The 120,138-nt window shown below is 35.1% G+C and overlaps 8 protein-coding genes, 1 long non-coding RNA gene and 1 pseudogene across 10 annotated transcripts; 6 read left to right on the top strand and 4 right to left on the bottom strand.

The window, feature by feature from the left end:
- The first annotated feature begins 8,522 nt into the window (after positions 1–8,522).
- Positions 8,523–18,372, top strand: LOC132293596 (BEL1-like homeodomain protein 9). Its single transcript, XM_059791135.1, has 4 exons — positions 8,523–9,829; positions 16,776–17,146; positions 17,258–17,318; positions 17,561–18,372. Exons 1-4 carry the CDS (start codon positions 8,840–8,842, stop codon positions 18,083–18,085), a joined length of 1,947 nt encoding a protein of 648 aa, XP_059647118.1. The 5' UTR covers positions 8,523–8,839; the 3' UTR covers positions 18,086–18,372.
- Positions 18,373–21,122: 2,750 nt separating this feature from the next.
- Positions 21,123–26,483, top strand: LOC132293594 (uncharacterized). The gene is made up of 7 exons (XM_059791133.1): positions 21,123–21,626; positions 22,833–23,009; positions 23,123–23,272; positions 23,813–23,914; positions 23,999–24,069; positions 24,186–24,253; positions 25,826–26,483. Exons 1-7 carry the CDS (start codon positions 21,420–21,422, stop codon positions 26,065–26,067), a joined length of 1,017 nt encoding a protein of 338 aa, XP_059647116.1. The 5' UTR covers positions 21,123–21,419; the 3' UTR covers positions 26,068–26,483.
- Positions 26,484–29,873: 3,390 nt separating this feature from the next.
- Positions 29,874–31,762, bottom strand: LOC132293595 (uncharacterized). The gene is made up of 2 exons (XM_059791134.1): positions 31,519–31,762; positions 29,874–30,161 (listed from the first exon to the last, which is right to left on the bottom strand). The coding sequence occupies exons 1-2, from the start codon at positions 31,687–31,689 to the stop codon at positions 29,964–29,966; spliced, it is 369 nt and encodes a 122-aa protein (XP_059647117.1). The 5' UTR covers positions 31,690–31,762; the 3' UTR covers positions 29,874–29,963.
- A 1,998-nt stretch (positions 31,763–33,760) lies between these two features.
- Positions 33,761–34,989, bottom strand: LOC132285377 (protein MIZU-KUSSEI 1). Its single transcript, XM_059787558.1, has one exon. It carries the CDS (start codon positions 34,811–34,813, stop codon positions 34,091–34,093), a length of 723 nt encoding a protein of 240 aa, XP_059643541.1. The 5' UTR covers positions 34,814–34,989; the 3' UTR covers positions 33,761–34,090.
- A 716-nt stretch (positions 34,990–35,705) lies between these two features.
- Positions 35,706–46,416, bottom strand: LOC132293593 (serine/threonine-protein kinase ATG1c-like). 2 transcript variants are annotated; one of them, XM_059791132.1, is made up of 14 exons: positions 45,669–46,416; positions 44,329–44,449; positions 44,186–44,244; positions 42,728–42,792; positions 41,042–41,135; positions 40,839–40,919; positions 40,595–40,703; positions 39,670–39,742; positions 39,136–39,575; positions 38,649–39,013; positions 37,432–37,726; positions 36,945–37,008; positions 36,767–36,837; positions 35,998–36,140 (listed from the first exon to the last, which is right to left on the bottom strand). In XM_059791132.1, the coding sequence occupies exons 1-14, from the start codon at positions 45,909–45,911 to the stop codon at positions 36,136–36,138; spliced, it is 2,085 nt and encodes a 694-aa protein (XP_059647115.1). In that variant the 5' UTR covers positions 45,912–46,416; the 3' UTR covers positions 35,998–36,135. The 2 variants fall into 2 exon arrangements, with proteins under 2 accessions (XP_059647114.1, XP_059647115.1); XM_059791131.1 differs by lacking the exon at positions 36,945–37,008 and having other exon boundaries at positions 35,706–36,140; positions 45,669–46,410.
- Positions 46,417–50,726: 4,310 nt separating this feature from the next.
- Positions 50,727–59,559, top strand: LOC132293591 (PRA1 family protein A1-like). The gene is made up of 8 exons (XM_059791128.1): positions 50,727–51,205; positions 51,828–51,868; positions 52,109–52,187; positions 55,307–55,393; positions 55,468–55,556; positions 55,655–55,726; positions 55,825–55,947; positions 59,359–59,559. The coding sequence occupies exons 1-7, from the start codon at positions 51,048–51,050 to the stop codon at positions 55,926–55,928; spliced, it is 630 nt and encodes a 209-aa protein (XP_059647111.1). The 5' UTR covers positions 50,727–51,047; the 3' UTR covers positions 55,929–55,947; positions 59,359–59,559.
- A 298-nt stretch (positions 59,560–59,857) lies between these two features.
- Positions 59,858–61,321, top strand: LOC132293592 (uncharacterized). Its single transcript, XM_059791129.1, has 2 exons — positions 59,858–59,974; positions 60,956–61,321. The coding sequence occupies exons 1-2, from the start codon at positions 59,863–59,865 to the stop codon at positions 61,207–61,209; spliced, it is 366 nt and encodes a 121-aa protein (XP_059647112.1). The 5' UTR covers positions 59,858–59,862; the 3' UTR covers positions 61,210–61,321.
- A 31,312-nt stretch (positions 61,322–92,633) lies between these two features.
- Positions 92,634–93,476, top strand: LOC132295643 (protein VACUOLELESS GAMETOPHYTES-like). Its single transcript, XM_059793948.1, has one exon. It carries the CDS (start codon positions 92,634–92,636, stop codon positions 93,474–93,476), a length of 843 nt encoding a protein of 280 aa, XP_059649931.1.
- A 978-nt stretch (positions 93,477–94,454) lies between these two features.
- On the bottom strand, positions 94,455–98,272 carry LOC132293590 (wall-associated receptor kinase-like 20; annotated as a pseudogene).
- Positions 98,273–110,535: 12,263 nt separating this feature from the next.
- Positions 110,536–114,428, top strand: LOC132293589 (uncharacterized). The gene is made up of 3 exons (XR_009477866.1): positions 110,536–110,631; positions 113,866–113,995; positions 114,111–114,428. It is a non-coding gene; the product is annotated as an uncharacterized LOC132293589 (long non-coding RNA).
- The last annotated feature ends 5,710 nt before the right edge of the window (positions 114,429–120,138 follow it).

The raw sequence follows: 120,138 nt of genomic DNA, 5'->3' as shown, positions 1-120,138 counted from the left end.
AACGTTATCGGATCTAGATGAGAAGGATTTTAGATTTTGTGTAAGCAATTGCAAAACGATATCAAAACTAAATGAGAAGGATCTTGGGTTTTGCATAGGCAGCAAAACATTATTGGATCTAGATGGCAAGGATTTTGGGCTTTGCGTAAGGAGGAGTTAAAATTTTTTGGATCAGATGGTAAGCGCCCAGTCATAAGAGCAAGTATTCGATGTGCTCGGTGCATTGTGCAACAGGCACATCCCGTGTTGTACATGCATAGGTACATATGGCTATAACGTGTAGAGACTCTATAAACCCCACCATAATTCCTTTATAATAATGTTGGTTCTCTAGGAGATTAGTAAGGACAGGAGTGGAGAGAAAGAAAAGCAAAAAATTATCCATACTATTTTTTTGTTCATGTCAAAAGAATAACCATACATTTCATTCGCTCCCACAAAGTACTTAAACTACTATACTTGATTCATATGTATATTATGTAAATCCTTCCACTTTTCTTCTCACATGGTCAAATGTGTGACCAACCAAATCATATAAGTTAAAAGTTTAAAGGTATCTACTAAGTACAAACTACTAGTAAATTTCAGTCAAATTCACCAAGACTTAAAATTCGAAATTTCTGAGGATTAATCAATTCTTCCACTTTTTTGTAAATGCCACCAAATGCAAGTTGTCTTTGGACATAAAATCTGGGCCTAGTACGGTAAACATTAGATGACAAACCATTGTGCCATCGAATGCGTTTCTTAGTCAAGCTCAATACCTATTGTGGTCCACTAACCCACTATTCGTTTGGAGCTTTGTGTAACACAGCCCTAGAGAATGTACACACAAAAATTTGAACTTCACCCATCTTAGATAGCCCATGAAAATAAATTACTTTCCAAACATCATCAAAATAAATAGCATTACCACCGATTTATCCGTGGTAATGCTAAAGAACATATATATATATATATATATTGGGTTCATCTTATAATTTTAATAATAGAAATGATTAAATTGCGATGGAAACCCTACTATAATTATTTTGATTTCCCTGTATATGGGTCTAATCAGTTTAATGGTTTGTAGAAATAAGATACAGCCTTATAACGTGAAAAAATTGGAAGTAATTGCGTCCTCTTATTTAGGTAGGTGGAAATGAGTCACTTTTTTTCTTGTACGTGTTTTATTATCAAAAAAGTCTTCATTGTTGTAGTTTTATTGCTGTCCGCATCCTTCTTGATTTGATGTTTTTACACACCCCAAAAGATCTCGCTGCATATACTCACAAGATTCCTTTCTGCCGTACTACTTATTCTAATTCTAATATATACACTAACAATTATTATAATTATTGAACTAGTAATTATTATGAATACTAATTTCCCCTAGTACTAATACTTATAATGCAAAGAAGATAAATTTGAATAGGAAATGTTTGTCACACTTTGTTTTATATACTTGTAATTGAGTACTTGTTTTTTTCTTAAAAAAGAAAAGGAAAAAAAAAAAACAAAATTATACTTCAAAAGCAATCCGTCACTCTCCAAAATTTTCACTATCAAGGGTTATTTCTTATATTTTAAAAAATTAAATAGAGTTCTATTGTACAAATATGTATTGCCGATATATGCTATATATCAACTAAAAAATAAAATAAAATAATCTTTGAATAAATAGACTGATTTTTAAAAAAAAATTTAGGGAAACAAGCAACCAGAAATGGAATGGTGGATGGAATTGGTTGGGCAAACACCCCAGAAGTAGTGGAATTCTGGATCTCTTCCACTATGGGAAGATTGTAGGGTAACAATTCAATTAACTCACCAGGGGTCCCTCGCTGCAACTCCCTTAATTCCATTACTTCCGTGCTACACGTGCTCAGATGGGATTCAAGTGGTGATTTATGAACACCACAAGGACAGGCGCATGGCATGTGTAAGTACAATTCAGGAGCCTCACTTTAAAATTTTACCTCTCAAATTTCTTACAATCCCAGCTTGGACATCATGCATGACTATTAGATAAAAAAAAAATAAAAATAAAAAATTAAGGGTAAAGTATAGCCACGTTTCCTGAAATTTGGTAAAAGAACACTTAGAAAAAACTTATCTGTTTTTTGGACAAAGACACCCCTTAAAAGTTCAAAATTAGACAAAGACACCCCTTTACATGAGAAATTGACCAAATTACTCTTTAACCATTTAGGAGATTTTTTTTTAACTTTACAATATAATAAATTGGACTAATCTATCCTCATGAACAATTTATGCATTAAAAAAAAAAAAAAAGTTAAAACTTGTTTTCCGCTGCTTGGTACCACCTTGAAGATGGACAAATGCACTAACTTCGTACTAATTCAAAACCTCGTAACCACCCCCAAACTCATTGGATTTTGTATATTCCTTTATCTCTTCATTAAACAATATATTGACATGTACGTGGCAAAGGGATTGACAAATATGTTAAAAACTATAACTTGTGTTTTTTTTTTCCTCCCTTTTTCATTGGGATAGAAAAAAATTGATATGTGAAAATTAATTCTTCGTAACTTTTTTTATGTGGATCAAAGCATCAAAATCATAAGCATGAGGAAAAATTTATAATTTTAATCATGAGAATGCATTTGAGATAAGAAGAGATGTAGTATTTTATTTTATATTGGGAAATGCATAATATTTTATATATAATTTAAGATGCATAAAATTATACTGCTACCATATTTTTTATTTTTAAGGAAAATAAATTGGTTTAATTTTTTTAGATAAAATAATTAAGCATCTTAATTTAAAAATAAAAAAAGAAAAAGAAAATAAGTAATAACAAAATATAATTTATTTAAAATATATGTATTGGATAAAAAAATCATTTTAGACATCTATATTTGTAAGAAGTTGGGACATTTATAAAGTAAATAACAAAAAAAAAAAAAAAAAAAAAGTGAACAATATAAAGTTTTTTTTTATGCATAAATTTAGTCTAATTTATTAAATTATAAAGTTAAAAAAGTCTCTTAAATGATCAAATGGCAAATTGGTTAATTTTTTATATAAAGGGGTGTCTTTGTCTAAAAAATAGGTAAGTTTTCTTTTAGTGTTCTTTTGCCAAATATCAAGGGATGTGATTATACTTTAACCAAAAATTAATTATTTAAAAATATAATAATTATATACAACAGACACCCATATATGACGTCAATGAACTTGAATTGAACAAAAAATTTAATTCATACCACCATACCATAATGACCGGTGTGATATGAATGCAGGTCCGTACTAAATTGAAACATATATATATATATATATATATATATAATGACCGGTGTGATATGAATGCGGGTCCGTATTAAATTGAAACATATATATATATATATATATATATGTTGAATAATCATCCGCAATAACAATAATGACCGTTGGATATGGGTGTAAAATAGGTAGTTACAAAAAAACAAAGATATAGCAACTATATTGAACGGTCACTGTTCACACTCTCTTCCGTGAGCAAAAATCATTTATGTACTTGTCTTTTGGTGTATAAATTTAAAATAATAAAAACTAACCTATTAGCGGAGAGATGAGACTTATATTTCACATATAAATGTTGGATTAATTTAGTCTGAACATATTAACAAAGAGAAACATCAAAGATCGGAAGGTGAAGAGTTGAGTGCACCAGGAGGCAGAGCTCTTTAATTGTTAAATACGGAGTACTTTGAAAGGTACAGTGTGAGATAGATCCCCTTCCTCCTCAGGGGTATTTATTTTATAAAATGATTGTAATTTAGTTAATTTATAATTTAAATTTATTAGAGGGACTTATTTGCATTAGATTAAAATTTTAAGATTATTTTTTTTTGCAAGAACATCCTCCAATAATGTCATTTTTAATCATTTTATAAAATTATTTATTTTTATATTTTTTATAAAATAATAATTTAGTTAATTTAGAACTTTAAATTTGTGAGAATAATTTATTTACACCAAATTAAAACTTTAACAATATTTTTTTGCACATGAATAAATGTGGTATGCACGGTAAGCTTGTTTTAAGGTTAAGGATACTTTCTGCGCTCTGATCAATTTGTAAAAAAAAAAAATATATATATATAATAATAAGCGGCTTAGGTTGATGATGATGCAAAGGCTGATTAAGCAAGAAGACTAACTTCAAAATCTTGCACTGGAGTGTGATTGTGTCGGTTTATACTGCAAAACATTGGTGTGTGTGTCTTGCACTCACTTGGTGAAACCAACGGTCCAAATTTATCCATATATATACGGATTTCATACGTATGTTATGCTGATCAAACTGAAACTGAAACTGAGACTGAACCTCCGTTGCGTCGAGCGACGGCAAACTCGGGGGACTCTCTCTCTCTATCTCATTCTCATCTTTCAAGCAAAAGATCTCTCTCTGACGCTAAAAAGACGACTGTGGAGTTATCTGCTTGTGAAAGTGTGTGTACGTACACACACTAAAATATACTCGTGAATATATATATATATATATAGTGTGTGTGTGTGTGTGTATATATAGATATAGAGAGAGAGAGAGAGAGAGAGAGTAGTGTGTGTTATATTTAGAACTTGGACTGAAGATGTGACGCGAGCATCGGGCCAGCTACTTTAACAGTGAGGTATCATAGATAGTAATTTAGATTGTCAGGGCAAAAAGAAGAGCCTATTTAACTCTTTGTGAGTTGTGATTCATCATTGCACCATACATACACATGTATGACTAGCTTGTAGAGAATGTACTTTCTATGTTGTGGGAGGTAGTTTTTGTTTTTCTTTGGATTTCGTGTCCACTCTTTTTTCAAACTACTCTCACCAGCTGTAAATCTATTCACAAAAACAGTGTGAATGGTTTGGAATTATTTTTCAAAATTAAATGTGTTTGATAATTAATTACCACAATTAAAAGTGTTTTCAGTATAATTATTTTTTAATGAGGTTATAATTTAAAGCATTTAAAATTACATTCTAAGTAGAAATTAGCTATATTGCACAAAATATAACAAAATTAATATACTCCCACCAAAATATATTGTGCTATTTTGATTGAAATCAAAACAATTTGAATTATCAAGTGTCATTTAACCTAATAATAAAACCTCTTTATTTTTGAAGATGAGGAAGGGTTCTGTCAAGGGTGAATTGAAAAGCCATTTATTTATTTTGGTGCTAAATTTATGGATACTTACAGAAACATTACCCCTTAATTAACGTGTTGTTCGGAGAAAAAAATGTGAGGCAAGCTTGATTCTTGACTAATATTATATTTCGACCTCACAGACCGAAGAAACTTCCACAATCTGAAAGATGATTTGGGCAAAGTAGAAGACAGATCGAGGACATGTCTTATTTTGTGGCTGGACCATAGTGTATACAATCAATCACTTTATTATCTCATTTTTAAAATTAGATCAACATATACGACAAGGGGGGTGTAGTGTCTCTATACAAAATATATATTGCAATCCTGCAAAGTTATATCATATGCTTCCAAAGAAAAAGGTGGACCATGGTGCCTTCCATGGTGCGATTAAATGTCATAGCATTGAGGTCACGCGTCTGATCTCAGTTTACTTGTCACGTAATTATGAAAATGATATATGATAATTCCATGATTATGAAGGATTACAAGAAACTATATTTGAGGACGAAAATACTACCTTTGATTTTTATAATAATGGGAGTGATTAGGACTCACCAAATTTTGCAAAGACCTTTTTTTTTTTTTTTTTTTTTTTCATGACTTTCCGCTAAATATTATTGTATTTATTTATATTTTACTTCTCGATTTATAACAAATTCGGGATATATTGTTTTATCCGAAATAAGAAACTGTTAATTTACGATTTCGATTCTAGTTTTAAGTCTATTAAAATTGAACAAAATTGTAAACTATATATATATATATAATAAAAGATTAATAAACAATAATATAACATATGTCATAGAGATAAATTATACACAAGTACCAACAATATGTTTTTTTAGAGTCAACACAAAGAAAATAATGCTATTGTGAAATGTTTTTTTACCTCCTAATTTCATAAGTATTTGCTCACAAAGCTAGTATAATAGTTCATTTGTAGATCATAAATACATTTTACTTTTTGCTTGAGAGATTTATTATTGTTCTTTTATTATATGAACTTATATTTGTCTTAATAAGTCAAATTCACGTGACTAATGGTGAGTTATTAAGTTTGTTGAATTCCAAATTAACATGAAATCGTACCGAATCAAACATATATATCTTAATTTAATTTAATAACATATATGAAGCAAGTTTTATGACATTATATGTCATTGACGTCAACAAACAAGACACATCTTATCCAAGAAAAAAAAAAAGTCGCGTTATATGTCAAAGCAAGATGCATCTCGACTTTGCGAATAAATTTTTGGAACACAAAATAGAACTATTCTCCACTTTGTTGTAAAAATGCAGCAATAGGTTTATTGTCTTTACTTAAGGCCCAAGTACAAGTGGTAAAACTGAAGCTTAAAGTGGTCACACAATTGGTTTGGAGATCGATGAAAAAAGTGCTTCATAATCATAATACTAATCCAAATGCACTGTTAATCTCATACAGTTACTTAAGTAACAGAAAGTGAAATGAAATAAAGTTTTATTTATGAAAATTACAAAAAAGTTTCTTTATTTGTTAAAAATGCGCTTATCTAAATTAGACAAATTCCAAGTTCAAATAGATTCAAATTAAAGCAATCATCACCCACCCAACCGATAGTTTTTTCTCTAAAAGCAGAGGAAGCCCCAACTTTTTTATTTCTTGAAAATTAATATAAATAAAAAAATATGAAAGGAAAAAAAAAATTACTTTATAACTACTGACACATTAGCACAAAGAAGCAATGTGATGGTGGTAATAAAGTTACAAATCACATTTACGTAATAATAACTTTTCTCCGTTCGTGTGCTTTAGGGATCACTGGACTGTCACAAATTTACCTCCACTTTTTAAAGTAAGACATAACCTATGCTTATTTAATGTGTTTATGACTAAAGTAGCACTATTACCTTGACTAAAGTAGCACTATTACCTGTTTTTTTTATTAGAAATGTGATTTGTCTAAACTAGTTAGTGAAAAGCATGTTCATAACTCATAAAAGCTCTGTCCAAAAGCGTACACTTCGGTGAAATACCTGAATAATTAGTCATTTTTCACCCAACTCAATTCACTAAAGTTGTCCTACCCCCTATTAAATGTCATAGGGTGGTTGTCTCTTTGACTTGCGGGAAGGAAGTGAGTTAAAAGGAAACTTACCAGTAATTTCATTAATATTGCATTTCTTTCGTTTAGAAATAGCAGGGATATGTTTCATTTGTCACTTTTTAAATAATTTTTTATTTTAGAAATTTAAAATTTAAAAAATTGTACAAAAATTCTTTTTGATTCAATTTTTTAAAAAATATTTTTAAAAAATTCAATTATAATAAATCTGTTTTCAGATAATTGTCATTATAATTTTCTGAACACTACATACCACATCCCCTCATATTTCCAATTCGAAATTTTATATAAATTTAGATTATTTTTATTATGAAGTCGATCTTATGACAATTATCATGAGTGTATTTTTGATTTATTTTTGTTGTTGTTACTGCTCCTATCATGTACAAATATTGAAGTGCACATCAAACTACTTAAAAATGATTGTGTCATAATTTATTTACAGTAAATAATACTAATCAATCAATTTCTTACACACATTTCTTTTTAACTATATTTGACCAAATCAAATTATAATCTTTGGCTGTGTAACACTCCGTATAATTTTATTTTAAAGTATTTTGTATGATTTATATATATATATATTAAGTGATCACTTTAATATTAATTACATGATAATTTAAAAGTATTTAATTTGTGTAAGCAAATTTATTAAAAGTGTTTATGACAACTCACAACTGCAATGGAATGGACCTCATAATAGCATTTACACCATACCAACAACGAAGTACAGAAAACCACTGTGATGAATGATGATTGAGGATTAAAATTTCCTGTGTTATGGTCAAAGTACGGCCAGCTGAATTATTACCAGCAGTAATTTTGAGGGATAATCTGGTCATTTCGCTGCAAACCGCGTCATTGAAGCCCTCTTTTTTTCTTTTGGTTTTCAAATAATCTAAACCTCGTAAGACGAGAAGCTAACACTAGCTTTTTGGCGGATGAGTGTAGGGAACGCCAAACTCAGCCTTATATTCCATCACTCAGTTCTCACGTGCGTCATCACAAGCCATAAACAATTAAATCAAGTTAAAAGCAAAATCAATTAAATAATAATAATAAAGTAGAATCAGCAAATGATAAAAATCAATAAAATAATTCAAAACGACAAAATAAAATAAATGACCTGTCAGAAAAATCTCCAACAGTACAATTCGTTCAATTATTACCGGAAATAGCCGGTCGTCGTCCGGTTTCTCGCAACCCTATGCTCGTCCCCCCTCACCCAATGAACGGACATAGAGGGAGAAAGCGACTGTAAGAAAGATTTTGTGTGAAATTATGCGTGTATGTGAGTGAGTGACAGTGTGTGAAGATGCGTGAAGTGAACCTCCCATTAAGTACTCCGTTTCTCACTCTCTTTCCCCTCCCTGTTCACGTCGAGTATGTGTCTGTTTTTTGTCTGCTAACCTGCGCGGGTCTGCCATATTTGCAGCTCAGAAGATCATGATAGCCTTTCATTTCATCATCACCACATCTCTTTCACTATTCCCCTTTCTCTCTCTTAAAACCCCAGCCATCTCTTTCACCTCACTTTCCCCCTAGCTCTCCATTTTCTCTCTCTAAAAATAGACTGTCCTCGTTCATGGCGGAGGGATTTGAACCATACCATGTCCCACAACAAAGCAGGAGAGATAAACTCAGAGTTGGGTGCGTAGAAAGCCTCCAAGGGTGCGCAGGTTTACTCCCTTTCTACGATCCATCACTCCTCCCTTCCGATTTGCTAACCTGCGCCAACCTCCACCACCAGAACAACCACCACCACCACCACCACCCACTTAGCGAGTCGACCTGCAAGTCAAACCCCAGCTCGTCAAACCGTTGTGAGGTTGTTAAAGAAGAAGGTGTGAATTTGATGGGTTACGTTGGAGGGATTTTGAGTACGTCATCATCATCTTCCACTCCACACCCGCACCATTTATACATGGATCCACAATCCTCTCTCCAAATAAACCCTAGCTCGATTCAAGAAATGAACAGCAACAACCCTTTTCTCTACTCCCCTCAAAACTTTCGAATTTTCGACCAGTCCTTTAATGGCGGTGATGTTGTGGTGTTTAAACCAGAACCCTTGTCGATGGCCCATCATGATCAGGCTAATAACACCAATGGGCAAGCGTTGTCTTTGTCTCTGTCTTCGCATCACAATCACAATAATCTTCCTCTGGAACTGAATCTGCAAAGATACGATCAGTCCTCGAGTTTCAGTCATGACAAGGTGGTGGTTTCCGGTGGCGGTGGCTATGTTGTTCCGGGCATTGTTGGTGGTAGTGGTGGTGGTTCGACTTCAAATGATGTGTCGAGAAGCTCGGTTCCTCTCGGGCCGTTCACCGGTTATGCTTCGATTCTCAAGGGTTCGAGGTTCTTAAAGCCTGCACAGCAATTGCTTGAAGAGCTCTGTGATGTGGGTCGGGGAATTTACGCTACTGAAAAGATTACGCCCGACTCATCTTTGATGGATCCTTCAACAAGAAGTTTTGGTGAAACTGCAACTATTGATGATTCGATTAGTAGCTCCGGAGATGGGGGTGAGCATCGGAGGAAGAAATCAAGGCTAATTTCGATGCTCGATGAGGTTTGCTTCTCTAATTTATCACTACAATCCTCATTTGCATTTTACAAGCTCGTACTAAGTGTTCTCTTTTTTTTTTTTTTTTTTTTCGTGTTTCGTTTATAGTCTAATTTTTGAATTTAGCTTCAAGTATTTTGGTGCAGTTTGGTTGATCAATATTGGTTTAGATTGAATTATTTTTGTATCTGATACTAGTTTTGATTCTCGTGCATTGATGTGATTGTTCATTTCCTGTCGTGATCCTATCTCAACCTAGCTAGGTCTTTTATGAATCACTGGCATTTTTCACTGTACAAGCCCGTGCCCAATTAAATACGCAACTATATTTCAAAGTGTTGGTTTGTCATTGATGCTATGGGCACGCAATTAAGGGGTTGCATGTGATATTACATAAAAGTATTTCAACTTTGGTGATCTGTGAGTGATAGTTTGTTTGTAATGTATAGGTTATATAACTGTATCCATGTGAACTATAGGTGATTGTATATATTTTAGGGGTAGATGTTGCTAGAGATCACAAAATCATCTTTTTGGAAAAGTTGATAGGAGAGAATATATGCACAAAGAATGGTGCCTTAAAAGTGTCTGACAGCATTAGAAAGAGTTGTAATGGGTAACAAAAATCACTAAGTTTAAGTGTAATGTGCATAAAGTGATTGAAGGAATCCATTTGAAAAGATTTATACTCCATAAAAGTGTGCACAGAAGGCATAATGGTATTTTTTCAAGCTTAAAGAAGATTAGGTAACAACGCGTCTGCCCTTTCTTTTTCTCCTTTTCTCCCCTAGCTTTACCGATCATGCACCTACGAGGTAAGTCCGGAATTATTAACTTGGTAAACTAAAAGCATTGAGTTTAAGCGAACATAATTTCTCCAAATTTGCCTTTTGTGTTTCTCATCTCTTTTTGAACTATGAAATCTCATCCAGGTCATTGCCTGTGTGTCAATTTTGGATGTATGACTTCGTTCTAGTTAATTTGCGATGATATAAATATTTATGTTTGCTAACAAAATGGACTAGAAACTTGAGAAAGTTAAGATAACAAACTATATATGTACAAGACAAAATCATGAAAAGCTTAATCCATGTTTTCATTATACTAGTTCGTGACGATACTGTATGAAATTTTTATATCACATATTTAATACTTGTAAACTCTAATGAATATCAATATAATTAAGTCAATGGTCCTTGACTGTACTTGTAGATCATCTTTTTCAAAATTGCATTTCTGATTATCATGCAAAGGGTAAATTAGTTGAAAATTCAAATTGCATTTCTGGTAACTATGCAAAGTGAAATCGGTTGAAACACAATCATTCTAAAGAAGGTAACTTTAAATGATTTCTATTGAAGATTTATGCTCATATCCTTGTTCAAGTCAGTAAAATCATACTTTCTCTTTGCAACAGATAATTTAGTATATCACCACTTCATATTTAGTAATGTTGAATATAGCTGATACATACGATTTGCGGTCTGGTACTCGGTAACACATCTCAGGTGGTAATATATATATATATATATATATATATATATTTTCTGTCTAATTTGAGTACTGACCATGAACTTAGGTTGGCCCGTGCATGTATCAAAGGTATTGTGGAATAGATCTATTATTAGCTAGCTAATTCTTTGAAACTTAAACTCAATGCTTTTGTAAATTGGCGGTATGTAATGTCCAACAAAATTTGTTGATATTTTGAAAATAGATTAGATCTTGTTATGTCTACATCACTATATATTAAAGGAAGAGATTTATATGGTCAATTTGAAAAGTTTAAATTGCAATGAAATAAAGCATGGTATTTATTAACATTGCTTTAAAATTGTAGGAAGAGACATGGGCATTTGAAGTGTTGAAATTGCAATCACATGTGACATATTATTTGTTATTAACCAATTACTTAGAGAAGCATTTTGAGAGGGTGTTATTCATTTATTTAATTTTCTTTTCTAAAGGGTGTGTAAGACTAATCCCTTTGGATGCTCACAATCACCCCCAAACCACTGCTACTGGTCACAACAAAGATTGAGTCCTTACTTAAGTCACACAATCCTTCGAAATGGGTGCCACTCTCTCGGTCTGCGAGCAAGTTTTTGCTCTGAGAGCAAATGCTTTCCCAATTCACGAATGAATTTTGTTATACCTCGAAATCAATTTGTGAATCCTCCAATTCGGAATGATTTCCCATTCCTTGAACGATAAACGACCACATGTGACATTTATTATGGATAGTAATGAACCGAAATTTGCCTAAACTAAACTATAAAAAAAATTAAAAAAATATAAAACTATTGAAAAGGTGTAGAACCAAGAAAAAAGATTACAAATTCTTGTATTAATATTGACCATTTTTGTTTCTGTTATTTACTTAATGAATGCCCTGATTATAAGAGACATACAAATAAGTTCTTGAAAGAATATAGCTGTCTAAGTGCTTATATCAACAAGTGTATATATATATATATATACACGCAATTAAATTATATAGACACTTGTTAATTTTACTTTATGTAATTACAATGTTTGTTGTTTTAAAATTCCTTAAATTAACCCAATCATGTATAAAAAAATTGAATAATATATAATTTTAAAATCTGAATAAATGTATAGATTTCTTCATTTGCATTCCTTCAAAATTTTAAAAAAATAGTAGTATATTTTATTTTATTTTCAATTAGTTCAAATATTATTTATCTCCTAATAGAAGAAATAATGGTTACTCATGACTCGAATCCATTTACTTATGCTAATAAAATTGTTATTTTTATTATTCCATCAAGTAACTTCCTTTAGCATGTGTATTAATATTGAACTTGCTTTATACATATAAATATCCAAATATGTGAACATAATCAAATACAAGTGTACAAGCGTTCTGGAGGCACTTATGCTCTAACCGAATTTTAGATTTTGCTGCTTTCTCGCTCCGCTCCTGCTTTGTGTGACTTGGGGCTTGACACTCCTTGAGATCTGAGTCTGCCTAGTGGCCTCGTGCCGACTCAACTGCCTTGAAAGCTGAGGGTATACTCTAGTATCATATTATTAAAATGACCCTTTTGTGTGGACAGACTCCCCCATGAGTTGGCATGCATATTTATCAAGAAAGCGACTAGATTTGAGCCTAAATTTTGCAGCTCCAACACAAATCCACCACAGTATATTGGAGGGTCATTTTGCAACAAAATATTTGGTTGCAAAAGGTTTATACTTCTTCCAAGAAGTTTTCATGGTGAAAAGTATTGTCGTTATTCATTCTATCATATACCTATACTCAAAATATTCTTAAAAATTATCAATGCAAAAATATATACGAGAAGAGCATTTCTTGGCAATGTTATATGCTTTGATGCATGTATTTTAGGATAAAATACAAGAAACTTCCCCCAACTTTCTAGTTTTGGCAACTTGCCTCCCTGAACTTCTAATTTGGCATCAAAACCCTTGATTTTTTTCAAAGAATCGCAATTTACACATTACCATTTGTTAGTTGTAGAAAAAGTTACATCATGAAAACCCAATTTTACAATTTATATTGACCAAAATGTTCTTTTAAATGACCAAAATGTACGTAGTATTTTACTTTTTATATTAACAAAAATGCCTTATTTCATGTGGCATTTTGGTCAATATAAATGATAAATAGGGTTTTCATAATGATTTGCCACATGAACTACGAGTGATGTAACTTTTTCAACGATGAGCAAACAAGAAGGGTATACTTGCAATTCTTTAAAAAGTTCAGGGGATAAGTTGCCAAGAGTTGAAAGTTGAAGGTTTGCCAGCGTGGGTAAACACTTCTTGTAATTGGTAACAATCATGCCACATGTTGGCATATTTAAACATACCTTCACTTTTAAATATTTTACCATTAGTGCCATTGCAGATTTTGCATCTAAATCTAGAGTGCTTGCTACTTACAATTTCAACTCCAAAACATTACTACATGAGTCTTATAACTGACAAATTTTACATTTATAACAACTCAAAAACATTCCTAAAGGCTAAAATTAAATTTACATTGATTATTTTACACCAATCATATGTTTATATGATTTTTTACAGTCTCCATAAAGAAACTTAAATTTTTTTGGGCATTTTTTTTTTAAAGAAAGGTAACGAGGACCACTCCAAACTTACCTTTTTCTTGCATTTGCACTATATTTTATGTATAGACGGAGTAATTTAAAAAATTGAGGTTTCTAAAATGGTGGCTTCCTTGACTAGGATGAAGTCTCAGCCTAGCGGAAGGTTCCTTTCTGCTTTGAACATTAGTTAGCTGTGTGGTTTTTTTTGCCCCTCTGTTGTATTTAGGGAGGTATCGCTCTCTTGAATTATAAGGATTTCTAGATTTTTTTCGTACTTGGTAGGAAATATTTCCTGAATGTTGTTATTTTATACAAAAGAATGATTTCTATGACACAACGAAGAGTGATTTTAGTATTAAAACATTTTTTAAGCTCTTCTTCAACTTCAGTGTTATTGTTCACAAGCTTTGCATACACATCTATACTGTCAGATTAAGTGACTAAGAAGTAAAAAGCTCGTGTATCGTTGTAGTGAAGATTTTGAAGAATTACTAGCAGCGGGCTTCCATAACCACTTCACATTTGTGTGTGAAGGCCTTACAGTGTTCACGTAATAGACCATTTAACTATCATTTCTGTCTCTTTGTAGCCCATCTTTTTTCTTCTTTAATGTTTAATACATTATATTTATACTTGGGGGTTAAACTGGTCCTTTAATACCAATCCTTAACCTAAGCTGCTACCAAGGTTATCACCTAGACTGTTCAGCTCTAACCTTGCGGAAGTATTATATCCGCTAGTGTCCTTAGCTAACCACATTAGTGCATGTATTTTTAGGAGGATTTAGCTGATTTGCACCAATGCTACATCATTGATGGCTCAGACCCAACCTCTCTATCAATGATCAATGAGTGACGTTTTGACGTATTCTGATTGGTCAGTGTGCAGAGCAATAGGTCGGTGACTTAATGGTCATTCCAGTCAATATCTAACTCTCAACCTTTAGGTGCATGTTTCCTTCTCATTTGTCTTACCCTAGCTTATACATGTTTTCAGCCAAAAATCTCATTATGATCCAAAGTACAACATTGAAGCTTCAATATAATCACAAGACTCCTCCAAGCCCTTGAACTCAAAAAATCAGTTCTTAACATTGCTTAACTGAACAAAAGTCGACTTACCCAATAACCAAAACTTGCACTCAGAAGGTATCATTTTCTTTTGGCACGTATTGCCCCAGTGGGGCCTAGCTTGAACCCTAACCTGTCATTCACAAGGTATCAACTATCATCCCTTGAGGTTCTTTTTCTATCACAATATCCTACCATCAACAGTAAATCAATTTATGACATTCCATTCCTTCCCGTAACACTCAATGTTCAAGTTTGAAATTGAATTCCTAAATGTCATAATTTTGATTCTCCAAAAAATAAAAAATAAAATAAAAATCTAACTACACAGACATTCGCCATTGGTGTAGAGAAGGAATATTGCTTGTCTATCCTTCAATTGCGTTTACCACAGCTAGTTCCTTTCTTTCTCTTGAATGTGATTCGTTTTACTGATAGCTTCAAGATTTAGTCAATTTATAATTATAACCTAATTGGACCAGAGCAACCAGGTTTGAGTCTTTGAGATGAGGTGATGTGTGCAAAACTTAATCAGTATCTCTCTCTCTCCTATTATATCCACTTAATCACAAATTTGAACAACCTCAAGACCTCATGTATTATATGGACCAAAAAAAAAAGCAACATACCTTATTCAACTGGTCTATTATGATTCAGCAACCTTACACACTTTTTCTGAATGTATTTAATCATTGTGTTGTCTTAAATAGAGAACCATCAAAGATTTTTGATCATCCCCCCACCCCCATCATTTTTTTTTTTTTTTGAGCTAATACCATAATGATGATGACATTGTCTATAATAACTGTTTCCCACTTTCGGTTGAAATATGAAGTTGGCCCTCTCAAACATCTTTTAAATTTGATACCTAATCCTAGTTATTTAATTGCTTCTAAAGTGAATATAATTCATCCTTCTGAGAGTCATCTCTTAACACTTGATCTGAATGTAATTCATTCCCAAGCATGTCACTATCTTTTATGTACAAGAAAATTTTAAATACAATATGGCTGGATATGAATTTTACATAATTTTTAGCTAGTATGTTGGTTGAAATATGAAGTTTTCAGAAATCATATAAATGTTATTATACCTATTTATGTTGGATTCTGCATGTGTATTTGAAGGTATTTAGTAAAAGTAACACTGAACTACTTGTTTAATACATTAACATGCATATCCATGAAGTTAGACCAATGACTAATCACAATGAGATACTATTCAGGGCTAACTCATATTGATTTTTTATGTGCGTGCAAAGTATGAACTGACATTTCTATAAGTTCAAAACTATGCGTGGGCAAATTATATTGTAGTCTTGGGATTTTTGCCCTCGAGATTTTTCACCATTCATGGTGGCACTTGCCACTTGATTGTAGTTTGTGTCGAATTGTGGATTTGAAATTAAATGAATAGGCCCCTCATTTGGTATCTCTAGTAGGCATTTTTTTTTTTGATCTTCAAGTTAGAAGTATGAAGATTAAACTATTCCTTATTTCTTTGTTGACAACTAAATTCTGAAAAATCATGGTAAAGTGTATCAATTTGTTATGGTAGTTCATTATTTTAAACGGACTGCATTATATGTCTCATATTTGCTTTTGCTATTTTGAGTTTTTTCAGTACTTCCCATGTTGGGATCGGTCACTTGTTCTAATTTGATACATACATATATTTTTTCACAACCATATGCAGTCTGATTCTCAAAGAGTCAACACAATGAGTTGTATTGACTGGTTAAATATGATTTATATATCCAATGATTTTCCACCTTGTCTGCATCAGGTTTACAGGAGGTACAAGCATTACTACCAACAGATGCAGGCAGTTGTAGCATCATTTGAATCTGTACCTGGGCTTAGCAATGCAGCTCCATTTGCAAACTTGGCTTTAAAAGCCATGTCAAAACACTTCAAGTGCTTGAAAAATGCAATCACTGACCAGCTGCAGATGGCAACAAAAGATCATGATCATTTAGGCTACAGGAAAGATGAGACTCCAAGGTTTGGGAACTCTGATAGAGGCCTTTATAGCCCTAGACCAATTCATAAACCGGGATTTCTTGAACATCAACCTGTTTGGCGTCCCCAAAGAGGACTCCCTGAGCGTGCCGTTACTGTGCTCAGGGCATGGTTGTTTGAACACTTTCTGCACCCGTAAGTGATATCATTTCCTGATTTGTGGCATGCTAGCTGATCAGACTTCCCTAAAGGAACACTTGAATTTTTTCTTTTATATTTCTGAATAGTTACTCTTTAATGTTTCAGCTACCCTACCGACACGGACAAGCTTATGTTAGCTAACCAGACTGGTCTCTCGCGTAGTCAGGTGAGCTACTCTTAATGTGAAATCTCTGTAACCATGCTTGTTTGGGTTTTGCAACCAGAAATGACTTCATCCAAATAAGTACACCACCCACTGCGGTCATGCACACACACAGGGTCGATGTGGTGTTGCGTTTCATGTTATTCAACAAGTTTTAGCTTTATGTTTTAATATTAAAAACTGTGTGTGTCAATATCAAATTGGGGTGATTTATTTATTGATTGACATTGCTATATGGGAACCAGGTCTCGAACTGGTTCATCAACGCGAGAGTGAGACTCTGGAAGCCAATGGTGGAAGAAATACACATGCTTGAAACACGACAAGCTCAGAAAGCTTCACAAAGGGAGGAACAAAGTAATGAAAGGCCAAACGATCATTTGCCTACAGCGGACTTGCATGCATCAGAGAACACATCAACCCAGAGAGCTGCGGACATTTCATCTAAACGCACCAGAAACGACATTCCTGAGATATCTATGGGGAATGATGAGCCAATTATGAATTTGTCTTACAACAATTTGTCACGCCATCCGCATGTTGGTCTTGGTATGAGCACTGCAGGTGGCAGTGGTGGTGTTTCTTTGACACTTGGCCTCCACCAGAATAATAATGGGGTTGGCTTACCGGAACCCTTTCCGATTAATGCAGCTCGTCGTTTTGGTCTTGAAGCAAACAGCGAGGGGTATGTAATGAGTTTCGAAGCACAAAATCGACAATTTGGAAGAGACATTATGGGAGGACAACTCTTGCATGATTTTGTTGGCTAAAGATATCCTTTTTCAAGAGCTGTCTTCAGATCTAGTTGAATAATATACTGATCAGAGAAGCTTTAGTTGGAAATGCTGTCATCGACCATCTGTATCTAAGCAGCAAGACACCGAATTGTTGCCCCATTCTGGTATCAGAATGTATGTTCGAAGATAGCATAATTTTTAAAATTTTACAAACTGGTTTTAAATGTTTCCTTCTAGATGTGTATACAACCAAATTATCGCATGAAATATGCTGGTAAAGCTTATATTATATATTGTGCGTTGATACCGTGATTAAAATACATTATTCTCACTACTTGTAAGTTAAGATTAATGTGTCTGTATCAGTTGTGTGTCTCACGTCATTAGGGGAGAATTCACTGGCACTTATATGAGATGCCTTCTAAAGGTAGAGAAAAATTATAACACAAGATGGGATGGATTGGACAAGTATTTTAGAACGAAAGGAATATTGCCGAGTCAAATGGCTGAGTGTGCTTCCTTTAAGGTCATGTGAAATTTTGGTAGCAACGAGCAAATATAATCGATTAATTTCAAATTTATAAATATATATATATGCATATGTGCAAAAACTCTTCCGAGTGGCAGCCAACCCCGATAAAGTTGGATAAAGTTGGCTTCTAGAGATGAGAAGAGAAAAGAAAAGAAAGAAAAAGTTACTCCATCAATCTCAAAATAAAAATGAGATAATCTTTTCAAAAGAGAGGTTCAATTATTGATTCAATGATTCTAAGTGTCATGTCACCAACATTTAAAAAATGTCAATAATATTTAAATATGCTTACCAAATTCTACATGCTTCAATTAGGGTTGATTAATATTAAGTAAATTGCCTAGACTTATTATGAAGTTTGGGCAAATTATAAGCTAGTAGACCATTTAATTGTTTATTACTTTAATTTTTTTTGAGATTTGGTGTGTGCTCAATACAACTTTAGCTTTTTCTTTCTAACAAAATTATTGACTAATTTTATAAAATGACAATTTTGCAGTCTCCTTTAATAAAAAAAAGTAATATAATCTATTATTATGATATAAAAGCATTGCTGACTTTTCACATTCAAAATCACTTTTCCATTGTCGACCAACAAATTTAAAGGAGGTCAAAGTATTAAATAATAAATAGCCTTCCCGTGTGTAATTTGTCCAATTCTTCAAAGATGGTCACTGTGACTTACTCTAAATATTATTGGACATATTTCTTACCCAGCTCAGTTTAATGAACCGATCATAAAGCAAATACAACCCTCTCAAATTGCACCAATGCAACCTATTTATTTCTATAATTTTTTATTTTTAACATATTTTTACAGCCTTTTAGATGTATAATTTTTCACTCTCAAACGGTAACAAACAAGTCATTCAAATGCTCTTATTTTCTGCTTTCTCCATTTATTTTGATGTAAAATATTTTTAAACATTTTTATTTTTTAGTGTTTAGTTGTCCTAAAATATTTACGAAGAAAAAAATATATTAAAATCTAATAAAAGTAACTTACTTATCAATTTTAGAAAAGTTATTTTATACCCACATGATAGACTCGACCTCAATTTCGACCTATATATTTTCCAAATATCAAAAAATAAAAACAAAAAAATTATATATTTCGAAAAAAAAAATCTTATGTAAAAACAAAAGAGCTAAGAGTGATAAATACATTTACAATAATGAAACAAATCAAGAAAGAATTGTTAAAAGAAATAAAACTACAATTCACTTCATTCCCACAATAAAAAAAAGTCACTTTATAATATTAGTAATAATAATAAAAATTCACAGATTTTCTTGTCACAAGCATATGTATTTTATAAATTATCCAAAACCCAAGTTATTAACTTGTATAAATTAAAATCTGTTCTTCAATATCGCAGAACATTTTTTTCTTCTTAAGAATACAATAAAGGATTATTTTGGAACACAAGGTATATTTCATTTTGAATTACGCCATAAGAAACTTTGGAATTCTGGAATGAATCAATGGAAAAATTGGTTAACAGGTCATTATCAATATTATGTCCTAATAATATTGGTAACTTAATGGGCTTAGTACCCCCATTCAGTAATAAGTAAATCCACACATGTTGTTTTCAGACGTATAAATTGATGGTCCAGTCCACTTGTAATATACCGTAAACACTACTAAACAATTGCTATGATCTTAATGCATATTACCGTAAAAAATATTAGGTAATATGCATTAAGATCACATCAACTGTTTATGCATCATTACTACTTTTATTCATAGCCCGTTTCCTTATTTTTCAGTTTTTCATTTATAAAATTGCAATGTTTTTACAATTTTTTTTTATAAAATTCCTCTCCTTATTTTTGTTTCAGGGAGTCAGACAAATGATTAGTTTTGATCATTATAACAACTAACAAATGTCTATCAAATTAATTAATATATATTAATGATCAAAGACATAATATTTTATATATAATTAGCAATACACAATCTAATTATATATAGGAAATGCTTGAAGCATCTCAAACGTTCTTACAAGATGAAATGCGACGAATATAATATATATATATATATATATAATAAATACACAATTTGATATACATATATAATAAATATACAATTTGATACACATGGACTATAACTTTCTAAATAATTAAATTACCTTATATTTTAATATAGATTCATTATATTTGACACATAAATAATTGTATAGACTTGGTGAAATAGTATGTTTTTATTTGTGGACTCTTGTTAAAGTAAAACCATCACAGTCTCAAATACTATATAAATTTTTATTTTATAAGATAATTTTTTTTAAGAACGGACTTTAAAATTAAAAATAAAAAATAATAATAAAGAATCAAAACCAATTTGTTTCCTTGCCAACTGCCAAGGTCCATATTTCAAATTTGGGGTTATGGAGCAACTAATTTGTCAAATATGTTCTCTAAATCAAATTCATCAAGGTGGTCCATGGACCATGAACCACGTGACTTTTTTTGAAGCAAATTCCAAAAAAACGTGACACACGCACCTTCCGCTCGCTCTTTCGTTCAAACCACGCATGGAAAAACAGGTACAAAGAAAAAGAAAAGAAAAAAATAATAAAATATTCAGTTCTATGGTTGCATACCAAAGCAAAGCGTGTCCACAGTTCTGAAAGAACTCCAAAAACTAGAACTAGAAACTGCGTCTCCAGTTAGGGTTTTTTAGGGTTTCTCTCTCTTCCACAAATCTATTCAACGCAATGACTTCGAATTCCATTCCTAGTGTTTTACCGTCACCTCGTTCCATGTTCTAGGGTTTCGATTGCTGCAAAGGGAGGAGAAGTTTTGTAGAGAGAGGGTAAGGGGGCTACCGAGATGGAAGCCCGAGTAGGCGTGTCTGGCCATGGAGGTGTCGTCGACGGAGGCACGAGGAAATTCTTGCACCATCACCAGCAACAGCAACCCTCTGTGCATCAGCAGTCGCAGATAGGGACGGTGCCGCAGCTTCTCGCCGGCGGAATTGCCGGCGCTTTTAGTAAGACCTGTACGGCTCCACTTTCTCGCCTCACCATTCTCTTTCAGGTTGGTTTTACCCTTTCTGATCCAGTTTTTTTTGGCAAGTGAATCAGAAAATCATATATTTATGTATCTCTCTGTCTCGTTCTGGACTATACTTATATGCTCTGTAAATTGGGGTCTTTGTTAATTATGTTTTCTGGCGTTAGTAATATTTGGTGAGTCCTGAATTTATGGTGCAGAAAGAAACAATTAAAATTTTTAGTTTCTTAAGTTTAGATTATTAAAATTGCAAAAAGAAAAACTTAAAATTGGGTTGGGGCGTGGAGCTCAAGTATAGTCTTGATCTGGTTTTTCACAATTTAAGTCATATTCAAGATGAAGAAAACAGTCATTTCCATGTATATTCACTAACATCTATTCTGGTAATTGTTCATGGAATAAATCGGATGGGCTAATACCCAATAGATGCAGGGTGAGTGTAACTGTGACGGGTATGGGATGAAGAAAAGGTGGAGTGTGCTTCTTATTATCTTCATTCGAAACTGGGATTTTATCTAGCCCCAATGGCGAACGAACGAACGAACAAATACAAGAAATCATAAAACATATGGTTGGGGTTTTTGGAGCTTAGAGAGTTCCAACATGGCCTTTTTAATATGTTTGTATCTATAGCTATGAAAATTTTCAATATTTTAGGTGTTTTATGTTTTTGGGTGTGTTTCCATAAAAGTCATTTTAGGTTTGGTAATATCTGAGATGGTATTTTGACTATGGGACTAGTAAGTCGTAAGGATACATATTAGGTCATGAATGGAATTCACAATGTTTTATCCTCTTTGTTATTCTGAATTAAGATTTCAAATTTCTAATGCACGTTGAAATAGTCACAATGATTCTGACAAAAATATGTCCTGAACTCTTTGTTAGTTTATTGCAAAAAATAGTCTCCGCGTATCTCCAGATCGATACTTTCTTCATTTTATTGATGACTATGATGTTCATACTAAATACTATTAAAAAAAATTAGCTATAGAATTCACACAGCTTCTGCTTCTTGGTAGTCTCAAGATACAATCAAAATTGGCGTGCAATTCTATTATCAACTGTTAACTTGAGTGTCAGCTTCTGCCACCACTAAATGGGAGTTGTGTTGACTTCAACTCAATCATTTAATGCTTGCTATTACCATCAGCCCAAAAAAAAATTCTGTGACTTTGAAGTGTATAAAATTGTTTGGTCTTTTTGTTTGACTGTTATATGTCTTTTTAGGTGCAAGGTATGCACTCTGATGTTGCGACTTTAAGCAAGCCCTGCATATGGCGCGAAGCTTTACGTATTGTCAATGAAGAGGGCTTTAGAGCCTTTTGGAAAGGGAATCTTGTCACCATTGCGCATCGCCTTCCATATTCTTCAGTGAATTTCTATGCTTATGAACGCTACAAAAGTGTCAGTGAAACTACTGTGAATTACTTTTGTTCAGTTAAAATACATTGATCTTTCATCTTTGCAACTTTCTTTTTGTTATATATTGTCCATTTTTTTTATATTATCCTTTTCAGTTTTTAAAATCAATTCCTGGCATGGAAAGTCGTAAGGGAAGTGCGGGTGCAGATATTGGTGTCCACTTTGTAGCTGGTGGGATGGCAGGAATTACGGCTGCATCTGCCACATATCCTTTGGATCTTGTGAGGACACGACTTGCAGCACAGGTAAAGTGAATACAGTTATAGTGAATTATGTAAAAAGACTAAACCATAGAAGTGTATCTGGACACTAACACAGTTATGTTCACACATATACATATGCATATACATCAATATGATAACTAAACTAATGTTCGTATGAGCATATTGATTGTTTGGAATGACAATTAAATGGTTGAATTCTCTAGAAAATAACAGAGAAAGTCATTCTATGAGTTTCATTGCATGTCTCTAGGATTTCCCTAGCGAGGTAAGTCTTGTGCCATTGAGCTATTAATGGTCATTTATAATGGTTGCAAAAGCATTCTTAATATCGTACCAGCAAGCTATTACAATATGTGCATACAGAGTGCTTAAGGAACCAAATTTCTTGAGACTTAAAGTCCTTGAGTCTATGGTGTTTTTTTTCCCCTTAGTGTCTTATTGTTGTTACTGGAAGCTGTTAGTTATTGATTGAATTAGGTGGCATGGTATTTGCCAGTCCATTCCATACGTGTCTTCTGTATGGGCTTTTATCTTAGCTCACTTAATTTTAAAACTTTGCAGAGAAGTGCAATATACTATAATGGCATTTGGCATTCGCTTCGAACCATTTGCAGAGATGAAGGTGTCCTGGGCCTTTATAAGGGGCTTGGAGCAACATTGTTGGTATGCCTTTTTAGTGTGCTTCAGTTAATTCTTTTATAACTATGGTACTTTGGATCCACCACTGAGATGCGTTCTGTGATGCAGGGGGTTGGACCCAGTATAGCAATAAGCTTTTCTGTTTATGAAACCTTGAGATCTTATTGGCATTCTCAAAGGTGAAGACTACTGATCAATTAAGTTGTTTCACATGCCAAGTTACATCTCTTCCTGCTCTTTTCTCTTTCTTGGTTCTTTGATCATAGCATTTGATTTTTTGAAATCTTGACATTAGGCCCAATGATTCTACTGTTGTCGTCAGCCTTGCCTGTGGCAGTCTTTCAGGCATTGCATCTTCAACAGGTGAGAGATACATTACCTACAACTTAAACATGCCAACAACCCAATCTTAGAATACATGTTGCTTGTTATTTTGCATTTATGTTTCTACTAGATCCATTTTGTGCATGTGCATATTGAATAAAGAACTTATGTTTCCTTCTCTTGTATAATAAATGACACTTCGAATTTACTGATCGTCCTGCTTCCAATACCTTTTAGTTTTACATATAATGTAAAAGTGTGAATTATTTTATTAGGCATAACGTTGCAGAATCAAATCTGTGTTAAGGTTAAAATAACATATGCGGCTGATTTTCATGCCCTTTTTCATCTGACACATACAAATTCCCTTAATCATCTCCTTCAACATGAACCAGTCTATTTTTTGGAGGAGAGGGAGGTAGAGGTTAAGGAAGTTGTTCTTGCCCAAACTGCTATTATTGATCTCAATTATTACCATATCTATTAAATTCAATCGAAAATCAGAAATATGTGATGAAGATTTTACTCATATCTGAGCTATAGCTTTTAAGTTTAGAGGACTACATTGGCATGTTACCCCAAACATTTGTTTATTGGTAAAATTGACACCGCAAAATTCATTTTTAGGATCAACTTATCAGTTGAGATATTATGGTTGAAATTTTTGCATCACTTAAAGAAAAAAGAAAAGATTCATGGTAATTTTACCTATCTCACAATATTTTTTATCTCCTGCAACCTCTGAGATGAGTCCCTCCATCTTTTGTTTGGAGCAATTCTACTTGCTATTTTCAGGGAATGCCTCGTAATTCTGTCAAATATCACCAAATAAATTTCAAGTTTACTGCTAATATTGGAACCACCATATGTTAAAGCCACTAATTTCAAGAACACAAGCTCAGCACACCTCTCCTCTTTAGTTAATCAAAGACAAGCCTTGCATTTGGTACCTGCGATACTGTGCTGGGATGGCATAACACTAAGTATTCAAGAGAAATAAATCAGCTTTGATTTGGTTTGAGATTGAAGCGTGGCCATTTATCTTGAATAGATTTGTAGTTGTTTTGGTTTTTTAAATAAATTTTTAATGTTATATTTTGATTGTTTTTATATATTTTCACAAATTAGTGGTGTGGGTTTCATCCATGTATGTCCTATATACATAAGAATTCAAAAGCAAAGATGCTTTGGTGTTCTTAGTGCTTGTCAAACTAGTTCAGACATATGTTTGAAAAATACAAAAATTCATCTTAATATCTTTTTGAGATTTTGGCCATGTGATAAATTTTGGGGTTGATGACAAAGCATAGAAGAATTAATTGTTTATGTGTAGTGGTAGCTCTATTGATAGGGAAAGGGAGGAACGAAAAAGAGCGTTTTAAAAAAAAGAGGGTGAATAACAATCAAATTCAATATTGTCCTGGGATCTAGTGAGCAAGGATTGAATTGAACTTGCTGTTTTACTCATGTTAATATCACAGGTGAACTAGTTAAAAAAAAAAAAATGGGTTTAGTCAACTGATGAAGCCAGTTCATTTTTTGTGCTGTTCATTATCAGGCCTTCATTCCAATCTCTTCTTGATATTTTGTGGGTTTCCTGATACTTTGCAGCAACATTCCCTTTGGATCTTGTGAGGCGAAGAATGCAGTTGGAAGGGGTTGCTGGTCGAGCCCGTGTCTATAAAACTGGCCTAGCTGGGACATTTAGGCACATAATCCGCACCGAAGGCCTGCGGGGCTTGTATAGAGGAATTCTGCCAGAATACTATAAAGTTGTTCCCAGTGTAGGAATTGTTTTCATGACTTATGAGACATTGAAGAAGCTTCTGTCACATGGGCCTTCTAATAGTTAATTGTCATTGCATCCAGAGGCCATCTTTCGGGCTATCAGTTTTGTAACTCATTTTATATTCAGACATGAAAAGAACATACAAACAGTCGGTTAAAGATACAAAGTAGGTAGAAGAATAGCTCTCTTCTTATTTGCTGAGAAATTCCGTGGTGGTAAATTTTGCGGTTGCTGCCAGGAAATATTTGTCACTGTATAGGCTATTAAATAGCATTGTGAGGGTTGCATCAAGTGTAAACTGTTCCAATGTATCATTCATTGATGATTTTATCATCATTCCTGTTGTTTTATACGTGTCTCTATTCAGGTTATGTTTCCTTGCTACTTGTGAGCATACATATTTTTTTTTTTAAAGCTGGAATTTTTTATCAGCTGTTACAGACAGTCTAATGATGAAAGACTTTATTTTATTTTTTGTTATCCTGAGCAGCTATTACTGGATGAAGAATGAGAGTACAGGGACTCCTGCCCAACTTGGACAGTAGCATATTTACTTATTAATTCCAAGCATACCACTGTTACGAAAACTCAAGTTAAATTTATGAATAGGATTAACTAGCTTGCATGTAAAAAAAAGGGTCAAGCCAGCGTAGTACAATCTGCATTGTTAACAGAGGTTTTTCACTTTACAGCGCACATTATTGTTTACAATAACAAACTGGGAATGAAATATAGATGGTGCCACTGTGTTCCAATCTGGTAGAGAAATGGGTAATGGCCACCACAAAAGAAACAGCCGCCCACATTGAAAGTTTGTTGACCTAAATTTCTTCATGGACCAATGTGTCAAGAGAAGTTTCCGTAGTAGTTGCAAAGTTTAGTCATCTCATTCGGAAAAAGTTAATAAAGCCAAATGTTGCAAACCTTTTCTACTGTAGAATGCATAATTAAGCTATTTTGATTCAAGTGCTTCATCTAAATTCTAAAGCAAGTTGCTTGATGCTGTCTTTTTTTTTTCCTAGTTAAAAGATGCTGTCGTTACTTTAATCTAAATACAATCTAATACAACTGAAATTATACTTTACTTAAAAGAGGCAACAAGAAGGTTCTGCTCATCCTTCAGTTATGGCTGTGGTGAAGACTGAAGAGGTAAAGATAGTCCTGGTGGTGCCGGTTAACTTTGCACCAACGACGACACTGGGGAGTGGTAAGGGTGGCATTTGTTAGCCTGCGGCAGTGTTAAGTGCTGTGGTGCTGGCTCAGTGGAAGAAGGGCATGGTGGTAACGGTCACATATATATACAATATATCACGATGTATTAATATTGTACACTCCAATCAACAAAGCAAATCTTATAAGCTTCTATAGACATTAACCATCATATATAAGTACAGAAGAACAAGGGAATAGCGATTGGGGAGGGGTGTGGGAGTACAGATTTCACTAATTATGCATTATTGATTTCAAGGATTGTTTCCAACATTTTGTCGAAGTCTGCCTCATAATATGCTCATGAATTTGAACAATGGTCCATTCCAGTTTCCAAATTCACAGGGGAGTGTATACATGTGGTTGTTTTCTTGGTCATGGTTGTAACCCTCAGTAAAAAGGCTAGATAATGTCACCTGATAGAATTTGCATATATGCTATATTCCACTAACCGTTTCTATCTATCAAATGTTGGGAGAAAAGCTCTCAGATGCTATCCATGTCATTGTAGAGTAGTCGAGGCATCTATCCCTGTGTGGGGATTAGAAGTTTCAAGCACGAAAGCAATTCATGCAAGTTTTGCCACCTGCCCCAGCTAGGTATGATATAAAGCTCGCTCACCATCTCCTTTTGGTTCATGGTGCATTCTATCATTTCATTTTCCACTTGTCCTGTAATATGCAGATTTGTTCTATTAGGATCGGATATATTCACATCTGTCATCTTCATGATGCCATTGCTCAGAATTCTTGATGATCCAGTCGCGAGACAATGTTTGGTTGTCTGTTATAAGTTGTGTGGTTCTAACATGAATGCGCACAGAACATAGACATTTAGCTCTAGCTTGATTTCATTGTTGAAGTCATGGGATTAAACTTGCCCTGGAAATATCAGGTTCTAACAACTGCACTGCTACCATTTTTCACTTATACATGTTTCATATCTCATACAAACAGAAATTAATCATTATGAATAAATTAACAATCTCTCTTTGCCTCACAAAGATAAAGAAATCCCACTTTCCCTAACAAGTTAACAAGACAAAACAAGCTCACTTTGCCTAACAACTGCGCTACCATTTATCACTTATAGATTGTTTCATACCTCAATACAAACATAAATTAATCATTGTGAATAAATTAACAATCTCTCTTTGCCTCACAAAGATATAGAAATCCCACTTTCCCTAACAAGCTAATAAGACAAAACAAGCTCGATCTCTATGGTCGAAATAGGGACAATAATGTGATTTTCAATTAGCATGGGAATAAGAATATGTTACTGCCTAAAAAATGATATAGAACATCAAATCTGCTGCAACATGCAGATGTAGACTCCTTTCTTTTCCGACTCATCATCTTTAAAATCTGAGAGCTAGATCGAGAATCCCACGAGTAAGTTGAGTCCATAAAGTTTTAGATTCTTGAATTACAACAGTAGGCTTCACGGACACTATTCTCTGACTCTCCAGCATTTCCAAAATGTTGAAATAATATCTATTGCCAGCAAGGCAACAGTCTTAAGTCCTGTTGCATGCGAAACCAGTGAAGGCAGCAACATCATTGTCCAAGGAAAGGGAAGGTTCCCACCTTATGATTGGTTGTTGAAGAACAAAACAGTGATGATTCCAGGGTGAGAGCACCTTATCATGGCTTTATACTATTATCATCTCTTTAGTCTTTACACCATATCAGCCTCTACTTGTAGAATTCTTTAATTTCAACTTTTTGAGCCATTGTAAGTTCTATAAATTCCTCTACATCATTCATAAGTTCATCAACCTCTTCCTACTGCAAACGCTCTGAAGAGTCGATAAGCTTTACCTTCACTCTCTTCAAAACTCATTTCCTCCCTCATGAAAAGATAATATTGGGTCAGGATTGGGTAATCTGCATCCTGAGGTTTAGATCAGCATATTTGTCGCATCTAGTCCTCGGGATGCAGATTAGATCATCCTCACTGCCAATGCATGCAACACCTACAATAGTCCAATCCCAGTTGAATCTGTACCACTTGAGGTGGCTACACTGCATGGAGAAACTTTTCTTTATCCTCTATGAGTTTCTTATCATGTTGTCATTTTATCTTCCATTTCATTTCCTTCACGTGGTATCTAACAGTATTATTGATCTTCGCTTATCATTTCATTTCCTTCATGTGGCATCTAACAGTATTTATCTTCATTTCCATTTCAGCTCCTTCAGTTCTACATAAACTCTGCAAAAATCACGTGGTATCTAACAGTGTTGATCTTTTGGCTTAGTTTTTCTTTAAGGATCACAGGCACAAGAAGACATCTTACCGCAACACACTCAATAAAACGCTTCCACTTAGAGTGCTTAAGGATTGACGTTGTATGTGTGTGTGTGTGTGTGTATGGTGCTTCCTTGGAAGAACATGTCATAGCAGGTTAGACCATCCATCATATAGCTTCATTATTTAGTAGTATTTGCGATAAGTTTAGACGCAGACAGTATGATATAATATAATTAAAGGAGTTTTTTCTTAGACAGATTGGAGTACGATAAAACCAACAAGAGGCTCTATATAGCTTACCCTAGGCATGTGTCGAATTAAAATCACTTACTATTTCTTATGCAAATTTTTTTGCAATTAACATATCATATTGTACAGCAAGAGAAATCGACGATCCCGGATGCGTTGATGAAAATTTCAAATAATATATTGTAGTAGTTCTGAGCTTGTATGAAGTATAACAAAAACTACACAGCAGAGATATGATTCTGTAAATCAGTTTTTTTCTACTATCTGCAGCAATCCAATGGCTTCTTCCTTGCTTTCTGTCCAGTCCTTGCCATCCTTGAAGACAAGGAACTCCATCATTTCCACACAGAAAAAGATGAAACTCCCACATAGATGTGAAATGCAAGATCCGAAGTCTTTGCCAACCACGCAGTGCCAAGCTGGTCCATAAGCTTCATCTAATTTCTTTTTTATTCAAATTTAGTTGGATGTTATATTAGATAAATTTAGAAGAAAAAAAAAAAAAAATCAGCAAAATGATTGATGAACACCATCATTCTCTAATACAGACAGCATTATAGCTTAAAAAAAGATGACATGAATATAAATACATCTAAAAGTATTTAAATGTACCGGATTCATTTTTATTTCTTATGTTATGGGTTATGGATTGAGAAAGATTTCAGAACAATAAACAGCTCTACAATTTCGATATTCATTCAGTAACTCATCAGTGTTCCATCTGGTATCCAATGTCTCCTGTTATCCAGGAAGTTGCGGGGTGAGAACTTTGTATTGTGTGTGATATGACACTGCTGTAATTACCATTCATCCAGTGAAGGTGTTAACCAAATCAAACCACAAAAAATGTATCCCAACCACTTGCAATTGGTATGCAAAATCTTTGTTCACTATCAATCTCTATCCTATAATCATACTTTTGGGGCTTTGTTAATTGATGTGTAAATTCAGGGGCACTTGCTAAGGCAAATAATCTGTGAAATGACCTCCATGGTATATTCCTATGTTTTGATTTGAAGTTAAAGTTAAAGGTGGATATATACTGATTAGACATATATATTTTGTCTGATAACTGATTCTTACTGATTTAAAAATGGTTTGGTTCGCGTTTATTCTGGGCCGGTGCTAACTGTAAACCAAATGAACCTTTAAACAAACAATCACAGGGAATATATGACTTTTTTCCGTACACACATACATATATATACAGAGGAAAAGATATCATCTTAACAGGGATCAGCAAGCAAATCATTCATTAAATTCTTTTGTGTTAAAAATCATGGTTCTTAAAAGTTGATCCAATAACCTCTCTTTCCCCTCCAAATACATTTGTTGCCTATCCAAAAAGATAAACTATATGTCTATCAGATGGCAGCTGAAGTTTGAGCACAGAATCTCTTTTACGAAACATATCATGACTTGCCTTGATTTTGAAGAAGATTTCAAATCAAAAAAATGGGATGAGGTTGTCTTTCCAATGTTGTCATGCTTGGGGTATAATATCTCCATAGCTCATGAGTTTTACTTTTTGCAGTCATGTCTTTTTCCTTTCAGGAGAAATGAAAAACATGTGCTTTGAAGTTTCGTTACCACGATCTAGTTTTTTTACTATAGAAATTTGCATAGTTACAATACCAAGATCTAGTTTATTGACATTTTGATGTCCCACAAAACTAGGAACTGGATGAGTCAGTGGGCAATTACAGCAAAAGGCAACAGTAACCTTAAATGATAGTAGCAACCTACATGTATAAAATTCTACCTCTACGGCATTGAAAAGATTTCAAGGTTAAAAACAAACCTGTTTAATGTGATGAGCAATAGATTGGCAATCGGAGACTTCATGTAGATCAAGAGCCTGGTAAGCTAACTCCATGACCTGGCTTTGCATCTCCTTTGGCATATCCGTCTCACGCACTATTGCTTTTCCCTCTAACATCTTAACAAGCAAAGGGTATGTATGTTTTATCATGCTCTAGCTGATGTATCGAGGAGTCAGTAACCCAACCTATATAGTGGAAGGAATAAGTAAAATTATCAGAAAAGGAGGATAATTAATCGGAGGTGGATATTAAATTCTGAATCATGATGTTTCTGGAAAAATCATAGCTCTTTGATATCGACACGTATTAATTACAGTGGCAACTTCCACAACTGTTGTATATGGTCATAAAACCACAGCTACTATTTTACAGAAGTTAAAAAGACTATCTTGTGACAATCTACCAAAACACAAGATACTTTTTCACACAAAGTAGTATTTGTGTTAGCTAATACATGGAAGACTGTGACTGGTAAGGTTATAATATCCGAGAAGTTAAAAATTACATATATATGATGTGCACTTTGATTGCTCTCTAGTTGGGAGTGGTCCATGAATGTTGTGAAGATACGACCTGACCTGAATGGTTTTGGACAGAAGGAGCAGACAAAAAATTGAAAACATATGGCTGTAAAGATTCGAATCTGGTGTTTTGTGGTGGTAATGCTATCAAATGCAGACCAGTCAAACAGCTTCATGGTCAAGCTCAGTTGGAAGATTCTTGCAGAAATATTATACAAACTACATATAGTGAAAACTTTCATAAAGGGCTTTGAATGCTAATGCAACTTATGATGATGGTCATAAAGCTATAAAAGCATTCAGAGTCCAATCTGATCTTTAGACTACTGATTACCTGAAATATACAGAGCTCAGGAAAAAGTTGATTTCTTTTCAATATTTTTTGTTATAACAAAAACAATTACCTGTTGCATGTTAAGGGACAATCTGGGCTTCCACCAAACAAGACATCACACGAGGGGCAAACGGAGATTGGACGACCACAACAACCACCGAGCCTTTTTCTCAACTATTTGGAGTCAGCTCCATGAATACTGTGTTTCCATTCTGCTCTATTTATGAGCCACAACCTCAGTCAAGCCACTTGATGTCATATACTCGGCAATATGAGATTGGACCAAATAGAAAATCACTGCTACACTGGATGGTAAATTTTTCATTGAAGTATCATCCTACATTATCTGAGCAATGAAATGTCCAGAGACAGAGAGATCAAAAAGGAAAAATCAAAACATTGCATACTTATAGGGATTCAGATATTAAAGTTACCAAAGCCTCTTTCTTCATATATAGGAAAGTACGTATTATGAGGCAAGAAAAGCTCTTTTACATGTTATATGCCAGTTTATAGGAGCATGTTATTCCCTATCAAAAACCAAGGTCCAAAATATTCTTGTTCCACAGAGCATCTTAATGCTTTATTATCCTTGCAATTTTGCAACTAATATTATATTGAAATAACTATATTCGTACGGCCTCTTAACAAGAGATACAGGCACACACAGTATGAATTCTTAGATCGAATTAAAGTTAAGAATGGAAGAAAATGTGCCTATCTTTCTTTGATTTAGGGAATATTCAGCCCATTATTATCATTATTTTTCTACAATTATCACCTATAAAATATTATTTTTATTAAAGTTGTTTAGGAAAACCACAATAGTTTGTAGGTTATAACGGTGCATTCGAAATTTGTAAACCATCCAATGGTTCAAAGTAGCTAGCGGTTGATTTGATTCTTTCTTTCAAAAAAACAATAATAAGTAAAATAAAATAATCACATTAAGAAATAATTGCAACTTACAGGTTCAATCATTTTCAGGCGTCAAAATCAATTTCCACAAACAATGAAGAAAATATAAGTGCAATAACAAATGATCATGGTGGCCAGTAAATTAGAAACTCATAGGAATTCTTGAACTGTAATTTTACAGAATAAGAGCCAAGAATCTTTGACTGAACGGATCCCACTTAAAAGAGAGATCTACAAATGAAAACTCAGTATTTGAAAATTAAATCAATAAATTTAAAATTAATCATCATTCATGTGGCAGACAATAGGCAGAAGAAAAGATTTGGATTTTCTTTACTTAAAGTGTTCAATTCTATATTACCAAGAATCAAAGAATAATTCTTCAACGAAACAACCAAAGATCATAGCATATACAAATGAATTATATACCAAAAATTTAAGCTCATTTATTGAATAAAGTTTTCATTAAATTGTCAATTTAAACTCATCCCTCTGCACAATTTCATAAGAATGCCAAACCCCTAAACCAAAATTAAATTAAAATGATTTCTTTTCCAGGATTGCCCTTCCAACAAACCCAAAAAATCCAGGAAAAAAGAAAATCTGTACAGCAAGAAAACCCCAGTTTTCAAGCCTTGGAAAAGAAAATCATTGAAACAGAAAACCCTAATTTTCTGATTCTAACACAGTACCCAATAAATTCTTCTTCAATCCTCAGTAAAAGATCACTGCAGACCCAATAAAGAGTCTCTCTTACCGAAAATGCCCCCAATTCCATTACCTTGACCTCAGCAAGAAAAAACAGAGTTCTTGACCTGAGCACTCGTCCGGGTTGATCAGGTGAAACGACTCCGAGTCAGCACTCCCCACCACACACTCGTAATTAGCCCTCATGTACATGAGCTCATCACCGTCACTCTTAAACGACCCGGATCCGTATCCTGCCGGGATAACGCCCGCCCCGACCGTAACGGACTGCATCGCCTTCAGCATGAGGCGGTTCTGCTCCGTGGCTTTTCTCCGAACCGCGAACCCGAGTTTGCGACCGTTACAGGTCAAGGTCCAGATGGGGACGGAGTGGAGAGGGCAGGAACTGAGTTCTGAGTCGGACGGGTGTTGGCACTCGAGTGCGATTCGGACTAGCCCGCAACGCATTTCCTTGACCAGGAGGTGGGTCGGGACGGAGAGTTCGAGGAGGAGGGAGGGTTTGGTGTTGAGGCGGTCGTGTTGGACGCAGAACCAGACGTGGCCGTGACGGTGGCCGAAGATGGTGCCGATGACCATTGTCTTGGAGGGTCGCGGTGGTGCGAGAGGGTGGGCGGTGGTGGTGCTATTGTCGGTGGAGGTGGAGTCGTCTTCTTGGTTTTTGGGGTCTTCGATGTCGTCTCGAAGCGAGGTGCTTATGCGTTTCTTGGTGGTGGTAATGTTGGTTGGAGTGGTGGTGGAGGGTAAGGTGAAGCAAGGGAGGAGGAATCGACGGAGGGCATCGATCTTGGTCATGGTTGTTTCCGATTGGGGTTTAAAAGACGACGAAACGAAGAGAGACGAAGAAAGGTTAAAGATTGAGGAGCGAATGGATTTTTTTTCGGTTTTGAAAGGACGAATTGAATCTGGGGTGGCTTCGTACGACCGTACGGGTCTCTGCAATATGTTATTTATATATATTATAAACAGAGACTTACAGAGGGCGGGAAAATATAGCCGTTATATCGAGGGTTTTAGAGAGTGTGTTTTTCTTTTTCTTGTTTAACTTAAATCAAATTTAGAGGCATTTATAGGGTTTCTCTAAACAAGACATGTGGAAAGGTAAAACCATATGGGACTACCTTGCAAGTTGCAACCAATGGATGGCAATGACATATATGGAGAGGTAACTCTCAGTGTGGTTCAGATCTACTTGTAATAATTTAGTCCAGAATCTTAACCGAAGATTTTGATGCGTTAAAGGAATTGAATGACTACATTTGTTTCATTAGAATCCAGATTATATAACTAGCATTTGCTGCTGAATAAACTAATTTAAAAATGAGATAACATTTTTGATATAGAAAGTCACCTCGTGATAAGTCGTTTATTACACAACAAACTCGATTAAGGTAAGAATGATGATGATGATGAAGATTTACGGTTTACCGGTCAAGTGCACTCGTTCCCAGTAATGGCCTCCCAATGGAAGGTTTCAACACTTGTTCCGAGTTACCACACACTCAATATGTTTCTCGGAAAAGGTTTCAAGTCGACGCTGCGCATATGAGCAGAAAATCATGGTTATATTGATAGTGTTTTTAAGTTCAGCAGTTTCCAGAAACAGAGAGATCTCGAGTGTTTTTAAGTTAAAAGGAATGGTTTCCTTACATCACCATTAAAACAAGGACCTGATCAGAAGAAAGCGTAGTGTGAAAAAATGCACATTTATCTTCTCTCTAGATTACATAAATAAGAGTATTAACAACATCCCATTGCACATGCAAAACAACACCTCCATACATTCCCCAGTCACCCAAAGAATAGCTGTACAAAATAATTATTATACACGGTGAAATAGGTAAAGGCATCAGGATGTGGTATTAAAAGTTGCCCCAGTAAGTTGAGGAGCACATTGTTGTTCCTCACCCTTGAGCAGAGCCATTCTTTGTGTCCTTGAATGGATTTGCCTGTTATTAAGGACATCAATATACATTCGGAGCCTATGCCGATCCGAGTTTGTGAGAGAGAAGGGAGGATTGAGAATGAGGGAAGGTGCTTCCACTAGAAGAAACACTAACAAGCGCACTGCTTTTGAATAAAAAACTGCTGCAGTTTCCGTATCACCCATGTACTCATCAACCTGCCAAACATAAATGAGACAACAATGTTTAGAATAACAGAATCTCTTAATTATCTTCTTCTTTTTTCTTTTTTTTTAACCTGACAAGGAACTCTTAATTATCTTGACTGGTGAAGAAAGTCACCAACAAAAACACGTTTGATAATTAAGAACACGATATTGACTTGAATGACAATAAAATAAACCCTTATAAACGTGTGTCTACCATGTCAAAGCAGTAAAAATTAAAACATGAGTACAAAACTTTTCTCTTTCTTTTTCAAGTTTTACCAGGCCCATTGTACCCCAATAGTATTCGGAAGCTTCCCCAGTGGCCCCACGTTAAAGTAAGGAAGTTCGAATTAGCTTTGCTAACCGTCAATAGGGGTTATGGTTTCTGAAGTCCTCATGCGTTACAAAAGATGAAAGGGAAAAATATAAACCTTTTGAGTCTTACCCCGTATCTAGGTAGGCATAAGCCTGTTAATCTCTACCCCCAAAGTCTAGTTTAATCAGATACATTGAATGAAGTGTACAACATTATGATTTAACAACAATGCAATAGGAAGTTTAGGATTTAACATTATAAACAAAAAATGGAATTGCATGTCATGGTTTTAGTGCAAGGATATAAAATAAATACTTACAGCCCCGTGTCTGCCCAAAGCAAGAGCAGATTGAAATATTGTCTCCATCGCATCTGGCATCTCCATATTTCCTAAAAATGTAACAACAAACTTGTATGAGTCTCTTATTCCTCACAAAAACAAACCATGAGAGCCAGCTTTTGTATTCCAACATACACACACACACATGCATACCCACCCCTGCATATCTAGCAAAATGGAGATGTTCCTGCCAATAAGATTCAAGGGACATTCCCAACCCTCTGCAGTAAAAGTAATACAAATACGAGAATACAGCTCAATATTCCTAATAATACAGCAATATCATATGTTTGATATTAAGGCTCAAGAAAAGATTTTTGGTTGGCATGCATCACTTCAATCAAAAGATCATAGGATGCAGATCTTCATAAAAGTAAAATATTTAATACTACATAAATAAAAATATCACCTATTCATGTTATTAGTCCTTTCAGAATACCTTTTGAAAATAAAATTTGAGTCCAACTGGTTAAAAAGCATAAAATGAAAAATCAAGTTTTAAATACATGACATAAACAGATAGTAAGAACCAAAAAAAGAAAATGTTGACACTTATATCAGAATCATAGTATTGAAAAAAATAGACTAAAAAGGAGGAAAGCCTTTTAACATTAGTAGGTAACATAAAGAGATCAAAACCATACCAGGCTCAATAACCTTGGAAAGTTCCTCGGCATTCCCAACTTCAAGAAGAAATTCCCTCTCAATTTGAGAGCAAATATCCTGCGGTCTTTGGGAGTGAGCAATATCAAGACACGCTTGGATATCATGACTACAATGCTCCTTCTCAACACTCCCCCTCAATCTGGCAGTCTCTTGGCTTGGGCTTCCATCCATAGCCGATGCAGCTTGTGTATGGCAAATATGAAGTGCCTGCTTCCATGTTGCTAGAATGACGAGCTGAATCGAGAATGCTTCCAGTTGCCTACCTGCATCAATCTTTCCAAACAACAGAAACAAGGTAAGTATTTGGAGCAAGAGACAATGTATATAACAACAAACAGCAGTTGTACGAGTAAAGAAATTCATGGTACGGTGAGGCACACCAGAGGAAGGGTCTAGAAATTGCAATCCATGCATGCAGCACACACGCAGATGGGTCAGAATGTAATATCTATTTAGACTTGCCGTAGGAATATTATCCCGAGTATTAATGTAATAAATTATGGATTCACTCGTGCATTTTGAAGTCCATCAGTAAAAATTAACCATAATTTCTTTACACAATCCATTTAATTGGTAAACAATAAGAATTGAACCTCAAATCGACAGTACTGCCTTAAATGTCTTTCACTAGCATGACGAAAAAACTTTGGCATCATCAAACACAATTAGATCATGTATAGGGTCAGATACATAGCCTTACATGAGATGAATGGGGCAAAAATCATTACTATAGACGGCCCGAGAGTGACACATAAAGCCTCTTTTAATGTAGATTCCAACCCTGCATGCGGTTAGTACATTGTTGACAGACAATTAAGAAACCTAGTCTGACTACAATATCACTGAAACTATGAACCATCCAAAGATGCCTACCATACATACCAAAAAAAGGCATGGTATTCGAGACAAGAAAGGTCCTTAAGTGAATTAAGCAGATAATATATCTAATTATATATCTGGTCTGATCTAGAGTAGTTTTTGCACTGGGATAGATATATTCCATTTCCATAAGCGCCACATAGCTTTGAAATTTGTGAATGTGTGGCTGGTGGGGGAGGTAACACGAGGAAGGGAGAGATTTATGTATCATCCCTCTGGTCACTCCACGGACTGTACCTTTTTCTCCCACAAAATATTAGGAGTCAACTACAAATGACATTGTTTGATTGCACAAGTGACAGTTGTTATGAGTTACCTTATCATTTACTAATTCCCTGATAGCAGAAGCACACTGCCGCAATGACTTAATTCTTGTCATGCAGTGAGTTGATGGCAGCTCCAAAGCATCTCCTAAGTCCATGGATCCTTGTGAAGTCCCAGAAGGAGCAGAGCTGTGACTTTCCAAGCTTCCAATGCAATCCAGTTTACTGACTGCCGCACCAATGATTGGCACAGGGGCACTTGATGTGGAGATAACATTTGCAGCTGCTTGTGGGGGACCCTCTGATTTACATGGCAAATGGCTTTGCTTGGAAGCACTTGCTGAAGAAGATGATGCATCCATAGCCGAGCCAGACACAATAACATAGTCCTGATCAATCAACTCCAATGAATCCGCAACTGTAGAATCCATGCAAATAAGACAATAAAAGAATAAGGAATGTATTTTAGCAAGACAGATAATAAATATAGATAAAGAATATTTGGAAATTTTGATGGAACATTATGAGATATGGAGGTACCTCTTGAAGTCACTGGTTTTTGGTCCATGGATTTCAATGATTCTTTTAGATTTCCTTCTAAATGTCTATGACTATCAAATCTAAAACCAGTACTTTCTGGTTTGTGCTTAACAGCACTATACTTGGAAGTAACATCCATGTTGCTTGAAGTGTTGGCCGGTTCCCTCCTATCAACTCTTGTTTCAAGAGAAAATCCATATCTAGCCAAGTTGTTTGAAGTGTTAGGCAAATCCCTCTTATTAACTGTATCAAGAGAAAATCCATATGTAGAATTCATAGAAGACCTCCTCCTAGAAAAGGATGGACTCCCATCAGGACCACTGGAATCATCATCAAGACTGAAAGGTAAACAATCTTCTTGAGAACTCTCTTCTGAGTTCCTCACTGGATTGCCTTCAGTAAAGGGGATACCATCTATCATTCTTGATGATCTCCTGTTCCTGCAGACAAAAGCATATTTCATAATTTTAGCATAAAGAATGAGGAGTATTGCCGGTCGATATTATGAAAACTAAAACTCTCTGTTGCATTTACCTAGAAGGGTCATCTGGTTGCTTCTGAGAAAGAAAAGGGTGGTTAAAGAACTCTTCAAATGTTAAACGTTCCACTGTGGATGCAAGGATACGGAAAAGTTTTAGACAAAAAGGGTCGAATTGAAATTAAGCAGGATCACATAATTTTGAAATGTGAAAAGATAAGTCAAACTCTCATGACTCTTGTTTCATCTTTCACCCATTTGTCTCCAGAGAAGCTGTGAATTTGGCAATGGTTTACTTAACAGCAGAACTTATATTGTATAAATTGTAATCCTATACACAGTACAAAGTTCCAAAATAGTAATATCATGCCACGTTTTGCAATGAATTTCACAAGATTGAATATGCCTCCAGCAAAGCACCACAGTAGCACTGGATTGTGGCATCCCATCCCTTCATTTCTGGTAAGAGTAATTACCGGGCAGGTGGTCCAAACAGGGCAACTTTGAAAGATCAAGGTACTGCCTGGACCTGGACGTTATAGAATTATCCTGAACCTATGCAAAGCTAGTTAAGTTAAAATTTATTAGAGAATAGCATAAATTTAGTTCCCTTGTGGAATTTGGTTATTAGGGGATGTGAACAACATGATTCAGAAGTCTAAGACTCTCTAAGTATTTCCCACTTGTAATGGAACTAGAAAAGGATGAACAAATTGATAGTCGCATCTCATGCACGTCGCCTTCCCACAACTGAATACAACTTAGTACAACATATAAAATACTTTAGCACATTAATAATATAGCATGATTTATTTATGGAATGAAAAGCAACCTAGTAAAACTGAAGTGTTCACTTTGTGCCACGAAAATTTCGATTAAACGATAAAAAGAAAGACAACCTTTGGATTCAGTAATTAGTTAATTACTATCATGGTTTCAGTGATCTTATATGCTGCCAATATCAAGATACATGGGATATACCAGGATTGCGGCGGAGCAACTTTTGGCACAAATCTATGCAGTCTAAACTCAAATTCTTTTTATCCGGAGGAAAATGCAATTCAGATGATTTCACAATGTTCTGGAGCAACTGCACAACACATGAGACGAAAAGGTTTAGATCAAAGCAAAAGGGCACGAAAAACTACTAATATAAATTTAGGTCCAAGAATTCTTACTTAGGCTGAAGAACAACCTAAAAGTGTTAACAAAAAAGAAATCAAACCTGTTTTGGATCGTTTCCTGTAAATGGGGTTTTCCCGGTTACTAGCTGAAACAAAATGGCGCCAACACTCCAGAGATCTGCCTGCGTTTTTAGTTCAAGGTTAATAGGAGAAGATTGTGCAAAAATAAATAAATAAACAAAAAAACAATAAATAAATAAAAACAAAAGTACTTGTACTTGCATATGGAATATTTAAATGTCACCTTAGCATCATACTTCTGAAGTAGCATTATTTCTGGAGCCATGTAAAGCGGTGAACCACACAGTGTTTCTGCAAGGCCTCTAGGTTGAAGAGATCTGATAAAGAAAACCGCACTGTTCAAACTCTTGACTTTGAACTTTTAAGTAGAAGAATTTTGTGAAAAATATTTAGCTGGTTGGTAGTGTTATAAAAAGAAGAAGAGTCAGACATTCATAATATAATGATCATGCTTCAAAACCAAAAGAATAGCCAAAGTGACCATTTTCGATACACAATGTCAATAATACAAAGGGATGGTGAGATAGATGGTGATATAATTAGTAGAATTGAAGCAAGTTGGAGATAATGGAGACAGACTATTGGAATTTTATTTGATAAAAGAATAACAACTAAATTAAAAAAAAAAAAACTTAGTGAACAATTATTGGGCCAACTATTTTATACAATGCAGAGTGTTGGGTGTTAAAAAAGAATAAGAAACAACGAATTCATGTAACGGAAATGAGGATGTTAAAGTGAATGATAACGATGACTAGAAGAGACTGGGTTTACAAAAAAAAAATGTGAGGGAGAAATTACAAATTGAACCTATTAGTAATAAGATAAGAGAAAATAGACTGAAGTAGTATGGACATATATCCATAAAGAAATCTACAGACGCTCCTGTAAGAAGAGATAAACTAATTTACATAGAAGGTAGAAGGCAAATAGGGCAACCAAAGTTAACATGGGATGAAATCATTAGAAATGATTTAAAGAACGTAAATGTTATAAAGAGATGGCCTGAAATAGAAAATAATGGAAAAAGAGAATTTATGCTGCCAACCTCTTCATATGGGATTAAAGCAAGGATGATGATGATGTGGTCAACCCCATCATATGGGACTAAGTCAAGGATGATGATGATGACAAAATATTAATAATAATAATGATAAATTACATGGAGAAATAACAGACTAGCAAAAGAGGGGAAAAAAAAAAAAAAAAGAAGTGAGAATAGGTGAAATTTAGTGGAAATTTAAACCTTTAAAATAACAATTTTTTTAATAAAAAATGTTAGCACAATCACAATAATGTTGAGAATGCAACGATCATATATGGTTTTATCAAAGATATATCAACAAAATTTTACATCATCAAAAAATAAATCTATCACAGATTTTACTTAAATATAATAATAAAAAACTTACAATTTTCAACTGGGAAGGCCCAAATCATACACTTCTATAACAGTCTTGGTTTGAGTTATATTTTATGAGTTAGTCAGGTACTATTCAAGTCTTAGTCATAGTTTATTATTTGACAGGCCAAAAATAAATGCAATCAAGCACCTCAATCCTTAAAATTATAATGCACTTAAAAACATTGGGAGTTCAGATTGCCAAAAATGGATTCGTTTGATATGAAAATGTTGAGATTATTTGACCATTTTAAAGTAGAAAAGTACTTTAAAGTTCCAAAAGCACAAGAAAAAGAGGCTCCTGCAGGTAGATGATGCCACGTGTACTATCAAAATTAAAAGGAATACTTGCAGTCTTGTACAAATGAGAGATAGATGGGTAGTGGGAGTTGAGTGTCTAATCATGGAGCTCCTCTGAAAAATAGGTGATGAGAGAATCCACTCCCCCCAACACCCCCCCCCCCCCCCCCCCCCCCACCAAAAGAAAAAAAAAGATTTTTTATATACCTTGCAAATCCAAAATCTGCAATCTTCAGGACTGATTTGTCGTCATTTGAGGAGAGAAGGAGATTCTGTTTCAGAAATCATAAACATCAAAATTGAATATATCGTATAAAATGCCTATTGCATTGTGATATTATAAATTCTAAATAAATTAATTTTGCATCAATTTTCTCAAAAAGAACAGAAAAACATTAAGAAATTCTATGGAGAAGTCTTTACCCTCCTCCAAAACACAGTTAGTTGATTTTAGGTAAGGATACATACCAGCCTGCTTTCTAATAGCATTTCATAGCAAGTTAAAACATACCATCCCCCAACTTCAGTTCCCATTTCAGACATTGATCTTCGTTATTTTTCATTATACAATTTCTTTTTAACTCAATAAGAAATTCATGGTCTTAAAGTAGAATAAGAGACACTAGAGTCAACAAATGATAGGTTATTATTTGTGAAATGATGGGATGATGACGACAACTTTCCACATATATTAAACAATGTATATTGTCATACTTTCCCTGGATGCAGAAAGTTTTCACCTAAATATGCGAAACGCCATCTAAGTTTCTTATCAGGGCTCGTCTCTTTTAAAAGACAACCACTTCTACCATACTGCAGGAACCCGATGCAAAGAGCTTGTGAGGAAAAATGCAAATCAAAGCATTGACATATTAACCCAATAAGATAGGATAATAGTACGATTTTTTTTCTATATACAGTGCACGCCCGTCTCTTGGGGTGTCTTCTATGTGAAGATCATAGAGGGAGTAAAATATGTAGCCCAAGTCTGTGGTTGGGAAAAAAGCTTCTTGTTGTTGTAAGCTATGTAACCAGGATCACTGAAGTAATTGTATCATGATCATGAATTCATTTCTTCTTTTTTTTGAGAAATATGATAATGAATTCATTTCTATCTCCCTACTCCTTCTCATAGAAGTTACAAGTCCTTCCTTCATCAACAATTCTAGTAAAAGTTGTTTAAAACCATCACACTCTGTATAAAATTTTTGTTATATGCTTCCTAATTTAATGAAAATCGTAAACAGCCTATCTTCTTCTCCCAGTGTCTTTCCATCAGTTTGCCCAGGTAATTAAATATCTTCCACTTGGTAAGTTATATCAATATGATTCACATATTTAACATAATGATAGTTAATTCAACCCCAAATTAATCTTTGTTATTAAAAATGGGTACAAATTTTCTATCCCCACCCTTTTGGCATTTTCTTAGTCTTTCAATTATGTAAAGATATAGTCAACTAACCACCATCACACGTGTATTTTGCGGCTAAAATCTAAAAACAGAGAGAAAGAAAAACCAAAAAACAAAATGTATGCCACAACTTTGGACAAACAATTGTCTGTTAGATAAAAGTATATATGAGAATTTCAAGATTTATGTCAGTCGTATAACATTAATGATTTTAAGCCAAAAAAGATAAAAATGAGGAACGTTAAACAAACCTGTGGCTTTAGATCTCGATGTATAAGATTATTCTCGCGGAGAATTTGTAAACCGGCCGCTGCAGAAGACGCAATGTAAAGGACATCACTGCATGACTCACAGGAGACATGAAATTTAAAAGTAAGAGAAGACTGGAAGATACCTAGTTGCCGCATAAAGTGTTTTGCTGTGGCTTCTGGGACTCCTCCTTGATGTTGTTGAATATACATATAAAGGTCACCCCCTCTACAGTACTCCAATACCAAATGTATCTTTTCAGGTTCCTAAACCATACATAAACGAGACCCAATTTAGAGTGGAAGGATAAAAATGGAAGAGTACATGCAAATTGTTTCTTGGGATGGCCCAAAATTTCGCATCCGTAACTAATCTAAGTTACATAGATATAACAGATTGGGGTAGGTCACAGTCCATCACTTCCAACCTGCCCTACTTAAAAAAAAATACAAAATAAACCCAGCTATCAAAGTGCAAATAAATATCATGTCTCAAATATCCAAAGGCATAGCTAGCCTTCTTTAGTGCCCCAGGAAAGTAGTGAAATCTTCAGAAGGGATAACATTGTTTTAAAGCGCAGCTTACAAATCACATCAATCCATATCATTTCACTGAGCTTAAGCAAATTGTTCAGCTAAGCTGATGCGAGCTTCAGAGAAAATAATATGACATTAAACATAAAGTTCTACTTCTTTATTATTTTCTTCCTGCCTCCCTTACTAGCTTGTCCATTATACATTACAACTGCCAAACATCTATCATTTCAGAAAAACAAGACCCAGAGGAGAAGAATAGGCAGGGATGATAGGATTCAAACCCGTGACATATTTACCCAAGACAATGGCACTACCAAGTTGTGGTACACCCCTTTCAATTGGTCTACAGTGTCATCGCAAAGAATCTCTGCCTTGTTTAATAGATTGTCACTTTTCCATCATATAAAATTTCTCTTGCCATTTCTTCTTTATGTTCTTTGTTGAGTATGGTAAAACAAAAGATCCCAACTTCTATTTCGTCTGTCCATCCCTCCCTCCCTACCTCTTTCATTCTAATTATAGAAACTGCTACAATATTGAGGTGTCTCATTTAATTTCTTGAAAACATGAACACCAAGACACTTATAGAAGACTGGAAATTTCATATCTTTCATTTTCCTCTGTTTTCATAGTAGCCAAACTGACAGTAAAATTATAATCTCTCACCATACTTCAATCCAACAACATAACAGCGGCCATAATATTTAGGTGAGCCTTTTGATTTACTGTAACCCAAATAACACAAAATCCAATGATTCAAAAATTCGATTTTTTTCTCCTTTGATCGGATTCTTAGCAACCAAACCAAAGATTGAATTTTAACATCTACCTACTTCATTCATATCATACACTAACAATTGTCATACCGGCAGAGATGCACACTAACTGAAATATGACATATATACATATTGATATAAAAATTATACATACATATAAGTATAATACGGACCTCAATGATGTCGTGCAAGTGAATGATATTGTTATGGTTGATCTTCTTCAAGATAACAATCTCCGACATGAGACTCTCTTGCAATTTATTGTTCAATCGTCCCGTAGCGATCTCTTTAATCGCGACCTCTGTGCCATGGACTTTGTGCCTCGCGTGCCACACCACCGAGAACGAACCACACCCAATCTGTCTGCCCACCAGGTAGTCCCCAACAACTCTACCTCTGCTCGTCGATTGAGCCATAACGGAACTACCCCTGTAAAATTATTTTAAAAAATAAAAATTAAAATCAAAACCTATAATCTGAAGCTTCAAACCCTAATATCAAGCTCCGAGATTGATCCAATCAGCAAAAATCAGAGAACCCAAATGAGGCTGTTTTTAATTTTTAAATTTTTAAAAATTCTGAGACAGAATTTTGAGGGTTTGGTTTTGGGTTTGAGATGATATGATTGGTGAAGTATACGGAGACAGGGAGGGTTGATATTAATGGAAGCCGAACAATGTTTTGTTTAATATATGAAGGTGTTATCAGATGTTAATTATTGCGATTCGATAACATCATAAGTGAGATGGTTAACGTTGTTTTTCTTTTTCTTTTTCTTTTTCTTTTCAATTTTCCGAATTGGTGTCTTTGAGTTTTGGTGCTTAATTGACTTGTTAATTCTGTAGTGCGTGTTATGCACCGTTGGGGAATTGATGGAGTGTTTTCTTCCTAGTATATTCGAACGTGTGCCAATTTTGCTGTATGCATATGTCTGTTGGCTGAAACATTATCTTCATTTCGTGAGTAATGATGAAACGCGGTAACCAACATCAACAACAACGTTACCGTGAAGGCTGTGTCCATGTCTAATTGGACCTCAAAAGCACCTCTCTCTCTCTCTCTCTATATATATATATATATATTTTTTTTCACAATTAGCAGTTGTTTTTCTTTGAATCTTGAATCTATTTTCTATTAAATGTGATGGCTAATATCATCCGTCTGATTAGGGTATGTATTTTTTTTTTCTTAATCCATCCATTACTAATTAGAATATATTATAGGGTAAAGTAAAAAAAAATGAATTGAAATAATTTTTGTAATGCATGTGAGTAGTCCAATAAATCACTTAATAATTATTTGGGTAAATTACCACGGGCCTTGTACCGGGTTCAAGTTTTCAAAAGAATAGAGTGAGCGTGTGAATAGCGTGTGTAAGTTTCTTGCCAATTCAAATGTGTGTGTGTGTGTGTGTGTGGGGGGGGGGGGGGGGTAAATTATAGTGACAGTTACTGTGATTTGTCCTATTAATAGTCAAATACAACTTGACTATTTTTTAACAATGACATTTCTAAGGACTTGAATCCTCTAAGTTAAATATTCTATAAGTTACAGGAATTGGATCATGTCAAAGTTCAGCAATTGCATATTTTGAGACAATAAGAAAAGTAATATATATATATTAATTTTTTTGTTTTTATTTTTATTTTATTTTTGTTAAATGAGCTATTTACGGCAGGATTTATGACTAACACTCGTGCATTAAAGTGTTGATTCGAGTATTAAATGCTTTATTATTTATGTAAATATATCTTTAGTAAATTTTGTTAATTGTGCAGTTTACAAATTAAATTTGAATTTACTACGTAAATTAGTTACGGAGTAATTATATAATGTTTAATTATATATTTAGTGGCGAAATATAGTACAATATATAATATAACTAATATTTACTGTTTTGGTTGTATGGCAATGGTACTAACTAACAGATTGTTACATATAATTTAACTAATTATTTTACCCTGAAGGTTAGTTTAGTCTATTCAAATTAGTTAGAGATGTTAAATTGGGAACCGTTTAAATTAATAAAATCTTAAAGGACAATCTCCATTTTTGACACCTTTTTAGGGGCTGTTTGAATCCAATTTATGACGGGGATATGATTGTTTTAAACATGAGTCAAGTGATTTAAGTTGTATTTGGTAACACCGTAATCTAATATTTCATGAGGAGAGTACAAGACTCTTTCAATGGGAAGATTTCTTACTCAATTAAGTATTCATCCACTAATAAAAATTAATGAGAAAATTATTTGTTTTATTTTACCACAATGTCAGTGCAGGGCCTCTCAGAGTACCCCCAATAAATCACCATAGAGCACATATAGTCTGCCCTAAATATATTAGGAATCTAATATTTCATGAGGAGAGTACAAGACTCTTTCAATGGGAAGATTTCTTACTCAATTAAGTATTCATCCACTAATAAAAATTAATGAGAAAATTATTTGTTTTATTTTACCACAATGTCAGTGCAGGGCCTCTCAGAGTACCCAATAAATCACCATAGAGCACTTATAGTCTGCCCTAAATATATTAGGCACTTATCGAAAATTTGTAAAGCAAAACCTACACTTTGCACTTGGATTTGGTAATAAGTTTCTTCCCATATTCAAGATCCTAGCTATCATGGTCGAGCATCTCCAATGGCCTCTCAAATGAGCTCTCAAACTCAAAATATAACAGAGATGAAAATAAAACACTCGACCTCTCAAAAGACCTCTCATATTTTGAGATTCTCAAATATATTATCAAATATAACAGTTCTCAAATGTCTTCTCAAACTCAAAATATAGCAAGTGAATGAAAATAGGCACTTCAATGGACCCTCTCAAAAGACCTCTCATATTTTGAGATTGTCAAAAGTTACTAAAATGAAAATAAGGCACTTCAATAGGCTCTCAAACACATGGAATGGCTGTTGTGTCAAAAAATAGTATTTTGGATGAAATGTATCATTGGAGCAGAATTGCAAAAATATAGCATTTTGACATTGTAACTCCTCTCAAAATATAGATTTAGTATAAAAATATAGCATTTTGTATTGGAGATGCTCTAATTGTGCTTTGTTTGGTAGGAATAAATGAAGAGGAGTGGAGGAAGAATAGAAATAAAATAAGGAACTTTTTTTATTAAGCAGAAAAAGAGAAAAGGAGAGAAATAACAATAGAAGGAATTGGTTATCTTTCATCCTTTTATAAATTTTCATTGTTCTAATATGAGCTAAAGAAAGAAAAGAAGACAATTGTTATTATAAAAGTTTTGAATTTTACATTACTACCATAAATTATGCACTTTTAAACTACAATACTATCATCAATAAATAAAACACAATATTATAGATAGTGATTGATATAATGGTAAAAATAATTTAAAACTCTCTCTTTCCTTCTCTCTCAGTGAACACAATAATTTGTGAGATTATTATATTCTCTTATATATAGCCATTGCTATAATGATAAAAATAATTTAAAACTCTCTATTTCATTATCTTCCAACAAATATAATAAACTATAAACTTATTCTATTATCTTTCATAAAAAAAAAAATAAAAATAAATATAAAAAGAAATATGGACGGACATAATATATTGTTTAAGAATGTCAAGTCTATTCAAAATTTTCTCAAGAATGTCAAGTCTATTCAAAATTTTCTCCCCTGCATCTAATTTTTTGTTATTTCCCACCGAACAGAATATAAGAATGTTTATTTTTTTAACAATTTGCTACTATGTCTTTTCATATTCAAAATTTGAACTAACACGTTATTTACTGAGAATGTCTATTACAGTACTCTAACGATTTGCCATTTTCTTAGTAATTTGGGGTTGTTTGGCTCTTTTTTTTAGGGGCGTGTTAAAGTCTTTCGACCTAAGGGGTTGAATAGTCAAACTATCCGTACTGACCGAATCTGAAATCGGTCCTTAGTGAATCAAGCGACTGCTGGAAGGCAAGGATAACTCCTCCCTTCAGGTTCTTCAATGCTTCAATAAATACGACTTTTAGCACTATAAGTAGAATGGATAAAGGGAGTAAAACAAATTACATGAACATTCAACTATTCTAATATATTCTAAGAGGCTTAAAAAATAAAAATAGAGGGGACTAATGTCAAGCGTCCACTTTTATTTCATAAGTAAAATGAGTACAAGAAGTGGAATTATAACACTAGGTTACTCCTATAAACACAAGTAAAATATAAACACAAGTAAAACATCATTAAAAGACTGTATTAAATTGCAGAGAATGAAAAACATTGATAAAGAAATAGAAAATTTGTGTTGGTTAGGGACTTTTTGCACAAGACCCTTATGGTGCTATTTATAGTTAAGGATCAATAGTTTATTTTGGCAGTTTCTTTTTAAATTCAAAAATTATATTTGAATTATAAAAACTTCATTTTGCCTTTAGACTTATCCACATGTTTTAAAACTTTATCCAAACACTTGTGTTTTGAAACACAAAGTGACGTGACTTGAGACTCCAAAATAAGAGTTTCATTAATAACACGTTATATTTATTTTCCTCCAAACAGGGGTTCACTTTAATTTCAAATTAAAACACATTTCTTCTAGCAATAACTACAATTTTTAACGGCCAAATACTCAATAATAGTAGGATAAAGTCACATAGCCCCTCACACCATTATTTTATTGCACAATACTTTCTTATACTATGGTTATGATGGGCTAATGTTTTTGTTTTTGTGTTATTTTTGTTTTTATTGGTGTATTGTAGTAAATCGAAAGCACATGTTTGGTAATGTTTGTTAGAATTTGAATAGTACTGAAGCGTTTTTTTATTTTTATTTAAAAAAAAGCCTAAAACCAAAATCATAAAAACAATACTTTTTATTGTTTTCGGCACTGTAGCAAACTGTTGCCGAACGACCCTATATTTTTGGTAGATAAATCCCTCTATCCAAAAAAAATAAAAATTGCATACATCATCAATCACAGCGTGGGTCGTTAGCGGCAAATTAAAATTAAAAGATTACAATACCCTTTTTAAGAGAAATAATTTAAGGATCAATTTCACATCTATACTACTAGTTTTTCGCAACACCGGTTTTTAAAAACAGATTGCAGAATTGAAGCAGAGCGGTCTGGGTTGTGTAGTTGGTTATCACGCTAGTGTGTGCACCGTTTTTGAAAAACAGATTGCAAATTTGGTACAGGGCGGTCTGAGTGGTGTAGTTGGTTATCACGAGGTCCCCGTTCGAACCCGGGCTCAGACATTTAATGAGTCGGAAGGACCAATTTCCTTCCTTTTCCTTTTTTTTTGCCCTTTCCGCGTACGTTTTCTTTTAGAACACTCAAAATTTTGCTTTTCTTGCATTACTTCTTCCGCAAAATAGCGGCATCGTCTCCCAATACCAATTCATCAATAATACGCAATCAAATTTACACACACGCAAACACACCGTTACAATCATCATTTTCTCTCGCGCCCTTTTTATCTTTTCATTGTTTACTGTTTCGTGCGGTTTTCGTCTTCCTCGAATTGGCCCAACAACCATTTCTAGGGTTTCGTACAACTCTTTGGATTGGACCAAATGGATTGGGGCACCGTGACCACAGAAGATCTTGTCGAAGCTCTCCGTGAAGTGGACTGGTCGTCGCCTCCTCGCCCTCTCTCGGAATTCTTCTCCAGATTCACCGTCCCGAGATCCTTCTCCAAATGGAACAGTCGTCTCAAGTGTAATCTTTACTAGTATGATCCTCCCTCTCTCTCCCTCCAAATCAACTCCCTATATTCGTATATGTATATCTGCAGTATATTTCTATATAAAGTCGGATAAGATTGAACACTGATTGTTCTGTTGTTTTGTTTATTTGATGAGAACTTTGACAAGGATATTGAGAATAAGGAGGAGAAATTTCGGAACCCTAATTGTTTATTGTTTTGGTTCCTGAATTCAGAATATTAACAGGTTTTCTCTTCGTATTTGGTCTTTATAGAGTTGAGATTTGTGGGTACTCTGCTATGTCTGACAACAGAAGACCTAATAATTAAGGGTTGTATTTGATTTTTTTTTTTTTTTTGAAAGTTGAATCGTGTCTAAAATTTGAAAACAGAAAATTAAGTTCAGCGTACTTTGTCATGTAATAATTAAGTTCTTAACTATTCAATTCTTTTCAGTAAAAGAACTCAGCTATCATCCGTAAGTTTATGGAAAATGAAAAGAAAAGAATATATATCAATCAAGTCTTGTACAACGGTGGCTATGCCCAACACTCCATGAATATATCATGAGCAGACAAATTATTCTTGTCATGATTGTAATAATTGGCATTTTTTTTAACTTCATTTTATTATTATTTTTTCTGTGCAGCTATCGAACAAACTATTTTATGATGATTATATTCATTCTTGGTAAGCAAACAGACTTCAGTTTTCTGGTATCTAGTTTCTATTTACAGAATTTTGATATTGGGATAACTTCATTTCAAATATGTCATATAATAATCACCCATCGTCTATTGGAATGGAGAACCACAAATTTACAATTAGTGGGTGGTTGAAATGCACAGAAAGGGATTATGTTTGAAATTGAGAGTTTGGATCCCTATTCCTGCTCATTTGTTTATGTTATGTGTCGAATCTCAACTGCAGGATTGGGATTATTTAGGAGGCCATTGGCTATTGTTGCTGCAGCATTGACAGCTCTCAGCATTGCTTGTCTAAACGATAGGTATGCTGCTTAGCACATGTTGTTTTACTTTCTTTTTTGCTGGACGCATGTATTATCTTGTTATGCATTGGCAATTAAAAGTTTAGTTGATCTGGAGGATCTCAATAGAAAATAGACCCTACCATCATGATTTTGTATATTTGAATAAGTTATTTCATGGAACTTGCTGGATATTTTTGTTTTTGGAAGTTGGAACTTGCTAGATTTTGTGACATGTTTATAATTAGTAAAGGATAGGGGACAAATTGTTATGTTCTTGCAGCTCTATATAGTTCCACAACTTATTGATAATGACACAAAAAAGAGAGAGAGCTATTGATATTAATCTCTTGATTCATAAATGTGGTTGGTGAAATATTTTTTTTATTGAACTTGCGTTGTGAGTTGTCCTGGATGTAGGTTGTAAGATGAGGTTCCTGTTTTGAGCTTGTTTGACATAATTATGTATCTGATGTGAGTAAAAGTTTCTATACTATGCTTATTTCTCCACTTCATCATTTTGTCTTCTCTTTCTATTTTTTCTTGTTTTTTGGTTTGAGGCTTCTACATTTGTGGCATTTTATAATTGTTGAGGGAAGTAACTATTTTTAAGAAGAGAAAATTTGAAATAAGTGATGATCTGTTGTATTTATCTACTACTGCAAATGTAAAGTGACACAGGAAATTCAAACATCTGGAAGATTTCAATACTAATCCCTATCTAGCAACATTCCTACAAAATTCATTTTTTATTCTTCATAAAAAATCCTACAAAATAAGAATACATAATTCTAAACCTGATATATTGTTTCAACAAATGTATCCATATAAGTAGTTATTCTTATGCCTTGTTTAATAGGTGCTTAAGTTGCCTTCAAGATTAGGTGATGATGTGGTTCAATCCTAGCTTTTCACATGGGTGCATTCTTATGTATTTGTGCTTTTCCATTCACTTCTTGCCAAAGAAGGCTTATTGAGTGAACACTGTGCATTTATGTTGGTGGTAATTGTGGCCATGAAGAGGTAGCGTTATTGATGATTCGAGTAGGGACTAGGGCTGGTGGTGGCTGCAATGATGATGTTGGAGTATGCAATAATGGTGTTTTCATGCAAAAGAAATGAAATGGTTTATGGATGTGTGAGGGAAGGCCGGGTTGTTTTTTTCTTTTTTTTTTTGGGGGGGGGGGGGTGTATTACACAGTATGCAAATTTTCTTTCTCTATTTACATATTGGAGATGTGATTCCAAGATGTTAATATACTATTTATTACTTTAAATAAAACTTTTTTGTTCTCAGAAGAAGAAAAGTATTTGAAGGAATGTCAGCACTCAGCATTGAGCAAAAGAGCAAAAAAACTTCTTTTAGCATGTATTTTTGTTTACTTTTTCATTTGTAGACTTCTGTGTCAAATTTCCATCATTTATAATCAAATTGGGTTTCATTGGGTGGGGTCACAAGGTATTCAATTTTTCTTTTTCTTTTTTTCATTCTGATGAAGAGCTTCCAAGAGGTAATATACCATTAAAAAGGGTATTTGAAGGAACTCAAACACTGATCAACAATCCTTTTTTTTTTTTTTTTTTTAATGGAATCTGGCTATCACTACGATATGTTCAAACACAAGGAGCAAATAAATATTGTGATTTTCTTTTTTACATTTCAACATATGACGAGAAAGGAAGTTTAGAAAGAGAAAGACAGGAAAGATGATAGAGCATGGATGGGACAGGATGTTTTCCAAGTCCTTCATTCACAAGAGAAAAATAAGGAAAGAGAGGAGATTAGACGATGAGAGAGAGAAAGAAGGAACAAAAAGGAAATTCCTAATGCTGCTGTTGTAAAGATATACAGCAATAAGAAGAAGAAGATAGAAAGAGCAAGAAGAAGGCTAGAGAGAGAGGGCAATGTGGGACTTTATTTCTTAATCTTTTAATAATATTAAGGGTTCTTTTATTACCTTTGTCTTTTATCTTTCCATCTTTTCCTCCTAAATTACCTTTGTCCTTTAATCTTCCTAAAATTGATTATAAGTGGAAGAGCCCGGATAATGATGGCAAGTAGGACTGCAACACCCTGCTGGTTTGGCTTCTGGCTGTGATGGAACTGTTGCAGTGAGATTATGGAGATTTGAAGGTTGGAATAAGTACTGTTGCTTGAGAGATCTGCATGCAAAGATGTTGGACTTGTTTGTTATTTTTTGAGCAATTTTTAAATTAAAAATAATTAGAAACATGTTGATTAACCTGTGTATTATTCCCAAGCCTCAATGATTTTGTATATGCTTCTGGCGCGGTAGTGGAATAACTCTTGATTATGACTTAGATCATCACCATAATTGCTGTGTGGGACTCACGGGTTTACCTTAAAGATTATAACTAGATTGAATTTCACTTGAATCGCCCCATGTATCCTCCTGAATAGAAGTTTGGTTTCAAACCTTGGTTGAATAGAAGGAGTACACCATGCCAATGTGCGTTGGATGATCCACATCTTAGGGTCAACCACTGATGAGCACATTGAAGTATCCATTTAATTGATAGCCCTCATAAATCAAACTTATAATTAGAAATTATAGATAATTAGTTACCAAATCATCTGACATAAGAGATTAAAAAAACCAATGTGGTAATATGTAGAAGCTTTTTCCTTTTTTTTTTTTTTCTTTGAAAAAAGGCAGGCTACGCGTGCACGATCCCATATCACTTGGGCGTGGAAAGGGGAAGTGCTATATATGTAGGTTTGGTACACTCCAAATGGTATGAGGCCTTTTGGGGTAAAACCCAAGAGCAAAATTGTGCGGGCTCGGGCCCACAATGGACAATATCATACCATATGGTGGAGTGGATTGTTACACCCCTCGCAAAATTTTTGCTGCCTATATGCCTTATGCTTATTACCAGTTAATGTAGTTACCTTATACATTGGAGAATGTGCTATTCGGTTATTTTAGTACGATCCAAGTGTTTACCCTTCATCATTCATTGGAATGTAATTTCGGTCTCTCTCTCTCTCTCGCTCTCTCTATCATGTGTACAATGACGTATGTTTGCAATAATCTTGCTGTCACATGGTGCTTTAATTTTTCTTGGTAATTAACTTGTGTGTTCTCCATCATTGTTGTTAAGCATTAGTTCTACAGCTTTGCAGGTACGTTTAGTGAAAAGGTAACAAGAACAGTGAGGCAGTTTTCTCCACATTTAGCTGCAAAGATGAGGCCTCCTCTTACGTAAGTCTGTTGGCTATTGTAATTGCAAAACATTTCAGTATTGGTGCTCACATAACTGTCTGAAAATTTTGTAGACCTGTTATTCGTGGGCGCCCATCAGCTAAAAGAACGATTTATATATGTGGAAGGCCTCGCTGGGTGTTTGTCTTGATATTTTCTTCTTGTATGGGTTTTAAAATTTTGATTACTTCCAGTTTATGATCGAAATATTGGTATTTAAAGTATTGACTGAATACCTTTTCTCCTTTCCTCTTTTTGTAGTGAGCTTCATCCTTTGGATCGTTTCTTGTGGCCTCTTAACTGTCCTATGGGCATTTTCCTTTGGCCTTCTTGGTATAGTACGCCCTTTTCATTTATAATGGTTTCAAAATTTGTTTGTACACATTGTGTATTTTTCTAGCTAATCTTCTCTCTCTCTCCCACACACGCAGCCACTATGATCCATGCAAGCTTTAGAACACCTAACTTGAAAGCGCGTCTAAACACATTCCGTGAAGAATTTCGTGCAGTTTGGCGCAATTATAGTGAGCTGTAGCTCCCATGGTGTATTGGATGTGAGTAACTTTGGCTTGATTCTTGTTTATCTTATTTGGGTGAAGTTATGGGTGATTGTGTGTAAATTTTGTATGAAATTTTGTGCCCGAGTTCTTTTTCTTTTTTTCATTATTTGTAATCTGTACTTGTGATTCTTCTACCTTGCTTGGTTAGCTCTCCAATCTACTAATCTTTTGTAGTATAACTTTCCAGCTGTGTCTCTCTATGAAATTCCTTTTTTCGAGTGTTTCATATCAGGACAAATCTTTTCTAGAGTGTTCATGATATGAGAAATAGCTTTTCCATCTTAAAGTTAAGGTGTGATTTTGTCCAGATGAGAGTTCAATGTGGTAGGTGCTAAGGGATGCATGGTTATACTAGTGATTTGCCCTCTTAAGCCACAACTAATTGTTGAAAACACAATAAACCTAGTTCAATAACGATCTGAGATTCACGGATGAGGCCTTATCATTTGTTATGAAATCATCGGTGATCTCTGTGCATTGCAACAAATTGAAGTAAAACTTGAAATTAAGAGGAACTTTTGATTTTGACTAGGATAATCATGTCGACTTTTAACATCAAAATTACCTTGCAAGAAATGATTTTACTTTTCAAATCTAAAGTCCTTTTGATTATAGGTTTCTTTTAGATTTGTAATTTTTCTAAATCACTGGTTCCATTTGATTTTCAAAGGTACTTTTGATAGGCAAAATTTTCTTAATATGCTGCGAAGATGACACTATTACAACCAGGCACGGACCAATACATTGTTTAGTAGGGCCAATTGCCCCCACTGAATTTTTATTTTTATTTTTGTTATTATATACCTATTGATTTTTTATTTTTATTTTTTTCGTATTATATACCTATAAAATTTTACAATTGCCCCCACTGAAATTATAGAAAAACTCCACTATTACCCCCACAACATTTTTTATCTTCTTCTTGTTAAAGGCCGCCCCCACTCACATAATTTTCTGGGTCTGTCCCTGATTACAACATGATTATGCAAATTGATGATCTATTGATCTGTATGGAATCATATCCTAATAGAATTTATTTTCTCTTCAATATTTAGTACCAAACATGGGCTAGAGTCCCCCTGATCTTTCATTACGCATTTACCATTCTGACCACATTTTCTTATGATGGTATTTTACATTTTGAATGTGTGTTCTATGTTACTTCCATTTCCTCGTGTCCTTGCCTCATTGGTGTTTGTTTTTGTACTAAAATATGTGTACTAACATATGATGCAAGGCATCTTATGTTTGCTTCACACACATGCACACATATTTATGTATTTGTGTGTGTGTGTGTGTGTATATATTGGTTTTTTGGGAGGGTTTTATTCCTTCCACCATGCTGTGTGCGTGCTGACGCTTGTGCGACGGCCGACGAGTCAGGTGTGATTCAGTAGTTTGATTGATCTTATTAGTGTCGGCCTTTCCTCGTGTTTGTGAACCTTGAGGCTAAAGGAATACTAGATCACTGGCATCTCTTTAGGCTTGTGAAACCTTGAGCTCATGATGCGAGTGTAATGTCTTTTCACTAGCAAGGCTGCAAGAGCAAAGCTAGTGCTGATGACATTTCTGCCCTTGATTTGGGCAATTGCAAAAAGCCTACGTGTAATATAGAGAGAGTGCACATAATCTCCATATACTATACTTTCATGTACATATAAATACTTTCATGTACATATAACTTCATCTATTGAAAATAATTGCAACTTGCACCATTCAATGCAAATCACTGTAATATGAAAATTGTGCATATAACCCCACTGTATCCATTACTAGTATGGGTAAAAAGAATCCTTGTAATATAGATATCGTGCATATAAACACCTTGCAATATAGATCTTGTGCTGATCCCGTTATAATGAGTGCTGTGCATATAGCCCCCTCATATGGTGAAAGTGTATATTTGTAATTTGCAGTCACATGTCCTCCTTTGCAAATTTTTAATGTTACTAGGTTTTTAATACTATCAGGGGGTTATACGCACAATGGCTATACTAGAGGTTTTTGTTGCCCAAGGATTGGCCCTAGAGGGGGAGGGAGGGGTGAATAGGGTCATTGGCAAACTATGAAATTTTTTCGGTTTAGCTTCTCTAAGCTTCTTATACTTGTCTCTTTATCTTGCTAAGAAAACATTTCCCGTAGATTTTCAAGGATTACACAATAACCCCTTTCAATAAGCTCAATATAAAGAGTACAAGTCATATCCCCTATGGACAATAGTTGGATACTAACCTCTTTCTTTCCTCTAGAGCAAAATATGATTCATTGTGATGACGACTCTTATTTAGTGGGCTGTAGTGTAAAACTCTATCAACATTAGGAATGTAAAACAATGAGCTTACTACACTTGATGAGTAGGTTGCTTTAGCAAATGACATTTTCATTTCATACATTGAATCATGCAAATAAGTTATAGAATTAAGTATGAGCACCATTGATTCAAATAAGAAATGAAATTCCTTTAAGCATCAATGCATTCAATTCAACTAACCATTTAAATTTGCACAATATTGATGTAAATAATATCCAAGGGCAAATGTTATGAAACACATTATCATAGAGTTTATAAGAAATATATCGAACATTTGGTGCGCATATAAACTCTAAATGCCGGTTATGTTGAATATGCATTTTGTCAAACACTTGGCGTGCAATTTGACCATAGTTTTTGTTTGTAGAGTTTAAGATTAATTATTTCTTAATGCTTGTAGATTTTACCATAGTTTTTGATTTATTGGGTCAAGCCTGACTTGACTGGGACAATGCATGGATTTCCAATTATTTTATTGTGTTGGTTGCATGGAGTAAGTTGACATTGATAATGTTTTGTGCTATTTGTTTCTCTTTCCCTACATTTTTTTTAGCTAAGTCTCTTTCCCTACTTTTTTTTTAGATAAGTCTCTTTCCCTACTTTTCTTATTAATGTTATATATAATATATTATATATATATATCAGATTTTGCTCTCTTGAAAAAAGTAGATCTTGTTTTAACTTGTTGATTGAGTTGCCAACATTTGGTATGATGAATCACATATGGTTTGGTATGATGAATCACATATGGTTTAATATTTGAAGAAGAGAATTGATTTTTGTTCTGTTATAGCATGCATCTGATAGTTTTGGATCAACAGCCAACTTGATGCAATGGACTCGTAGAAGATTTGCCCAAGATTAATGATTGTAATTGACCAGTCCATGTTATTTTAAAGTATTTTAGCAAGACTGGTGCAAGTGATTCTGTGACAATTGTGCTTGCTGCCTAGCGGTTTAAGATTTCTGCATGGCTTGGCAATATCAAAATTTACTCTTAGGCATCTTTAAATGATTTGTTAGTATTTTAGATAATTATTTTTCTGTTGGAACTTGGGAACTAATGCCTTTTCTCTTTATTTATTTAAATACAGGCTTTCCTGTTGCTGCTGCAATGGAATAATTTCTTTGGTTGTGACATTCAAGTCTTAAGAGGATAGGCTGCCAAACCTTGCACAGATAGTAAACATTTGTAAATTGTTAGTAGCTACTGTTTTTTAGCAACACAAACTTATCAGATTATTAAGAAAAAGAAAATATTCCAGATCTAATATGCAATTAGGTAAAAAAATTCATTTCGTTCTTGGGCCTGAATTAAGGACTCCCTCTAAGAGTCGTATGAGTAACTTCAAAGATCAGTAGGTTGTGACAATGCTAATCCTGTTACTATTTTTTAGGTTTACTACTAGCAGTGATAGTGGTTTTGAGTTGCTATAGATAGCTCTGCACTTGGCTGTCGAATAGCCAACTTACATCTTGGACAATAAATCAAAGTTTTGGGACATTTCTTTTCGAGGAAAGCTGAAAAATAAATTAAAATGTTTTTCTTTGTGGCTCTGTTTTCTGCTGGGATTACGAAATGACAAGGGGAGAAGATTATGAGAGATTTGCACAGATTTGATTGCGGGGTTGATGATCACACGGTTTTTAGTCGAAATGACCCCAATAAACACAACTCACGAAAGTGGATCATGTTAAATTTTTATATTGGTTAGTTTCTAGTGATTTGGTTTTTAATTCTATATATATATATATTTAGGCTTATTTTTAGTGTTGGTTCTTTTAGATTAGTTTTTCTATGCTGTTAGATTCTTTTTAATTGATTTAAGGTCTCTTTCATTATAAGGTTGGTTTTCTATGCTGTTTGTTTCCTTATGATATAGGGTTTCTTTCATTATAAATACATATACTGCAAATGCATATATTGTAGGCGGAGAATCATATATTCAATTATGAATACAATATCAGATTTCTTTACAAATTTTTCTTTAAATTTGTGGATTCAAATTTTTTTTCTTCTTTTAATTGTTTTACATTTAGGCTCTCTGATTGTTTGTGTAAAATATTTTTCATAAAATGTACTTTTTATTTTTTTTGTGTTTGGTTGTTGTAAAATATTTATGAAGACAAAAAAAATATTAAAATTTAACAAAAATAATTTACCCACCAATTTTTGACAAGTTAGTTTACACGTCTTACATGATGAATTCGATCTAAATAAAAGTAAGTCCAAACTGTCTGTTCTTTAACCTGTGGCACTCTGCACACAATTTTTTTATATTATTATTTTTTGTCAAGTGGGTGGTAAAAAAAAATGAAATACATAAGTTTGTTTGTTTTGTTTGGTTTTGTTTTGTTTTATTTATTTATTTATTTTTCTAAGAATTACATGAAAAGTAACCCAAAGGCAAACACTTGCCATTGACAGGGAACACGTAAATAATCAAGATATCTTTTCATGATGCCGTGATCGTGCAATTTACTAGCCATCAGATTGAGAGTTTTTTATAAAAATTAGGATCCGAAGCCGTAAGAGCTTCATGATATCTTTTCATTTAGGATTTGATTCAATCCTGATCTGAATTGGAAATGTTAAAATCTTTTCAAACACACAGACTCATTGATACAACATAAGAAAATGGATAGGTACACTATCATTATCTTATATAGCTTGCGTCGTGGCTTTTGCAGCAACCGTAATATTCTTGATCTGTATCTCCATGCTATCTTGCAAGACGAAGATAACCAAAAACGGTGACATGGTTGTTTTCGAAGGTAATGGTGCCACTGTTGCAGCAGAGTGTGGTGGCAAGGCCCACAGTGACGGTTGTGGCCGTGGTGGTCAGAGCAGTTCTGATGCCCCTAAAAGTAATAGGAGTGGTTGCTGTGCTGGTTGTGGTGGTTGCGGTGGTGATTGTGGTGGCTGTGGAGGTGGTTGTGGTTGAAATGGAAGTTCTCATTCCATTTTTTTAAAATTCAATTGTTAGTTAACATCAAACATGAACGTTCATGTTCTCTTCTATTCTCGGTGTGGCTTCGTATAATTGATCATTTAGTTACAATAATTTGGTGCAATTACTTTTCCAAAATATATATATATACATATATAAAGTTTACATGTGTTTCATTCGGAAAAAGCTAATTCTATATATCCATTCACATATGGGTCCTTTCACTTCCATTCGAACTCAATATGAGACACCAATGACATACAGCAGCCCTCTTCTTATAAAATAATGCTGTATTAGGTAATACATGGCCTGCTCCGGTGATTTTGGCCCATACAAACCTATTCGAAGTTACTACTTTAAGTTATAAAGTTCAAAAAATGATATTAATAGGTAATGAATATGTACAAGGCAGGGCTGGGAACCAACCCGAAAAGAAAAAAATGGCCCAACAAAGGATTGGGGGCAAACAATTAACCATACCCAAACATTTAAAACTAGGGCACTACTACATGTCTCCAATAAATTTTGAGGTAGATCTTTTCAATTTATGTGGTAGTTAATAAAAAGACACAACTCTTGACTAATTCACTTGAAAGAGCCCTTCTCGAATTTGTTTCCGGTTCCACTACAATTACAGCTCCCTCATGTAAACATATATACGATCATGATCAATTATTGTTTCTTTATCGAATTGATACATAATATAACCCTACATGTAAATATATATACAATCATAACAAATTAGAATACGTTATAACTCTAGGTACAGACACACACACATATATAATTACAATATAATCTGAAATCACTATGATGTATCCAAGAATCTAATTGATACGGAGTACATAATATAACCCTAAATGTAAACACATATACAATCAGATTATAATATGAGATCACAATGATGTATCTAAGAATCTAATTGATACATAATATAACCCTAGATGTAAAAACATATATAATCACCATAAACCCTAGATGTAAAAACATATATAATCACCATAAACCCTAGATGTAAACACATTTATAATTACCATAAACGCTAGATGTAGACTATATATATATATATATATATATATATCACTAGAATATAGCCTGAGATAACTCTAATGCACCGGTCTAGGCCTTAATTTCCGGACAGCCATGGTTTAGGTGTTTTCCAATCTTTGGTGTTGCTTCTCCAATCCATTCTTCTTCGTTGCAGATTTGATCCATTATTTACATAATATAAATATATATTAAATTATATATATATATATATATATATTTTGATAAAAACGCTTTTAATTAAGTTAATTGACAGCCACGTCATTTGTCCACTCATTCAAGTTAATTCCATGATATCATTTGTAATATATATTTAGTATTTCTATTAAAACTAATCAAAACGCTGTTAAAACCGGTACTAATGAACTTTTTGACAAGGCCAGCAACAAAGGTCTTATAATCTTATTAGTTGGGTTAGATTATGGCCCTTTGCATAAATAAAACCAATATCGATCATATAACAAATAGATATATCACTGTAATCGTTTTTTTAATCTGGTTGTTTGCGCATTCGCAACAGTCAAGTCCACTACGTACTTACTGTACATACATACTCGTACTACAAGTAGTTGCTTCAGGGAAAAAAGAAGGGTTCAATCGTCTTTAACCTTCTCTTTTGTGGGGGCTCATCACCATTTAATACTTTCTACCTTACTTGTTAAATACGGTCGAGACTCGGGGACCATAATAATTTCGGGAACGCGCTACTTTAATAATTTCTGAAACCAGTTGCTAGGCTGCTTCCTCTGGTGGTGGCCGGGTGGGCGAAAGGTCAAAGAACACGTAAATAAATCCAATATATATGTATGTTGGTGTATCATTCGATGTTTAGAGAGAGAGAGAGATGGATCAGATGCCTAGCATAAATCATTTCTTGCATCCAAGCCATCCATTGGTACCAAAGAATTACGAAGCTGGCACAGAGTATCTCTGTAATGGTTGCAATACCCCGGGACTAGACAAGGGGTATTGCTGCAAGAGTTGCAATTTCAATGTGCATGACTATTGCGGCACTTGCCCCACTACCCTCAACTCCTTCATGCACCCGCAACACCCCCTCACTTTGGTAATCCGAACACCTGAAGACACCTCCAGGACGGTGCGCTTATGTAATGTGTGCCGTGACCATGTCCACGGACTCTTCTATCGGTGCAAACTCTGCGACTTCGATGTGCACCCACTTTGCACCCAACTGCCTCAATATGTGCGCCACGTCTGCGATCCACACCATTCCCTGACACTCCTCTTATCATCACACGGTTGGTGTGCTGTTTGTGGCGAACCTTGTAGTTCTTGGCGCTACAGCTGTGGGGTTTGTGGTTTTCATATTCATTTCCAGTGTATTGAGGCACCATGTAAAGTGACAAAGTCGCAGTCACGGTCTTTGCCACCAACTTACGGTGGTTATGGTCGTGGGGTTTCTTATGGTTCTCCACCACCACCACCGTCATGGCCACCAAATTATACTGGTTATGGTCATCAGGTTTCTTATGGTCCGCCACCACCACCATCATGGCCACCAAATTATGGTGGTTTTGGTCATGAAGTTTCTTATGGTCCGTCACCGTCACCACCACCACCACCGCCACCACCACCGTCGTGGCCACCAAATTATAGTGGTTATGGTCATCAGGTTGCTTATGGTCTGCCACCACCACCATCCTGGCCACCAAATTATGGTGGTTATGGTTATGAAGTTTCTTATGGTCCGTCACCACCACCACCACCATCATGGCCACCAAATTATGGTGGTTATGGTCATGAAGTTTCTTATGGTCCGTCACCACCGCCACCACCACCACCAAATTATGGTGGTTATGGCCATGAAGTGTCTTATGGTCCGCCATTTCCACCACCACCTTCCAGTGGTTACAATTGTAACATAGCTCCTCATGGTTACGGTACTACTCCAGATAACATGAACAACAATGTCTACCCATCTCAAGGAAGTGGTGCAAGTTCAAGTGGGAGGATTGGGAAGATGATGGCTAAGCTTGTAGCCAGCCTAGGAATTGGAGTGCTCTCCAATGTTATATTCGGAATGGTGCTATTGTACAAAAATAAATTAATTGTCTTGATTAACAAAAGAGTTAAATAAATTAATTGTCGTACTAAACCATTGATGTTTGGATAATTTTTTTATATAATATATTAATACACTCTTGTGAATTTAAGTGATCCATCAAATGTCAAATAAATCATGATCATTTAATAAATTTTTATTGTCAAGATAAACGAAATGTTCTGATTGGCCGGAATATTTAGTAATTGCTACCCCCATATGGTATATATTTTTCTAATAAAATAGAGGTTCTTTGTTAAAAGTAGATATTACATGTGAGAGATATTGGCATCGGGTTTTCCCTATTACCACAATAAAAATATAACATTCATTGGTGTGCATACCAAAAATGTGGTATGCCAAATTTGCCCTATATATTCTCACTTGGAGATGCTGAGTATTCGATGTACAAAGAAATAATTCCTTCCAAGCTACTGTAGTTTGGTACTATAATAGGGTGACAATTTTTCTTTTTATATATTTTTTAAATAAAATAAATTGTAAAAGAAATTCCTCAACTTTTATGATTTCATATAAAACTCTCCTGAATTTTTAATTTTTTTGCACAAAGCTCTATATTTTTTAAAACGCTGTGTGGACACAAATCATTCACATCATCCACATGATCAATGAGTGAATCAATGAAACACCAAGTATGAAGTGACCCAATTCAGTACGTTCAGGGCCGGCCACCTGGAATTACTTCATATATATGCTGCTACCAAATTCAGTAGCAAAAATTTGGTTGAATCATCAATGGTCATTGGAGTAAGCCTCAAGATTAATGCTACACGATGTGTACTAAATTAATACAAGAATGCTACATGCATGTGCATGGATCTTTGTATACGTTAGATCAAGATCAAATTTAATCAACCACTCATGAACTTAGCAACAAGGAAAAAGAAATGAAAATGTGGTCATGAGTGGTTGATTAAATTTGATAGTCATAGACTCATGAACTTTCAAAGTCTTCATGCGGGGATGGTTTGTTGTTTGTGGTGGATTAGGCACTTCTTGGCGCTGCATGCGTGGGGTTTGTGGAATTGATATTCATCTTAAGTGCATTTTGGCACCGTTGGATCAACCACAGTCGACCCCGTCAACCCGGGTTCGAGTTAGTGGTCCTCCACTGCCTCCGTCCCGAACTCCACCTTATGGTAATGGGATGACTTACGCTTAATTATCATAGTACGTCCATATAATAATGTGTACAACTATTCCAACCCACCTCAAGGAAGTAGTGGTAATTTCTACAAATGGGAAGAGGATGGGCTTCTATTGTGGGGTAGCTAGCTCTTGGAGGAGACAATATCTTGTCCAACCTGGTATCCCAATCCAATAAAAACATGACAATTGGATAACTTTCCACATCAGCTTCATACTCAACATGCCAACGTCGTTAACTTCGTTAAAAAAAAAAAAAAATTATGAAACCTAAATAATCGAAAGTACGTGATTGCCCCAAGAGCCGATGATGGAACTCTCAATTCAACCAGAAGATCTCTATCTTCTTCGGCATATAACTCACCGAGCTGGATCCGAGAACGCCGGGCCAACCGGTGTGTGAATAACCGCTGCGATCTTCGCCGGAGCTGAACCGGAGGCGAAACCGAGCTGCAGACAGAAATCTTGCACCACGGCGCTCAGTAAACCGACCATACTTTGGCGAAGGCGTTGCCGTACGCGCCACCTTGGCTGAATCCAAAGGCGTGTATAGGGATCTTGAGGTGCGAGTAATGCGTGGAACAGACGACGGCGGATTGACGCCTTTCTATCGCCGATTCACCGGCAGAGACTGGCCCGTCATGAACGTCTTCTAACACCTTCGCTGCTTTTTTCAGCGCGTCGGTGAAACTCGAGCCTTGGCCTGCCACAAGTGCGTCGGCGATTCGACGCGCTGATAACCGGCCGTTCACCGTCATTCTTTTTAGTGGCAACAACCTCTTGGAGTTCGCCGAGAAAGCCACAATGGAGAGACGATCGGCGGACGAAAGAGACGACACGATCAATCGCATCGCGTGTTTCATCATCTGCAATTTCTCTACCGTCATGCTTCGCTCACATCTAATACTATCACATCGACCGGTGCTCGACGAGCCATCTTCTCTGGCGCCGGCGGCGCTCTGACCTTCAGAACTGTGGCGTATGTCTCGTGACTCCGCCGTACAGATTCAAGCAATTCTCTCATCGGGGTCTCTCTCAATCGCTCCAAAATATTTAATTCTTGTGGGTCTTTAGCTCAGACTCGTTGGTCAGCCAACTCGGCGAGATCATAAGGGACATTTCTGGGCTACCCGAGAACGAGCTTTGTGCTCGGCGATGGCTGCTGGTTGGTGGGGCCGGCGATGGTGAAGATGATTCCTTAATCCGGTCAACGCTAATTTTTTTTTTTTAACAAAGTTGACGCCGTCTCCGTTAATGGCATGTTGAGTGGGAAGCTGAGATGGAAAGTTAGCCAGTTGTCATGTTGTTATTGGATTGGGGTGCCAGGTGGACAAGCTGACGGGGTACCCTTGGGGTACCCAATATTCTCCCCCTCTTGGAGTACTAGCTAACTAACGTTATCTTCGGAATGGCAAATGTAGATTTTTCTTCTTTCATGTGAAAGTTTATTTATATTTTGGGTTTGAATGCAAATTATGTGATATATCAATTTTAATGTTGCTAGAATTTAATTTGATTTGATTCTCTTAATAATCTGATAAATGCTTCACGCGTGCTCTGACATTGTGACATTATTTCGCGTGCTCTGACATTGTAGATCAACGTTTACTTCTTCTTTGCCGCCCTTCAAGTTATACAAGTCAGTGTAATTTGTGTAGGAATGGTTTATCTAGAATTACAAGTCAGTCTCCTTTCATTTTAAAGAGGCTTCATTAACTCCTTGTCCTTTAATCTTGAAACATGAATAATTAGTGATTAGTTATTTTTTAATTATCTATCACCCATCTTTAATTTAGCAATGTTTTCGTTCTATTTTAAGATGCCCCATTGAGTTGTGTTTGAACATCATGTCGCTGTACATATCTTGCTTGTTTGTTTTGAATTATTGCTTTATACTGTATTGAAGAACTTCATTTTCAGGGAAATATATTCGTGTGTATATATATAATGATAATCTTTAGAATTTCAGTGTGAACTTGTCGATATTTCAAAAGGTCACCTCATTTGAGTTTATACGATGAAAAATGATTTGTGTTCACGTTATGTTCTTATTGTATGTGATCAATCTATATATTTTTTATTTTTTATTTTTGCTTAATTTCACAACAAGATGCTTTAGGTTTTCAGTCAATTCCCTAAACAGAGAGTTGAACTACAACAAAGGTCCTCTGAATTTGAATTTGAATTTGGAGGATGGTTATGGTCTGAGTAGATTGGGCGACACCTTTTGCCTTGCGTTTTCTTGTTTCCGCCCTGGGTTGCTTGTTTGGGCTTAATGTTTAACATTTTTATTTGTTTATTTTTGGTTAAAAATAAAACTATACTACAAATTACAGGGGGCCCAGTAAACATAGGCAAGAAGTTAGCCCAGTAGGAAGGAACCTCAAAGCCCAAACCCAAGCCCAAGAAACGGTCTATACTATTATATGTTTGTTTTCTATGTTTTAGTGGACCAAATATTTTTGTATGTTTTGACAGTGTCTCCAAGGATCGTGAGTAGCCAATTAACCCACACAAACTACCTACTGAGACACTAGGAATCAAAGGATTGAAAAATATTGGAATCCTTTAATGTGGTTGTTCGCATTCGCATCAGTCTAGTCAACTGCATAAACATAGGATATACATGTAGTTACTTCACAACTTGCAATACTTTCACCTTGTCTCGGACCTTTTCTAGCTTGTGTAGGCCCCACCACCTCCTCAATCTTCGGAAATCCAGAGTTCCCCAGGTGGCGGGTGGTGCAAAGGTAGGAAAAAAAAATTGAATGTTACGACTATTGGGGAATTCCCTCCAAACCACATGTGTGATATAATGACAGTTTTTATAAATTTTAAATATAGAAAAGAGAGTTAATTAAGATATATGCACGTATTCGTGTTTCTGTATTAGTGTGTCAGACTAGTGGTGGTTTGAATTAATGAGTTTTTCCTCTACTATGGAGGTAAGAATTGTTTTATTAATTATAATCCACCATATATATATGTCTCGAATCTAAATACATCTCTGCAACTCTTCTTTAATCTTGAGCTTAATCTGGATGCTGGTATTAGCAATAGTCAACAAATCAAAATAGTCAACTATTTCCAAGTAGTACGTGTCTGTGAATACCAATCATCATTTGTGGGTCTTTGAGAGACATGGTTAGGATAAAGCACTTCACCCATCCAGGCCATGTATTAGTAACGCTTCACGCCATCTGTGACGGTTGCAATACCCCATGACTGGGTAGGACTGTAACTTGGGCAGGCTAATTCAGCCCAACCCAATTCAACCCTAACTCAAAAATTTTGAAATTTAGATTTTAAATTCACAAATCAGGCTCATGTTCAGATTTGGTTTTGTCAAAACCCAGACATGTTCAGGTTGGGCTCGGGCTCAACCAGAACCCAACCCGAAACCCATAATAATAATAATTTTTTTTTTTTCTCCTCTCCTCTTTCTCTTTTTCTTTATCTTTCTGCCGCCGTCCCCTCTACTGTTGCCACCGTCGTCCCTCGCCCTCAGCCGCCGACGCCGTCCCTCCGCCTTTACCGTTACTGTCGCCGCAGCCACTTCCAAAAATTAAAACAAAACCATACGTACAAGTTAGCAGTTAGAGAGAGGGGGGTCAAGCTTGAGAGTTGAGAGACAGCGGGCTGAAACTTACGAACGGCGAACCCGAAGTGGAACAACAGGCGATGGAAACTGAAAGATATGGATTTTGATTTTTTGAACAATCTGAAATGATATGCCGATATAGGTTTTGATATAGGTAATAGGTTTTGAACTTTGATTCTTACAGACAGATAGATAAACTGAAATATATGGGTTTTGAACTTTTGATTCTTGTAGATTTTGTAGTTTGCAGTTGCACAGAGAAAAAGAGAGAGAGAGTTGAGAATGAGATCAAGAGATTTAGGCGATTGGGGAGGCTGAAATGATTTGCCTTAAAAATATTTGTTTTTTAATAATAATATAATCAAATATATATAATATATATAAATTTTCGGGGAAAAAAATATTTTTTTTATTAAAAAAAGTTCAACCCGTTAACCCGACTTGACCGGCCCGAAAATATTCGTACAGGGTTTAACCATAACTCATGTTGGGTACAATTCGGGCTGACTGGTTGAGGTTGGGTTGGGACTGGGCTGGGTTGGGCCAGCCCAACTTGTAGCCCTAGGACTGGGCACCAGAGTACCACTACTGAACATGCCCCAAAACCCCTTCTTCCTTCATGCTCTCAGCCTCTGACACACACTCTGTAATACCCCTAATTTCAAAAGGATAACTATGGTATTTAATTTGTTGTTTTAATTGAATTTTTAATTATTTAATTGTTTATTTGAATTATTTGAATTACTTGAATTATCTGAATTAGTTGAGTTATTTGACTTAATTTTAAATTGGTAAGTTGTTTATATGACATAATTTTTATTTCTTTGAATCACTATTTTAATTTACTTATTTGTTGTCATTTAATGATTTAATTCAGGGTTCTTTTAAGAAATCACGGTTGTAGCCGACGTAGGTTTTAATTAAGTTTTTATGGGCCGATTAGGATTCAGTTTGGGGCTTGAATTAATTTAGGGTTTGGTATAATTTTATAAATATATAGGATACGTCTGTTTAGGGTTTAAAATAAAAAGAAGATAAAACTTATTCACGTCTGTGGAGGCAGAGAGAGAACAGAGGAGGAATTTGGTAGTTGGAATCGCCGAAACCTTAGAAGATGACGTAGAGATTTTGAACAAAAGTCTCAAAGGCAAGTTCTAATCCTATCTCTATTCCTTAGACTCGTGTTCTTTACATCTCTAATACAATTCCAGGATCATATAAAGTTTAAAATTCAACTAGTATGCATGTCTGAGTTTTTAAACTGGACGTGGTTGCAAGATGTGTATTGTTGGTTTAAATTTCCTCTTTGCATAACTTCTGTTTTAAATTCATGTCAATTGGTGTTTTAAGCGTTTAATTAGTCTGTTGAAAACTACTAGAAGTAATCTGGATTACAGTGTTTGAATTGTTTAAACAATAAGCTTTTACAAACTGTAAATTGTCTGTGTTGAATCCTTAATGTATAATTCAGGTTTAAATCATTGTTGGTCACTAGACAAAGAGGTTAATGGTCACTGGAACACCTTAGAGTTTAGTTTAGACCTTTTTGAACCTTAGGTTAGGAGGACAGACAAACTGGACGTCATCGGAATAGACACAGGGGACGTAGTTGAAGAGAAGAAACAGAGAAGAGGGGAGGAAGTTGGAGGCGGCTCCATGAAAACATGGAGCCGGCTCAAAGTGCCTTGGAGGCGGCTCCAAGTGGTTTGGAGCCGGCTCTATCTTGGTTAGAGGCAGCTCCAACTTGTTTAGAGCAGCCTCTCTTCAGTTCTTCAGTTTTCTGGGTTTTTGGGCAACTGTTTGGGCTGTGGAACTCGGATTTTGGAATTTTCTGATTCTGGAGGAAGCTATCCTTGGGTGTTTTGAGATGTTCTAAGTCTAGTTAACACTTGAGAGAGTGGATTAATGCTTAATAAACCAGTAGGAGTTTATAGCTTGAACACTGGTAAGTCTCGACGGAAATTGTTTTATTTTAGTGCAGAGGGATTTTAAATTATTGAACTTTAATTTATTTATTCTCTGTGAATGGAAGTTTTAATTAATATGATATTATTGATAGTAGACAAGCATGATAATTAATATGGTTTTATTAGACTTGTCATGATTTTATGGACGAGAAGAATAAATTATCTGCATGCTCAGAGTAAGATAATTTGTAACGAAGATATAGGATGAACATGATGCATATCTATTTAATTTATGTTCATCATGGAATTAATTGATATGTCTGATTACTTTGATTTATCAGTTACGTAAGCATGTTAGTCTATATTTCTATTTATGTTTATTATGATTCAGTTGTTATGTGCATTGATTATGTATTATATCAACTGTTAGATGGATTGGATTGTATGTACCGGTATGGGACGGTGACATACTAGGTTTGGATTAGCTCAAATTGATAAGTCTTACCTACTTTGGAATAAGGGAATGGATCACAAAAAATAGAATCCTTCTTATGTATAAGCTTGTGCGGTTGAATAAGCTGAACGACTTATTGGATTTCTTATGGATGAATGTGAAAGAATTTTAAATATATTATTATGGTACCGTGACTTGAGCTTGAGTCTCAAAATCAACGGTTAGGGAGCGTATATGCAATAGGACGCGTAACTGGCTATGCTGGTTGAGGTGTACCCTGTTTGGCTTAGGTATTCATGCCCACTCAGGTGCGTTTTGCATGTTACCTTCTACTTAGGTTGAGATCCATATTATAGTCTAGTGAGAGTCCATAGTGTGGATATATATATATATATATATATATATATATATATATATATATATATATAGACACGGATTATATAATTATTGTTGAGTTGGTTAGAGTGTATATGTGTATCGAGTCTCTGCTTGGATTGTAGTAGGATAGAACTTGTTTGTGGGCCTGACCCACTCCTATTTTTCAGGTGTATGTTAGTTCCAGGCTTGAGCTTGTTCGTGCTGAGCAGAAGCGATCTTCCATTCTACTGACGATGTAAGACTTCTTTCCAGATATTGGATTTGGATTTTATCTTCAGTTTTACTTCCATTCAGTTTGGGATTTTTATTAGGAGTCCACTAGAGATGGATTCCCGAGTTGTTTAACTTATGGAGGTTTTGGATTATTGGCATTTAAGTATATTTAATATTAAAGGATTTTATATTTTAGTTTCTTTCAGCTCATTATATTATTTCTTAAATTCACTTTGTATTCCGTGTTCGCTTTAAAATATTAATTATTTGATATCCATTAGGTTTGGGCCTGGGCTTGATCAACCCGTGTCTCGATCCGAGGGGTATCACACACTCACTCTGGTCCTCCGAACACCACAAACCACGCGCCAGAATATTCATCGTGATGTGTGCGGTGACCATTTAATGTGGCATGGGGATGGTTTCTCTAGAACTACAAGTCGGTCCATCCCTTGAGGCACCATGTTCAAAAACTGTTCTATAGGTGCAAGGACTACCGTGACTTCGATGTGCACCCAATTGCATGCCCTAATACCTGCGACATGCACGCGACCCGGTCCATCCCTTGAGACTTCACTCCTCATCACATGGTAATTGGTGTGTTGTTTGTGGTGGATTATGCACTTCTTGGCGTTACATGTATGGGGTTTGTGGAATTGATATTCATCTCGAGTGCATTTTGGCACCATGTGATCAGCTACCGTTGACCCAACGCGGGGTTCTACCCAGTGGTCCTTGTGAGATATATTTTATAATTGGTTAATTTCGTTGTCAAAACAAGTCCGATCGAGTTGTAATTTTTTGGTTCAAAATTTCAAAGATTGAAGATTGGATGCGGATTTGAAGAAGTTCAAGTGCTCATGCGTTGTTACACTCCGAGATAATGAGAACAATGATCTAGGAAAGTATGTGAGTGAGTAAGAACACTTAGGAAGTTTAGAAGGGTAAATAAAACAGAGAATATGTTTCTGGGCATTGGGAACCGGTAGCACAAACCTTAAATCGGTAGGACGCCTTGGTTTACAATAGGTTTGGTTACTGCCAACCTTGAATTGGTAGGACATATGAGAACTGGTAGCCAAAGAGCGTCGAAAATCATTTTGCCCATTGGGAACCGGTTCCAGGAGTTTTGACAGCATCAGGTTTTAAGTTACCTTGTTTTGTTAGTTTCCTTTTTGATCCTAATTTCCTTCCAAGTGTTATGCATGAAATTTATCATATTTTCTGAGGGATTAAGACTTTCTAAACTCTATATAAACCTTGTTATATACATTGGTTTAGTTACGGCTTTAGGGAAAATTAATTCTATATTTTGAGAAAGCCTTTAGAGAGAGAAAATTTAGAAATTCAAATCTGATTATTCTAAATTTATTTTTGAGAGCACACACATATATTCATGAGTGATTTAGTTGTGTTGTTCTCTATCTCATCGGAATTGGAGTTATACTGAAGATTCAGATATTCCAGATGAGAAGCAGGATTTAATTCTTTTACAATCGAGTTCAGATTTTGAAGAACAGAAGTAAAAACGATCACACTTTGAAAGGGTTGGAGCATTCGTGGAGTGTTGTTTGATCTACCTGCTACTCTTCTACAAATATCAAGCATGTGCCTGAGGTCAAGTTGTTGTTGGACGGGGAGTTGCAAAGTTAGAGGATTGTCAGCAATTGGTGTTTGGTAGAACGATAGGGTGTGAGTCAGAGTCAAAGTTCGGTGTACTTTGTTTCAAACATAATAGATCGGTTTATTTTGGACTGAATAGTACATGAGGTTTTTTCTATGCAAACAGTTGACGTATTTTATCAATTGGGGTTTCCTCGCTAAAATCCTGGTGCAATCTCTCTAACTCTAACTTGCTTTATTTTACATATATTTGTGATTGTGGATGTTAAAATTGATCATATAATTTAATCAATAATAAATTGAGCAAGTTGACCTAATAATTAGATCTAGGTCATTAAATGGGTTAATCATAATTAAAATCAATTAACTATTTTCGCATCCCGCGTAACTCTTGTTTCACAATTTGGTATTAGATCGGGTTACTCGATATATAGAGTAGATCATATTTGTTGATTTATTGTTGATTTTTGCATCATGACTGAAAATTCATTTGTTGATGTGTTGTGTTTACCTCCTGTTTTTTATTTTGTCACAAGCATGTAATTTTGAATGGTCAAAGTTTAAAAAGGATTTTGAAAATCTGTTAGAGAAATTGAATCTTGCAAAACTTGATAGAGATATTTATAAGTTAGACGTTTTTGTCTCTAATAAGAATTTTGAAGAAATTGGCCATAAAAATTTGAATCTTCTTCATAAAATTGATTTTATGGAAAAATGAGCTTAAGAAAGTAAGTATGTTTAATAAATCACTGGAACTTAAAATTGATAATTTAAGTAGTGAATTTGTTAAATTAAAACAGTCTGTTTAGAAAATTGATATTAACACTTGCAAAATTGATAAGTTGGAAAGAGTGGCTGAGAATGTTAGTCATAACAAAGATTTGATATCAATTTCAAAGGATTTGTATTTTCAAAAAGATATTGTAATACCCCTAGTTTTAAAAAGGATAAAATTGGCATTTCAATTATCTTTATTGCATTTTTATGTGACTAGTTGCTTAAATGTTTAATTGGTTTATTTGTTTTAAACTGTTAGATTTGTATTTGAATTGCCTTATTTGGTTAAATATATTTTAATTAAATTAATTGTATTTTTGGTTGCTATAGTTACTTTAATTGTATTATTAATTATTTTCTTGCATGGACGTAACTGTTTAATTAAATTAAGTGTATGAATTATCTTTTAGGGTTTTAGTATTTTTATGGGCTTGCCGACATAATTAATTAGGATTTACGTCTAGGGTTTTTATTGACTTAGGATTTGGAGTTAGTTATAAATATATAACTTATACGTCCCTAGGGTTTGATAACCCTATTCACGACACAGTGAAAATACAGAGAGTTTGGAAAGAATTGAACGAGAGAAAAACAGAACAAAACTTAGGAGGAGAATAGAGAGGGCCAAGGGAGAGTTGTGGTGGCTTAAACCAAAACCATAAGAGGGTTGAAGATGGTCAGTGGTTGCCGGAAATTAGGAAGACGACAACACAGTTTTGAGACCAAAACTACAGGCAAGTTCTTCTACTTTCTCTTTCCCTTTGGCTTGTGTTCTGTGCACCTAAGTAGTCTCTAGGGTTAAATAAATTATAAACTAAAACTTACATGTTAATTGTATGTTATATTGATAATATGTTTGGGTTGTAATCGAATCTATTACAGAATTCGTACACATCTGTTTTCAGTTTTATTGGAAAAGCTTGTTAGTCCGGTTGTAATTTTAGACTCTAGGGAATTTGTTGGGTCTTAAATGGATCTTGCATGATTATTATATGTCAAATTTCATTATCTATTGTTTGAGAAATTGGTCTGAAATAAATTCGTTCTTGTCTGTTCCAGTTTTGCTCTTTAAGCATGCTAGTAAATTGCTTAGTTAAATCTCTGTATTTGATTTCAAATTGTTGTTCTAAAACCATTGGGAGGCTGTTTTGGTATTAATAAGACCCTAGAATAAGTTTTAGAAATCAACTGAAGGGTGGACATAGGCCGGAGAAGAAGCAGAAGGACGAGGATGGAGCAAACGTGGACTGGAAGCTCTCAAAGGAGGTGAGAGCCGGCTCTATGGATGTGGGAGCCGGCTCCCATACTCATTGAGCCGGCTCTACATTCTTAGAGCCGGCTCCAGGCTAAAAAAAGAGCCTGCTCTTGGAATTTAGAGCAGGCTCTTTCAAATAGTAGTTTTCTGAATTTTTTTTTTCTACGAACTGTTTGGATACTGTTGGAGCATGGGAACGTTTCTGTTGACTCTGGGGTTTTACAGAGGGATTAGAGGGTTGGCTTTGAGAGTTAGTAAGTCCTTCAATTGAGCAAGGTTGACCTCTAAGTGAATGAAATTAACAGTGTGCTAGTTTAACAATTGTGCGTACGGGTAACGGCTGGAAGGAAATTTATTGTCTAATTTTAATTTGACAATTTAAGGGGCTATAATATAGTTCTAAATTAAAGTTTAAATGTGTGATGGAGTATTTTGAATAACAATTAGATTTGTAGCTGATTGGGGCTCTGTGCTAACAGATTAAACAGAATATCAGTATACAACTTAGCACGCGGTTACCTGATGGAGAAAATTAAGTTGCTCAAATTAATCTAGCAATTTATGGGACGATAATGTGATTTAAAAACTTATTTTTAATGCATGATAGAGTCATTGATATATTAGATGTGATCTACGCATGCTATGGATGCTAGTTGTTGAACCTTTAAACCGTTTCCTGCAAATACATGGTTTAACTCTTGGATTTAAATTGCTGAAACTATAAATAGTCTTCTGTAATTATTTGGGATGGTTTGGATTGTAAATTGCTATACTGTTATTTATAGGTTGTAATTTACATGGTTTGGATGTTAATTATGGAATCTAGATATTATCATACAAGTAATTGGATTATGGTTTTGAACTGTAATTGCTGTAGTGTTGTATAAACTATTCTGCAATTATCTGGCTTTTGGTTTTAGTTATTAAATTATTGTACTATTATTGATAGTCTGTAATTTTTACATGGTTTTGGATTTAAATTGCTGAATAAATATATTCTGTCAATTACATGGATATGGAGGATTGTATACACCGGTATGGGACGGTGACATACTAGGAGACGGTTTAGCTCAAAACGCCTAAACTTAACCTAATGGATTAAAGGAATGGATTTAAAAATATTGAATCCTAATTGTGTTAAGTTAAATCAACTGCAACTAAGTTGAGTGGCTTCCTGGATTAATGGATGATAGTTAAGTCATATCAACTGAATAAGTTGATAGACTAACTAGCTTATTTATTGTATGTCAGTTCAATAAATATTTGAACTACATACCCTGGTTTTGGACGGACTTTATATGTATGTTTATGGTACCACGAGATGAGCTTGAGCCTCAAACTCGTTGGTTAGGGTGCGTATATGCAGTGGATGCGTAGCTGGTTATAGTAGGTTGAGGTGTACCCTATTAGGTCTAGGTACTCATGCCCACCTTTGGGTGCGTTTTCGCATGTTGCCTTCTATTCAGGTTGAGACCCCTACTGTAGTCCAGTGAATGTCCCTTAGTGTGTATATATATATATGTATGGACTAGATAGCTATTGTTGAGATATCTAGGGTGTATCTGCGTATCGAGTCACTGTTTGGATTGTAGTTAGAGAAGAATTTGCATGTGGGCCTGACCCACTCTTATTTTTACAGGTGGTTGTTAGTTCCAGACTTGGAGCTGGATCGTGCTGAGCAGATACAGTTATTCACTCCACCGATGACTAGGGTTTTATTTCATATTTAGACTTGGGTTTCATTTCCAATCTTTTGAGTTCGGTGAGATATTTTAAGGGTCCACTAGATGGATTCCCGAGTTGTAATAAGAATGGAGAAGTAGGATGTATCAGAATCATTCTTTGTTAATTAAATTTTATTCTGACCTATTTTGGATTATTATTCTAGTTTCTTTTCAGCAATTTATTTATTCTTATTTTTCTTATTTGTATTCTGTGTTCGATTATTGCTAATTGATTTGATATCCTCGGGTAATCGGACGTGGGCCTGGCCAACCCGTATCCGGAAATCCGGGGGTTTCACAGTTGGTATCAGAGTACTCCAGGTTCTAGTGTCCTTAGGAGTGTTTTCGCTATAAGACTTCCGCGTTGCGTCTCTTAAAAACTTAGAGCCATATTAGGATTCGTTGTACTCTTGTTACGGTTCGATAGGAGGAGTTGATGTCAATTATATTCCATAGTTATGGAATGGTTGACACTAGGAGGAGGATCAGGTTCAGGGCGAAAGCGATATGGACCCAACGGAGTAAAGGAGGATGTTGTCAAGTTCTTTGTCAGAAACAGAACTTGGGGATCAAAGATTTAGTCCTAAGGTTGGCATTACTTAGACAGTATACGCTAAGACTGGATTAAGATGTCGGTGTTAGGTCTGCATATCGGGGCCAACACAAATTTCAGATATTCTCAGAAAGGAGACAGACGAAGAGTAGGATTCTGAAAAGGGTCCTACGGGAGGAAATTTCAGTGTCTCCAAGAAAGGGGATATTAAAGCTTGAAGATGAAGGATCGCACGGAGGTGATCTCATTCATCAGCAGTATGGTGAATGATACTAGTAGAATTGGTGTAAATCAATCTACATGTGGATAAATTTTTTGTCGTCTCTCAGAGAGTCAATTGAAACAGTATTCTTCAGGCGGTTGGGAATAGGATAGAGTTCTCATTGGAACGAAGACATGATTTTATATCACATTCTGGAGCGAATGGAGATTAGGTTGTGACGTTCTATGGTACGTTGTAAAACCACAATAGACAGTTTGCATTCCGCGTATAAGGAGGATAAGGGGTAAGCCTTTGGTATTTGCTTAGGCAGAAGAATGTTGCTTTTAAGCCATGGTTACAGACAGGTTTCAAGGTTGGATGATTACCAACGAAACTACGAAATGAACTTTTGCGACATAATTTGTGAACTTGAGTTCAAATGAGGTTTTCTTCTCTGGAATAGAGGATGTTTTAATTAGAAATTATATTTTGGTTGTTTTGTTGCATTGTGTGTATCTATGTGTTTGATTTTGTTATTTTGTGTTGCATTTTACTACTATGTGTTTCATTTTGTTGTTACGTGTTTTATTTTTGTTAATTTGTCCGGATTGGGAGTATGGAGTGGTTGGGGACACAAGTATGTGATCAACCAATTATTATTTTGATGACATGGATAATAGCGCTATGTATGCTAAGATTTGTAAATAAATGGTCATATGATAGGGTAGAAACACAAACTCCTAGCCAATCTATTGGACTTGGATGTGCGTCAATAGGGTACATTAATTAGGATGGGATAGCTTAACTACCAATACAAGTCCAATAATTTACAATGATTAGTTGGATACATTCTACGCTAGGTAGGGATTTGTTTTTTACAACACTATAAGAATGGTGGTTGTGAATGTCTTGGGGGATTCGTGAGGTTGTGGTAGGTAAAGATCACTGTAATGCCACTATGAAAAAGATATATGCTTATTCATAAAGTCATTTTTAGACCTTTAGAATTGATTCATATGGATTTGATGGGTCACACAACACCTGATAGTATTGGATGAAAAAGATATATGCTTATTATGGTTGATGATTTTTCTAGATTTACTTTTGTTACATATTTGAGAGAAAAATCTTATACTTTTGTAAATTTTAGGTCTATTTGCCAACTTATCCAAAATGAGAAGGGATATCGAATCAATCGGATATGGAGCGACAATGGAGGTGAATTTGAACCTAAGGAATTTATTGAATATTATGATAAGAATGGCATTAAGCATGAATTTTCAGCACCTAAAACAGCACAACAGAATGTTGTAGTGGAGAGAAAAAATAGGACAATTGCAGGTATGACATGTACTATGCTTTATGAGAATAAAATCACAAGTCATTTTTGGGCTGAATCGGTACGTACTACTTGTCATATCCTAAAAAGAGTTTATCTTAGGTCTAGAACTAACAAGACTTCATTTGAATTGTGGTATGATAGAAAGCCAACTGTTAAATACTTTAGAGTCTTTGGAAGTAAATGTTATATCCTTAGAGATAGGGAACACTTGGGAAATTTGACTCTAGAAGTGATGAAGGTGTGTTTTTGGGTTATTCACAAACAAGTCAGGCTTTTTAGATTTTTAATCTTAGAACCAAAGTGGTCATGGAGTCTATAAATGTGGTTTTTGATGATACAAAATCTAAGATAACATCTTCTTAACTTAATGAAGAAGAAATTAATTTTGAAATTGCAGGAAAAAAGAAAGAACCTACAATTCATGGGGAAGAAAAAGTTGAGGATTTAGGTGGAGAAGGTGAAGAGGTTGAAGAAGATGAGGATGAGGAATTAGAGGTCACCATTAATGAACCTATAGGAATTCCTGCACCATCTCTAGATATTCCCACATCTAGCAGTTCTAGAGTTAGATTGAGTCATCCAATTGACAATGTGATAGGTCCATGGGATAAGCATGGTACTAGGAGTACAGTCCGTGAGGATGTAGGACACTCATGTATTGTAGATGATATAGTACACTCATGTCACATGGCTCAGTTTGAACTTAAAAATGTTAATGAAGCTCTTCAAAATTCTGATTGGCTTATGGTTATGCAAGAAGAATTACTTCAATTTATGAAGAATGATGTTTGGGAATTAGTGCCTCGACTTAATAATGTTAATATCATAGGGACCAAATGGTTCTTTAAAGATAAACTTGATAAACATGGTTTTGTGATGACAAATAAAGTTAGATTAGTTGCACAAGGATACACTTAAGTTGAAGGAATTGATTTTGATGAGACTGTTGCACCTGCTGCTAGACTTGGTCTATTCGACTTCTTTTTGTTCTTGCATGTCACTTTAAATTCAAATTGTTTCAAATGGATGTGAAAAATACTTTTCTTAATGGTATTTTGGAGGAAGAAGTTTATGTAGCATAACCAAAAGGTTTTATTGATCCACATAATCCTGATTTTGTTTTTCATCTTAAAAAGGCTCTTTATGGTTTAAAGCAAGCACCTAGAGCATGGTATGAGAAGCTAACTTCATATCTATTGCACAAAGGCTTCAGAAAAGGAGGAGCAGATAAAACATTGTTTGTTTTCAAGAAAGGAAAAGATTTTCTTGTTGCTCAAATATATGTGGATAATATTGTTTTTGGTACTACTTGTGATAACCTAGTTCATACTTTTTCTAAAGATATGAGTAAAACTTTTGAAATGAGCATGGTTGGTGAACTGACTTTCTTTCTATGTCTCCAAGTGAAACAACTTAATGATGGGATTTTCATAACTCAATCAAATATGTAAATGAGCTAGTTAAGAAGTTTGGTATGAAAGATTCAACGCATATTCAAACTCCTATGAGTACCTTATGCAAATTGGATAGAGATTCTGATTCTAACAAGGTTGATCATTTCTTGTGTAGGAGTATGATTGGTAACTTGTTGTATTTGGTAGTAACTAGGTCAGATATTTCATTTAGTGTAGGTGTTTATGCTCGGTATCAAATTGATCCTAGAGAACAACACATTCTTGCAGTCAAGCGCATTATTCGTTATATCAATAGTACACTGAATTATGGATTGCATTATTCTTCTGAGTCTAACTCTGAAATTGCAGGCTATACTGATGCTAATTGGGCTAGTAACAAGGATGATAGAAAGAGTATTTTAGGTGGTTGTTTCTATGTTGATACTAATCTTGTTTCATGGTACAGTAAGAAGTAAAATTGCATATCTTTATCATCTTGTGAAGCTGAATACATTGCTGCTGGAACTTGTTGCACACAATTGCTTTGGATGTAACAGATATTTCTGGATTATAGAGTTGATCAAGGTACTATTGCTATCTTTTGTGATAATACTAGTACAATTAATATTTCAAAGAATCCAGTTTTATATTCTAGGACTAAACACATTGACATTCGACATCATTTTCTTAGGGAACTTATTGAACAAAATGTCGTGTCCTTGAAAAAAGTGCATACTGATCAAAATTTAGCTAATATTCTCACTAAACCATTATATGCTCCTAAGTTTATTCATTTTAGGAAATCTATTGGTATCTGTTGTTTTGATTAGATGCATTGCAAAAACATAGTCTAAAAAGGATTTTCATGTATATCTTGAGTGTCTAGATTATATTTTTGGAAGTTAAGCAAACTATATTGATTGAGTATGTTGAACACAAGGAGTTTCATGACACATGATTTATCTGTGGAAAGCATACAATGGCTACGATTTGATTGAATTGGTTTTACTTACTTATTTCATATAGTAAATGAATCATTAATAGTACATTTACTTGAGATATCATTGTTTTGGTCAAAGATATTGTTGACATGATTCATCATTATCTTGGAATTTATACTTGATTTATGTGTTTTAAACCAAAAAAGTGAAAAGAAAAGAAATTGAAAAACAGCTTGGAATGAAAAAGTTTTTGATAAAAGAAAAGAAAAATATTTGCTATTTTGAAAAAGGTAAGATGGAAAAGGCTATATTTGAGATTTGTCCGAAAGCTATCTTGACTCGAAACAAATGGGAATAAGGGAAAGAGCTGGCTGCCGATAAGCGTGAAAGCCGCCAATGTGCAAAAAGAAAAATGGAGCACAAAGAGAGATAAAAAAAAAATGTCTTTTGCACATGTTGATTGTTTGATTTCTAAGGATATGTGATATCATTGATTTATTATCTGAAATCTGAACAATTGACAGATCATATGTTTTTGGAACTTGGTGGTGATAGTACTATACTTACTAAGTTTGTGGAACTTAAAGAATTGATCTTGGTTATTTCTGTTGATACATATAATCTTGTGGAGTCTACATTTTCATTGGTTTTGATTTACAAGATTAATATAGTTGGTTGCTTCCTACTTCTTAGATATGTTTTCCTTGAGACCCTTGTTAATTTGTGACAAAAAGGGGGAGAGAGTTGAGATACTTATCATTTAGGTGAAGAGATACTTTTTGCATTAAGGAATTGTTTATTGCTTTACATTGCATTGACATACAGGCATTATTAGCGTTGCTATTTTATGCTAGTGTTTATTTTCTTGATTAAGCTTCACAGGTAGTTATGTTTGAACTAATGTGCAGATTACAGGTTGCTACATGTGTTGAAGCTTCATGAGATTCAAGAAAATTTCACGGTTTTATTTCCTTTAAAAATCATTGTAATTTACTTTCCTGCTTGGGTAAATTGCTGAATTATTTTTAGGATTTTGTCACGAAATTGCCAAAGGGGGAGATTTTGAGATATATTTTATAATTGGCTAATTTAGTTGTCAAAACAAGTCCGATCGAGTTGTAATTTTTCAGTTCAAAATTTCAAAGTTTGAAGATCGGATGTGGATTTGAAGAAGTTCAAGTGTTCATGCGTTGCTACACTCCGAGATAATGAGAACAATGATCCAGGAAAGTATGTGAGTGAGTAAGAACACTTAGGGAGTTTAGAATAATAAATAAAACAGAGAATATGTTTCTGGGCATTGAAAACCGGTAGCACAAACCTTAAACCGGTAGGACACCTTGGTTTACAATAGGTTTGGTCACTGCCAACCTTGAACCGGTAGGACATATGGAAACCGATAGTCAAAGAGCGTCGAAAATCATTCTGTTCTTTAGGAACCGGTACCAGTTTATTGGAACCTGTTCTAGGAGTTCTGACAGCATCAGGTTTTAAGTTACCTTGTTCTGCTAGTTTCCTTTTTTATCCTAATTTCTTTCCAATTGCTATGCACGAAATTTATCATATTTTCTGAGGGATTAGAACTTTCTAAACTCTATATAAACCTTGTCATATACATTGGTTTAGATACGACTTTAGGGAAAATCAATTCTATATTTTAAGAAAGCCTTTAGAGAGAGAAAATTTAGAAATTCAAATCTGATTATTCTGAATTTATTTTTAAGAGTATACACATATATTCATGAGTGATTTAGTTGTATTGTTCTCTATCTCATCGGATGTGATGACCCTGTGGGCGGGTGCGAGACACTGTCAGGCTACTACACTGGCGAGTTACGGGTGCACAGTCCTATATCGTCTGGGTAAAGGAAAGGTGAAGTGCTTATATGTAGGTGTATCACTCCAATTGGTATGAGCCTTTTGGGGTAAAGCCCAACAGTAAAACCGTGCAGGCTCAGGCCCAAAGCGGACAATATCATACCATGTGGTGGAGTGGGTCGTTACAAATGGTATCAGAGCCTGACCCAGTCGGAAGTGTGCCAACGGGAACGTCAAGCCTCTAAGGAGGGTGGATTGTGATGACCCTATGGGCGGGTGTGCCGTGGATGGGTGCGAGACACTGTCAAGCTACCACACTGGCGAGCTACGGATGCACAGGTTCATATCGCCTGGGTAAAGGAAATGCGAAGTGCTTATATGTAGGTGTGTTACTTCAATTGGTATGAGGCATTTTGGGGTAAAGTCCAAGAGTAAAACCGTGCGGGCTCAGGCCCAAAGCGGACAATATCACACTATGTGGTGGAGTGCTAAGGGGGGTGAATTGTGATGACCCAATATGCGGGTGTGCCGTGGGCGGGTGCAAGACACTGACATGTTACCACACTGGTGAGCTACGGGTATACAATCCCACATCGCCTGGGAAAGGGAGTGGTTATATGTAGGTGTGTCACTCCAATTGGTATAAGGCTTTTTTGGGATAAAGCCCAAGATCAAAATTGTGCGGGCTCAGGCCCAAAGCGGACAATATCATATAATGTGGTGTAGTGGGTCATTACAAATGGTATCAGAGCCTGACCCAGCCGGAAGTGTGCCAGCAGGGACGTCGGGCCTCCAAGGGGGGTGGATTGTGATGACCGTGTGGGCGGGTGTTCCGTGAGCAGGTGTGAGATACTGACAAGCTACCACACTGGCTAGCTACGGGTGCACAATCCCACATCGCCTGGGAAATGAAAATGTGAAGTGCTTATATGTAGGTATATCACTTCAATTGGTACGAGGCCTTTTGGGGTAAAGTCCAAGAACAAAACCGTGCGGGCTCAGGCCCAAAGCGGACAATATCATACCATGTGGTGGAGTGGGTCGTTACAAATGGTATTAGAGCCTGACCCAGCCGGAAGTGTGCCGACGGGGACGTCGGACCTCCAAGGGGGGTGGATTGTGATGACCCTGTGGGCGGGTGTGCCATGGGCGGGTGCAAGACACTAACATGCTACCACACTGGGCGAGCTACGGGTGCACAGTCCCATATCGCCTGGGTAAGGGAAATGTGAAGTGCTTATATGTAGGTGTGTCACTTTAATTGGTATAAGGCCTTTTGGGGTAAAGCTCAAGAGCAAAACTGTGCGGGCTAAGGCCCAAAACGGACAATATCATACCATGTGATAGAGTGGGTCATTACAAATGGTATCAGAGCCTGACTCAGCCGGAAGTGTGCCAACGGGAACGTCAGGCCTCCAAGGGGGGTGGATTGTGATGACCCTGTGGGCTGGTGTGTCGTGGGCGGGTGCGAGACATTGTCAGGCTACCACACTAGCGAGTTACGGGTGCACAGTCCCACATCGCCTGGGTAAAGGAAAAGTGAAGTGCTTATATGTAGGTGTGTCACTCCAATTAATATGAGACCTTTTGGGGTAAAGCCCAAGAGTAAAACCGTGCGGGCTCAGGCTCAAAGCGGATAATATCATACCATGTGGTGGAGTGGGTCGTTACATCGGAATTGGAGCTATACTGAAGATTCAGATATTCCAGATGAGAAGCAGGAGAGTTCAGACATTGAAGAAGAGAAGTAAAAACGATCACACTTTAAAAGGATTGGAGCATTCGTGGAATGCTGTCTAATCCACCTACTACTCTTTTACAAATATCAAGCATAAGCCTAATGTCAAGTTGCTGTTGGACGGGGAGTTACAAAGCCAAATGATTGTAAGCAATTGATGTTTGGTAGAACGATAGAATATGAGCCAGAGTCAAAGTTTGGTGTACTTTGTTTCAAACATAGTGGATCGGTTTACTTTGGACTGAATAGTCCACGAGGTTTTTCCCATGCAAACAGTTGACGTATTTTATCAACTGGGGTTTCCTCGCTAAAATCCTGGTGCAATCTCTCTAACTCTAACTTACTTTATTTTACATATATTTGTGATTGTGAATATTTAAATTGATCATATAATTTAATACATCATAAATTAAGCAAGTTGACCTAATAATTAGATCTAAGTCATTAAAGGAATTAATCACAATTAAAATCAACTAACTATATCCGTCCCGCGTAACTTTTGTTTCACAGTCCTCCACCATCACCGTCAGTTGTTATGGTTATGGGATGGCTTACTCTCGTTATCGTCCATATACTAATAATACGTACAACTATGGCAACCTACCCAACTCATCAAGGCCAAAGAGGTGGTGTAATTACTACTACAAATGGGAAGAAGATGGCTTTGCTTGTGGGCGGAGGCTGAGAAAGGAATTTGGTTCGGGGTATGTTAAGCCTGATAAAATAATTTTTTTTTTCAAACAGGTGAAAAATATAATAGTGAAATAACATTGCATTTGAATAATTGAAGAAGAGAGAGAGAAAAAAAGGAGGACGTTATTGCACAAAAATTATGCATGAGTCCAAGAAAAATGGAATAATTTAGAAGAAATAGAAATAAAAAGAAAATATATGAGAAAACTTTGAAAGAAAAAATATATCTTAATTATAGAAAGAGAATGTAAAAGTTTTTGAAGATAACAAAAAAAAAAAAAAAATTAAATAAGAAGGAAAAGAAATAAAAAAAATAAAGACGTTTTTAGAAATAGATAATTTTATAGGGCCAATTTATAAATTTTAGGGGAGCATTTTATAAATATATACAAATTATACGCATAAAATAAAATAAAATATATTGGATTCAGATGGATTCAGGAGCAGAGCGGCTGTTTTATTATTTTAGGGGGACATTTTATAAATTTCTACAAATTACATGTATAGAGAAAAAAAAAAAAATTACATGTTGCTGGAATTTAGTTTAATTTGATTCTCTGCATTATCTGATAAAATGCTTCTGGCGTGCTATGACATTGTATATCTAATGAAAACACTAGAAATACTTCAAGAGGCATCTTTTCTTGTTTTCATTTTTGATTTTGTAGGTTTATGTTTCCGCGGTCCTCGTTTGTTTGTTTGTTTGTTTTTCTTTTTGTTTTGTCCCAAGTTCTTGGCACTTTTACTTGGTCCGGGCTTTCAATTTACAAGTCAGGGTTGGTACGGTGATGGTTTCTCTAGAACTACAAGTAGGCCTCCTTTCATTTAATGTGGCATTTTTTTTCAAATTTTTGTCTGAGAATTTTATTTTATTATTGTTATAATAATATTATTATTTTATTTTAGTAGTGTGTTGCGAAAGGTATTAGTTGATTAAGTTATTAAATAATACCCTAGTGACATAGCGGGGGTGAATAGATTAACTTGACTAATTTTTATAATTGATTAATTACTTACAATGATTACCAATTAAACATTCACAACCAAAAAATTAAAATAAAAAAGTAAATAAAGTTAAGTAAAGTAGAGTTTGAGAGATGACACCAAGTTTTTAATGAAAAAATCTTAATTAGTGAAATTAAATTAACTAATTGTCCGAAAAAAACTTTCGAGACTTTGTCGGCTCAAATAAAACAATCCACTAGTATCCAAACAAGTATAATGAATTCAGACTCACAACCTTTTACCATATGAAGAATCAATTGTTAAATGTCTTTGACTTTGCAATTCTCCCGTTCAATAATACTTGACTTCAGACTTACTTTCTTGATCCTTGTATAATTATAGTTGGTAGATCAATAAGCTCTCCACGAATGTCTTGATCCCTTCTTAGTGTGACCGAACTATTCTTTTTCTTCAAATATAAAATTTGTGAAGGTTTTTAGAAAATTTGTTAATATGATGCAGACTCTGTGTTGATCAGTAGAAGAATATCACCCTAAACACTCTTGTGTTTAAGGTGTTTAAGTGTGTGCGTTGAAAAATATATAATCAGATTCCTCTGAAAAATCTCTCAAAAAGCTTTGTTCCTATAAAAGATGAAAACTTTGATCGGCCACCCAATCTTTCGCACAAGCAGTATCTAACAGTACATTGTTAGTTGATTGTGGGAGTAGATTACATATAAAATATATATGCATACGCATACGCATACGCATACGCATACACATAATTCCAGTACCGTATATGCACTGCACTGCACTGCACTGCACGTAAATGGTAATAGTAATCACATAAAATTATAAATATTTAAGTGCACTGTCCAGCTATATAAGAACATACAAGAGAAAAAAATTACACATACAAGTATTCTATGGTGCTGTAGGCGCATGGAATGCATGTAAATTCATCTAAGGGTATATATATAGACAATTATTGCACACTCAGACAAACATGCGTATACAAATTTATATACATACACGTAGCTGTATCTTCCTATACATTCATATATGTGCTCAAATTAAATATATACGTGTAAACTAAAAACAAGTCCTTTAGCCTTATTTACTTATGTTTTTACTTTTCTAGATGTCCCTATTTCTTGCAAACTAAATTCTAATTTTACTATTTTGCATTATGCAATCCTTCTTTAGTCAGTTTGTTCACCTCCACAGCAGCGGGAGACCAGTAAAATAATGGAATAATTAGTATACATAGATTTTTGGATTATTATTTATCATTTATGGAGTTAAAATCATGTACTTTTGAAATAATAGATTTGAACAAAATGCAACATGAAAAAATACTATCCATTTTGAAGCTGATGCTCAGATTATTTTTTTTTACTAATTTGAAAAATGATCCAGCTCACTCACTAGGGCATGCAGAAAAAGTGGTACTCTAGTACTGTAGAAAAAGTAATACCTACGTACACAAATATGTTACCTACATGCACAAAATTGGTACTAGACTAATTTTTATATCACACACAATCAACACAAGTTATACTTGGTTCACCCAAATTCTTAATTATGTTCATGAAGCGCATAAAAAAATTTCACTATGAAAGAAGATGAAAGATTAATTTCACACTAAGGTTCATCATGGTCGGAGAACCGTAGTATTTGGTTGTACTAATTCAAGGAGAAAAAAAGTAATTTCAAACTAAAACTTGTTGATTAAAGCATTTTTCTGGAAAATGAACGCCACCAATGCATCTAGAATGTCCAAAAACCTTCGGATGGACCCCAAAAACGTATTTTTCAATAACCTTTAAGGGTAAAACAGTCAAAAATATCAAAGATAACCTTCCAGAGGTAGATATCACGAAACTGACATCATAATTTCTCGGATAAAAATCTCATAAGAAACACAATCACGCGGATTGCTAGCGTAGAAGCTCATAAAATACAACTAGTCGACCAGAGGCGCACTAGCTTAGTTTTAGTACAAAAAGGACGTAACCGCACCGTGACTACCCCAAAAGTAACGGACTAGCCACATCCCAAGAGACGGTTAATCTTGCTATTTAATATAATTATTATTTTAAAATTATAAAAATGCCTCTTTATGTGTGCATTTGTGATTGGATCACTTCAGCGGTCACTATAAATGAACTATTCACCCGTGAATAGCAAGTATTGTGCCTGAAAAAAAAAGTGTAAGTGAATTTTAAGTAGATGCCAAAACTATCTTTTTTACTATTTTGAAAAATAATCTAATTCCCTGGTGTATATACAAAAAGTGATACTAAAAAAAGGGATAGTATTTCCTTGCACAAGCGTGGTACCTACATGCGTAGAGTTGGTGCCTAAACAAAAACAGATAAGGAAATTGAATATCATGTATAAAAGAAAAATACTGCTTGTCAAAAGTGCGACCAGCTGCACTTCTCATATTAACCATTGTAACATTCACTATTCAAATGGGACCGATTATACTTTTGTGGAATGGAATTGTAATATACAAGTATGAACTCAACAAACAAGTAAATTAAAGTTGGGGAGACAAATAAAGAAAACTAACCTTTGATCCAAGACACTAGCTAGCATATCGAACGACATTGCCCCCATCATGTCTTTCACTGCTTTGTGTCGCCAGTACCCTGTAAGTTCTGACTGGTACTATGGGGTATTTTTTTATTAGTAAATCCACCATGCATGACTGGACATATTTCTAGCAACTCTCCTTTAGCCTTGCACGTGCTTAACCTAGTTGTTGGCATTAGCAATAGTTGGGGGTGGCAAATGGGCGAGTTGGGTTGGATTAAAAATGAACGGGTTAATATGGGTTAAGATCCATATTCAATTCATTCAGAACGGGTTAAAAATGGGCGAGTTAAAATGGACAAGGTCAACCCGTTATAACCCGTAGACCCATTAATTATTATTTTTTATTATTTCTTATTTTTTAATTATTTTTTTAATTTTTTAAATTTTTTTTAATTTTATAGACTTTGGGATTAAATCAATTACAACTTTGGGCCAAGATACGCATATGTATAGTTCGGTATAGAGCTAGAGAGAGAGCAGCCAAGAACGAGCATTTGGAGATCTGTTCTTGCGTTGGATTCAGATCAATCGAAGATTTGAATACGTGTTTTCTCTCTCTAGAAAGTTCAGATCGAACATGAATGGGAAGCAAATGGAGGAAGGCGAAGATAGCTCTAGGGCTCAACACGTCCATGTTCTTTAATTTCTCTATCCAATTCCACACCTCTGCAAAACAAATCTACATTTTTTCATATCTAATAACACTTCCTAATCAAAAATCAAACCTAAATCAATTCAATCATTCAAGACTTATTTTTAGAGTGAGAAAGTGTAGAGAGATTTGTCTGTGGATTTGGTTAATCTTATTGGGATTTATATGCCCTGGCATAGCAAATTCCTGTTTGGATTAAGTGACATATGTTCCTGACGTTTCTGAAATATTTATGTTTTATACAATTGGTGAATTCAATGTATTATATTTCGATTCATTATAGAATTGATAGTGTCCATTTGATTACAAGAGATATTTATATATATGTATGTGATGGCAATCAATGCATGATATATAAATAGTAATCATAAATTGTTCATAGTCAGTAATTATGGATGGACTCATAATTAATTAAGACTTGAACTGGATTCGCGTTAGGTTGAGATATATTGCGAGAGCCGTCGTATGCAATTGCTCCCTATCACCGTCATGGCATTTGACTCTTAAGCATGAGAAAAGTATAAACTCTTTTATTAATTAATAATTACTTTGATTTGTTCGGCGGATTCTTCGGGATCCTTAGACCGACACTTTGGGTAGTTATGTAATTTATAGTTAGAGGGTTATATTTTCAATATTTGCATCATTGCTACTTGTATTTATTTTGTATTGATTATGGTTGATCACAAAGTAAATTCGAAGGCCTTCGTGTGTTTTTAGACAAAATGATTTATTCTATATTTATTTATTTAAATTATTATTTTTGTCAAACAAATGTTTTATTGTGATCGAGCCAGAAATAATCAAAGGTACCAAAATAAATATATTAATTAAGTAGTCGGATTGATGGCTTTATTTATCCGATAACTAATTATGCATAGAGGGGTCAAAGTGTAATATTGACTTAGAGGCTATTTATTATTTAATTGGAATTCAATTAATTTCTTTTAGTGGAGTAGAAATTAATTTATGAATTAATTGAATTGGGTCCATGGACCGGGCCAATTATTAATTCATTGTAGCCAATAAAATAATAGGCCCAATGGATTCTCACTCATAGCCCAACTTGATATTGGAATCATATTAGATTTGAGACATGTAAATTAGAGATTGAGAAGGATTCGTTGTTTCCTTTTCTTTACCTTTATGTTGCCTATAAATATACATGGTCTATGTATATTTTGGGGATGATTTTTAGAAGAAGGAAAAAGGAATTTATTTTCTCTCTCTAGAAAATTAGGGTTTATGTTCTCATCTAATGGAGGCTCCCACAAGCCTAGTTTTCCAAGGTCATTCATGGAGGCTTATGAGTGATTCCTAAAGGTAAAACAATTACCAAGAAGATGGAGATCCAAGGAGAAGGCATCTTGCTAAGGGATATACAATAAGTGAGAACATTCACTTTAGAGGAAAGATTTAAAGGTTTACTCAGACTTTTGATGTAAGTATTCAATCTATTAATTGAATGATACATCATATTTTTATTTTTTCATAAAACTTGTCTCTATGTGATGAATCAAGATCTATGAATCAAAATCCCTCGAAAAGTTTTTAAAACTTGCACGTTTCCTAACAAATCTGTGTATAGTGACGTGTGCGTTTCTTTCTTGATGGGGAAGGTGGCAGTAGGGGCAGCGGTGGTGTGCGCTGCCGCGGTTTGGGCGGCGGCGGCGGCTCTGGTGGTGCGCCACAGCATGTAGTGCTCCGGGCGGTGGGCGAAGGCGATGGCCATACTGAGGGAGTTGTAGGAGAAGTGTAGCTCTGAGACAGCTTTATTATCATTAATATCCTATTTTCATCAAGAATTGGGTTTTTAAAATTTTTAATTTTTTAAAATTATTTATTTTTTTTAAAAGAAGTTTATAGAGAGAGAAACTTATAGGGAAGGGATTAATAAAAGACAAATTTAGAGAGAGAGGGGGGGGGGATTGTGAGAGAGAAAATTTTAGAGAGAGAAATGAGTTAAGTGTAATATAAGAATAGATATGTGTTGTGTGTTTATCATGTGATGGGTGAAATATGGGTTGAATATGGTTCATATTCAACCTATTTTGACCCTCAAATTAAGTGGTTAAAAATTACCCAATCCATCTTGACCATCAATTAAATATAGTTGACCCATAATCATTAAAAAGCGGACGGATATAGGTGGGTTGATGATTCTTGACCTATTTTGCCACCCCGGCAATAGTCAACTAATTAAAATTTTCCAAGTAGCTTCAAGTGCATATGACAGTGTATACGAATATGTGTTTTTAATGAGAGATGAAATGATATTCAAGCATTAAAGTTTTTGAAGAGAGAAAGAGCTGAAAAAGACGGAGAGATGGCTAGTAGTATAGAGCATTTCACCCATCCAGGTCATGGATTAGTAAAGCTTCATGCGGAGACAGACTACCTCTGTGATGGTTGCAATACCCCAGGAGTGGGCACCAGGTACCACTGCAACAGTTGTGATTTCGATCTGCATGATTACTGCGGAACTTGCCCCCAAACCCTCACCTCCTTCATGCACTCACACCCACTCACTCAGGTCCTCCGAAAACCACAAGCCACGCGCCACACACACCGCGTCTGTGATGTTTGCGGTGACGAACTCCAAAAACTATTCTACAGGTGCAAGGACTGCGACTTCGATGTGCACCCACTTTGCACCCAATTGCCCCAATACATGCAACACGCGAGCGATCCACTCCATCCCTTGAGCCTCCAGACACCATCATCACTTGTACGTACTTGGTGTTTTGTTTGTGGTGGATCATGCACTTCTTGGCGCTACAGGTGTGGGGTTTGCGGGATTGATATTCATTTCAACTGCGTTTTGACACCATGTCATCCACCAACGTTGACCGGATGCGGGGTTCAACCTGGACAGCCACCACCTTATAATGGTTACGGTTATGGGGTTCAACCTGGTGGTCCTCCACCGACGCAGCCACCACCTTACGGTGGTTATGGTTATGGGGTGGCTTCTGCTTATTGTAATAATTCTCCGTATACTAATATGTACAACTATGCCAATGCCAACCCACCTCAAGGTGAAGGAGGAGGTGCAAGTACTACTACAAATGGGAGGAAGATGGCTTCGCTTGTTGGGAAGCTAGCGCTTGGAGTGGTACAGAACGTTATCTTCGGAACGGGAAATGTAGATTTTTCTTCTTTCATGTGAACTTTTTGGGTTTTGATTAAGGTAACCATATATGATTGTACGTGATCGATGTTAATGTTGCTGGAATTTAATTTTATGGCTAATTATTTGATTATCTGATAAAAACTAATGGCGTACCCCTTCATTTGATGCATATCAATTTCTCTTTTTATATATGTCCTCATTAGACACAATGGATTCTGTGTCTATACTAAATTCATATTGTGGGCACCAAAGTGAAATCACTCAACTGTTCTAACCAAACAAGTCAGAAGACCAACATTTTTTTTTTCTTTTTTCTTGAAAGGTTCTTTGTACGTGTTGTATAATTAACAACAAAAGTTTTTAAGTTTATTTATTTTTTGGACTTAACAAAACTTTTAAGTTGGTTTAAGATTAAATGTGGAAATTAAATTAGTTATTTAATGAATATAAAAAGGTATTAAAGTTGGTTGAGGGTATCGTAGAATTTATCTGATGCAAGAAGGCTTGCACACACATGTACAAACACAAAGGTGTTCAAGACGTTTAATTTTTACTACTAGTACTATTGTGTATTGAAATCTATTCAGCCGCCGCAAATTACGGTCTTTCAACTGAGAAGTCCACTATATTCGCATCCGACCCATGTTCGACGAAGTAGCATGGCAATAACTTTGGGGATTACAAACGTGTGTGGCAACATAACGCGTGAAACAACATTATTCTAAAAAAATTAGTGCAATTACAGCGAATTGATCATATATACCTCCCAAGTCCCAACTGACAACATTGTTAAATTGATGTATTTATTAATGAAAAATAATAGTTGGACAGAAATGTCCAATCGATGAATTAATTGCATCCTTAGATGCAACACATGAGTGCGTCCCGTTGTTTTGCATCCAAGGACAGTCGGCCAAAGACTTGAATCAGGCATTTCTATTTGAATATCACTGTCATTAACTGGTCCAAATTCGTAACCCAAAATGTTATCAAACTATTTTTAAGCATTCAAAGGAAGAAAAGAGAATGTTAATAACTTTAATTTTGATGGATTAATACACATGGTATGAACGCACAAGTTAGAACACTCAGAAGGCTGTCAATAGAGAGCTTCTAAGCATAGTTCAACAACAAATTAAAGGGGGTGAAAAACACTCAAAATCTTGGCACCTGTTATTCATGATGGTGCCAACGCATACAATTAAACCTTAGAAGCCTCACCTGCAACGATACTGATTATCGCAACTTAATTCTTTCATAGAAGGTCGGTTCTGCCCCCGCTCATCCAAACACGCCCCTGCCAAATACCCAAGCGCCTCCATAGTCTCCAATTCCACCTTAAGCCATGGATCAACTTCATCCATCAATCTCTCTTCATATATACCACTAGGTTCACATTTTCCTCCTCTCTATTAAAATCAATAGCTCTCTTTGAAGTCAACAGCTCCAACAAAACTACCCCAAAACTATAAACGTCACTCTTATCAGTTAATTGAAGATTTAGGTAGTATTCAGGGTCTAAGTATCCAAGCGATCCTTCAGCAGACGTAGAGATGTGGCTATAATCAGTCTTGGTTTTCTCCACCAACCTAGACAGCCCAAAATTAGAAACTTTGGCTTCAAGCTTTTCATCTAGCAAAATGTTGCTTGATTTAACATCACGATGATAAATAGGTGGCACGGCAGAGGAGTGGAGATAAGCAAGGCCTTCTGCTGTCTGGTGGGCGATGCAGAGCCTAAGGAGCCAAGTAAGTGGAAGCTGCTTGCTATAGGATAACCTGTGTAGGTGATCGAAGAGTGTTCCATTGGAAATGTACTCAAAGATCAATAGAGGCTGCTCAAGCTTGACGCAGCATCCTAGGAGTCTCACTAGACTCCTGTGGTACGTTCACCTGGCAAAGAATTCGAACCTCGTTGAGAAGATGAACTGTACCCTTGGTGTTGCCGGGCTTTGCACGCTTGACAGCTGTGTTGGTTCCGTCTTCAAGGATGCCTTTGAAGACCTCTCCGAAGCCACCAGAGCCGAGCAGGTAGTCTTTGGAGAAGTTGTTTGTTGCTCTTTTAATCTCTTTGCCTGTCCAGATTTTGGCTGATTTTCCACTGCTATTGTTGGCATTCATGATTTCTTCTCGCTCCTTGGCTAAAATCTTTCGGGTTTCTTTTTTCATATGGTGACGTAGTCTGAGTACTAGAATTATGCTTAGGACTATGAAAACAATTGGTCCCACAGCACCTGGTCCAAAAAATCAAATGTGTCACACACACATGTATATATATATATGTGTGTGTGTGTTTTGGTTAATTACAACCAGTGCTAAAATTAATTTGGATTTTAGTTACTATTTTGTGCCTTAGTTCCAAGATTAATTGCATTTGACATATAGTATTAATTAGTCTTTAAGCTTCATAAATTAACCAAAGACTACACTAAAGAAGACAGGGCTGATACATACCTCCAGTGACTGCCATTTTGCTCCTGTGAACTTTGCATCCTTTTATGATCACACTCTGCAAAAAGAGAGATGCAGGTTTTATTTGCCGAACGAAAGACAGAAGAGATTGGTATGTATAAAGTAGTTCTTAACTTAAAAATTTTATCTATATCAGTATATGTATAATATTTTTATATCAGCCTAAGGAAAAATATTTCTTTCTTATGATTAAAAAAAAAAATTTCATACTGAAATAACACTTTTACACAACAAAATAAATTGCATTATTTACCTGAAAAAAACACAAAATTAAACTTGCATCACCGATTTATAAAAATTATAACAATTTAGTAAATAATCAGATATAAATTATAACAATATATTAAATAATTATTTAAATATATAAAAGAATGTTGCAGCCTCCTTTACAAGGAGGAGGGGGCAGGGTTGTCTTTTTTGCACTAATCTTTAATATATATTATGATTTCAAAGCTAAATAAGATATATGATATGAATCTTTTTTAATTATCTAATCCATTGGTCAGGTTAGACTAATCTTTATTAAACTGTTGGTCAAACCAACTAAACATGTCTGAAAGAAATTGGCCTAGATGTTAGCATTTCAGTATTCATAGTATTTGTATGGGGAAACGACTTTATGCCTACAAGTATGCGATTTGCATTCTAATTCTTGATGTTTCCTTTCAATTGCAAACTACTAACGCTACTGGTTTGGTCATACCAATGAAAATATGTAGCCCTCCAGATTAATTATGTTTCATCATAGTACCATGTGATTGGTTGTTCAATGAATTGTAGCCCCTAGCAAATACGGAGTACATACATACTCCAAGATATGGGGAAGAATAATTTAGAACACTACCTCCGATGAAAAAAAAAAAAAAAAGGCTTGGTTTTGAAATTACATAAGATTAAAATGTACAATAGTATTCACGACCCTTTTTATCTAGATTAAAATGAATGAAAATAAATTATGAACCAAGTTAATAATATGGAATGACCACATTATCTCCCTATAGGAAATGTTGAAAGCTCAAGCCAAAGTGATACAAATAACTGAATAAGCTTATCTAAAAAAAAAAAAAAAAAAATTCTAGAAACTCTGTTTACAAATATTATAGGCAGAATGTAATGAAATTGTGAGTCGGGACAAGACATGTATTATGGAATGTAATGAAATTGTGAGTCGTAACAAGACATGTATTATGGAATCTTGTTTAGAATTATTATTATTATAATTATCTGGTGTATATGGTACGAGAAATATGAGGAGGGCTTACACTATCATTATTGAAAGAAAAGAAAAGAAAAGAAGCATATATTATGATTTAGATGGTGATAATTCAACATCACTCATTTTAAGTAATAATAATAACAAAAAAAAAATGTATTGGAGTGTTGTAAAATGAGTTTAGGTTGGTAGCAACAGTCTACTCACTTTGACATAATCCATGGACGGGATCCCACAGCCGGCAAGCATTACAGAGGCACCTCCTCTGTCCAACATTTTCCGGATCCGGCAAACACTTGGAGTTCCGAAATTCACGGCACTCCCCCAGTAACCTACAAATGGGTTCCCGTGGCAGCACCAACTCTATCTCCACCCCGGGCTCTGGCCACTTAGCCACCGGCAATGAAGGGTCCAAATTCACAAAACTATGGTATGCCGAACACCTGTCACCACGAACCCTGATTAAATACGCATTCTCAGACCCACCTGTTCTGAACATGCAACATATCGACTCGCGCATGCATGTGGCCATCAATGGGGTACTAGAAATGTATGCGTGACAAATGCAAGATGATGAACAATTCATGGGTAGCTGTTGCTGAAACATAGCATCTGTGCAGTTCATCAACAACATGGTATTGCTGCTGGTGATGTTAAAGGGAAGATTTTCATCGAGCCGAATGCCCTCGCTGTGGAAATCAGTGGCGAGGCACGTGTTCGGAGTAACACTAGCTGGCCTGATAATCATCCTCTGAGTCTCAGGGTTGATGGATATGATAATGTATGATGATCTGTTGAGTGCATCTAACCATAGTGTGCCTACATTGCACCGGATTTTGTGCGTTGGGTCACCGCAATTGGGTCCGGTGCTATGTGGAAATGGCACCGGAGTGTGGCAGCAGTTTCCACAATGTAGTGCAGCCATTACACTGCATGATAGCAGCGCCATTATAAGAAGCAGTAGTGGAAGCATGTTCTCCTCCATTAATAAAAGGGAAAATGAACTTGCAGAGATAGGAAGGCTAGCTTATACTGTATTTCACTTAAAATAATGTGTTTGTCTTGGTTTTTGTGTGTGTGTCTGTGTGAGAGAGAGAGAGAAATAGGTTACATGCATGTGTACCTGCTTATAAATAATAGGGAAAACATCACTTACCTCCCTCTAGGGCTGCTAATGAACCGAGCCGAGCCAAGCTTTGGGTTGTTCGGGCTTGGCTCGTCATCTCCAAGGAAGTGCTTGGGCGCGGCTTGTGTTCGGGCGAGCTTGGGCTAGTCGAGCTTGAGCTCGGGCTCGGTAGAATTGCGAAAAGCTCTGGTTTGGCTCGGCTCGGGCTCGGTTACATACCCTATAATCACAATACAAGAAACAACACATATTTTTCATGAAATCTGATCGGTCTCTTCCATGAAATCCGATCTCCACCTCCAACAGAAACGAAGAAGAAGAAGAAGAAATACAAACAAATTTTCAAGATCAAAATCACACCTTACAAGATTTTAGGGACTCGATCTAAAGATATATTCCACTGCCTGAACTTAAACGTGCATTTGAGAGAGACATCAAGATCCGTTTGAAGGAGAGAGAATGGTGCTGCCGTTGTTTATAGGATTATCTGAAGATCCCTTGCTGCTGCCGCTGGAGACTTCTTATTTTAGGGTTATACAGTTATACTTATCTTTTAACTTAAAGCAAATCAACGGCTGAGAAGATGAACAAGTATTTAATGGCTGAGATGTAGTTTTATTTGAATGTGGGCTAAAGTCTTATAATTCTTTGGGCCATTATGTGAATTAGGCCAAACTTATATTCATATGGACCAAACCTTTTAAATATAAAATTGTAATACAAATGGGCTTTCTTAACGAGTTTGTTCACGAGCCTAATGAGCCGAGCTCAAGGTTGCTTAAGCTCGGCTCATTTACTAAACGAGCTTGAAAATCGGGCTCGAGCTCAGCTCGTTTACTAAATGAACGAGCCTGAGCCGAGCTTTTAACAAGCCGAGCCCGAGCTGTTCATGAACAGCTCGGTTCATTTGCAGCCCTACCTCCCTCAAGGTTAGGCCTAATTTCAGATAGTCCCTCTAACATTTCAAAAATTATACTGACATCCCTCAAAGTTAGCTCCGGTGTAACACTTTGCCCCTTCCGGTGACAGTCAATGTCGGTCAACTATGCTTTTTGATGACCTCATCCATTTTTTTGCATGAAATATCGCATTTACCCTTACCATAGTTGCAAAGACATTACTACCCTTACTATTGAATTCAAAATTATTTATATACCCTCACTAAAAACATAATCACATTTGATGTCCTATGTATATGGTGTGTGTGTATATATATATATATATACGTATACACACACACACACACACACACACACATATATATACACACATACACGGGCACTATATTCTAGCGAGGGTTGTGGTGGTGGTCAGCAATGTCGATGGTGGTGGTGGTTGTCGATTATATATGGAGATGGTGGTTGCGGTTGTCGACTACAGGGATGATAGTGGTCGTTGTGCGGCGGGGATGGTGGTGGCCGGATTTGCAGCGACGACGATGATATGAGGCGGCGAGGGTCTGCAATGACCTGGTCTACGGTAGTGGCGGCTTGGTTCTGTAATGAAGTTTAGGGTTCAACCTTCAAAAAATTGACTGTGTTTAGGGTTCAACCTTCAAAGAGGAGCAGAGATCGCGTCACTGTTAGGAGAAATTAGGCCAAACGGCAAGTCTCCGAGATGCGCCAGATTAAGATCAAGCGACGGTGGAGGAAGAGCAGCGACGATCGACTGTGCAGAACCCGAGGACTCGACGGTACTGCTTTGGAGGCAGTGGCGGTAGTTGTTTGATGTCAGCTGTGGGTGTAGAAGACAAGGTTGAGAGGATAGAGAGAGAGGTGATTTGGGTTTGTTTATCTGGGTATGCCCTGGTTAAACAACTGTTTTCATTTTTATTTTCCGTGACTTGGTTCAAGTGTTTTGGGCCTTAGGGCATCTGTATTGTACTTCTAAAAAAAAAATTTGGGTATGTTGTTGATGGGTTTAAAGTTTCTGTGTCTCTGTATATGAGATATAAGTAGAGAAATAGTTATGGTGGGAGAAGGTGGCGGTGGCCATGGTGGGCAGTGTTGTTAAAGGCGCGCCTAGGCTCGAGGCTCAGGTTTAGCGCCTGTTGTCATCCTAGGCTTACTGATGTTTACTAGGCGCGCGCCTCAGTTGCGCCTCGTCTTGTTTGTGAGGTGCGCCTAGGCGCGCCTCACTGATATTTGTTTAAAAAAATACGATTGTTCTATTTCTTAAGCCAAAAAGGGTACTTTTAGCAACTTAATAAACAAAAAGAAAGCTCAATCATACGATATAAGGAACTTTTGTTCAAAAGAATAAAAAAATAAGAAAGTCCAAGAGTCAAAGTGTTAACCGAACAACGATAGAATGAGATTGTGAGACGAAGACGAAGCCCTAGTTGCAGAGATGAACGACAAAGCCACATCAGTTCTTTCTTTTCTTTTCTTTTTTCTCTCTTCTCCTCTAGATCTCTCCTCTCTTCTTATCTTTGTGTAAATCTCTCTCTTGGACTAGTTCTCTCATCTCTCTGTCCTTTTTTTTTTTTTTTTTGCTCTGTTTTTTCTTCTTCTTCTTCTTCTTTTTTTTTTTTTTTTTGTTAACAATTTTTTTTTTTTTGTTAACATATTTATTTCTTTTTGTGCTTTGTTTTGCCATTCAAAATACACATTTTGCTTTGCCTTTCAAGAAAACAAATTTGTATTCTGTTTTATGGTTGTTGGATGCTTGTATAGTTGATGGATTTACTTTTTTATATTTGATATTAATTTTTAGAATATTGATATGACTTATGAGATATGAATGTTATTATGGTAGTTTAAATTTTCAATTGTGTGCTTCACTTCACTCAGGCGTGCGCCTCGCGCCTAGGCTCCAAAGGACCTCTAGCGCCTTGGTGCGCCTTGGGCTTTTAATAACTATGATGGTGGGAAGAGGTGGTGGTGGCCGTGGTGGGAGGAGGCCGCGGTGGCCATGGTGGGAGCAATGGGTGGCCATCAGTTATTCACTCCAAAACCTTATCCATGGGCAATAAAATAATTTCAAAAAAATATTTTCTTTTATATCATATTAGTAAAATATTAGAGGGTATTGTTGTCATTTAACATGGGCAGTTACCGGAACAAAGCAACGGTGAGTTTGGAGGGAGGTTGGTGTAACTTTTGAAACTTTAGGAGTACTATGTGAAATTAGGCCTAACCTCGAGGGAGGTAAGTGATATTATCCCTAAATAATATTTTACGGAGTTCATGATTCTACGAGGCAAAGAGTTAAAAAAATATATGGATAATGATTTTTATACCTAATAGTTTAATTCAAAAGGCTTAGCCTATGGATAGAAATAAGTTAATAAGAATTAATAGAGTCGTAGCTCTTAAAATGAAGGGTAAAGTACTTAAGGTTTGCCAAAAGGACACATAGATATAAGTTACCCTATTTTTGAACAATGACACCCCTCACACTTGATAAAATGGACAAAGACACTACTTACAATAATGAATTGACTATATTACCCTTTGGTATAAAATTGACAAATATAACCCTTTTTATTGACTAAAATACTCTTTTGATCTCTTTTCACTATCTTCTCCTTCCCCTCTCAAACCTTGTACCCACACACAGCGCCACAACCACACAGTGCCACAGCCACAACCATACCCACACACACCAAAACCACCGTCAAACCCACACAACCACCAAGAACTCTGTAATGGCGAACCGGACTCCGAACTCACACACCACCACAATCACCGCCACACACACCACCAAGAAAACCATACACCAACGCCATTGCCATTGCCTCAACCGCACGCCGCCAAAATACCTAATGCAATTGATGTCGCAACAACACCCACCACCACAACCACTGCCACACAACACCCGCTGCAACCACCGCTGCACCCATATACACACCACCCCAACTTCGCGGCGGAGCAATTATTGAAGTCACCAACTCCGACCAGGCCAAGATCGCCGAATCCGCTGCCACCACAACAGTCACCAACTACCATCGCTCGACGCCATCAATTACAAGGGCAACATCTTCTCTTTGACAACAGTGGCGATCCGACGGCAAGCTCGAGCTCGACGAATCTCAAGTCTTAGGGAAAGAAAATGGAGGCTAGGGAGTTGTAGTCACGGTGGGCATCCAATCTCGGTGCCTTGGTGTGTGTACGATTCTGGTTGGGTCCTTCCTCGGTCACGAGTTGTGGTGGACGCTATTGTGTGAAACTTGTGGGTGTGTGTTGCAGTGCTCTAAATTGATGATTGGGGTTGCGAATTGGTGGTTCGGGGTTGCTATTTGGTTGTTTGATTTGGTTGTTGGAGCTCGAATTTGGGTGTTGATTGCTATGGGTGGTTGAATTTCGTGTTTGCAGGCCAACTTTGTGATTGGGTGGTACTTGTGGGTTTGTTTACTTACTTAAGGGTAGTGGCCCGAATTTGTGATTTGTGGGTGTGGATTCATTGCAGGACTTTGGGTGTTTGTTGCTGTGGTGGTTGGGTTTGGTAAATTTGTGGGGTGTGGTTGTGATTCTGGTATTGTGTATTGTTGGGGTATTGTAACAGGGCTTGAATATTGGTAAAAAAATAAAAAAAGATGGTGGCGATTGGGAGGTGCCGCCAGTGGGACGAGGAAGAAGGGGGAAGGGAAGGCGACGGCACCAATCTAGAAGAGATGAGTCGATGAGATTTGGGTGGTGGCGCCGTATATATTTATATATATATATATATATATAAAGAGGGGGAGAGGGGGGGGGGGGGGGCAAAGGCCAGGGTAATTTAGTCATTTAATTATTTTGATATTTTATGATTAAAATTAATTAAACAATGAAGGGTAAAGTAGACTTTTCACAAGATTTTAGGCTCTGTTTGGATTGCAAATCTCATAAGGGGTTGTCATTGTAAAAAAATTACTTGTATCTGTGTGTCTTTTTGGCAAGTCTCTGGGGGTTCTTATACTTTACCTTAAAATGAATTGTCTAACTTACAAGTATTTTTACCAAATATTAGAAAGTGAAGGGTTTCACTTCTTATATTTTGCATACATGCCCGATGAAAGTTTGTAATCAGACAATTCAAAGTAATCGGCCTGAGAATCATTTTTCATAAGAATAAGGCCAAATTAAATTTTCATCTTAACCATTTTATCCAAGAGATAAAATACATTTTAGCTAGTGTTCTAGGTTAGACTATTAGATTTGAATAGCATTGTCTTTAACCATACGAGAAGACAAGAGTATACAATAAAAGAAAACATCACATGTACTCTATAGAGGTGTATTAGTCAATTTGTATGATAGAAGTATTTGGTCTGTCATCATATTCCTGATATTTGTATATAGTGAAAACTTTTTTTGCTTTTTTGGGTAAATATATATAGTTATAACTCTTGTTAAAATATAAAGGAAACTTGATACATTTTATTTTATTTTTTTGGTAAGTATGCAGTGATCCATTTAATTGTAAGTAACAAATGAGCAATTTTTGGGTAATCCAATGCCGTAAACAAAGTGGGAAAATCTTACCCGTTGCGTAAGACAAAGGCTACTCACCGGTTGCGTAAGCGGCTCAGCTGCTGCTAGAAACATCATGCTTGATTGGGACCTTCCGGCATCGTTCATCAGGCCGCCGGCGGAACCACCGGAATAATTGAGTGGGCGATCGAAGTGCTTCACGTGACTGGATTGAGGACTTAGACAACACTAGTCTAGGGCTCCAACACTACAATTGTGTTTGGTCTCTGATTTGGGGCTAATTGCATTATGCCGGGTTTGGTTGTGTAGCGCTATGTGGGTTCTCTTTGTTGGGCTTAAGCTCTGGTTTTGGATGGGCTTCAATTATAGAAGTCTACATTATGTAAGACATGCTCCAAAAGGAAGTGCTCAAAACCACCTAGAACCAGAACCACCCCCCATTTTTTATATGATAATCCTGTACAAATTGTTCACTTTGGTGTTAAGAAACCCAAAAATATCAGAAACTTTCTAATTCTTTTTTAATAACTGTCTTTAGAAAAAAGAAAATTTTTACTTTTTCTTTGGTCATCTAATAAAATACAAAAAGCTATTCTAAAAGTGAATGAAACAGACCTCAAATTTTCAACTTCTTTCTTTCAAAATCTGGCCAGGAGGAAATGACCAATTTTTTATTTTATTTTCAGAAAGACTGCATTTTTCAATTAATAATAAAAAAAATAGCATTATGCTCAGATATGGGATTCTCCAATGAGAAGGAACAATTGGTTGAAACAGTCCTACAAATATTGCAAAACTACAATGCTAAAGAGTACTAAAGAGTAAAGATTACAATCTACCTATCAATTTTATATCTAAATTCCAAAGGCTGATAATTTCATGAGTGCACGGGAGAGAAATTGAATTTAGAGTTAATAATAAGGCCCCTTCAGCCGTTAAACATAATTTATATGTCTCTTTCTTTCTTTTTTTCTTTCTTTCTTTTTTTTTTTTTTTTTTTTCAACACAATATCATCAATATATTTACAGTTTACAGAAGAGTGTGGTCCCTTTGGTTATCCACACACTTATCACCCCAAATTCATAAGCACTTATAAACCATAGAATAGAAATATACAACAAACATTAACACACACCGACATACATGAAGTTCTCTAAGTTATACAGTCACTATAATTAACACAACACACGTGTCTTGAGAATAGTATAACCCCCTAACATAAAGTATTTTTAGTTTTTTAATATGATATAATTGGTTGATATCACGGATAACACGGATAACGAAATATTAAAGAGACATGAATTCTTTCTCGAGCTAATTTTGTTAACATCGATTTGCTTAAGTGGACGCTCTCAGAAGTCTACATTATGTAAGACATGCTCCAAAAGGAAGTGCTCAAAACCACCTAGAACCAGAACCCCCATTTTTTATATGATCATCCTGTACAAATTGTTCACTTTGGTTTTAAGAAACCCAAAAATATTATAAACTTTCTAATTCTTTTTTATATAACTGTCTTTATTTTTTTATTATTATTATTTTTTTTGTCATCTAATAAAATACAAAAAGGTATTCTAAAAGTGAATGAAACAGGGTCTCAAATTTTCAACTTCTTTCTTTCAAAATCTGGCCGGGAGGAAATGACCAATTTATTATTATTATTATTTTGAGAAAGACTGCATTTTTCAATCAATAAAAAAGAAAAGAAAAGAAGGAATTCTCCGATAAGAAGGAACAATTGGTTGAAACACACCTACAAATATTGCAAAACTAGAATGCTAAAGAGTACTAAAGATTACAATATTCCTATCAATTTTATATCTAAATTCAAAGCTGATTATTTCATGAGTGCACGGGAGAGGGATTGAATTTAGAGTTAATAATAATGCCCCTTCGGCCATTAAACATAATTTATATATATGTCCTTTATTTTTATTTTTTTCACACAACATAATCAATATATTTTTACAGAAGCCTGTGGTCCCTTTGGTTATCCACACGCTCATCACCCCAAATTCATAGGCATGGAAGAGAAATATACAACAAACATCAACACACACTGACACACACAGAGTTGTCTAATTTATACAATCACCATAATTAACAGAACATACGTGCCTTGGGATTTCCCTTTTGGGCACGCACGTAGTTATGGTATCACACCATGCATCATGCAACAACGCGCTTTCGAGAAGTGAAATGAGAGGCCGGAGATCGAACTGATCCGGCGGAAGATGCAACAACTCTTTTGGTGGTAGAGGCAGATGATGCAGAGGAGGAGAAGCCACAGTCTGATCGAAATAGTTGACTGTCCGGCTTTTGGAATCGTCCCGAATCACCGGGAAGTCTCATGTACGAAGATGAAGGTGACTCACTGAGCCATGACCCTATCAACCCTTGTCCTCCATTTCTGTGCTGCACTATGGCTCGATACACAAATGGAATAAGACCCTCCATTAATTACACTCTATTTGTTATAGAGAGAGAGAGAGAGAGAGAGAGAGAGAGAGAGAGAGATGTTATGTGGACTTGTGTCTCTATGTTGAATTGGAAAAGGGTTTAAAAGAGAGAGAGGGGGTGGTGATGATGACGTGGCGTAATGGGTTAGAGTCCAGCTGTACGTTCACGCTAGCCCACGGATATATTGTGGGGAAGACTTCAACGCAACCCCGCACGAAGACTTTGAAAGCTCAATCCGAACTAAAGCCACCTTCATTATATATATCTCACCAAATCATACTACAATACTATTTTCTTAATTATATTTTGTATGTATCTCTGTGTGTGTATTATATATATATATAGTTATATATAATATAGTATACATACATGACAGCATTTTCATTTTTTTTCCTTGTTGCTAGGTTCATGAGTGGCCGGTTTGATTAAAATCTCATCTTGATCTAATGTATGTCGGTGCATGTATAAAAGATCCATGCATGTTCTTGTATTCATTAAGTACACATCGTGTAAGCAAGTAATAAAAAACTAAGACATTCTATGACAAAATATGGTTGGTTACTCTAAGTTGTAATTAGATTTCATATTGTCTTCTAATTAATTTGAATGGGCATAGTAGGTGTTTTGTTTGAGAGTGCTGAATTGATCTTTTAAATTTGAAATTAAAAAAAATTTAGGTCAAAATTTTAATTATTGGTTGTGTTTGTTTAGAAGTAATATATATATATATATATATATATATATATATTTCAGTGTTTAACAAAGATTTAGATTGAGATCGAATCCAATAGACGGGTCGGCTGAGTGTGTAAAATAACTTATCGAAAATTAATAATTGATTAATAAGTTATTGTTGTTAGATTTTATTTTATTTTATTTTTCGTAAATGTTTTACGACTACCAAAATAATCAAACATAGAAAATAAATTAATATTTTTTAAAAAATATTTTACAAACAAACAGAGCTTAAATTTTCTTCAATGTCAAATCAAAATCGTGGATTCAATACTCCCAAGCATAGCATCAAAACCATCACAATTCCAAATTATTTGTCCCATATCTTGTAGGATCTTAAGATAATGTACTTGGTTTGATTTGCTTGGGACAGCTGAGCTACAGCTTCTAAAATAAATATGATATTCTATCATGCAAATTAAGTTAGAGCTATCCCTTGGCTGAAACTTACAAGAGACATTACATTAACAGCTTCAAAAAGGAAATTTTTGAGATGGTGAGCTGCCACCAAATGCCTTATCCAAGATGAAAATTTTCTTCCTTTTTTTTTTCCTTACAATAAATTATTCAGCTTATTTTAAATCTTGATGCTTGTGGCATACTATTGAATTCATTTGGACCTATTGATATCATTAGGTATTGTGAGGCCATCATCAAACTGTGCTATCACTCAATCAGCATATCTTACCACCATTTTTGGTATATAACAGAACTTATCCAATTCAGTCTCTTATAGTAAGGCTTCTTATATTGAGAAGTCTTGAATTTACAGCAACATGGATTAAGAAAAATTAATCAAGAATAAAAAGAAAAACCAGAAGTTAAGACCAAAGAATGTCCAAAAAAAACTTCAAGGATCAATCATTTAATGTTTCTTCTAATCAGGGACGGATCCAGGAAATCGTGGGAGGGGAGGCAAAAGTGAATTTAATGTAATTTTTTTGTAATTTTAGAATGGGGCAAACTGAAAATTTTATAGGTATATAATTGAAAATTAAAAAATTAGTGGTATATAACAGTAAAAAAAATAAAAATTAAAGTGCCTCTGTCCCTGCTTCTAAAGTCAACATCCGACTGCTCAATCTTAGCTGTAATTCAGAATACATAGATTAGAGAAAGAATGTTTCATTTATATATATCGAATTTGATCACATAAATATTAGGCTAAAGCATGATGAAGCTTGACACAATCCGCGTACCTAAATTTTGAATTTTTGAATGTGACCAAACTGTTTAATTAAGAAATGTAGGCCTGCAAATTATGCTTTGCTTGCTTCGTTAGGACACCCACTCCAATATTGTCTTCATCATAATTCATGGGTGAAGTCATAGGTTGCATCATGGCATTATCAAACGGTTTGAAATCCGTTTGATGAATGTCCCTTTCTGAATCCATTAAAGCTTTTTAGCTTCAAAGCAGAGATCAATGACTCCCAATTCCTAAGCAAAAGCAAAAAATGTGTGCGCATTATTTGTTTTTGGTGTTAGGTGAAGAAAGGGAGAGGGGCATGGTGTCACACAGTATAGTATTATTTTCGGTATTGAAAATTAAGCGCAGGCACAATAAGATAAATGCGAAAGATCCATCACCATATATACAAAAATGGTTAGTGTCACATTCAAAACCAAAGGTACTATTTACCTACCCCTTCCAATATACTACTGCACCCTAAGGCTGACCTCAGGGTTTTTGTTTTTCTGCTCTGTCTAAGCTCCAAACTTCCAATAAAATACTACATTATTAACAGTTCCGCAAATCATGCTAATTATTAAATTTAATTTTTATTGTGCTACTTAATCTTTACATATGTAAGTTGCACTTTGAATCCAAAATGTTTAGACCAGTGAATTTTTTTTTTTTTTTTTGGTGTTTAGACCAACGAGAGGCAGAATTGTTAAGATCAATACATGCTCTGGTTCAAACAAGGTGTTGTTAGGACATGGGCCCATGCCCCTCACTCAGTGTCACCCGTGTAGCTGGCTGATCCATAATACTCTATCTAGTTTTTTTTGAAAACTGTGACTTATAAAATAGTAGTCTTTTTATTTATAGGCCACCTTTCAATTTCAACTACGAGGATGGGCAACCACGTACCACTTAGGCTATGTTTGGTACGGTGGGTTTGAAGGGGGAGGATAACATTAGTTACGACGGAAAGGGAAGAGAAGGATAAGTTTAATCCTCAATCGTGTTTGGTTGATTAATGAAGGAAAAGAAAGAGAAGGATAACAATCATGTTTGGGAAAAGAAAAGAAAGGGAAAGATAATAATAAATTTACTATTATGCCCTTTTATATTTTAAAAGATGAATTTTGAGATTTAAATATGCAACAATATTTTTGCCCCAAGAGGAGCCGGCTCAAGTAAAAGTGGAGGAGGCTCCAATATGAATGGAGCCGGCTCAAGTAAAAGTGGAGGAGGCTCTACTTTAAGTAAAGGAGGCTCCAATATGAGTAGAGCAGGCTCCCAAAAATGGGAGGCGGCTCCTTTCAAGAAAAATTGTTCTGGGAACCAATTTTAGCTACTGGAATGAAGATCAAGTGTGTGTTTTTTTTTCCTTTCAGTTTCCATCGCTGTTCCAGTTCGGGTTCGCCGTCGCCATCCGCCTCAAAAAATCAAAACCCACATCTTTTAGTTTCCATCGCTATTCCAGTTCGGGTTTGCCGTCCGCCTCAAAAAATCAAAACCCACATCTTTCAATTTCCATCGTTGTTCCAGTTTGGGTTCGCCGTCCGCTGTTCGCAAGCTTTCCGCGCTGAATACATGTTCAATATCAAGTGCAATTTTGAGGGTAAAAGTGGCATGACAAATATTATATGAGCCATTGCCTTCCCTTTCCTTCCTTATCCTCCCATTTTTGGAAGGTTAAAGAAATTACTGTACATTGTTACGAAGAACCCATCCAAACCCTTCCCTCTCCTTCCCTTTCCCTCCACTCACCTTACCCAAACACAATTTTTTTATAACCCTCCATCACATTCCCTTCCTTTTCCCTTCAAACCCACTCTACCAAACTGAGCCTTATAGATCTCAACCAACTTACTATATCATATCCTATCCATTGACATGAACACCCCGCGGTAAAAAGGATCCTGCAAATCTTAAAGTCAGAGAATTTTTTGCAAAAATACATCTCAAAGTACTCTCTCCGTCTCAAATTAAAAGTTCCTATTAGAAACAGTGACTCACAAAATAATAGCCTTTTTATTAGGCCACCTTACAATTTCAACTACGACGAGGATGGGCAACCACCACCTATCGATCTCAACCGACCTACTATATTGTATCCTATCCATCGAGCATGAACACCCGCAGTAAAAAGCATCCTGCGAATCTTAAAGTCAAGGGAATTTTATGCAAAAATTCATCTAAAAGTAGAAAAAAATTGTAAGTCACAGCTTCCAAATAGGGCTTTTAATTTGAGACGGGAGAAGTAATCTTATTGAATTTGTTTGGCCGTCAGACTCTTGCTCATTTGAAAATTAGCAAATGAAGCTTGGGCTTTGTTAAAAGGTATTATGAACCGAGCAATATAGGATGGGTTGGGTTTAGACTGTGAACTGTTGCGGTTTACTTTGGGCCTCCGCCCGAAGTTGTAGTAAAGTGTTTGGTTTGGAGTTTGGTTCAATATCGGCTGGGCTCAGCCAGCCCAAAGTAGAAAAGCATTCCAACGCTCCTCCTTCTCTCACTCGAGATTCATCACCCACAAAACCCTAGTTTTTGCTTCCAATGCATTGCGCATAAATAGCGCCACCAATGAGCTTTTACAGGTACCCCAATTTCTTTAAATTTCGTCAATATAAGCGCATGTTTGTGTGTATATACTATATATATATGTCTATTTCATTTTAGATGTGCTAATTAGACTAACATCCAAAATTTTTCGTAAGAGTTTGTTATTTCGAGGTCAATTGAGGTATACAAGGTCATAATCTCACAGAGTTTGCAGTGGATGTTCTCTAATTATGTTCAAATATGTGAATTTCGATAAAGATTGAAGTTTTAGAATCATGTTTATAATGCTGAATAATGCTAAAAGAGAAGAAATAAGCAAACCAAAGAATAGAAATGAACAGAGATGATGATTGATGACTTACCTGGTTTACATAACATTTCTGTTCACCCCCACATTATGTTCATATTTTGAATTGTGACAGGAGATAAGTGGAAGTCTATAATTTTATTAGTTCCACCTTAAGCAAAATTCATTCATACAGCAATTGAATATAATAACACTTTCTTTGGACACAAATTTGGTGAAACAATGGTTGTTTGTTTAATTCTATCTGGATAGAGTAGGGAAAGAGAGTTTATATAACTGAGGTAATGAATATTATTTTTTGTATACCTTGCATTACTTATTTACTCTATTTTAATGAGCCGGTGGACATCTTAAATAAAAAATGCTCATGGGAATTGTGAAGTTGACTTCCAGAGCTAAATATTCGTTCCAAAAGTTAAAGTAGGGCATATTGAATCCATAACATATAGGAATTTAGGAAAAGAAAACTAACAAAGTCCCCCTTGCCAATTCTTGCTTTTTAAATTCTGCAGAAAATAGTTCAGAAATTAAACTAGTTGGGACATTCATTATTTGAAACATTATTGTCTCAACTGTGACAATACTATTTGTAAGTTGTAGCACATAGTTCCCTAAAGTGTGCATGTGAAAAGGTAAACTGGCAAAGTCCATGAATCATGAGAAGAAAAAGGGGAATAAATTTTTTTCAACCGCTCACTCAAAAGAACTTAAGAAGCAAGACATCCCCCTATGTTGTGCTCTCTTCTTTTTACCTTTGTTTTTTGTAGGTTGCTTTATTTTCTTGGTCAAATGATTATATTTTTCGTACTTGAAGCATGTACAACCCTTGAACTCAACCTTACTCTTTTTAAACTGAACATGAACTCAAACGTAGTTATTCCTTATGAATGTGAGGACACTAGAATTTTTGGTAAGCTTGTGTTAGGACAACTTCCTGACCACCTTGATGAGAAGCAAGACATCCCCCTACGTTGTAGTCTCTTCTTTTTACCTTTATTTTTTGTAGGTTGCTTTATTTTCTTGGTCAAAATGATTATATTTTTCGTACTTGAAGCATATACAACCCTTGAATTCAACCATAAACTGAACATGAACTCAAACGTAGTTATTCCTTATGAATGTGAGGACACTAGAATTTTTGGTAAGCTTGTGTTAGGACAACTTCCTGACCGCCTTGATGGAGTTTTGGAACTAATTTTCTTTGTAGGAACCCTCTTGTTTGCATTTTACTTGGCCTGAAACTGTGAAAGTTGCCATCTGTATGTGAATAGCTGCTATCTCACTTAATATCACATAGAAAGCTACTTATCAAAAAAAAATATCACATAGAAAGCTAATCCACTTTTATGCCCTTTTTATTTGTTTATTCTCTCTTTTTTAAAAGTTGGTGTTTGATGGCCTCTCTCTCTCTCTTTCTTGTTTCTACTACTGTTTTGTAGCTTTCTTTTGTCCTTTGAAACCTACTGTTTATTCTTTCTACACTTCACAAATTAGTAATTCAGAAAAGCATCTCATGCAAGATCAGTGTCTATCTTCAATTGTAAGCCTACTCTAATTTCTCACAATGGGGTCTCAAAACCTTGAGATAGGCAGGTGCCTTTTGTGACGCTCATTCGGGCATTATGGGGCCTGAATACCTTGAGATGCTTTTTTCCTCTAGGTTCTAACTACACTACCCTATAATGAACACTCTAATTGGTAGTTTGGTGTTAATCCGTCTATACTTTCTTTATTAAACAGGTTTTATTGGTTTTTCTTTAAATCCTTCGGTGGGTAGTGGATATTAGAAATCAACATTTACATGAACCATTGGATCCATGACCATTGTTGTATCCTCGCACTCAAATGAGAATGCAGATAATGCAAAAGGTCTAACAGTCAATATTTCTGTACAAAGTGTGACACGCATTTGAGTTTGAAGACAACCACTTTGTGTGAATAATTTTGGAGAATGAATCTATTACCTGTCTACTCCTTCAGCACCCTCCATTGATAGGACCAACATGGGGTTAAATATATGACAAATGTTTTTATACCTTATTTGCCCTTACTGTATAAGAAGAGTGCCAAATTTAAGGGCTTCCGGGTTCCTATTGCCTATTGGTTGATCCTCTGGTGTTCCAACAAATAGTATATTGAATGATGATGTGGACCTTGGGGTCCAGTTTTAGGGCATTTGGGTTCATAATTGGCAAGAATTCTACTTATGTTCACAATTTTACCCTAGGCTTTTTAAGCTAAAACAAAATTTAGCAATCTCATGTTGTCTCTGAAATTCATGAGAAACACAGCAACAAAACGAAATAGTTCCTATTCCAATATTGCTTAAATTATTAATTTATTAACTTTAGCTAAAATAAAACCACGAGTAGAATTTGAGAAGGAAAAAACAAGAAGAAAAAAGATAAGTTCTGCAAATGATTTGATAGGATTTCCTTGGTTACCAAAGCGTACACATATTATATCTGAATTGTGTACCTTTTTTTCTTTTAAATAACAAACTAGTTATTGTTCCCTGATGGGAAGGGAATTACGCACATTTGACTGAAATACCCTTACTTATAAGGTATTATGCTGTGAGGACAGATTCAATATATAACTAGTTTAAGAAAATTGTATCCCTACTGGTTGCAATATTGCAGTCACATCTTAGAGCTAGGCTTGCAATAGAGAAACTGTATTGTCATTACATTTGCTATGATAATGTTGCTGGTTGCACTATAGTGTTGTCTTAAAGCTAGTCCTGGAATAGAAGAACTACATGGTGTAGAAATGTAGAACAAGCCGGGGCCTATAGTTTACCCTTATACCAGTACCCTTAGTTAAAGTTCCTGGACCATCCAATATATTGGTTGCCTATGCATATGAATTGACTTCATTTATTTGCAGTTTGAGATTCTTGTGTGTCGGTAGGCAGCTCTGCTGATCATTTACCCCTTTTCTTCTCATTGGCATTGGACAGGTTGGGATTGATGAGCATAACACATGTAGTGGTATTGATGATTTTTCTTGCCAAAAAGGCATTGACGGTATTTTGAGATGGTGACTCATCTGCAGGAATGCACGCGTGCTGCTCTTTCCCCTTCTATTAGGTAAGCATTTGTCTCACTTGTAATGCAATAAATTTTGTTTTCTTATCTGAGTAACATGTCCATTTGGTGCGTGGAGGCTCTAATCTTCTCTCTTTTTTCCATATGGTCCCAATAGAATATGCATACAGCTTTTTTGTAGGGAGAAAAGATGATTAAGTGCAAAAGCTGGCTGATAGAAATGATGGAAAGGGTAGGTTAGCAAGGTATACCAACAATTGCATGGTATTTTCTTGATTTTATAAGATCAAGAGGGTAAACATCTATCCAACAAGAAAATGGATGAACTAGTCTGCACTAACTTCTGTTTTTTACTGTTCTTTCAGATCAAAATTTATGAGATTTAACCTTGTTTTATCGTCACATGTTTGGATTTAGCTCGAAAAAGTTCAGTGATTAGACATTTTTTTGATTGTTTATGCATTTTTTTTTCTTTCGTTTTTTACTCCAATTATGCGATCTCAGCAAAACAATCCGTAGACTAACAAGTTACTTAATTGGCAATTGTGGGTTATATAGCTCTCTAATGTTTCACATCATATGCTTCAGATGTCGCTATGGTGATCATAATTTAGTATGAGTTGGGCCTTTGCTAAGGACCACTTTTAACAAATCAAACTTTGATTCACAATTTCGTTTCAGTGTCCTTTTAAAGTTTACCAGCATGGGCCATTTTGCAGCCCGTTTCGGAGGTGCATGGTTATTGAAGCCAATGGGGCGGGTCATTCCTATCGCAAACCCTCCCCCGTAAGGAAAACCAAATTTTAGATTCGTCCCATTCCGCCCCCGCATCAGAGTATTCGAATCAGCCTCATATATGCATAAAAAATATAACCTGATTAAATTTACGATAATTTCTTTAAAAAATATTTATAATCAAATATTTAACATTATAGTCATGGATTTTGATTTATTTGTTGATGATAAAATTTTAGGTTATCATTAAAAAAAAAAAAAAGACAATGGAAGAAAAAGGTTCTAGTTGATAATATAACATAACATGAACTCATGTATTTTTATTGCAAGTGGCGGCTTCTGATTTTGGACTTTTTTTTCAAATTTATCTTAACCCGGTTAGAAAGTAGCAATATCCGTTTTATTGGTGGTGAGATTTCATTGACGATATGGAGTCAAGATGTGGAAAAATTACTAACATGATTTTCTCTCAATCACTAGTAATATGCAAATAAATGTGTAAATTTTATTTCGGTGTTTTATTTACGTGCCAAATCTATATTTTGACAGGTGTTACAGTGTCAAAATGTTACATTTTAGTAATTCTGTTCCAATGGTGTATTTAATGCAAAATGCTATTTTTTGACACAACAACCATTCTTTTTCAATTACCATTCCCACCATTCATATTTGCATCAGTAATATTAATATTAGGCACATTCCAAGTCAAGTTGTAGACATTAGAAGGAAACTAAAATTAAACCTAATTAAAAAGAAACAAAAATTTAAAATATTTGGTCAAAAAAGGACCAATATATATATATATTTGATTATATTGTTATATAATTTTTTTTTTTCGAAAATTCATATATATTATATATATATATATGTATATTATATATATTTGAGTTTATTATTATTAAAAATATATATATTTTTAGGGCAAATCATTTCGGCCTACCCAATCGCCTCCATCTCTATTCTCGTTCTCAACTTTGAACTCCCTCTTTCACCAACAGGCCTGTAACCTAGCGGTATGAGGCTCCTACTTTTCAAAGGGAGGTCAAGAGTTCGAACATCAGTGGAGGCAGTGTGTGTGAGTCCCAATTAGGAAAAAAAAACTCCCCCTTTCTCTCTATCTCTCTCTCTCTCTGCAATTGCAAACTAGAAAATCTACAAGAATTAGAAGTTGAAAACCTATATATTTCAGTTTATCTATCTATCCGCAAGAATCAAAAGATCAAAACTTGGCATATCATTTCAGATTGTTCAAAAAACCATATCTTTCAGTTTACATCGCCTGCTGTTCCAGTTCGAGTTCGCGGTTCGCAAGCTCTCTCTCTCTCTCTCTCTCTCTCTCTCTCTCTCTGCAACTGCTAAATTGTATGTATGGGTTTTGTTTTAATTTTTTTTTTCTAAATTAACTAATCAAGGTTTGTAATTCTTGTTTTGCAAATTAAATCCTATTTGGTGAAATTTGGCAGCTCTTATATTTAAGAGAAATTTTAAATTTTTAAATTTTGAGAAGTCAAAGTGATTTTTTTTAATCATCTCTCAAATTATGAGTTTGAGAGCCCAAAATGAAAAAGCATCGGAGATGCTCTAACAAGGGTAAGAAAAGCTGCAAAACAGTCCTTAAAACGCCTACGTATGACACTGTATTGTTGTTGTCTTGGTCTTGGGGTAATTCTTTTACTTGGCTTCAGTTGCACTCCAGTTCGTATATGTGTCCTATTAAAGACTAAAGAGTGGTCCCCATCCGTACACTACATGTATGATACCATGTCTCACTCACTTTAACTGGTCCCCAACAACTTTCAACAACCCCAATATTGAGCAATCCTGGTTTGATGTTTGGTCCAGCCTATTCATGTCTATAATCGCAACCCCTTTCTCAAAGCTTAACCATAATTGTATTAGAGTCAGGCTTGTATGTATTGAGGTGTTAGTAATCCCAATTAGGTTGAAGGTAAGGCTAGCTTGAAAGGTTTTAGTTTATTTCCCCGTCTAATATAGCATAATATCGCATAATATCACATGGATTGGATATAAATGGCAAATGAATTGGATACGAATAGATTGGGTGTTAATTAAATTTTTAGATCTGCACGTGAAACAGCTGTCCATCCCGAGAGCTCCGCGTCAACATCCCGGTAGATATCAGTGGCTAAAAATAAGAAATTCTTAATTACCTATGTTTATTAATCAACCTAAGCCAATGCCTGGCTTACGTTTGGAAAGTGGAAACTGCTTAATAATTTAAGAGCTTGACCTTTTTTTGTTCCCTTATTTAATTTTTTGTTAGGTCATCAAACTTAACTTCATTATATTTGTGAATAGTCAAGTGTTGACCCCGATATTTGCATACATAATTATTTGGTGAACTTATTTGGAACAAACAAAGGTAAAAATAAAAAAATAAATAAAAAATAAAAAACCACTAATACCAGTCATCCCTCTCATTCGGGTTTAACCCGTATGGTTTAATCTTTAAAGTAATAGTTGAGAAAAAGAAGTAAAAACAAAAAAGTGATGGTTGTGCAGAGACAGTGAGTGAAGTAGGCCTCTCTCACGTCGGATCAGTTGGCCGCCGGACAAACATTCACCAAATTCTCTCTTTATGTTGTCGCCCTGATTTTTATAGATCTCTGACACGTTGAAGTAATAAATAAGAGTGGGCCTATTTGGTCTCATATCGAACGTCTGGAATGACTGCGGATATGCCCGGGGTATTTTAAAATTTTCCTTTAAATGGATCCTATTATCGGTTGAATCTGGATCGCCTATCGTGAAAGAGATCTATCCCATGCTTTGGTGTGTAAATGATTAGTGTAACACACTGCATCTTAGTATAATATATATATATATATATATAAATTATTATTATTATTGTATAAATGATTGAAATTATCGTCATAAATACATAAATAATGTAATAGAACGACGTGACATAAGCTAGTTTCTACCTTGATGTCCTTAAAGTTTTCCTTTTACTTTTTCTTTATCTTTAATTTAAGCATCCTTTGGTTATATAGAAATCAATAAAGAAAGTGAAGAGACAATTAGGAGGGGAAAAAAAAAAAAAAAAAGGGTGAAGAGAATGAGAGGAGAATACATATTTGAGCTTTCATTTGGTTAGCAATTTTATTTTTGTTGTTGTTATTTGTTAAAAAAATTGCGAGAAAATCTCATTTTTATAGTTTAGATAACATGAAAGTTAATAAAAAATATTATGATATACCTAAATTATCCATATATTTATTAAATATATGAACGGTTTAAATAAATTTATACTTAATAATTTTAGAAAAATAAAAAAATAAAATATATAAGTATCTAAAAAAAAAATTTGAAAAACTTAGAGAGAGATATAAACTACAATACTATTCTTATCAAAAGTTATGCATAACTATCTTGTAAAAAAGGGGGTATAATTGAATGTTTATACATTTTTGTCAAGAAAATAAAATTTTCGATGTGTTTTCTTTAAAATGTTTTATGAGAAATTTAATTGGTTATGAAAAGTTACTTTTTCTACCATCCAAAAACTTAGAAAGTGCAAAAGAATTTCATTTCTATTCTTTTCTTGTTATTTTCACTTAACCAAACAGCCTAAATGAAGAGCATATATGGGGATGGCAATTTCCTCTGATTTGGTAGCCCCCTAGATGGGTTTGTGGCGGAAACGGGTTTGAGGCAATGGTGGATTTAGTGATGAACCCACCCCACCCCCACTTCGATTATATATTTATCTATATATATATATAATTTTTAAGACTCATGTTATTTTGCTGAAAGTGTAAGTAATATATTAGTATTCACTACTTAGTAATTTTAAAGTTGTGCTAGCTTATTTATCAGTCCAATTTGAGCACATTGGACTAAGTCACATAGAGCCGGAGCGGGTGAGGGAGTGGGAGCTAAAACGAGAGTGTGAAATCGTCGAAATCTAAAAATTTTGAGAACAAAAACGTCTGTATATTATGTTTAAATAAAATTATATCAGGTCATGAAATATATATTTTATATATTTTTATTTATTTAAATCCATATGCAAATATATTTATGATTATTTATTTCATTAATTATATATGTAATAAATAAGTTTAACTTTTTTCACTAATAGATGTATGATTTATTTATAATATTCTCTGATTGAAAAGTTTTTTAGCAGTATATTTTCAAACATGTATAATTAATATATATATATTGAGTAATAGTGTAAGTAATATATTTTCAAACGTCATACAGCTGGAGCAAACTGAAATTTAAGTAATTAATGTATATATTGAGTAATAGTGTAAATAATAAATGCATATATGGTAATATAGGTATTCCAAATTACTGTGACTCTAACAAATTTAGTTATATAAAGTAAATTCATATGGAAATTGTGAATTAGGAAAACAAATTCGTGATTTGTAAAAATTGAATTCACGGATTTTGTGTGAATTCGCTCCCAAATCGTAAATTTGCACACGGAGCTTGAGAGTGTGACCTCTTTGGACGAATTGTGTGACTAAACATTGAACTAGTTTGTGTTTTTTTTTTTTTTTTTTTTTTTTTTTTTTTTTTTTAACATAATAAAAGTGGCAAAACTTGCCCCACAGTTATACTTACACGGGGCAGAATCGGTATTATGACTACCGGAGTAAAGCGAAGATGGTATACCAATTTAAAACTCGTTCCGGAATAGGGGCAAAGTTGATATAACGAATTTTTTAATGGGGTGGAGTAGAGTTTAGTCAAACTCGTCCCAACTTCGTTACGTTGCCATCCCTAAGTATATAAAAGAATTATTAACAGGTTAGTGGCCTAGCGGTATTAGCCTCTTACTTCCCAAAAGGAGATCAGAGATTTAAGTTTCAAAAGAGACATATATATGTGAATACCGACTAAAAAAAAAAAAAAAAGTATATAGAAGAATTATTTGGAGATTTAACCTGATGATACTATATAATAATTTGAAAGAATTATTTGGAGATTTCACATATATATATATATATATATATATATATATATATATGTAGAGGCGAACTTAGAACTTTAGGTAAGGGGGGTAAGGCTGAAATTTTGTAATAATTTTAGGGGGGGTATTAGCAATATTTTAGGAGTATATATTGAAAAATGGAAAAAATAGCATGGTATATTAGTAAAAAATTAAAAATTCAAGGGGGGACAATTGTCTCCCCTCACTTGCTATTAGGTCCATCCCTGTGTGTATGGCCCTTATGACAAAACTCTCTCACTTAAAGATATATTTTTATTAAACCTCAAGTTATTAGTATTATTATTATTATTTTTCCTTTAGAACACAAGCACCATTCATGTTAAGAGTGTAGTTCGAAAGTGAGATTTTAAAGACTTTCCTTCCGGATCAGTGCAGCTGCCGCTATGCCTCTAGAGATTTTTATTATTTAGTTTCAACTCTACTACTTAGAGTCATCATTATTGTAACTATTTGTTTCTCC

The sequence above is a fragment of the Cornus florida genome, unplaced genomic scaffold, assembly GCF_030987335.1.
Source record: "Cornus florida cultivar Cherokee Brave unplaced genomic scaffold, ASM3098733v1 CherokeeBrave_3.0.0_Hap2_Chr02, whole genome shotgun sequence".
Lineage (NCBI taxonomy): Eukaryota > Viridiplantae > Streptophyta > Magnoliopsida > Cornales > Cornaceae > Cornus > Cornus florida.
This window is presented reverse-complemented; position numbering and strand designations above follow the sequence as displayed.

Bases quoted from the DNA above. Each gene is read 5' to 3' on its own strand.
- LOC132293596 (XM_059791135.1), top strand. From the start codon at position 8,840: ATGGCGGAGGGATTTGAACCATACCATGTCCCACAACAAAGCAGGAGA. The intron at 9,830-16,775 runs GTTTGCTTCTCT...TGTCTGCATCAG, and splicing joins TAATTTCGATGCTCGATGAG to GTTTACAGGAGGTACAAGCA. The intron at 17,319-17,560 runs GTGAGCTACTCT...TATGGGAACCAG, and splicing joins CTGGTCTCTCGCGTAGTCAG to GTCTCGAACTGGTTCATCAA.
- LOC132295643 (XM_059793948.1), top strand. From the start codon at position 92,634: ATGGCTAGTAGTATAGAGCATTTCACCCATCCAGGTCATGGATTAGTA.
- LOC132293593 (XM_059791131.1), bottom strand. From the start codon at position 45,911: ATGGCTCAATCGACGAGCAGAGGTAGAGTTGTTGGGGACTACCTGGTG. The intron at 44,245-44,328 runs GTATCTTCCAGT...CGTCTTCTGCAG, and splicing joins ACACTTTATGCGGCAACTAG to CGGCCGGTTTACAAATTCTC. The intron at 39,576-39,669 runs GTAAATGCAACA...TTTTGTCTGCAG, and splicing joins CAACCAGATGACCCTTCTAG to GAACAGGAGATCATCAAGAA.
- LOC132293595 (XM_059791134.1), bottom strand. From the start codon at position 31,689: ATGATAAAACATACATACCCTTTGCTTGTTAAGATGTTAGAGGGAAAA. The intron at 30,162-31,518 runs GTTTGTTTTTAA...TGAATAAAAAAG, and splicing joins TTGCTCATCACATTAAACAG to AAATTAGATGAAGCTTATGG.
- LOC132285377 (XM_059787558.1), bottom strand. From the start codon at position 34,813: ATGACCAAGATCGATGCCCTCCGTCGATTCCTCCTCCCTTGCTTCACC.
- LOC132293594 (XM_059791133.1), top strand. From the start codon at position 21,420: ATGGAAGCCCGAGTAGGCGTGTCTGGCCATGGAGGTGTCGTCGACGGA. The intron at 21,627-22,832 runs GTTGGTTTTACC...ATGTCTTTTTAG, and splicing joins GCCTCACCATTCTCTTTCAG to GTGCAAGGTATGCACTCTGA. The intron at 24,070-24,185 runs GTGAAGACTACT...TCTTGACATTAG, and splicing joins TCTTATTGGCATTCTCAAAG to GCCCAATGATTCTACTGTTG.
- LOC132293591 (XM_059791128.1), top strand. From the start codon at position 51,048: ATGGATTGGGGCACCGTGACCACAGAAGATCTTGTCGAAGCTCTCCGT. The intron at 52,188-55,306 runs GTATGCTGCTTA...TTAGTTCTACAG, and splicing joins ATTGCTTGTCTAAACGATAG to CTTTGCAGGTACGTTTAGTG. The intron at 55,727-55,824 runs GTATAGTACGCC...CCACACACGCAG, and splicing joins ATTTTCCTTTGGCCTTCTTG to CCACTATGATCCATGCAAGC.
- LOC132293592 (XM_059791129.1), top strand. From the start codon at position 59,863: ATGAGAGATTTGCACAGATTTGATTGCGGGGTTGATGATCACACGGTT. The intron at 59,975-60,955 runs GTTAGTTTCTAG...TGGCTTTTGCAG, and splicing joins CATGTTAAATTTTTATATTG to CAACCGTAATATTCTTGATC.